The 139240-nt window shown below is 52.6% G+C and overlaps 4 protein-coding genes and 1 long non-coding RNA gene across 12 annotated transcripts in view; 2 read left to right on the top strand and 3 right to left on the bottom strand.

Annotated features, from left to right (window-relative positions):
• The window catches only part of Tmbim6 (transmembrane BAX inhibitor motif containing 6), a 15828-nt gene extending 2144 nt beyond the window's left edge, over window positions 1-13684 (top strand). For all 3 annotated transcript variants that reach the window (XM_021634930.2, XM_021634931.2, XM_021634932.2), the window contains exons 2-10: window positions 4640-4725; window positions 5041-5149; window positions 7481-7601; window positions 9536-9584; window positions 9681-9778; window positions 9950-10029; window positions 10400-10500; window positions 11098-11173; window positions 12085-13684. In XM_021634930.2, the coding sequence (XP_021490605.1) occupies window positions 4670-4725; window positions 5041-5149; window positions 7481-7601; window positions 9536-9584; window positions 9681-9778; window positions 9950-10029; window positions 10400-10500; window positions 11098-11173; window positions 12085-12108 (714 nt within the window). In that variant the 5' untranslated portion in view covers window positions 4640-4669 and the 3' untranslated portion in view covers window positions 12109-13684. The remainder of the gene's footprint in view (window positions 1-4639; window positions 4726-5040; window positions 5150-7480; window positions 7602-9535; window positions 9585-9680; window positions 9779-9949; window positions 10030-10399; window positions 10501-11097; window positions 11174-12084) is intronic.
• Window positions 13685-20452: 6768 nt separating this feature from the next.
• On the bottom strand, window positions 20453-59276 carry Nckap5l (NCK associated protein 5 like). 5 transcript variants are annotated; one of them, XR_009593540.1, is made up of 14 exons: window positions 59159-59273; window positions 36285-36327; window positions 33638-33796; window positions 33260-33328; window positions 33136-33174; window positions 32451-32570; window positions 30263-30370; window positions 26822-29409; window positions 25785-25947; window positions 25532-25613; window positions 24967-25275; window positions 24742-24884; window positions 23650-24539; window positions 20453-23501 (listed from the first exon to the last, which is right to left on the bottom strand). XR_009593540.1 is itself a non-coding variant. In XM_021634954.2 (13 exons), exons 3-13 carry the CDS (start codon window positions 33746-33748, stop codon window positions 24330-24332), a joined length of 3942 nt encoding a protein of 1313 aa, XP_021490629.1. In that variant the 5' UTR covers window positions 33749-33796; window positions 36268-36327; window positions 59159-59276; the 3' UTR covers window positions 20453-24329. The 5 variants fall into 5 exon arrangements, 4 of the variants coding, with proteins under 4 accessions (XP_021490629.1, XP_021490630.1, XP_021490628.1 ...); XM_021634954.2 differs by having other exon boundaries at window positions 20453-24539; window positions 36268-36327; window positions 59159-59276; XM_021634955.2 differs by having other exon boundaries at window positions 20453-24539; window positions 33638-33766; window positions 36268-36327; window positions 59159-59276.
• A 12443-nt stretch (window positions 59277-71719) lies between these two features.
• Bcdin3d (BCDIN3 domain containing RNA methyltransferase) lies at window positions 71720-76569 on the bottom strand. The gene is made up of 2 exons (XM_021634917.2): window positions 76290-76569; window positions 71720-72679 (listed from the first exon to the last, which is right to left on the bottom strand). The coding sequence occupies exons 1-2, from the start codon at window positions 76524-76526 to the stop codon at window positions 72059-72061; spliced, it is 858 nt and encodes a 285-aa protein (XP_021490592.1). The 5' UTR covers window positions 76527-76569; the 3' UTR covers window positions 71720-72058.
• On the top strand, window positions 75819-85736 carry LOC132655746 (uncharacterized). Its single transcript, XR_009593539.1, has 4 exons — window positions 75819-75910; window positions 78393-78532; window positions 80054-80165; window positions 85242-85736. It is a non-coding gene; the product is annotated as an uncharacterized LOC132655746 (long non-coding RNA).
• A 10568-nt stretch (window positions 85737-96304) lies between these two features.
• On the bottom strand, window positions 96305-122495 carry Faim2 (Fas apoptotic inhibitory molecule 2). 2 transcript variants are annotated; one of them, XM_021634952.2, is made up of 12 exons: window positions 122250-122495; window positions 119819-120014; window positions 116245-116312; window positions 115845-115909; window positions 115428-115481; window positions 109198-109248; window positions 108913-108952; window positions 108402-108439; window positions 107845-107932; window positions 107552-107647; window positions 105993-106046; window positions 96305-96977 (listed from the first exon to the last, which is right to left on the bottom strand). In XM_021634952.2, exons 1-12 carry the CDS (start codon window positions 122262-122264, stop codon window positions 96828-96830), a joined length of 915 nt encoding a protein of 304 aa, XP_021490627.1. In that variant the 5' UTR covers window positions 122265-122495; the 3' UTR covers window positions 96305-96827. The 2 variants fall into 2 exon arrangements, with proteins under 2 accessions (XP_021490627.1, XP_021490626.1); XM_021634951.2 differs by having other exon boundaries at window positions 116245-116348; window positions 122250-122492.
• Between the last annotated feature and the right edge of the window lie 16745 nt (window positions 122496-139240).

Raw genomic sequence — 139240 nt, 5'->3', positions numbered from 1 at the left:
CCAAAGGAATTAATCCCCTCTGGGGCACCAGCCACACTTAATGTTCTCTCTGCTAAGTTGTTCTTGCCTCTTTGCCTTGGCTAATGTAGGATCCTGTTTAGTTCCCAGAGAGTTTCTAACCAGGTTTCATGGTAGTACACATTTCCTAAATACAGCATTCAAGACCAGAGAGAAAGGCTGTAGCAACTGGATTGTGTTGAGCAGTTTCCACTCTGGGTGGACTAACTGAGGAATGCTGAAATTGCATGATTCTTTTGTTCCTAATTTATGCTTGTTCTTTGGGGGGGGGGGGCAGTAAAACGAGGTGTTAGTGGGGGGAGGGATTATTGGTTTCTAGTGGAAGATTATGTATTTAGGACATTGAAACCTTATGCTTCACTTGGTGCACACCTTTGACCCCAGCACTCAGGAGGGAGAGGCAGTCTGATCTCTTGAGTTCAAGGTCGGCCTGGTCTGTGAGTTCCAGAATGGCCAGGGCTACAGAGAGAGCTCCTTTTTCAAAAACATTGCACATGGTAGGCATTCCTTTAGTAATGACTGCTTTGATCCTAAGACGGCTCCTCCAGAGATAAATGGAGTGGCCCCAGATTTGGTTCAGGTTAGAGAGCGCTAAGGCACAGCAGGCTTCAATCTGGGGTCAGAGAGCCCTTTCACAGGGTCACATCATATCAGACATTCTTCATATCAGATATTTAAATCATGATTCTTAACAGCAAAATTACAGTTAGGAAGTAGCAACAAAAATAATTTTGTGCTGCGCTCACCACAACATGAGGAATTGTATTGAAGGGTCACAGCGTTAGGAAGGCTGAGAACCACTCGCTGTTTTATGATATAGGCCCAGTCCTAGTTGAAACCTGATACCTTGGATTGTCTTGAGATTGTTTTGACTGCTCCTAGGATAGCAAGAAAAGCATCAAACAACAGTGCATTTAACATTAACAAACTCTACCTTGGCAGCTTATCACTTAACAGTATGAGGCTGCCTCCCGAGCACCTCTTGGCCTTCTGGGGCAAGAGATAAAGTGGAAGAATGTGTTAAAAGCATACTCTTTAAACAAAAGTAGTTTTAGCTAGGGAGGAGGTTTATCAGGTTCCTTCAAATTTTAGTTTGTTTTCTTGGACTTCCTCCTTATCTAACTTTGCTTTCTTGTGTAGAGAAGTATTACTAAGCCTTAATGATAAAATTATAGTTTTTTTCTTCCAGTGGTGGGTAGGCCCTTTTGTATGCTAGGAAAGCTTGTGTCCCAGTGTTGCAGCTTGTGTGCGTGTGCGTGCAAAGCACGCATGACCATCATTAGATAATCTTTTGTTTCTGGACAAGGGTAAGAAGGGTACTTGGAACGGAAACAAGGGATTTAACAAGATCCGGATAGGCTTTATCCTACCAAACAAAAGGTCACAGAAATACCTGGTCCTTTCTTGGTAAAAACTATGCAGTAAACTTAGAAGTTGTGTCTGTGCGCGTGCATGCGTGCGTGCGCGCGTGCGTGCGTGCGTGCGCGCACGCGTGTGTGTGCCCGTGTGTGTGTGTGTGTGTGTGTGTGTGTGTGTGTGTGTGTGTGTGAAAGAGAGCGCAGGTGGGCGGGCACTGATGATTGATCTTTGAGCTAAGCCCTCAGGCTGGGGTGGTTTTGTTTTAGTAAGTCTCAGCTGTGAAACCCAAGACGCTGCTGAACTCCCTATCCTGTCCAGCCTTCCAGAATGCTGGGATTAGAAGTGTGTCCCTCCCAGTTCTTTCTTCTGTTTTATAATTTGGGTGGCTCTGGCAATGGAGGCTGGCCCTGTCACCATCGTTTTGGTGATACTAAAACAAAATTGTAGCAATATGTGCATAATAAAATTTGATAGATTCTGTTAATATTTACAGTCCCTTCTGCCTTAAAGATACAGGTGTAAAGGCACTCGGTGGTGGCACACACACTTAATCCCAGCACTTGGGAGGCAGAGGCAGGTGGATCTCCAAGTTTGAGGCCAGCCTGCTCTACAGAGCAAGTTCCAGAACAGCCAGGGCCCCATTGTTGCTGTTGTTTAAATTGAAATAGGTAGTAAAAGCAAACAAGGGAAGTTAACCTGATTGACAGGGCCCTCAGGACCCTGAGGATTGAAGGTTTGGCTTATGTAGTGAGACTGCATTTCACAGCAGTGGCAGAAGCCCAGGGTTTTGTGTGTCTTAGTAAGTCAAAGTGAAACAGTATCGATATTCTCATTCTTACCCACAGCGACTTTGTCTTGCCCTTTGTTTTTTTTTTTTTAACCGAGTGTTTTGTATGCAAATGTGTCTGTATACCATATGTGTGCCTGGTGCCTTCAGAGTTCAGAGAGGCCTTGTGTCCCCTGGATCTGGTTACAGCAGCAGTAGGCCAGCATGTGAGTGCTAGGCGGGAACCTGCCCCTGAGGAAGCAGCCGCGCTCTTAACTGCGGAGCCTCGCCAGCCCTTGTCCTTTTCTCCCTCTGTAGCCGTGTCCAGCCGTGCTGGTCCCCGTGCCTCTGCCTCCTCAGTGCTGGGATGAACAGCGTGTGACACCACAACCCCCATCTTAATGCTTTGTTTGTTTGTTTTGATTTTTAATCAACTGAGAGCCCCAGAAAAGAGGCAAGGTAGTATCTTCTGGAACATGTCAGAAGAGCAGACTAGGAAAGAAGAGTTTCTGCCATTGTGCTCTGTTTCCCCTCAGAGGGGGCTGGTTACATGAGTATTGCCCCTTTCTGACTAACAGTCTCCTGGGTATACAAGCTCCCCTCCCCCTGTTGGTGCTTGAAATTGGAAGCAAGAGGTACTTTAGCACTTGTGTGGTGAGTACTGAGAAACTTGGCAGTGTAGGTTGCAAGTTCTCTCTGGGGATGTCATTAGGAGTGTTAATGGAAGCCTTAAAGACACTTTCCAGTTGCTGGATTGTGCCGTCCTGTAAGCGTGCTCTCGGGAGAATGAATTCATCATGCTTATGGAAGGCTGTGCTCGGCCTTGCAACAGCCTGCAATAGTTGCACCATCTCGATGAGGAGGGCACAGAGGCTGCTGACTTGAGAGAAGAGCAGCACCTGGCTAGGCTCTGCAGCTTCCACCAGATCTGATCTTAAAAACTGAATTAGAAGAGTCGAGGTGAGTGCAGTGTGATGAGGAAGGAGGCTGTCTGAGAAATCCAGCAAGCAGTAACCCTTGTGGTTGTTTCCTGTGAGGGAAGAGAGCCTCGGGAAAGGCTTGGTGGCTGGCTGCCACAGGCTGGAGAGGTGCACCCTTCTGCTGGTCTGGGAAGCCTCAGAAGCTGAGTGCAGGATTGTAGCTTTGATTGCAGGTTAATGGTTCTTCTCCTTCCCTTTTTGGTAGATAAGAACTAGAGTGGGCATGGTGTGTTTAGTAAGGACTCGGGGTGAGCAGTATTTAGCAAAGATGAAAGCTCTTGATTGGCCCCTAGTTCGTAGACTGACTGTGTGTACATAGGATTGCTTGTGAGATACTAGGGGCAGAATTTAATCTGGTTTTTATGGCATTAGTGTGATGTAACCTGGATGTAGTTTGGTTGGCTTTTGATTTTTTGCTTTTAAATTTTTGTGTTTTGGTGAAGGGTGGGGACAGGGATGGTTTTCACCGTCCACACCAAGGTTCACAGCGGAAAGGAAATGGTAGGTGCTTGGCTTTGGTTCTGAAAGGCTGCCTGACAGGCCGGGACTGTTGGAAGATCTGGTTAGATCTGTAATCAGGTGATAACATGGCATCATTAATTCTCTGGCTGATGGGTGTTTCAGGATAGATATACTTAAGCATTAGAGCATTGTCTCTGCAGTTCAAGAAAAACTTAAGTCTTTATGTTAATCACTGCCATATGAAGAGGAGGGGAAAAGCAGATACTAACAATTTGGAAATCTAAGGCAAGACCAGCAAATGGGCTGATGAGGTGGCTCTGTGAGTAATGGAAATGTTGAGAACCTGAGTTTGAGTCCTTGGAACACAGAAAAGTCACACATGGTTGTTCCCCTCTGTGAGCCTTTGGGGAGAGATGAGTGAGACAGTAAAATCCCTGGAAGCTCACGGGCCGGCCAGCCTGGCACGCACAGTGGTGAGCGGCAAAATGACTGTCTCAGAGTGACAGGTGGGGACCAAGACCCCAGGGCAGCGCCTTCCGACCTCAGCACGTGCTACGACAAGCACATGCACAGCTGCACACTGCAATCGTGAGGGCACGCACACACCAAGATTTCAGAAAGAGTATGAGGAAACATTTATACTATTACAGTCTCTCTACAAGAACGATTCCAAGGAAGCCAGGTGTGGTAGCACACACCTTTAATCCCAGAACTGAGGAGGCAGAGGCAGATCTCTTGAGTTCGATGCCAGCCTGGTCTATACAGCAAGCTCTGGTCTAGGCTCCTAGTAGGAGCCTGTCTTAAATAAACAGAAAGGTTCCCAGCACCCATGTCAGGTGACTCACAGTTTCCTAGACCCGCAGCCCCAGTGAGTCAGATGCCCTCTTCTAGCCTCCTTGGATACTACGTGCATATAGTGCTCATTCATGTGTGTATATCCCTGTACATATGTGTATACACATATACCCATAGAGTAAAGCAGTAACTTTACTAAAAAGGTGCCTGTGTTCTTATGCATCCCGGTGTCTATAAAATAAGCTTTTCTTTTCCTCAGTGGAAGCTGTGCTGAACAGATCTTGGAGCCATGAACATATTTGATCGGAAGATCAACTTTGATGCCCTCTTAAAATTTTCCCACATGTAAGTGATGTAACTGTGCTATTCTGACCATACCTAGTTTCTGCTCTTAGTTGGGTAACTTTTATGTGTATTCCAGAGAAGCCTAGCATAAGTAGCCAGGTTCTAGGGCCGCTCTGTAGTCACTGGCCAGTCACTGGTCCAGTGTGGGTCCTGAGTGCTCATGTAAAGATTCTGCAAGCCGTTCTCCAAACGGCCTTTCTGATATGTTCTTCCAAAGTGTGTGAGGCTCTTCCTAATATAACTCCCACTTACTGTCTGGCAAGGGAGAAAGAGATAACTTGTAGCTTACCTGGTGTGTTACACGTTCTTTCCTAGAACTCCCTCGACACAGCAGCACCTAAAGAAGGTCTATGCCAGTTTTGCACTCTGTATGTTTGTGGCGGCGGCAGGGGCCTATGTCCATGTGGTCACACATTTCATTCAGGTAAGAACAGTTTTCTCTGTGGGTGCAGTGGCACAGACTCCATTGGGAAGAAAACAACGTAACAGTGTAACCTCTTCCTGTCCCTCCTCAATATCCTTATCAGAGCTCAGCCGGCCTGTGGCTCAGGACATCATTAAACAGCTTCCTCTCTGGAGCTGAGCGTGGCAGTCTCTTCCACTGGGTGCTTGGCTCTGGTGGTGTGCAGTCAGTGGCAGCTGACACACAAGCCCATCCTCACACTTGTGCTAGGTGCCAGCACTCCCTGGCAGGGTGCCTGGCCCACCTTTCTCTGTGGCCTCAGTGATTGGAGTGCTTAGAACAAAGTAACTGAAAAGCTGTCAGAAGAGGGAGGGTTGGGACTTGTTCAGACCTGACCCATCCATTGTCTTCATGCTTGGGGGAGACCTTCAATGCATGGAGAGGAGTTCGGGTTTGACCAGCAGAAAAAAGCTATTTAAAGAATAGCCAAAAAGTTTAAAGTTCCCCAGCAGCCTGGCTTTAGAGTGCCTGTTTTTAGCATAAATACAGAGCTATGTTTGTGTTGACATTTGCCACCGTAATGAATTGTCCTTTTGTTCAGGCATCCTCTGCCAAGGATTATATGAAAAATTGCTTTAGGCACTCAAAAGGGCAAGGCTTTGATCCTTGAGTTCAAAGCAAGTTCTAGGTCTTTTTTTTTTTTCCTGGTAATTTTTTTATTTTTTTTATTTTTTGTATTTTTGTTGTTTGAAGTAATGAAAAGTGCAGTCTGTTCTGCACACGGACTGAGTGAGGACTCAGCCACTCCAGGCTCACTGTTTGGCACTTTTGTGAACATGTGAAGTGGTCACACTTTTGACTCATCTTTTCTGCCATGCCCAGTAGAGGTCAGGAACATGCTTCGCTCGTGGTCTTTTACAGGCTCAGTGCTCCCTTTTGCTTTCTGTGCTGGGTTTGCTGGGCATCATACATGCTTCTCGCCACGAGCTGCACACAGCCTGGTGTACATGCGGACGGTGTCTTCCCATGTGGTCCCGGCTGGGCCGTGCGCCCGCTTCTGCCCCCGGGTGCACAGTTACAGGTGTGCACACATGACCTGCCCTTTTATGTTTTTGTTGCTGATTTTGCAAAACAACATGGTTGCTGAAATGTTGTCTGGTGTGGTGGTTGATTTACTTCAGGGGAAAATATGTTCATCTGTCAGCTTTGTGAGTCAACAATATATGACAGTGTCTTTAACAAGAAACACGTGGGCTGGAGAGATGGCTCAGAGGTTAAGAGCACTGTCTGCTCTTCCAGAGGTCCTGAGTTCAATTCCCAGCAACCACATGGTGGCTTAAAACCATCTATACAGGGATCTAATGTCCTCTTCTGGCATGCAGGTGTAGATGAAGATAGAGCATTCATCTACATTTAAATAAATAAATAGATAGATAAATAAATAAATAAATTAAAAAAAAAGAGAGAGAAAAGAAACACGTAAGCCGGGCAGTGGTGTGCACCCTTAATCCCAGCACTCGGGAGGCAGGGGCAGGCGGGTCTTTTGTGATTTCGAGGCCAGCCTGGTCTCAAGAAAAAAGAAAAAAAGAAAAAGGAAGAAGAAACACCTAAAGTAAGGCTGTGCATTAATCGTTTTGAGAAAATGTGACCAGAGGATGCTGAAAGCTCTGTGTTCCCTGAGACCCTTCAGCTGCTGATCAGCATCCTCTTGAACCATAACTGTATGACCATTAACTGCTGTCAGTGATGAGACTGGAGCTATGGCAGGGAGCTTCAGTGCCAGTGATTATCCTCAGCGCTCTCCTAATTCCTGTGGGTGGGTTTTCCCTTTAAAAATGCTTCTTACAAAACTAATGTTTACTGTAGAAAATTCAAAAATAGCTGAGTGATTTTAAACCTCTAGAACACACCCACACACACCCAAAAGCCTTCCATGTGTTTCTCCCTTTATCCACTGGGTCCTAGGGATGGAACAACTCAGGCCATCAGCTTTTCTTTGTTTTGTTTTGTGGTGCCCCCCCCCCCGCTTTTTCTTATAAGTGGACAAAAGGGTTGGTTTTGCTTGTTCTACGGGTGCGATATGCTTTTTTCTAGCAGCTTTCAGTTTGGCTTGTCTTTTCTGTTTGACTTGAGTAGTTCTGTAACTGACAGACCACAAAGAGCCTTTGCCATTGACCATGTCTTAGCCCCACCTTCCAGTGTTCTCGTTCCCCCTCCCCCCATTCTCTCTGAGAACATACTTCCTTTTCCTCTGCCTCTGGGTTGAGAAGCAGATGTTAGGAATTTCACTGAGTATTTGAGCCTTGTAAACATGACTCCTTCAGCCACTTACTTCCTGACTGCCTCTAACAGGCTGGCCTGCTCTCTGCCTTGGGCTCCCTGGGCTTGATGATGTGGCTGATGGCAACACCTCATAGCCACGAAACTGAGCAGAAAAGACTGGGACTTCTGGCTGGCTTCGCTTTCCTGACAGGTACGTAAAGAGGCTGTCTAATGGGACAGGAGCTGGTGTTGGAATCTTTAGTACTTCTTTAGACTAAAACTGGCGTAGATTTTTTTGTCTGTGCACAATTTTTTTGTTTTATGTATGAGTGCATGTGCACCTGCAGGCCAGAAGAGGCACCAGATTCCAGTTGTGAGCCACCATGTAGTTGCTGGGAATTGAACTCAGGACTCCTGGAGAAGCAGACAGTGCTCTTAACTGCTGAGCCATCTCTCTAGCCGCTGTGTACAATTCTTTCAGAGCAGTTGTCTCTGTATTCCTAAATCCCATTACACTGCTGTGCTCTCTCCCCTCTGCTCTCCTCAACCCAGCAGTTAGTCACACTTGTATCTGAAGTTTTCTTTTGCTTTGTCCTGCCTTGTTTCATGCAGGTGCATCTTGCATACAGGGGGAAGCACCTTTGTAGCTAACGACTGTGTAGCCAGACCTTTGTCTACTTTATTTGGGTTCCTGAATTGACCAGCTTCTCCATCCCAATCCCTTCCAAACACTAGATAGGTGAGAGAGGAGGTCAGTGGGGAAAGGGAGCATAGACCTCTTTGGACTTCTTCCTGCTTATTAGGGCTGTCAAGTTTCTTGGAGAAAGTCCACTCTGCAAGTCTCTTCATCATCAGAAGAACAGCAAACAGCAATGCAGCAAAAGCAGCAGCAGGGACAGCAGCCGCCATCATAGGCCCTCTTGGGCCTCTCTTAGATTTATACCCTCTCAAGAGTCTCCAGAATTTCAAATATAAACTATCTGCAGCTGACAAAAAATCACATCCCTCTTAGAACACGAGCTAAATCATAGCAGCTGCAGACAATCTGAGGCAGCCCCATGTCCCACATGTGGTATTAAAAACATTCTCACGTAACATAGCTGTTATTGATGGCCGTGCTTGCTTTTTGGGTTTTATTGTGGTTGCTTTTTTGGGGGGTTGTTTTTTCAAGACAGAGTTTCTCTGTGTAGCCCTGGCTAGAACTTGCTCTGTAGACTAGGCTGGCCTTCAACTCAGAGATCTGCTTGCCTCTACCTCCCACGTGCTGGGATTAAAGGCGTGTGCTGCTACTGCCCAGCACATAACTGGGTTTTTTAAGCAACCAAAAATTTTACTACAACTATGACATATTTTATATTTAAAAAAAAAAAAAAAAAGCATGGCTCAAATGAATGAGGTTCATGAGTTTTTAAATGATAGACATGAGCCAAGTTAGAGGCTGGTTAAAAGTTCATCTCTTACTGGGTATGGTGGAGCCTACAGGCGGTCTCTGAGGCCAGCCTGGTCTACAGAGTGAGTTCCAGGACAGCCAGGGCTACAAAAATACTTTTTAGAATTCTTACTAAGGGAAACAAGACTCCTGCTATATAATAAAGTACTTTAAAGTGCACTGTGCTTACCACACCAGGCTGTCGGTGAGAGTCTAAGCTGTACAGGGTTACAGAAGTCTTAGCAAGGAGATTTAGTAAATAAGGCTCAGGGAACACTAGTTTTAAAGGAGTTAGGGGTAGATTATCAGGAGAGCAAATAGCTAGAGTAGAGGAAGTGTTGGGATAGGAAAAGTTGCTTTCTGTTGCCATGTGATCCCTTGGGGAAACTGGTCTGGCTGTCCCTGACGACCGAGGTGGGTGATCTGAAGGACTGAGGCCAAGGCTGCCAGGCTCTGCTCTTACCCTGTTCTCTGGTGTGGCCTGGCCCACAGTGCAGTCTCAGAAATACATGACATTTCTCCTTTATTGTTACTAATCCTAGTCTTCCGGAAGACATCTACAGCTTTGAGCTAAGAAGACAGATGCATTTATGATTTAATTTAGCTATATAGTCTCTTGAAAATGCAAGAGTAGAGTAAAAGGGATTGTTCAGCCTTTGAATGAGGGTCCTTTTCAGAACTGATGGTAATTTTATGTTGTGGGCTTTGTTTCCTAGGAGTTGGCCTGGGCCCTGCTTTGGAGTTGTGCATTGCCATCAATCCCAGGTAACTGTATTGTTTTGTATCTTTGTGCCTTTGCATAGCCTCCTAAATACAGGCCACATAGTTGTAACCCTCAACTCGTGGCCTTTTCTTTCACAGCATCCTCCCTACCGCCTTTATGGGCACGGCTATGATCTTCACCTGCTTCAGCCTGAGTGCGCTCTACGCCAGGCGCCGGAGCTACCTGTTCTTGGGAGGTATGGACTGGAAACAAGCTCTGGGCCCTGCTCTAGAGCCCTGTCACTAGGCCGCCTTTTCTTCCTCGGGGCTCTGGGGACTCTGTGGGAGCCAGTTAGAAATGGCCTTAGTGTGCTTGTTTTTGTCCTCCTTTGGCTTTTCTCCTGACAGTGTTTGCCATGTCTTACCAGGTGTCCTGATGTCAGCTATGAGCCTCATGTTCCTGTCTTCTCTGGGGAACCTTTTCTTTGGATCCATTTGGCTGTTCCAGGTGAGATTTAGTATACACCTTTTCAGCACCTGTTTGCCTCCTACATTTTTCTTACCTAACTCTAAACAAAGTAGGTGAATCCTGTAGGATACTCACTCTCTTTGGGTAGTGCCCTACAGACCTTCAAAACCTTCCTAGGATGTCGCCCTCTGCCACAGCGGGAAGAAACGGTTAGGCACAGCTCAGAACAGGGTTTGCTCAGTCCCAAATTGAAGGAGTGAAAAGCGAATTGCATTTCGGGAGGGAGTGCGGGCTTGATTGTCTTCCGGGTTAGCATGTGATATGTTTTCAGGGTGGGTAAGAGCAGAAAAGAGGCTGTTTTCCCTGCTACTACAACTACACATGTAACGTCCTCTCTTTCTTCTCTTAGGCAAACCTGTATGTGGGGCTGCTGGTCATGTGCGGCTTTGTCCTTTTTGATACTCAGCTCATCATTGAAAAGGCTGAAAATGGAGATAAGGATTACATCTGGTAAGTGTGAGAACTGCTCTGCCTTGAGGATAAAGGTTGAGACAAAGTATTCATTCCGTAACCATACATACGTGTGAAGTTTGTTAATTTTTTAAGAGGCCAGGTCTCATGTAGTCCAGGCTGGCCTTGAACCCACTGTGTGGCTGAGGATGACCTTGAACTTCTAATCCTCTGCTTCCTGAGTGCTGGGATATTATGGGCATGCAGCAGGGGTTTATGCCGTGGCTAGGTGTTAGATGCAGGGCTTCAGCAGTGCTGGGCGAGCTGAGCTTGGGGTCTCACGCGTAGGAGTGAAGGGGCTTTCTCCTTTATGCTGCTTTTCAGTGGTAGCGAGAGGGTGTGCGTGGTCTGTTAAGTATCAGTCCTGTTGGTCTCAGTATGAGTTATTGGTACTTGGTGGTTTCAGGTTCACTTGTGTCTGTTTCGAGTGTAGTCTCCAGGTGCCTCGTGGATTTGTTGAGTTGAAAAGGATCCCGGACTATTTCAGTGTGGGTGGAGTGTGGGGGAAAGTGACTGAGCTGGTGGCTGGCTGGGCGCTTCCTGAAGGAAGGTGAAGGAGGTGGGAAGTGCTGTGACTAAAGAGTTCTTCTCTTTCAGGCACTGCGTTGACCTCTTCCTCGATTTTGTTACACTCTTCCGGAAGCTCATGCTGATCCTGGCTCTGAATGAGAAGGTGAGTCAGCCTGCAGCCCACACAGGGAAGAGTGGCTCCTGTTCAGCATGTGGGTGGGAGTTTTTGAAAAGTTGCCCAGGCGCTGTGTAGGGCAAATGTGCAAGGCAGGCCCTCAAACAGGAGGTAAACCAGCAGCCCTTGATGATGAAGAAAAGAGACTTCGTAACAACACTTTTAAGGTATAAATGAATAGCTGAGGTGAGTTTCAAATGGAAGACAGTTTGCCTATGAACGCAACACACCTCATGAAGAACTTAAGATTACAGACCTTATCAGGACCCAAAAAGGGTGTTGGAGAAGACGTTGTGTAGAGTCTATTTTGTGAGTATCAGAAGTGGATCAGTTTAGAATTCTAAAGTTTTATGAATATGTGTAAGTGTCTGCAGGTATGCATGTCTGCTGCATGCATTGGATCTCCTAGAATTGGGGCAAAGACAGTTGGGAGCTTCCGGGTGGGTCCTGGCAATCAAAGCCAGGTCCTCTGCCAGAGCAGCCAGTGCTCTTGACGGCTGAGCAGCTCTCCAGCCCCATCTGCTTGTCAGTCTGTCCAATAGTAGAGGGACAGTGAACCTATGTGCTCTCCATTATAACCTGGATTTAGGAATACAAGACAGCAAGTACAGTAGGGTGGAGTGGTCACAGGGCGGGGGTTGGTGGCTCCGTGTGGGCTCTGCCACAGCTGGATGGACACCATGAAGATGAGCAGTTCCTGTGAGCTGCTGAGCTCTGGTCCTTTCTGTCTGGGCTGAAGTTAAGGTGGTTCCTGCCTCTGCAGCTCAGGGTGAGAGAGCCTGTTCCTGCCAAGCCCTTGGTATCCTCTACGCTGTCCGCACCCCTCTCCATCCTTGCCCCTCGGTCTTCTTTTCAGAGGGGAAAATTAATTAGGTGATTGTTGCCGTGTTCATTTGTAGGACAAGAAGAAAGAAAAGAAGTGAACTGGCCGGCAGCCTCTCCAGCTTGACTTTCCTCCTTCGCCCTCAGTTCTTTGCACACATCACAGGTGTCGTGATCTATGATAATGAAAAGCATCAGGAAAGCTTTTGTACTTTGTGGTTTTCTCTATTTTGAATTTTTTGATCAAAAAACTGATTAGTGAATATAGTTTGGAGTTTGGCTTCACATTCCTGGGGTTCTTCCTCATTCCCTTTCTGTCAGCCCATCCATAGGCTCTTGCTGTGCGCAGGCAGCCAGTCCATCAAGATGAGCAGAGGAGCAGGTGTCCGCGCTTCTGCACACCTCCACAGGTGGACCCCTGGACTCTTGACCCTTGTGGTTTGTTTCTCACAGTTCTGTGAGGCTGGGCAGTGTGTTTGCCTTGGGAAGTGCTTGGCTCTGGTGGGTGCTTGGCTTCCTCTGCTGCCTAATTCAGTCTGGCAAACACCTTTCTGCCTTGCCTTGAGGAGGGAACATGGACCTGTGGGTGCTCTCTTACACCTCTGAGAGGCCCTCAGGGAATTTACCTGCTTTCCACTGTGGTGGGAAGGCTTGAGTACAGGAAGAGCAGCTGTGGTCCCATGTTCAATGAGGGGCAAGGCAGAACAGTTCTCAAGTTCCCCTATTGTATTTTTCTTTGTTGGTCTGTAAAGTTAACAGCCTGTGTTACTGATTGGCCTCCTGGCGTTGGTTAATAAGAGTCTCGGGGGCAGGATAGGAAGGAGGATGCCTGAGCCTCACCAGCTGAGGTGAGGGCTGCAGCTCTGGGGGAGCTCCACCTACTGAGCGCTTCCACACAGGCAGGGTCAGTGAGGCGGCGCTTTACATAGCGCTTGAGTGCATTTTTGTCTGTCTGCCTGGACACGATTAGGGAATATCAGACCAGAGATTTGAGGCAGTAGGTCATGGTCACTTTAGCGTTCAGTTTCCAAAAATTTTTGGTCTTCTGGGCAGCAGCCAGTGACCAAACTGTGGGCCTTCACAGTCTGCACAGAAGGTGGCACCAGCGAGGCCGTGACCCTGCCTACCAGGCCACTGACAGCCTGATACCAATAGGATGGTGTTCTGGGCTTTCCCTGCTCACAGCCAGTGTGATTTGACACATTGGCTGCTGGCTCTCTGTCCCACGAAACTGCTTCTGCAATGGCGTGCCCTAAGAGGCCCAGGGCCACTGTGGATGCTTCCCCAGTGGCCTGCTGCCTCCACCCTGGCTTGACCCTACCTACTGGACATCAGCAACTCTTCCAGAAAGATGACTCTCTGAGGCCTCAGGAGCTGACTGGGTTCCACCTCTTGAAGCCAGACTCCACCTCTTGTGCTTTTTTGCTTGGGATAAAGGAGTTTTTCTTTAGAAACAGTGCCAAGAATGATAAGATATAAAACTACTTTTAAAGAAAATACCTAACAGGTTTTTAATACCGGTATCCTTGTCATTTCCACTTTCTTCCCTAGTTCTTTGGTTTTTCAGCTCAGGCTGCATTCTCTAACTCATACTGTGAAGACAAAGGTGTTTTTGATTAAAAAAATATATCTACATAGTCTTAATTTGTAAAAAATAAAGAAAATTCCTTAACCTTTCCTGATGTCTCTGTGCTCCATCAAGGGCAGGCTGGGCTGGGTTGGGCTGGGCTGCGGCCTGCGATGTTGCTGGTCTGAGCTGGGTGTTGACTGGACCCAGTGTGTTCTGTACATGGAGACAGGAGCAAGGCCCACACTCAGGCCCCCACTCTGGAACCCCAGCATTCCACGACTGTTAAGATTTTCTTCTGTGTATCCCAGGCCTCCTCCAGAGCCCTCTGCTCACCTGACCTTACTGTGTGTCTGTGGTGGCTGGGGCAGTTAGGGTGTGCACCAGCGCCCAGACTACTCTCATCCTGCAGGTGCTGTGTTCATGTGGCCAGGCTGTACCACAGGTTCCCAGTGAGTGAACATCCCTGTGAGTGCACAGGCGAGTTGAGGCCAGGCCGCTCGCCTCGCCTGCTTAGCTGACGCTTAGGTTCAGTGTGGACTGTCAGCTCTTGTTCCTCCTGTCTGTGTTGCTCAGTGTGACCTGTTTGAATCCCATAAATCACCATCTGTTAATTTTTGGTGCCGAGTTAAAACGTGACAGGGCAGCATGGAGAAGGGTTTATTTGAGCTTGCAGCTACTGGAAATGGGGAGACTGTACCTCAAAGCCAACTGCAGGGACAGACCCCTCCTGACGTGGTCACAGCTCCATTAGCCGTGGGCCACATTCAAACGGCCGCGCGCAGCTAGAGACAACCTGGGAAGGTTCCTCATGTGTCTTCTCACTGAGGAAAGGCTTGCCCTAAGGGCTTAAGAACAGCTTTAGTCTTGAGTGGGAGGGAGGCACCACTTTTCACTATTTGAGGCCCTGGAGCTGCTTGACATGGCTGCTGGGAATGGAGCGTGGGGCCTCTGCACGAACAGTGTGCCGCTTCTGCTACACAAGCACGCGTGTTTCACTTACACAAATGCCAGGCGCTCGAGTGACTAAGTGCCTGCGAGGCGCTTTTGAACAGTTTCCTTCATTTTGACCATGGGAGAGGTGCTGTGGCACACGTTTGGAGCTCTGGATGACTGGAGGGGGTTCTCCACCTTTTTGTGGGTTGCAGCGGTCTGACTTAGTCTCCTTTACCCATTGCGCCATCTCTTAGCCGAGCCGAAGCCAGCGATGCATTCGGTGTGTGGGACCAGTTGCTTCTGTGATCTCAATGTACATAGGTAAGGCTGAGGAAAGTTCCGGAGCACTGTCGTTCTTCCTGTCCTGGGCTAAACTCTGCCCTTTGGATAACAGGGAGAAGTGAATTGGTTTCAGCAAAATCTCATCACCCCAAATCCATGGTAGTAGTATGACCTGCAAGAGCCAGAGCCCTTTTCAACTCCCCCCGGCCACGCTAATGGAGGATGAATGGCAGGGCCGCCTAGCCAGAGCCGGAGGGAGGAAGACGGCTGCAGCAACGGATGCTCCACACTGGGAGATCTGCACAGTGTTCGGACAAAGATTGGCAGGCACGAGGCTGTGTTTCCCAGAACCCCCTTCTCAGAACCAGACCTTGAAGGTGCTGAGAGGCCTGTGTCAAGAGCTGCAGGAAAGGAGCCATAGGGGCCAGCCTCGGCTACATAGTGAACTCTGTCAAAGACCGACAGTCAAGAGGGCTCCAGGGTAAACCACAGGAAATACTGCTAGATACACGTGGAACAACTTAAGCCTCAGTAGGAATTACAACGTTTTGTGGTTTTTAGACAGGGTTTTGCTGTGTAGCCCAGGCTGGCTCTGACCTCAATCTTTCTGCTCTAAACAAGTGCTGAAATGATGACATCATGCCTGGTATTTTTGTTTGTTCAGATTTAGTTTATGAATGTGTTGCCTGTGTATTGTGTATGTATATATGTGTATGAATACATGTATGTTTGAGCAACATATGTGTACGTGGTGCCAGTGGATGTTGTAGAGGACACTGGAGACCCTGGAACTGGATTTACTTATTCTAACTTGCTGAGTCGCCTAGAGTAGCCTTGACCTGATGCTCCTGCTCCTACCTCCCAAGTGGTTGATTGCAAGCATTTGCCACCACATCTGCTTTTATTAGCTGCTGGGTTTTGAACCTGGAGCTTTCTGTTACCAAGAACGCAATCTACCAACTGAACTTCTCCCTCAGCCACAGTGTCGTGTGCACTTGTATCATTTCTTTGTTGTTGTGTGTGTTTGGACAGGGTTGGAAAAGCACGGCTGATCGGCACTAGCCATGGCACGGAGCGAGTGGGGCAGTACCTCCTGACTCTGTGCACCCTGCCTCGGTCCCTGTGGTCATCAGGCTTGGAAGCAGGTGCTTCCCCTGCCCAGCCATTTCACAGCTCTCTTTATATTCTTAAAATGCCTTCGGAAGAGCTAGCAACCAGCCACTCTGAACACCTGTAAAGGGAAACAGCATTTTAGCCTTCTGTTCCTATTCTACCTTTATTTTTTTTTTTAAGGCATCATTTAAAATCCTCTCCTTTAATATACAAGAAAACACACAAAACATAAAAGAATGAAGTCCAAGTACCAGAGTTGGTAATCTGGGAGGAATCAGAACACAGGATTTTCCTCCGTGTCCTTTGGGAAGAAGAGGTGAAGGACACAGAATAGCACCAGGCTCTGGGTGAGTCCACATGGACCTAGTTCTCCATCATAGCAAAGTGCTGGTTTTCCTTGTCATGGTCCTGGTTTTGCTCCCATGCTCCTCCTCCGGTTTTCAGAAATCTTCCAGTTCCAAGAATGACTCCTTCCTTTAGGTCCTTAACATTCTCATTTAGAGGAGGCCGCTTACCCTGTCGTAGCATCAAGGTCCCAGGGGAGTTGTCATCCTGCAGGATGGTGAGAGGGGACCTTCCTAGTACCTTGTTGTTTGCTTTCCGTCTACTGCGCCTATTCTACCTTTATTTCCGGGCACGAGGGCAAGCATTTCCCTTCGCAGAAATACTCTAGCTAAAGGATGAAGGAATTACAGTGTTAGTACATCCTTAACTTGAAAACCTGTATGAAGGCAGGTGTGGTAGCAGTTGCTAGTGTCCTATTAACAGGCGATGTGACATGATGCTCCTCCAGGCAGAAGGGCAGCACTGCCAGCAAAGGTTGTTTGTTTGTTTACTAACAACTAAGTCTGAGCCACAGGAAGTTCTAGACTAAGTATCGTTTACAGGAAGACACTACAGGGACATGAAGTGCCACCGCCCAGAAGAGTAAAATCCAGTAAGGTGGGTGGAATGGCTGTTGGAGAGACGGCTCAGCAGTTACCAGTGTTTCCTGCTCTTCCAGGGGACCCTTTCTAACGCTTGTGTCCAGGGGCTCACAATGTAGCTCCAGCTCCCATGGATCTGACGCCCTCTTTAGGCCTCTGCAGGTACTGCACTTGTGCACATACCCACACACAGACATTGACATATACACATAAGTAAGAAAATACTCCAGGCAGTGGTGGCCTTTAATCCTAGCACTCAGGAGACAGAGGCAGGGGATCTCTGTGAGTTCAAGGCCAGCCTGGTCTACAGAGCTATTTGCTGGACAGCCAGGGCTAGACAGAAAAATCCTGTCTCAAAGAAACAAACAAAATTAAAGTTTTAATTAAGACATTAGGTGGAAAAGTAAGAAAAATGGGGGCATTGTATATATAGTTTGGTGGCAGAGAACTTGCCTATATGCCTAGGCTGAGGCCAGAGGTTTGATCTCTAGAACATTATGTGATTTAGTTCTGCAAGGTATGTAGACATCATTATATAATTTATCTGCCAATTAAAATTTCACCGTTTGGAATGGAGTCCAGTGGTACATCCCTTGCCTAGAATGTGTGATTCCCTGAGTTTGTTCAACCTTGAGCTAAAAACAAATTTTTTTTTAAATAGAGAAAATTTTAGCCAGAAGCCTGTAATCATAGCATTCAGGAGGCTAATTCAGAAGGACTGCCAGGGGCTTGGGGCCATTCTGACCAATACAGTAAATTTTAGGCTAGCCTGAACTGTAAATCCAGCACACGAGAGGTGGAGGAGGCCAGAGATCAGGAGAAAGTCTGGTGAGGTGTCATGGTATATTAGCTCATCAGACATTAGGGAGATGTAAACTAAAGCAGGCATAAAATATGGCTCATATATATATAATAAAATATGGGGGCTGGAGAGATGACTCGGTGGTTAAGAGCACTGTCTGCTCTTCCAGAGGACCCAGGTTCAACTCCCAGCACCCATATAGCAGCTCTGTCTGTAATTCCAAGAGCTCACACAGATGTACATCCTGGCTAAACACCAATGCACATAAAAAATAAAAATAAAAATATGTGTACAGATATACACATATATATGTATAATATATGTGTGTGAGGGTTTTGTTGCTGTGAAGCCATAGCACAACCAAGGCAACTCTTAGAAAGGAAAACATTTCACTGGGCCTGGCCTACAGTTCCAGAGGAAGCATGGCAGCAAGCAGGCAGACACGGTGCTGGAGATGGAGCTGAGAGCTCTACATCTTGAGCCACAGACGGCCAGGAGGAGAAAGAATGCATTTCACACTGGTGGTAGCTTGAGCATTGAAGACCTCAAAGCCCGCCCCCACAGTGACACACTTCCTCCAGCAAGGCCACACCTACTCTGACAAAGCCATCCATGCTAATAGTGCCTCTGCCCTTGGGCTAAGCATTCACACACGTGAATATGGCGGCCATTCCTGTTCAGACCACAATATGTATATATGTGTATGTACATATGTGTACATGTATGTAGGTATTGACAGCACCAGGTGCTGTTGGAAGTGTAGAGCAACAGGGCCTCTGCTGAATCACTGGTGACAGGAGGGAGGTCTAGCCTCTGCAACACTACTTGGCAGCTTCTTATAAAACAAGGCCCTTGTACTCAGGGTCTTTATACTAGGAGACTGGGTGTATTGTGCTAAGAGGTCGCTTAAATGAGGGCTGCAGAAAAGGTTGCCTGCATTGATCCTGCAGAAGACCCAAGGTCTGTTCTTGGCATCCTTGCCACACAGCTCAAAACTCAGAACCTACCCAGTTCCAGGGATCTTCTCTTCTCCCTCCAACCCCCTCTGTTTTTTTTTTCGAGACAGGGTTTCTCTATAGCTTTGGCTGTCCTGGACTCACTGTGTAGATCAGGCAGCCTCACAGAGATCTGCCTGCCTCTGCCTCCCACAGCACTGGGATTATAGGCATGTGCCAGCATGCCCGGCTGGTTTTTTTGTTTGTGTCTTTGTTTTTTGAGACAGGGTTTCTCTGTGTGGCCCTGGCTGTCCTGGACTCACTTTTGTAGACTAGCTTGGCCTCAAACTCACAGAGATCTGCCTGCCTCTGCCTCCCAAGTACTGGGAATAAAGGTGCTACCATGCCCAGCCATTTAATCCAGCAATTGCAATACTGGGTACCTGAGAGAAAAAGAAACTATGTTTTCACAAATGCTGTATGGCACCCCTCCTGTGTGTGTGTGTGTGTGTGTGTCTCATGCGCACACCTAGGGAGGCCAGAGTTGTCAAACCCTGGGGAACCTGGACGGTCAAAACTGTGAGCTGACAGGGGTGAGTGCTCCCGTCCTCTGCAAGAGCAGTGTGTTCTTCTAACTGCTGACTTAGCTCTCCAGCTCCGTATTTTCACTTTGAGACCAGGCTCACATAGCCCTTCTTCCTGCCTCCCCCTGCCAGTCCTGGAACTGCAGGCTCTGGCCTGAGCATCTCCTTTTGTGCAGGGTTGGAAACTGAACCCAGGTCAGGCTTTGTGAATTTTAGGCAAGTGTTCTGCCCAGTGAACTTAGCTCCTGTTTCAGTTCTAACAACCTAAAACTGGGAGCCTAAAACTGGGAACAATTCAGTAATTCCTCCATTGTTGGCTGAATAAACAAACTCCGAATGGAAATTAACCCTGGCATGTGCAACAACTTGGACGCATCCAAAGGCGTTTCTGTCTTCCGGGTTCCAGGGAGCAGGCGTCCTGACCTCACAAGGGCTAGAGAGAAACAGCGGGGTTGTCCAGCTGCCTTGCCAGCCACCATGCCCTGAGGTTGGTGGTAGGAAATGTGTCTCTCGGGATGCATGCCCGGAGGGCAGAATGAGCAGGGATAGTTCCAGTCGTGTGGGATGGTTCCCGTTCGCCCAAAGCCCGCCCAAGTTGTCAAGAGGCGGAGGAGCCCTGCGTTTCCTCTTCTGACCACACGGTGACAGAGCAGCCCGGCAAACCATGACGCTGCCTCCCCTTGCGCCATCTACTGGCAACACTTTCTCATTTGGGGAGAAAGGCTTTTTCATTGTTGCTAAGAGAATGGAAGGGTTGGTGTTGGGGGCCCTGTGCTTTCAGGCCTGGAGAGGCCACAGCAGGAGCAGGAAGTGTCATGGATTCAGGGCCAGCCTGGACTATGTAATGAAGCCACCCAGTAGGGCTTCTTTTCCCTCCATCTACTTCCTTATATATTTTTTTAATCCTTTATTTCCTGAGATTACAATTGCATCATTTCTCTCTCCTCTTTCCTCCCTCCAAGTCCTATGTTCCCTCTTGCTCTCTTACATACACGTAAATACACACCCTTGATGGATTCCAGTGGACTCTCCTTCTCTAGCCCAGTTTGTTTTGTGTCCCCTGTGTCCTGGGCAGGCCTCCACCAGCTTCTGCCTCCGCTGTCACAGTGCCACAGTTCCACAGTTATGGGTGTGTGGTACCTGCTCAGGAGGAGTCCTGCTGAGGGTCCAGTACTGATGGCGGAGCAGAAGCCAGAGGCCTCGAACCAGACCAGTGACTCACTGTAATAGACATTTGTAAGTGAAGCTGTCGGGACCAAAGGGTAAACTGTGGGACACGCCACAGCTTCCATGGCGAGTCTTTAAAGATTCTTTAATTTTTATTTTCTTTTAAGGGGCAGTTACAAGGGTAGAGGGAGGATGGAGGAACCGGAAATGAATGGGGTTGGGTGCATGGTGTGAAATTCACAAAGAATCAGTAAAAAATTATGAGACGGCTTTATTATTACACTACTAATATAGAAGTCAGAGATAATTTGCAGGAGTCACTCTCCTCCCTGTGTGGGTTCCAGCGACTGAACTCAGGCCATTGGGCTGGTGGCCGGTGCCTTTACCCACTGAGCCACCTTGCTGGTTTGCCGTTTGTTCAGGACCCTGGTCCAGCTGTGTTGCTCAGGCCGCCGCAAACTCCTCGGCTCAAGTGATCTTCCTGCTTTAGCCTCCTGACTGGCTGGGACTAGAGGTGCACGCCCCGAGCCAGGCCTAGGGGAATTTTGTTCAGTATTAACTGCTGATCTAGAGGTACCTTGGTCTGTGCACCAAAGGGCAGGAAACGAGCACCGTAGCATTGGCACGGTGGAGCGGAGCGACAGGCAGTGTGGGAGAGCTCTCTGCATCACTGAAACGTTCGTATACACAGCGCCTCAGAAACGCCACCTGATGATACACTCCTAACTGTGGCTCGCTCACTGGTGGGGGGAGGCAGGAGGATCTGAGTCAACCTGAGCTATACAGCAAGACTCTGTCTCAAACCCTAATAGTCATACAAACCACAATCTTAGAAAGGTTAAGACGTTTCTTTTCTTGAGCTCACAAGATCCGTCTGCCCCTGCCTTCTGAGAGCGCTGGAATTAAAGGTGTGCGCCACCACTTCCCAGCATTTTCTTTTTTAAAATATTTTATTTATCTATGTATTTTTTGAGATGGTTTCTTATAAAATAGTATATATTTGTACATATTAACATATTGATATGTATATTTTCACTAAGTATATTTATGTGTAGCTTACATGTGGAATCCAGACACCGTGCGGAGTGTGGGCCCAGGGAACCAAACTCAGGTTGTCAGGTGTGGTGGCAAGCGCCCTCACAAGCCCTGAGCGACGGGGCCTTATGTAGCTGAGGCTACATTACGTAGCTCAGGAAGGCCTTGGTCCCGGCACTCTTGCCTCTGCCCCCGGGTGCTGTGGCGGTAACACGCCGCGCCTGGCCTTTCTGAGCCAGGGTTTCTCTGCTGTCCTGGAACTCCCTCTGTAGACCAGGCTGCCTCAAATTCAAGAGCTCCGCCTGCTTCTGCTTCCCAGGTGTGAGGCTCAAAGGTGTGCGCCACCACACCTGGCCTTGCTTTCGTCACTAGCACAGTCTCTTGCTGCACCTACAGCTCACCCTTTCACTAGACTGGCTACTTACGAAGCCCAGATATCTATCTGCCTGCTTTCGCCTCCCTGGCCCCCAGTACGGGAGGTCACAGGCACACACCTTCAAGCCTGGTTTTTATGTGGGTGCTAACTATCTGAAATTAGGGTCCTCGTGTTCCCACAGCAAGTACTGTACCTTGAAACTGGAGTTACTGGTGGTTGTGAAACAGCCCAAATTTGCATGTCTTTAATAAATGAAAGAAAAAAAAAAACAAAGGTGGTCCCTTCTCTTAAATCAGATGTGCCCACAAGTACTTACTGTGAACTTGTGGCTTTGAGAGATGATTTATACACTTGAATTGATGTAATTCGATTAAATGAGATGTAAATCAGAGAAGGTGGGCATCTATAGTTTGCTGCAGAGCATAAAGTTGTTGTTTTTTTAACTTCTTTTTTGGTAAAGGAAACAAAACATACTATTTGCAGGGGGAAAAAAAAACTAGAAAAAAAAAGTAAAGAAAATAAAACCACTAGCAGCCCTGGGGAAAGCTCAGTTAACTTTTCGGGGGACTTCCTGCTAAGGAGAGGTGCCGGCGTGTGGAGCCTGTGCCCTGGCGGGCTGTTGCCTTTCTGGGGCGGGCAGTGCTCCAGCCTGAGCTTCCCGCTTGGGAAGCGCAGCTGAGGTCTTGCGCCATGGGAAGACCAACACTCACCCATTGTTCTCCGGAGAAGAGTGAGGTCACCAGTTCAGAAGCAGCTGCTGCAGACGACCAAGCTCTTGCCCCGCCCAGACCGAGAAACTGGGTTCCCTGAAGCCTCAAACTCACCCACGTGTTCTCTCCCTCAAACTGTTTCTGCTGGGACTGGGTCCCCCAAATTGACTCAGTTGTGGGTGAGCACAGTCACGTGGGCTACAGCTGACTGTATGGGACCAGAAGTCTGCAGAGGAGTGGGCACAACCATGCAAGTAGGGCTGCCCCTGGGCACCGTGCCGCCCACACAGCTCTCCTGCTCCGAGATGTTTCTCCAGTCAACTCGTACTGACCCAGGTACCAGGGTGGCACCTGGCATTTCCAAATTCCTGAGGGCAGTGCCCAGGGGCCTACTGACCAGACCTGTGGGAATATGGACGGACCCTTTGGCCTGAGCTTTGAAGGGAAGACTTTGAGACTCAAGCCCACCAAGCCAAACTCCTTTTCAGAAAAGAGTGGGATCCTGAAGGCTAATGCAGCTCTGACAGGAAATGATGTAATACACCAGGCTTAAGCCAGTAACAGGCCAAGAAACAAGCCAGGAGGACCCAGACTTCCTGTCCTAGGATGAGGCAGGACATGAGGTTGAACTCAGACAAGACTGCATCCGACCCTGCTTTGAGCGATGGCATCAACCAGATGTGAGGTGGAGCAGAAAGTAACTGGTTGGCCCCACCTGGCTCAGGCCACCTCACACACAGGCGAGGAAGCCTGAGGTGTGCCGTGATCCGGTTTGGGATTGCAGGCTTTGGTGACGGAGAGCCTTGGCTTCTAGTCTGCTCCCAGGATGTGTGGGGCTGGTTTATGGGACAGCAGCTTGCTGTGTGGGCGTGGGAACACTGCTGTCGGCTCCTCCCCTTTCTGTCTGGATAGTCGCTGGCTGTTGTGTCTTCGTGCAAAGCCAGCCAGGCTGCTCTGAGCCGGCCTATTGCCCGCCTGGCACTCTGAGGGTGTGAGTGTGCGATCACTGTCCTCTTCCCAGCTTTCTCTCCACGGCTGCCCAGCCTGTGCCCCACCTGACCCTGCACAGGAACATTCACCCAACCTCAGCTAAGCAGGGGCCTTTCACGAACCCCCAAGCCACCTCCTAGGGGACTCTAGCCAGCAACCCTGGGGGAAGGGAGAGCACACGGCCTCTTAAGAGAACTTGGGGTTCCCTGGCCTACTTACCGGCCCTGGGGAAGTTATACAGAAGCCAGCAACGGAGCCAGAACGGAGCTGCTGCCACACAACAGTCATGGTGGGGAGAGGCCTCCATGTTTTATTGGGGATACTGCAGAAGCAGAGCAGCCGCTTTTCAACAACAGATAAATTAACCGCAGTGCGGGTCGGGCGTGGGGACTGGGCCAGGCGCTTATATATATATATAAAAACAAAGATGAAGACAGACAAACAGACCCCAAGTCTCGGGGAAGGGAGGCAGCACCATTCAGACAGCAGGGAGGACCAAGGCAGAGAGAAGGCAACTTGTCCCCCTCGCCCCCAAACTCCACAAGCCTGGGCCTTCCAAAGTCGGCCCCATGGGGGCTTCGGGGCAGGGTTGCGGCCAGGTTGGGCAGAGGTGGCACAGCTGGTGGGCAGAAAGCCCAGCACCACAAGATGGCTCAGCCTGAAGTGGGAGCAAAGCAGCCTGGAGCCCCCGGTCCCTTGGAGAAGAGCCTCCTCGGGGTGAGTCCAGGAACCAGGGGTGGGGTCTCTCCCTGAGCTGAGCATGGTTGATGCATCCACAGCAGCGGTGGGGTGTGCCCAGGACCCCGCACCTTCTTATCAACCTTCTCCTGGGTCCCTTCAGATCAAGCCTCACTAGTCTGGGGACCCCAGCTCCAGAGGAACCGTGTGGCTGCATCGCCTCAGCCCTGACTCCCACAGGAGGACAGCGAGTCGTAGAGTGAGTCGCTTAGGGACTCCGAGGTCTCCAGGCCGGGGGCACCCCCGCTGGCCACTCTGCCTTCCTCGCCCATGTCCGACGTGCTGGGGGTGCGACTCCCCCCAAATGCTGGGCCCTGAGGCACGGGTGTGCGGCCGGGGTCCAGGCTCTGCTTCCGGTCCACAGGCAGGGCCTAGAGAAGAGGGACCTGCTCAGAGAGGCATCGAACGCACACTGCTGAGGGGTCCACGGAGGCAGGGTTCTGGGGTGTAACGGGAGAGCCCTCTCTCCAGATGGGATGGGCGGGCAGGCTTATCCTCCTCATGCCTCTGGATATGCTGGCTCTGCGGAGTCCCTCCCTCCACACCCCTTTCTTCTCCCTTCTCTTAGCTCACCACGGGGGTCCTAGGGAGTCCCTGCAGTTGTCGGGGTGGGCACAGGAAGGTGTCACCAGAGTTGCAGGCTGCTCTGGTGTTCGGGAAGGTCCAGTTCTTGGCCAGCTGGACGGGTGGGGGAGGGCCTGGGTCTTCACAGGGGTCTGTCCGGAAGAAGGGGAGCATCAGCTGCCCAGCTCTAAAGATGTGCTTAGGGCCGTCCTCCCGCCTGCCCGGGATGCTTACCATCAGGGCAGGTCTGATGGCTTCGGTGGCCTGGTGGAGCAGTGAGCAATCCGGGGAAGGCTGGCATGCTGGGGTGCCGTCCGCTCACCAGCAGTTCCTCTATGCCTGGCACCTCCCGCTCCAGTGTGTGGGCACGGCGAGGGACTTTGGTGAGGGCTGCAGGCCGAGCTGGGGGTGCCCCTGGCGGGGGCTCCAGACGCAGAGACTTGGTCTTGGGGAGATTCTTGCTAGGGGTTCCACTGCTGCAGTGGTCTGGGGGCGGGAAGGTCCCGATGCCGCTGTCCAAGGTTCGAGTCAAGGAGCCACAGGCTGCGGGGGAGGGAACACACACAAGCATGAGGCCCAGGCCCTCTGTTCCCTCTCCCGGCTGCAGGCCATCCAGGTTTTCCTGCTCAAAAGGCTTGTCCCACAGAACTCACCCGACCCAGACAACTCTCCCTCAGCTTGGCACACGTGCCTCTAAGGACATGGAGAATTATGCGGGGACCAAGACTCGCATGCCCAATAGCCAGGCCCTGGCACTGCTGTGGCAACAGGAGTAAAGTGGGAAGGGGACCCTGCTGACCTGTGAAGTGTGCCGTGGAGACTGGCTCGGCCAGGCTGTCCTCTGAAGGCATCTCTTCCCGCCTGCCTGGCTCACTGCTGGGCTGTGCGGGTGCAAGAGAGGAACAGCTCAGACAGGCAAGGGAGTGGCCATGCCAGGGCCTCCCGGAGCCCCCTGCAGAGCCTCTGGAGGTGTGGGAGGCCAGGCAGCACATACTAAGCAGACCAGGAGGGACGAGCCAGGCTCTCGACGCGGCCTCTGCTCAAGAACTTACCTTTCCAGACGGTTTTCCGCAGCCCTGAAGGGGGCCTACCAAACCATTCCGGGGCCCACAGGCAGGCCAGGGGCTCTTGGGGTCAGCGGACACTGGCTGAAAATCCCCATACTCAGGCCTGGGCTCCCGCCAGCTCTTGGGGGCCAGCTCCTTGCCATCCACCCTAGGGACAACAGCACAAGGGAAGAGAGGGAAGTGGCGTCCAGCGGCTGCTAAGGTCCAGACTTCGCTGGAGTCTCTCAAGGCTTCAGGTGTTGAAATGTACCGTTCCTAATGAGGTATTAGGATGGAAATGCTGCTGGGCAGCCGAGGCAGAGGCAGGCGGAGCTCTAATTGAGGCCAGCTTGGTCTACAGAGGGTCTCAGGCCAACCTGCACACTGAGACTCTCAGTCCAACAAAAGTTGTAGTACCTTTCTGGAAGTGACTGCTGACTTTCCAAGAGGGGCACCCTGACAGGGCCATACACCACTCCCTGGCATTTCACGGTACTCCGGTGACCGCAGGGCTCTGGGAGCCAAAGGCAATCCCTACATGTGGCCTCTGGATCTCTAGAACCACAGGCCAAAACGAATCTCTTTACAAAAGTAGTTATGTCTTAGATACACATTAAATTAACAAAGGAGCCAGGCGGTCAAGGTGCACTCCTCTAATCCCAGTGCTTGGGAGGCAGAGGCAGACAGATCTCTGAAGGTTCGAGGCCACCCTGGTTGGAAAAGCGAGTCCAGGACAGCCAAAAGACTACACAGAGAAACTGTGTCTGGACAAAACCAAAACCAAACAAAACCAAAACCAAAACCATGACTCCATTTAGTGGCAGGAGTCAAAGGGAATCTTTTTTGGCTCTCTCCTGAGACGGACTTTTACTAGTCTGGTTAGGAAGCAGCATTAGGGCTGCAGGGGCAAGACATCATGTCAAAAGAGAGCTACTCTCTCCCAGGTAGACAGCAGCCAGGTCACCAGCTCACAGACATTTCTGTGGCACTGTACGCCCCTTGACCTCTGGGAAGCCCCAGTCCACTGAGTACCCGGCTCTCACCTGTTCAACAGCTGTTGCATGAAGGTGTCTGCACCCTGATACATGCCGGCCAGCTGACCCTGCATCTGCCCCAGCCCTGGGCTGGGCACTGTGGCTGGGGCGGCAGGCCGTGGGCGGGCTCTGCTGCTCAGGTAGGCCTTCTCTTCCTCCAGTGCCCGGCGCAGGTCCTCCGCCTTCGCCATCAGCTTGGAGATGTTGAGGCTCTCAGCCTCCAGCTTCCGGGCTTCTGTCTTGACTTCCTTCCGGAGCGGGGAGCCTCCACCAGCTCCGTCCTTGTTCTTGGCAGCCTCTGTGCGGCGGTTCAAAGCTGGCAGCTTGCTCTTTTTAAGGCCAAACCAGCTGGCGATGCTGCTGGTGTTGCGGTGCTTGGCCTCGGAGCTGGGAGCCCGTTCCTGACCTTGAAGGCGCAACACGTTCTCCTCGATGCCCTTCATCACCTTCTCCTCGATGGCCGAGTGTGGCGCTGGCCCTTCCGGGCCCTGGCTGGGATCGGTGGAGCCGGGGACTGGGGACGTAGGCTGGCCAGCTGTGCTGCCACAGTCTGCCCAGGGTGGGCCCTTCCCTTTGTCTGCCTTGGAGGGCTCCTTGGTGCCCACGGGTACCACGGGGCGGGGCACCACCTTAGTGGGTGACTTGGAGGGTAGCTTTGTCGGGCTGCTGTGAGGGCTCTTGGGCTTGCCCAGGCTAGGGGCTGAGGTTGGCACTTTTGCAGGCGTGCGGGGCATCTGGGGACACAGCGCCCCCGCTAGCCGGCTCTTGGCCAGCTCTACTTTGGTGAGGCAGCTCCTTGGTGAGGCGGGCTCCAGGTCCACACGAGCACCCATGGAATGGGAAGAGTAGACTCTGGCACCAGGGTCTGGAAGTCCAGGGTCCTGTTGCTTCAGGCTGCTCGTGCCTAAGGCCACCGCTCCCCGCAAGATGCCCTTAGCTTCTGGCTGCTCAAGAGGCCTCGTGGTAGGAGGCATGTCTCCAGCACTCTCGCCTGACCGCCCTAGTGCCCTGGCCTTCTCAGCGCTTGGCCGGGCTGGCATTCCGTTCCTTTCTGGACCCGGAAGCCCCTCGGGGCCCGTCTTCAGTTTTCCAAGGGCTGCCAATCTGTCCCTTAGAGGTGTGTGGCCAGGGTCACCAGGCCGCCGCCCCGATCCCTGGCCAGGCTTCTTGGATGAGCCGCCTGGGGTCCTGCGGCCAGGATGGGGAGACTCGGGGCCTGCCTTGTCCAGACCCTTCTCCTGGGGGCTCCCATAGGGGCAGGATTCTGGGAGGCCAGGGCTAGGGGCGCCAGGGCTCCTGAGGACCTCAGGGGGCTGGGGTACCTCCAGAGTCAGCTGGGAGTAGGTGGGCACCTGCAGTGGGGATGGAGGTGGCTCTGGGGAAGAACCCCTGAAGGTGCCCCGGGAAAGATCCAGGATTTTCTCAAGGCAGGGAGACACCACAGGTCCTGGAGACAGTGAAGTGGACACGGCTGACTGGGAGGGTCTGAGCTGCACAGAGTCTGGGATGGCCGAGCAGGGGGAAGGGCTGCTGGGCAGGCCCTGGGGCCCCTCTGGAGACAGCTCTCCACCACCCAGGCCCCTGCGGGCCAGCAGCGGGGAGGGGCTGCCATCTGAACCACTGTTGCGACAAGGGATTCGAGAACTCCGAGGGAGCTGGGGACTGAGTTGGGGGCCTCCTGGGCTGGGGACCTTCTCTGAGGGTGGAGGCAGCTTGAGAAACTTGAGACCTCTGGCTGGAGAGGGCAGAAGAGGTCCCTGGGCTTCCCCTGGAGAAGCGGGCACGATTTGGAGCTTGCTTTTCACCTGAGATGAAGAGTGGGGGTGGCCCGGCCGTGAGCCCAGAGGGGCGTCCCCTGCACCCACGAACATGCTGAGGAATGGAAGGGGCCCCTGGCCCTCTGAGGTAGCACCAAAGCCCAGCCTGGTGGCCTCGGGGGTGCTCCCACCCCAAGCTGACTTTGGGAGGCCTTTGGACTTGGACACCTGTGGGGGTCCTGGATCTGGTGAGGATGGCTTCCCAGCACCTGGGTGGTCGCCACTGAGGGGGCCCGTCGCCCCAGCCAGGAAAGCCTGGAGGTAAGTCTCTGTGTCCTCGAGGAGTTGGCCCAGGTTTAACTGCTTGCGGGCCAGCGCCCCTAGCAGGGTGTCGGGGCTAGGGGCCTCATCGGGGTCACCTGCTTCGTCGGAGGAAGAGGAGGAGCTGGGGCCCTGGGCTGGAGGGGGGGTGCTGCTGGGGGCCCAGGGCTGCCTGATACCTTCTTCTTCCCCAGAGCCCCCTAAGAGACGCCCCCAGTGCAGCAGGGCTCCTAGGCCCCCAGGACCAAGCAGCAGGTACGGTGCCCAGGGCGAGGGTTCAGGCTGCGGTGGGCCACAGAGCTCGCCGTTGATGGGCTCTGGGGAGCTGGGGCCCTGGCCTGTGGGCCGCCATGGGGTGGCAGGTGAGCACAAAAGCAAAGGGTCAGTCTCTTCCAAGGCTCGCAGCACCTCTAAAATCTGCGCTTTCTTCCGAAGAAATGGGGACAGGGCGTCCAGCGCTGGGGATGGAGTGGCCGGGGGACCTGGGCCTCCTGGCCGCAACTGCTGCTCCCAGCACACCTGGGGGGTTGGGGATAGGCATGAGGAGGAGCCTGTGCGGCTACGTGAGCCCAGGCCTTAAGATGAACACATTCATGAACATATTCCAGGGATACTCCAGCCTGGCCCTGTGTGTCCCACAAGTGAACCCACGGCTCCTGGGATATGTTGGCTTCCTCAGCGATTGGAGCCCGAGTGCAGTCTCACATCCCGCTACTCGCGTACTGCCAGCCTGAGCAGCTGCAGTTCTGACTTGTGCGCTTGTTCTAGGATGGAGGGAGGTCTGCCCATTTTTTTCTGGCTCCAGAAAGAGCAAGTTGAAAAAGAGGGTATACCACAGCTGAGACCTAAGTCACTCATGGCGGGCAAGCCCGGGCCTTCCCCAGTCAGAGAGCTGACCGGCAGGCAGCAGCCCGCATAAGGGGCCTGGGATGTTCCCCAGCCCGTTCTTGGACAGCAGGTTAACTCCATGTGCTCTGGAGTCAGGGTGTATCAGGCCTAGCTCCACTCTGCTTATGTGACCTTCAGCAAGTCCTCTGACCTCTAAGTTTCATGGTGTCGGCTGGGAGGTAAGATAGTGTGCCCATGTTCAGCCATGTAAGATGGAAGAGCCCCACGGGGCCCTGCTAGACAGGGAGGAGTCTGCACGTGTGCCCTGTGACTCCTGCTGCATGACTTCAGACATCTGCCATGGCTGGGGGGCGGGGTGGGGCTTGTTTTGCTCGGTGTGGGGCCGACAGCCGACTGCTCACATTTCCAGCCTGGACAGGCGTCCCCGCACAGGAAACGGCCCTTCCCCTGAGACTCGGTAAGCAGCAGCAGCCGCGGCACCTTAAGCTAGTGGGACACAAACCCCAATGCCCGCTCCTCCTACCTCTCTTTGCCCAGCACAGTGTCCTAAGGGCGGGACAGGTCCCTCAGCAGCGCTTGGGGATGGCGAGGCTGCTGGTTCTGACGGTGGCTGCAGCGGCGTGAGCGGGATCTGTGGAGAGAGTGGAGAGGTGGTTATCACTGGCCCTCACAGAGCCAGGCATTCCGACCCACTGTGCCCCTCCAGGGATAGCTCCTGGCCCTCCTGGCTCTCACTGTTGCCCTTTCGCTGATAAGGTAACCCTCAAAACCAGAAATGATCTGGGGACAGTGTAAGTCTGGGAGGCCTGGGACTAGATTAGTACAGAGGGCCTGGGCCACCTCTTACGTCTAAGACAAGCATGTGGGTGCTTGTCTTAGGAATCATCTGCCTTGTTTTCTTGAGACAGGGTTCAGGGCTGGAGAGATGGCTCAGAGGTTAAGAGCACTGGCTGCTCTTCCAGAGGTCCTGAGTTCAATTCCCAGCAACCACATGGTGGCTCACACCCATCTATAGTGAGATCTGGCGCCCTCTTCTGGCCTGCAGGCACACATGCCCACAGAGACAGGGTTCATCACTGGGATGGGGCCCAGTGAGTGGGCTTGGGTGGGTGGCCAGTGAGCCCTAGACATCTTCCTGCCTCCATCTCCCCAGTGTGCAGAGCACCACATCCAGGACTTCCGTGAGGTGTTAGGGATTAAACACAAGCCCTGCCATCTGCGAGACAAGCACTCTCCCCCTGAATAAGCCGTGTTCTTGGGCCGCCCAGCCCTCCTTGCCCTGCCACACCTGACTGAGGCATGGCTGTCCACTGAAGGCCTCCTAGCAGTCCCAGCCTCCCAGGGCCACACTCCCCCTGCTCAGGAACACCTCAGGGCCTAGAGATACACTTCAGTTCCTCAGGCCTCCGCAAAGGCGTGGCTCCCAAGGAAAGCTTTGTGTCTACTCAATGGAGCTTTCAACTCTCTGCGAGTCACATTAGCATTGAACTGCTACTTACTGACTTTCTGTGAACCAAGCACTAAGTACCATCTCATTTAATTCTTGCAAGGATGTGTAACATCCCTTTATAAGGGAAAAACCTATAGTTTACATAGTTTGATACTGTGGCCAAAGTCACGCTCTGCTAAAAAGCAGTTCAGCAGAAACCCAACCCCCATTTCTTTGAGGCAAGGTTTGTAATTTTCCATTGCATCAAGGTAACTTGGAGGAGAGACCTACTGGAGCAAACCCTCAGTGATCCCAGAGTTTAGGTTTTGAAAAGAGTGACCCAAGATTGCTCTCGGGTGTTTATCATGGAATGGAGGGGGCCTGGCTATGGGTAGGCCTCTCAGGGGTTTTGGGCGCAGGGCAGGGAGAACTGCAGGCTCCTCTGCTGCCTGAGACCCCCTTCCAGGGGGTGCAGACACCAGGTTGGATTATCCAGACAGACATGGCTCCGCGCCTCCCTGCTAAAGCTTCTCTCCTTGTCCAGACGGGGTGGGGGTGGGGCTGGCTGTCCTCATAACCTGCTGCTGTCCTTCACTTCTGGGCCACCCTTCTGTGTCTTACTTCATCCCTGGGGCTCCTGACAGAGTGACATCCGTGACAACTCAACCCAGGACCCATTCCCAGAGCCTCCCAGTGTTCCCAGGGCAGCAGGGTCCAGGCTGCCAGCAGGAACCAGTGCCTGAGAGGGCGCAAGCCAGTGTGCAGCTGTGCACATCCGGTGACCAGGGTGAGGTGCCTTCTTGTTCTCTGTGACACGAAGCTCTGGGCTCCTTATGCTTAGCCCTGCCCCATCCCTGGCTAGGAAGAAGCCACGTCAGTGGCCACAGGGGCCTCTAGGGAGCTGGAAATATCTGCATTTGCAGCCTCCACCCAACTCCCCACACGAGGCAGGAGCGCATGCCAACTTTCTCTGTTAGTAAGAAGGGGTACACTGGGAATGGAGGCCAGGCTTCTCATCGAAGTAGCTGACGCAGGAGGATTGTCCCCAGTTTAAGGCCAGCCAGGGCAGACCCTGTCCTCCTCCAACAACAACAAAAATGCTGTCTGGCTGAGGAGGGAAAAGCTGGAAGGAGGGTGACAGCTGAGTCTGTAGAGGACTCAGAGTCTTTCCTTGGCTAATGTGCAAGCCTGTTAGTCTGTTAGGCCTTCCCCGCACAGCCACGGGCCCTGTGCTAGGGACAGATCACACCCTGCCCTGTGAGGTGAGCTGCACTGTGCCCACCTGAGGGAGGGAGCTGGCCGTGAGCTGCAGCTTCTGCTGCAACAGAGCACTCAGCATCTGGTTCTGCCGCTCCAGGTCGAACACCATCTTCTTCAGCTTGATGCACTCCTCCCGCAGGTCCTGTTCGCCCCGGAGGCAAGGGAGCAGAGGTGAGGAGGCGGGAGAGGGACAGTGAGATGACCAGACTTCCCGCCCCAGCCAGCTGCATCCACAGCTGCAGCCTCTGGGGACGAGGGTTTACTATCCTAATGGGTAGTAAAGGCCAGCCTCCGTCACTTCCACCACTGCTGGAGCCAGCTTCCTCAGAAACCATGTCCAGAGAAGGCCCAGATAAGACCTGGGAGACCCTGAAGTCAAAGTGACCCATGGAACATTTCAAGGCCACTTAGACTCACAGCATCATGACTGCTTTGGAGGCCACCACAGCCTCAAAAAACCACCTAGGCTCAGGGTGAGGAAGGGCACCGAGTCCAGATCAAAGTTCCCGGAGTTCAGAGACCCAGCCTCACCTAGTGGCAGGGAGCCAAGTGGAGGGCCAACAGGGAACTCCCAGCCCTCTCCTCTAGTCCCTTGGGGAGCTTGACTGGCAGGCCTCTGGAGTGCTAGGACAGGGCCTCCTGACTGTACCCTGGCACTACCGTGGGGCACTGGGTGGGAGTGCGAGACACTTCCTGAATCCACTCACCTTCTGGTTCAGCAGTGCCTGCACCACGTGGTTGGCAACCTGGGGACAGAGGGGGGAGGCTGAGCTGAGGAGCCGGGTCCACCCACCCTCATCGCCAGCACTGTCCTTTGGCACACCCACACACCTCATCCAGGCAACGTTCATAAGTCTCCCGCTGGTTCTCATTGGCCTGGGCAAGCGCTGAGTTCTCTGCCTATGGGGGTGAGATGAAAAAGGGAAGCTCTGAGGCTCATTCGTGCCCTGGGAGAGAGGGAGGCAGAGTGGACAAGCTTTGCCTTGTCCATCAGTCTGGGGCCTGAGTCATCTGACTGTTTTATCTAGTAGAATCTGTGACCACGGCTCTCCCTGGAGCCTAGAGGGCTAGAAAGGTGGGGAGAGAAGACACTTGGGATACAGGCTGGTTCACCTTTGTGCCACCCCAGTGAAGAAAGAGGGCTTCTCAGGGGAATTCTACTGAAGAAATGCCCACGCTTCTCTGGCCCACCCTGTGAGAACCAGGTACCTCCAGCTCCCGAAGTCGGTGCAGAAGCTCCTGGCAGGTGCTGAGCTCCATGCTGGCGCTGTCAACAGCTGCTGGCCTCAGGTTTCCAGGGCCTCCTGCTGGCTGGTCCATGGCCTTGGGTGTCAGGGCCTGGGAACAAGAGAGTGAAGCCCTGGCAGGCTACTCCCAGGCAAGAAGAGAAAGGCAGGAGGAGGACTGAGAAAAGCCCTTGGTGACCTCTGCTACACCCGAGACAGTGCACCAACTCAAGGTCAGGCTGGGTGACTCGTCCTGGGACAAAGGCTGTGCCTACACAAACCCCAGCTCTTGTGCATAGCCTGCACAGGGCCCGAGACCCCAAAATCTAGGATCCGTCACACAATGGGAAGCCAATCAGCTGCCCTGCGACTCACTGTCTCTGTTTATGAAATTACACCAGCTTCAACTGATCTTACTTACTGCTGACACCTAAGTCTGCCTAGAGGATCTGAAAAGTAAAGATGGGCTGAGTAGATGGCTCAGCAATTATGAGCGCTGACTGCTCTTCCAGAGGACCCAGATTCGGGTCCCAGAACCCACTCAGCAGCTGTGCACTGTCTCCTCCTGGACACAGTGGGACACATCCTGTGTGCTTCCAATATTCCCTCTTCTGGCTCCAAATGACCCAGGCATCCCAAGAGAACTTCAAAAGCTGCCACGGAGGGCCCAGTGGGTCCACTGACCTCTGCTGGTACCTCTTGATGCCAAAGCAGCCTGGCCAGGTCTTTCTGTTGTTCCCTGGTCTCTTTAGCCCAGTTTCTACCTGATGCTGCTCCCGGCAGTGCTATAATGTTCCCCTGACCCAGGCTGTTAGCTTCTGAGCACAGGGGTACAACTCTTCCTTCCCTGCCCAAGCTCACCCTTTCTCTGTGCAATCTGACATGCAGGGGACAGTTGAAGATGAAGCTTGGCTCCCCTGGACCACAGGTCCAGCAGAGCTCTAGCTGCCACTGAGCTACGTGGTCCTCCTATCAATGAGGCTCTTGTCATTGCTGTTAGCTTGAAATGACAAGCCTCCGTGTTTCATCCTTGAGCCTGAAATGTTCCCAGTGGGCTCGTCTTAGCACACATTCCCCACCCGGCAGCAGCCACCTGTAGGACCTTCAGTCTCTGAGCTCATGCCCCAGCTCCCTGGCCAGTAGGCTGCAAAGGGTTTTGACCTCATACTTTGGCCACCATAGACAAAGTCACTTTCCGCTGTCTTCCCCACTAAGCTGCTTCTCTCAGGAATTTTGGGCAAAATAACACAGAAGCAATGGGTGACACAGAAGCAATGGGTGACACAGGACAGTGGGTGACGACACAGGACAGTGGGTGGTGACACAGGACAGTGGGTGACGACACAGGACAGTGGGTGACACAGGACAGTGGGTGACACAGGACAGTGGGTGATGACACAGGACAGTGGGTGACGCACAGGACAGTGGGTGGTGACACAGGACAGTGGGTGATGACACAGGACAGTGGGTGACACAGGACAGTGGGTGATGACACAGGACAGTGGGTGACACAGGACAGTGGGTGACGACACAGGACAGTGGGTGACACAGGACAGTGGGTGACGACACAGGACAGTGGGTGACGACACAGGACAGTGGGTGACGACACAGGAGCAGTGGGTGACACAGGACAGTGGGTGACGACACAGGACAGTGGGTGACACAGGACAGTGGGTGACGACACAGGAGCAGTGGGTGACACAGGACAGTGGGTGACGACACAGGACAGTGGGTGACGACACAGGAGCAGTGGGTGACGACACAGGAGCAGTGGGTGACGACACAGGACAGTGGGTGACGACACAGGACAGTGGGTGACGACACAGGACAGTGGGTGACGACACAGGACAGTGGGTGATGACACAGGAGCAGTGGGTGACACAGGACAGTGGGTGACGACACAGGACAGTGGGTGACACAGGACAGTGGGTGACGACACAGGACAGTGGGTGACACAGGACAGTGGGTGACGACACAGGACAGTGGGTGACAACACAGGACAGTGGGTGACACAGGACAGTGGGTGACGACACAGGACAGTGACGACACAAGGAGCAGTGGGTGACACAGGACAGTGGGTGACACAGGACAGTGGGTGACGACACAGGACAGTGGGTGACACAGGACAGTGGGTGATGACACAGGACAGTGGGTGACACAGGACACTGGGTGACGAAACAGGACAGTGGGTGACGACACAGGACAGTGACGACACAGGACATTGGGTGACGACACAGGACAGTGGGTGACGACACAGGACAGTGGGTGATGACACAGGACAGTGACGACACAAGGAGCAGTGGGTGACACAGGACAGTGGGTGACACAGGACAGTGGGTGACGACACAGGACAGTGGGTGACGACACAGGACAGTGGGTGCACTGCAGATGTGCAGCTTAGTGGGAAGAGGTGCAGGCTCCTTAGCCGCCAACTCCACTGCTTCCTCCTCACCCGATTAAAAGCCCCATGAAAGGGAGTTAGAGGTTTTGGATCACAGAAAAGGGAGCCTCTCAGCACCTAAACCTCCCCCCCCCCCACTGAGGTGCAGAGCTGCCCCTTTCTCCCCCAGCCCAGGCCCTATCACCAGCATGCACAGGCCCCAGGCCCCTCACCAGTCTCTATCTCTCACCAGGCTGGCTTGTTCACTCTGGCAGCCAGATTGGTCATCTCACCTGTAAAGAGACGGGAGTGATGTCAGTGATGTGTGACCCCTCGCCCCCGGTGCACAGTGGGATCTGGCCCTTGCCAGGTGCAGGGGCATAGGCGTGAGCAAGATGAGAGCCCTGCCTTTTTGCTTGCACTAAGGTCTGACGGTAGGCAGAGGCCTGCGGGGTCTGGATGAAACCCCGGGAGGGGAGAGCCAGAGCCTAGGACCCTGCTGCCAGGCAGAAGTCACCAGCCTCACAGGTGAGACTAACTGCCATGAGGTGTTTTAGTACCCTTCCAACCCCACAGGCTCTCCATCCTCAGCTCACAGGAGGAGAGGAACCTTTCAGGAGTGCTTGTATTGTACAGCTCGTTAAGGCCCGCTCGCCCCGGCACACACTGCGTCTGCCCCTCGAGCATGTTGAGTTGGAAGTCCTCTGCACCCTTGCACCAGTTTCTCTGACAGCGCTGGCTGGGGTCACCCGCTTTCTCGGTGTAAAGGATCCAGCTGCAATCACACAGCTGGTTCACACAGCACACTGGACAGGCGTGGATGTCTGTGCTCTCATCTCTACATATCCAAGCCTTACTGTCTGCTACATGGAACAGGTTACATGCAAGCTCTGCCCAGCCCTGGGGCCACGGCAGGCAGAGACGGCTGTACGGGAGCCCAGCGCTTTACAGCTGGACAGACTTACGTTAAGACACTGACTCCAGAGGCTTAATTACTTTCCTGGCTTAAGAAATGGGGTAAGATTACTCAGTACAAAGGGCATATTGAGGACGCAATGAGAACGGATAAACTCACTGGACACTTCTGATGTTGCTACATGCTGATCAGGCAGGACAAAGCCTGCTGCGGCCTTGGGCTTCCAAACAGTGAGCCGGAGTTCAAGCCCGCTCCCCCACTGGGGTCTTAGGTGCTGCCTAGCCTGGCCTGCTCTGTCCTCTGTGGACTTCCCCTACCTTGTCAGAACAGGGCAGGCCCAGTCTTCCCGGGCCTCCAACTTATACCCTAGAGAGGGGTCAGCTGGCAGTTCTGAGGCCAGGAATAACAGGCAAGGAGAGAAGCCTACCTGATTTTTTTTTTTAAGATTTATTTATTATGTATACAGTGTTTTGCCTGCGTGTACACCTGCACACCAGAAGAGGGCACTGGATCTCACTATAGATGGTTGTGAGCCACCATGTGGTTGCTGGGACTTGACCTCAGAACCTCTGGAAGAGCACCAGTGCTCTTAACCTTTAAGCCATCTCTCCAGCCCTCTATCTGATTTTTTTGGGGAGTACGGCAGTGCCAGAGGGCACGCGAGGCAAGCTTTCAGCCACTGAGCTACAACCCCAGGGGCCTAGGAAGTCCTTATTGTATACATGCTTTCCACAGTGGGCAGGGCTTCTGAAAACGGAAAAGGTGTGTAATTTTTTTTTTTTTAAGTTTTTGCCAGACAGGGTTTCTCTGTGTAGCCCTCGCTGTCCTTGAACTCACTCTGTAGACCAGGCTGTCCTTGAACTCAGAGATCTTGCCTCTGCCTCCTAGTGCACCACCACTGCCCGGCTTAGGACGCACTTTTAACATTCCATAAGCACGTGTAGCCCTGGCAGTTGGAGAGATGGCGTGCCTGTTGCTCTTAAGAAGACTAGGGTTCAGTGCCTAGCACCCCACGACAGTTCCAAGCACCTGTGGCGGTTCATCACCTTCTCCTGACCTCGTGCTGCGCTTACAGGATTCAGGCAAAACACTCATATACATAAAATAGACATCAGATCTCTTCAAAAGTTAAAGTCCTTCATTATTTTCAAACTGTAAAGTGAGCTGAGTATAACCTGATTTGTTCCCGACATTATCTCATTTTATATATTTAGAAATGGGGGCCTGGGAAAAAATGCAAACAATTTAAAGAAGTTATTTCCCTTCCCCTACACAGACGTAAGGGACAGCTCAAAGGGCCTCGGGTCACATTCACCGTTCACCAGTCCTGCCCTTGTGCCCCAGCTCAGGAACCTGGGTATCATCCCCCAGCTCCAGCCTGTGGCTCTTGGTGCAGGGATCCCCAGCTTACCCCCACAGCAACCCCCAGGGAAGAGCAGCTGGGAAGGAGGATGGAGTGAGTGGGATAAACAGGGCAGGGCCCAGCGCCTGGAAATTATAAGGCTAAAGCTAGGGGAGGCCCAACAGCTCACGCTCTTCCCACAAAGACAAAACACAAAATAGGATAAAGGTAATTTACCAGGATGTCCCTTCATAAAACCATGAAAGAGCATCCCCGGCAGGGGTGAGGGCCAGAGCCTGAGGCCACTGGAGTTTTATGTAGGTGGACGCAACCTAACCCAAAGGTGCCCACTACCCCTCTCCACATCTAAACCCCTACTGATGCAGAGGCAGGGCGCCGGTCCCACGGGGATGCCCTGAGACCTGCCTAAGCCGCAGTCTCTCCTGAGCTCTCTCTGCAAGTGTCGCCTCAAGGAGAACCGTGAGTCATCCCCAGGGTGGGAGAAACACTGTTGTGCCCTTCTCCAGAGGCCTCGGCCACCTCAGGATGGCGCCTGCAAGCTTGCAGCAGCGGAGAGCAGGCTGTCAGCCTCCGCCACACGAAAAGCAGAGCACTTAAACTTGGTGGTGCGGGAGGGCACGTCTGCCCGTGTCTGCACCCACGCGTGGGACCAGAAGGTGAGCAAAGCACGTCTTTACTATATTTATTACACTTGTGTGTATGTGTGCCAGTGTGTGTGCCTGTGCACACAGCACACACGAGGTCAGGGCAGGGGGTAACTTCTCTCCCTCCAGCCTGTGGGCCCAGGCTGCTGGCCTGATGAGAAATGACCTTACATCCCACGCTGCCCTGAAGGTCCTGGAGCTGAAGACTTATGAAAGAAGTTAGGTGTGGTGACACAAGCCTGGAACGCCTAGGAGCTTAGGCAGAACGTCATGAGTTCAAAGCCAGTCTGGGACACATAGCTAGAGGCATTTGTTCCTAAAAAAAAAAAAAAAAAAAAAAAAAAAAAAAAAACTTGGAAAGATTTTTTTCAAAGAAACTTCCTGTGGCCCTCTAGGGAACACCAGAATGCACAGGGAGGGGATCACCTCCAGCACCAAGCCAAACCCACAGAAGAACTCTCCCCATGATGGGTGGCAGTAAACAAAGCCGCCATGTCTTTCCCCAGAGCTGAAGAGGCCGCTGTGCCCCCAACTCTCCTCCTCTCCCGGGGCTTAGTGGTACCAGTTGCTGGGGAAAACCCAGGCGTGGATCCCAAGATGGTCCTGGCTTCAAACATTCCTCTGTGCGGTTCCCCGCTATCAGCAGGGCAGGAACAGGGCATGCCATGCCGGCCAGGCTGGGTAGGGCGAGGCAGCTGGGTTTGGAAACTCTTAACTTGAACTGGAAGCTTCTGCCAGAATTGCAAACAAGAGTCCTCTCCTCTCCTAACCAGCCTAATTCATAGGGAAGTGACCTCAGCGGGGAGGCAGGAAGGGAGGGAAGCAGAAGGCTCTCAGGCAGCAGGAGGACACTAAGGAGAACAAGTGTCTGGTCAGCCTGGTGTGGCTCCTGCCTGTGATCTTGTAGCTGAGGCAGGAGGACCGCTGGGAGTTAAGGAGAGCCTGGGATCTGTAGTGAGATACAGCACACAAGCTTGGATTACAGTGAGACACTGTCTTCAAAAAGCAAGACAGAAGGGTAAGGAACATCTCTCCTTACATAGCCAGGAAACAGGCCTGCAGGGCACACCTTTAATCCTAGCACTTAGGAGTTCAAGTCCAGCCTGGTCTACACAGTGAATTCCAGGACAGCCACGACTACACAGAAACCCTGTCTCAAAAAACTAAAAACACAAAAAACAAAACAAAACAACCAAACAAAAAAAAACTAAAGTAAAATAAATATAAAAGGCAGCAAGATGAATGAAAACCAAAATTAAGCAAATGAAGTAAAAATTTAAACTCAAAAGTCCGGTGGCTCTGCCCGTAATCCAGGGACAGGAGGGAGACCCTGCCTCAGGCAAACAAAGAAAGCCTGGGCAACCTGGGGCTTTCCTCGGTGAGCTGACTGAGTGCTGGCTTTCTCTAACCACCCTCATCTCCCAATCCCAAAGCCAGGCCCTGTGCGAGCACAGTCCTCAGCCCTGCGTCTTTAAATCTTGGAGTGTTACGATGGGTACCTTAAAAGAGAGCTTGCCATACTGGCCTTCAGTCAGCCAAGGAAAGCAGAGGGTCTGAGTGAGTGTGAGTGTGTGTATACGTGTGAAGCCTGATCGCCTGGTCTCTCTCTCCTCACATGGGCCATCAGCCAAGGCCTTCTGGCCCTGAAGAGCCCCTCACTTCCCAGCTGTTCCCCCAAAAGTCCTCCTGGGAAAAAAGCCAGGGGCAGGCGATGGGGAAGGAGCGGGCAGCTGCAGAGGCAGCCATGGGGACTTACTTAAATTAAAGGATCATCTGTGACCCCAGTTAGCATTCTGCCAGCTGCTCTCTGGAATCCCGGCCTGTCACACCCAGGAGTCCACTTGTAAACAGCAACCTTTGTACCACAGCAAGCACACAGCAAGCTGGAGTGTCCCTGGGCTACAGAGGGTGTGAGCAAGATCTGAGAGAATCCACTTAACCTCTAGCCCTGAGTACCTCAGAATTCAAACCAGACCGGCTCCCTCCCCAGGGAAAGAAGGCAGACAAGAGTGCCCACGCCCCAACTGGTCCAGAGCCACACTGGTCCTTCTGCAGGAAAGCCTACTACATCCTTCCTCCAACCCCAACAACCTGCCATGGACATGTGGGTTCTTCCAAAGCAATTACCAGCAGGACCAGGTCTACCCACTGGGCAGGATGCTGTTAGCCCCGAAGACTTCTGGACTTCAACATTCCTCATCTCAGCTCTCAGGGATCTCCTGTTCCCTGTCCAAGGCATAACCCAACAACAAAAATAGCAGCTGCTGGAGGTGGGGAGAGGGAAGGGGTTTCGACACAATGGGTTTATTTATAGGACCACACACCAGGGGCTCAGCAGCCAAGAGCCGAGGCCCCACTCCCAAAAGGCCAGCCAAGAGCTAGCCCAGCCCAGCTATGGAGATGGGAAACCCTCAGAGCAGAAGGCAGAGGCGTAGCCTAGCCCAGATCCAGCTTGGCTGCTGTGTGACCTCAGGAAACAGTGTCTCAGGAACAGGCTCCTCCCACTTTACGGAGACCATTCTAGACTACTAACCTTCACGAGTGGCCTGGGGACCCGAAGCCCACTCAAGGAGCCCAGAAGGTCACACTGCCTTCATAGCAGGAAGACTAGCTACCCTAATTACTTGAGGCCCTCTGGAGCGTCTCCGGTGGCTTTTCCCAAAGGCTGTGATGCCCACGACCACAACAGGCTCGCTGCTTTCTGCCACACCAGGTTTGCAAAACCAAGAGCGATATGCTACCACATTTATTATTTCTTACATTTTTATTTCACTTTTGGTTATTACTTTTCATTTGTTTGATCTGAGACAGGTCTCTCTATATAACTGTAGCAGGCCTGAAACTTGCTTTGTAGACAAGGCTGGCCTTGAACTCAGAGATCTGCCCACCTCTTGAGTACTGGGAGTAAGGGCCCAACTAGCCAGCTAGGTTTTATTATTATTAAAATGATGATGATGGTCATTCTCTGTGTGTATACATGTGTTCTCCTTTTGGTGCATGTGTGAAAGTCACACAAACATGCAAACACACAAGCATACAAAAGTGTGTGTCTGCTGCGTGTGCATGTGTAGAAATCAGAGGACAACTTTTGGAAGTCAGTTCTCTCCTTCACCACAAGGATTCTGGAGAGCAAACTTGAGAGGCTACAAGACATTGTCATTGTCAAATGCCTTTACCAGGATGAGCAATTTCACTGACCTTATTGATTTATTTATCGTTTTTTTGTTTTGTTTGTTTGTTTGTTTTCCCGAGACAGGGTTTCTCTGTGATAGCCCTAGTTGTCCTGGACTCACTTTGTAGACCAGGCTGGCCTCGAACTCACAGAGATCTGCCTGATTTTGCCTCGCTGAGTGCTGGGATCACAGGTGTGCGCCACCATGCCCGGTCACTGACCTTATTTTTAAGTGAATGAAATAAACATTTAAAATTCTCAGTTCTAACAGTACAGGAAGCTTAGAGGGCTTTTCCTGTTGTTTCCTGGATACCACATTTCAATCTTGCCACAGGCCTAAAAGCAACAGTTTGACCCAAGAAACTACAAACTAAATAAATCTTACATTAAAAAGAAAGCACAGATTTCGTACACCGAAAAGCTTGAGAATCATGTTTGGTTTTTTTGTTTCATTTTGTTTTTGCAGTGCTGGGGATCAAAGGATCAAGAGATGGGCACTTTGCCAACCCAGCTACTACACAGCTTGAGGACCAGGACCCCCTTCCAGAACAGAGCCGGCCAGGGATGGCCAGGACTGAGACACAAAGTTTAGTCCATCACTCTCACCATTACCTACAGGTGGGCAGACAGCTAACCTAACCGAGAAATTAAGCTCTAGCTATCTTTCTATGTATATCTATCTACCTATCCACTTATCTATCCATCCACCTACTTATCTACCTACCTTCACATCCGCCTGTCTGCCTGTCCACTGGCCCACCCACCCACCCATCCATCTATCTTTCCATCCATTTTTATAGTGTCTCTCCAGTAGCTGAGGCTGGCCTGACTTCCTCTGATCCTACTTTCTCACTTCCCTAGCTGTGGAATTCCAAGGATGCGCAAGCCAAGCCCAGACTAAACCCAATAGCTAGTGGCTGAAGACCCCAGGTCCTGCTGGTGGGCATATCCTGGGTGGTCTCCTTTCCACAGGGAATGGGAGAGGGAAAAGAAAAGGACACTCATTCCTGTCCCACCACCAAAGGGGTCACCTTAGCTGTGCCATGGGTCCCGCCAGCTATCATGAAGGCCTCCAGCGGGAGGGGAGCTGAGATCACGATTCCTTCTCTGTTCTCAAAGGTCTGTCAGTTACCCATCCCGTCTCTCCAGAGGCTAAAACGCCAGCGGCAGGAATCCCCTCTAACCCAACAGGACATTTTTGCAGCCTTACAAGAATCCTTCACCAGGCGTGACACACCACTAATCTCCCAGTTCCAGAGGCATAGGCAGGAGCGTCGATCTCCACGAGCTTGAGGCCAGCCTGCTCTACACACTGAGTTCCAGGCCAGCCAGGGCTACATTGTGAGACCCTGTCTCAAACAAACAAACAAACAAACAAACAAGAAAAGGAATCCGCACATTACCTATTGGAGCAGAGAGCTGCTTCTTCCCGCTGAGGCCAGCTCTTGACTTTCTGAAGGCATTTCCCCACTCACTTTCTGAAGTGCTTATGTATTACTTCCCGAGCGTCACACATGCTAAGCATGCAGCTTAAAAACCTCTTAGGCAACTCTACGATTACTCGTTTTATGTAAATGAGCATGTTGGCTGCTCACTTAGGTGTGAGCACCAGCCTGGTGTCCACACGGTCAGAAGAGGCCAGCAGACGCCCTGAAAACCAAGTTACAAATGCTTGTGAGGTGCCATGTGTTTTCTGGGAATTGAACCCGGGTCCATGCTGTAGACACGGAACTACTGCTCCAGCACCACCCTCAGGTACTTTTTACTTCAAAACTAATCTGAAAGTTTTTCAATACCTCCTTTCAAAACCAAGTGCTTTGGAACAGTTTCCTCTGCCTGAGACCTTCCACCCTTTAGGGAATCTCCTTAAACGGGAAGGTGCACAACTCAGAATAGCTTCAGGAAGTCCCTGAAACTGAGCAGATTCACTAGGACCCTTCCCCGCCAGAGTAAGCAAGGAAAGCTGAGAATCCTTCTCAGACCAAACAGGGTAAGCTGCAATGAAGACTCAGAGAGGAAGCAGGACTCCAGCTGCTTGGGGGTGGGGGAGGGGCAGGAACAGAAACTAGCTGAGCGGCTTGGAGGTTTAAAACGCTAGTACTCCCGAAAAGAACATTCTCCAACCTACTGAGCTCAGGGCAGGCTGAGCGGCGGGCTCCAGGTTCCTAGGTCGGAGAGCCTTCACTCATGTTGGAGTCAGCTTTGGTGATGCGGCTGTCTTTGATTCATTTCTGCTCCTGTAAGTGGCCCCTGACTACACTCCTGTAAGTAACCCCAATAAAACTGAACGGTTCACCAAACTGGACTGTGGTGGCATCCATACTTTGGTTTCTGTGAGCTTTCTATCTAGGGTGTATTGCGTCTCCCCAGAAAAAGTTTTGTCACACAACACCAAGTTTCTCAAAAAAGGCAGAAAAATGAAACAAAACAAAAACCCAAATGATCCCTTCAAGGAAGAGTTGGCCCTGGTGGCTCTGGCTCTGGACAGCTGACAGGCTGACCAACTCGGCTTCCACCCGGGCCCAGATCCAGGCTTTGAGCTGGCCCACCCCAACATCTACCCAACCTATGGGCTACTGGAGCACGGGAAGGGGCCGGTCCTGCAGATCCAAAGCTGCAGGGCCTCCATGACTTACGGCAACACCGGGACACCCAGGCGGAGTCCCAGTGAGGACCCAGTTTTCATGGTGCAGAGCCCTCGAACCAGACCAGTAACTCGCTGCAATGGGCTTTTTTGCAAGTGAGGCTGTTTGGGCAAAATGGTGACCGTGGGACACACGGCAGCCTCCACAGCGAGATGATTTTTTCTTTTTTCTTTTTTTTCTTTTAGGGAGGAGGTTGCAAGGGTAGAGGCGGATATGAAGGGACGGGGTGGAGGGGAGGGATGAGGGGGATTGGGCTGCATCATGTAAAGTTCACAAAGAAAAAAAACCAGAACACATAAGGAACAAAACCAAACCAAATGCCATCAAGGCTTCGTCCTCACCTCTTCCGGCCACAGCAGGAGCCCCAGCCCCGCCTCCCAGACTCCCCTGCCTCTTCTTGCACTCCCTTCCCCACGCTTGGTAGAACAGTCTCCACCCGTGTAAAGCGCTGGGTGGGACAGGGCCCGGGGGGGGGGGGGGGAGGCTCTCCAGCTGCCTTGACGCCCTGCCTCAAAGAACATCTGCAAATGACAAAAAATAGACAATTCGCTGGGTCTCACTATAGTCAGAGAAGTGGCCAAGCGCATCAGTTTTAGAAGGTTTACTCATTCTTGCCTTTCTGCTTAGCAGTTTCCACTAGTGTAGCCCAAGGGAACTATTGTGTATTTTCTGTCTTCATAGGTTTCTTTATTCTGGATGTTCTGACTGAATGGAATCACATCCGCAGCTTCCTGTGCCTGGCTCCTTTCACCCCAGTACAGTGTTTGCGCACGTCGGAAGCTTTCTTGCTGTTCACTTCTTTTCATGGCCGAGCCTGTGTGCAAGGCCCACCTTTGTTTAGCCACACACCCGAGGGTGTACTCTGGGGCTGGCTCCACCTTTTGACTGTTACAAATAACCTAATCTATGGGCACATGTGTGTTCGCCAACGTTTTCAGTTTCCTGAGGAATCTATGAGGAGCGGAACTGCCATGCCACATGGCCTGCATCTACTTGTTCAAGGAAATGCCTGACTGTCTTCCAAAGCAGACACAGTTTTAGCATTTCACCAACAAAGTATGGGGGCTGCAACTTCTTCACAGCCTCACGCTAGGCACCACAGTGTGAAGTGGTTTTCACTGTGCTGGGGTTTTGTGTTGAGAGTCTCTCTCCGGCTGGCCTGTGTCTACATAAGACCCTGGCTGTGAATTCACAGGGACGCTCCTGCCTCTGCCTTCTGAGTGCTAGGACTAAATGTGCATACACCATGCCGGTTCTTCACTGTGGCTCTGATTTATGACTCTCAGATGATTTACAGCGTTAACTATCCTTTGGGGCTCCCCTGCCCAGATTTAATCTTTCTCTATGTATATGGTGTTTTTCCAGCATGTTAGATCTGCATATCATGTGTGCAATACCCACAGAGGCTGGAAGAGGCAGTCCAGTCCTCTGGAACTGGAGTTTCAGGTGGCTGTGAGCTGCCATGTGGGTGCTAGGATCTGAACCCGGGTCCTCTGCAAAGTCGGCCAGTGTTCTTAACAGCTGAGCCATCTCTCCAGAACCCTATGTTCAAAGTTTTGCTTGGAGAAATGTTTATTTGATTCCCTGCCCATTTTCAAATTGGGCTTCTAGACAGACATCAGTGTTCTTTACCAGTTCTAGAGATAACCCTCTTCCTCCATATGATGTGCAAATATTTCAGTCCATTCTGTGGGAGAACAGTTAACTTCCTTATGGGGCTTTTTTTTTAAATATATTTATTTATGTATATGAGAGCTTTAGATGCATGTACATGTGCATGATAGAACAGAGCATCAGATTCCATTATAGATGGTTGTGAGCCACCATGTGGGTGCTGGGAATTGAACTCAGGACCTCTGGAAGAGCAGCCAGTGCTCTTAACTCCTGAGCCATCTCTCCAGCCCCCCTTGTGAGGATTTTTGTTTGTTTTGTTTTTCGAGACAGGATTTCTCTGTGTAGCCCTGGCTGTCCTAAACTTCCTTCATAGACCAAACTGGCCTTGAACTCAGAGAGATCCACCTGCCTCTGCCCCCGAGTGCTGGGATTACAGGCGTGCATCACCACTGCCAGGCTCTTAAGGGGAGTTATTGGTCCTGGACTTTTCTCAGGTTTTCAACTTCTCATATTACTCTCTCTCTCTCTCTCTCTCTCTCTGTATGTATATGCATGTACATGTGTACTTGAAAGATACAGTAGCATGTTACCACTTGTATATTTTTCTTTAGCCGAACAATTCTTAGAAGATGAAATCACAGTAATAACTCACATCCTACCAGCTTTCCTACTGCTGTCCCAGAATCCCACTCGGCAATCAGTCACCAGGTAATGGCAGCTCTTTAAATTTTGCCCCACCTTTCCTGACTGGACATTTTTGGAGGGAACTGGCGTGTTTGGGAGGCTGTCTTCCTAACATGGTTTGTCTGTGTTCTTGCACTCAAGCTGAGATTATGCTGGGGGAGGAGGAATGGCACCATCAGGGCCTCTCTGGACCAAGGATGCTTTATCCTGGATCTCAGCCAGGTGGGAGTCCCCAGCAGCATCTTTACTGCACACACAAAGACTGCTTCTGTCCTTGGGCATAATCCCCAGCAACGCAAACTAACAGTAAGAAGCATAAAGCCTGGTTCAGCCTGGGGTCTCACATGTCTAATCCTGAGGCAGAGGCATGTGGAGCTCTGAGTTCGCAGACAGCCTGGTCCTCGGAGCTACGCAGTCAGACTGTCTCCAAAAAAAAAAAAAAAAAAAAAAAAAAAAAAAAAAAAAATCAAACCCAAACAAAATAAACATGAAAGCTTGTATTTTCTCTTTGCAATTAACGTCTTGGAAGGCAATACATTAAGATTATATAACCAAACCGGGCGTGGGGTCACACACCTTTAATCCAGCACTTGGGAGACAGAGGCAGGTGGATGTCTGGGTTCAAGCCTAGCCTAGTCTACAAAGTGAGTCCCAGGCCAGACACAGAGAAACCTTGTCTCAAAAAACAAAAACAAAAACAAAACAAAACAAAAGACCAATCTGCTTTTCACATTCCCACCTCCTAGTTTTAGGATTCGTCAATGGACCTTGCTTATGGGAACTACGAGAGTGGTTAAACTTCTCTCATCCCTTCATTATCTTCACTATCTGGAAGCTCTTCTGTAGGGAAAAACTGTCCCTTCGTCTCCATTTATTCTTTATATTTTTTTCTTTATATTTATTCTTCTGTAGATTAATTCTCATTCTCTGTGTTATAATCTAATACTACTCACGCACTTCACTGCCTAAACTCCAGCTTGCTCCTGAACTTCAGACTGTCTCCTTTCAAAATGCCACTGGCACTGCCTTACTTTCTCGCTGGAAATACAACTTAGTGGTAGAGGTGCACACTTAGTGTGTGTGAAGCCCTGGATTCAACTTCTAGCACTGTAAAAAAGAAAAACAAAACAACAAAAAGTTCTCAGCTTGTGCCCAGGCCTCTGTGACGACCTCTACCCCTGGGCGCACAATGCCGGGCTCTTGGGCAATTAACTCATTCTGGGCTTTCCTGGAATCTGTAGTCCACTAAGCGATGTAACATACACACGTATGGAAACCAGAAACCTTTCTATGCTGAGACATCAGGAAGCAAGGCAGAGGGCTGAGGTGCTCAGAGAGAGACAGCACTCGCTGTCGATGGCACTGTAAGCCTGATGATGCAAGTTCAACCCCAGGAAGCTACATAAAATGGCAGGTGGATCCCTGTACACTCCAGGCCTGCCAGGGTACCCAGCAAGGCCCTGTCTCAACCCCTCACACCCCAAGAGTTCAAACCTCATAAACTCATGGAAAAAGTTTAAACTGTAAAGAAAAAGTTAAGGGGCCAGGTGTGGTGGTGCACACCAGGAAAGCAGGAGGAGGCAGGTCTGTGAGTTTGAGGCCAGCTGGTCTACAGAGAATGTTCCAGGACAGCGAAGGCTACACAGAGAGACCTTGTGTTGGTTCTGTAGAGGAAAAATGACCTGAAATGACTTTTCTCAGAAGATGTGCAAATGGCCATTACGAGTACAAATAGCGCTCACCCTCGCTGACCTCCAGGGAACTAGAAACCAGAACCACAAGGAGATATCACCGCCACCTATTGTAACAGCTTCACCAAAAAGACGAAAGATTACAAGTGTTGGCCAACACATGCAGAAGAGCAGCATGGCTAGCAGGAATGTAAATAATGCAGAAGTGACCCACAGCCCAGCCATCAGTGCACAGCCAGCGGACAGGAAGTCAGGAAGCCAAAGGCCTATCTGATGAAGGGAATGTCATCTGCCACAGCATGAAGCATCTGGGGGGCATCACGTCACATAAGTCAGGTGTACAGGTGACACTACATGTGCTCCTTTACACGTGAAACTAAAAGGCAGGCCACACAGAGTTCAGGGACTAGGGTTTGATGCTGGGGCAGCATGGGTCAAGATGCACAAAATTTCAGTCACACAGGAGGCTACGCTAACTAGCTGGATTTGGAAACTCTGAAAACATACAAAGCTACCATGTAAAGCTGGGCCTGCTGCCAGAGATCTGTAATCTCAGCCATTCAGGAGACTGAGACAGGAGGATTCAAGGCTGTTCTGAGCTGCAGGCTGAGTTTATGGTTAGCCTGAGTAACTTGGTAAGGTACTGAACATGCATCTAGCACTCTTACAGCCACAGGTTCAATCCCCAGTGTTACAACAACAAAACCCAAACAATAAAAAATACACTGTAAGCTCGGTGGTAGTGGCAGTGGTGACCCGCACCTTTAACCCCAGTACTCAGGAGGCAGAGGCAGGCAGATCTCTGTGACTGTGGGGCCAGCCTGGTCTACAGAAGAGGTTCAGGACAGCCAGGGCTACATGGTGAGACCCTGTCTTAGCAGTCCCCCTTACCCCCCCATGCACACACACACACACACACACACACACACACGTGTGCACACACACAAATGGGAAAACTGACACCCAGGTAGGAAGAGATTGTGTGGTGGTGAGCGTCCGTCCACGGCAGGAGTCCTCTGGTCCCTGGTTTTACAAGCTGCTTTCTGCCCTGGCTTCTCATTCATGAGAGAAGTGGTTGTCTTCAAGGCACAGAAAGCCAGTTCTTGAACCTAGATAGCTAGTTAGGGCGTGGGCCTCGGGTTCCCCAAGTGCTGCCTCTGGTCAGCGTTCTGACCGGCTGAAGGAAAGCTCTGAATCCCTCAGAACAGAACCTCTAGTCCCCTGGACCGCGTGCTGGCCACCAGAGGACGAGACCATGGCTGGCTTCACACAGCTACACCCAGAAATGCTGTCTTGAAAAAAAACAAAAACAAAAACAAAACAAAACCAACCAAGCAACAAAACCCACAAAACCTGCCGTGTCTTGTACCCCACATGTGCATCTGTTTAACCTGTTGCTTCTGTTCCCCTAGGCAGCAGAAGTGCACATATAGAAGGAAGGAGGCAGGAAACTCCAGGTTCAGGCAAACAGAATGGCTCAGCGCAGCTGGACCTGAGGGGACCCAAGGGAGTATCTTTCACGTTCTGATCCAGCGCAGACACTAACTCTCATTTCTGGGCAGCAGTCATCCTTTTTTAAAGACACCGACATGGGTTAGGGAGATGTCAAGAGTGTTTGCTGCAGCTCATTCAGGAGGATCTGGGTTCATATCCCCAGAACACACATAAAAGTCAGCATGGCCACCTCTGCTAGGAACCCCAGCATTGGGAGAGCAGAGCCAGGAGGATCCCAGGAGCTCACTGGCTGGCCAGACCAGCCCAAAACAGCCAGCTTCAGGTTTAGTGAGAGAACACGTTTCAAGGGAAGAAGGCAGAGCGGGGCAGAAGAGGACCCACCATGTCTTCTGCCCCAGGGACATGCGCCTGCACACAAGCACTCTTCAAACACATAAAACGGGGGTGGGTGAGGGTGCGTTCTGCGTGTAATCAGAGATGCATGCTGTGCATTTGAAGAAGGTCAGAGGCAGAGGGCCCTGGAGGTGACAGCAGAGTGACTGGTGGAACAAACAGTGGCTACTGCTCTTCGGTAGATGACAGGGCCAGGCCGGCTCACCCACAGCCCCAGGGCAGCAGTCAGATGCCTTTCCAGATCCGCACGCTGGACCCTAGCACCCACTCCTCCAAGCTCTGTACCTCGGAGCAGGCTCTGCCTAGCCTTCTGTACCCAGGCAGCTCCAGCGGGTCATGCCAGGTCCCTTCTAAGTGTCCAGCTCAGACCTGGAGGAGATGGCAGGTCTATTTCACCGGCAGGCTCCCACTTCTTGCTCTTTCCCTTCTGCCTACATATGGAAACGTGACTTCTGGATTCTGATTCTGGCTAGAGCCAGACCCGAGCACAGCCTGGGAGAGCCCATGGCCTCCTCTGGCCTCCATTTTTCTTTTCTGTAAAATGGAAGCCCTCACCCACACATCTGGCAGCAGGGCACAGAAGGATGGTACCATGGAAAAGCCCGTGGCTGGTTTGAGCCTCCTGGACTCGAAGAATGCTGTGGCGGTTTGTAGGGTGCTCACGGTGCCTCTGGGAACTAGCAGCTTTCTTTGATGTTGTTGTTCTCAAGGCCCTAAGGCTTTCCAGGAAAGCGGTGGGGGAGGAGAGGAAGGGACAGCAGAGCCAAGACTGTTAGCCTTCTTCTGGGGAGGGGGTGCAGGAAGTGAGATGCTGTCTACACAGGAAATGAGAAGCAAACACCCCCAAGCTTCCCTTTAGCCGCAGGAGGGAAAAAGCCGATTTCAGCTTCAGCAGAACAGTGGCCCAGGGTTGGGGAAATAGAAGGTACAGCCCAGGGTAGGGGAGAAGGGAAGGAGGCATGGTTAGCACCAGCTGGCAGAGAAGGGGGGTCTCTGCCTTAGACACAGAACTCAAGGGCCTAGGCATGGGAAGTGGAGAGAGCAGAACCACTGAGCCCGGCTGTGAAAGCCAGCACTCGAGCTCACGTGGGGCATATCTGCACCCTTGGCCAGACGCCTGCTTCCCCACAGTGCCCAGCCACACAGCTCAGCACGCGCCTCCGCTCACACAAATACACACAAAGCTGGGGCCGGTCCTGGGAGTACTCACTCTTCCAGTCCATGCCTTTTCTTTAAAGCTGACACAGATTTGCAGTGATTTACGGGGTGCAGAATCATAATTGAGCACATGCACACAGTGTGTGACAATCGCGTCAGGGCGGCACGTGGCCTCTCCCTGCAGCCCTTATCACAGCTGCATTTGCACTTTACAACTGTTCAACTGCTTGATAAGTGTGGACTTTCTGGATAGGAAGTTCTAAAATATCCGCTGGCTTCATGAGTGGCCTTGCACAGCTTAAAAATTCCTCAGCAGCTGGTCTGGGCATGAAGCCTGGCATCTGAGTGAAGACCAGCTTTTGGCCGTGATCTGCAATCAAGTGGGGGGACCTGAGACGGGCACTATGGCTGGAGTATCTGTAAACCACTCCCCGTGAAGTAAGTCTCAGGAGCTGGGGTCACTGAGAGGTGATGAGGTTAGGGTGGTATCCTTTAGGATGAAGTCAGCGTCCTTATACCAGAGGCCAGGAGCTGGCTGTGGTGGCTCACGCCCGTAATCCCAACACTCAGGGGCAGAGAGAGAAAGCTTACCAAAGCCCAGGCTCCAGGTCAGCCTGGACCACAGTGTGGAATACAGTGTGAGATCTGTTCTGAACAAGAACAAAAACAAAGGCCTTAATTAACAGCCTAGCTCCTCAGGCCTTTCTTTCATCTGCGTCACTCCTAGAGAAACCTCTAGACGCTTTCAAGCACGCCAGAATACAATGAGAAGGCTTTGTCTCTGAACCTGAAGCCTGGCCCCTGTAAGACACTGACCTTGTACTCCTCAGCCTCTAAAGCTGTCAAAAGTAACTATCTGTTGCTCTAATCCTGGCACTTGGAAAGCCGAGGCTGGACAGTTCCAGATTAGGATAGACTGGCTACATAGTGAGGTTCTTCCTCAAAAAAGAAAAAGAAACAAAGAAGAAAAGAGTGAGAGACGCAGCTCTGGTAGAGGGTTTGCCTGGCACATGCCAGGGTCTGACACTCAGCACAGACAAAGCGACCCTGAGTGAGAAACCAGCGAGAGGTTATAAGAAGGGAATGAAGATGAGAGTATGTGTTTTCCCTGTGTGCCTTTTTAAAAGCCATTTTGGCTTTTCAGTTTTGTGAGGAAAACAAAATCAAGTGAAAAAACTCCAGGCTGGGTGGTGGCGATGCATGCCTTTGACCCCAGCACTCGGGAGGCAGAGATAGGCAGATCTCTGTGAGTTCAAGGTCAGATTGAGTTCAAGGCCAGACTGAGTTCAAGGCCAGAGTGAGTTCAAGGTCTACAGAGTGAATTTCAGGACAGCCAGCGCTACACTGAGAAAGCCTGTCTTTAAAAAACAAAAGAAAAACAAAGAAAATGAAAACAAACAACAAGCCTCTAAACTGCAAGTCTAACACACATCTCAGTGCTGTAACTCCAGCACAGAGCTACATAACACCTGCTCTAATATATATATATATATATATAGTCTCACTATAAGCCAAGCTGGCCTCAACCCCACAGAGTGTTAGGATTAACGGCATGAATCACCATGCCTGGCTCAAACAGCTTTGACATGTTAGACCGGAGTCCGAGGTTGGGCCCACAGCTTTAACCCTGGTATTTGGGATGCAGGGCAGGCAGAGCTACTGTGTTCGAGGCCAGCAGAGCCTACAGAATTACAGGACAGCCAGGGCTACACGGAGGGCCCCTGTCTCGGGAGTCTGTAGATTCGCCTCGGTAGTACAACCTTGTCTGGGATGTGTCCTCAAGGCCGTGGGTCCAGTCACCAGAACTCCAAAAATACATTTAGGCAGAAGAGTAGCTTACCCGTGTAATCCCACTTCTCGGGAGGCTGAGGCAGAATCACTAGAGATTCTAAGCCCTCGTGGGTTACACAGCAAGTCCCAGGAGGCCAGCCTGATACGGAGTGCACACTTGTTTAAAACAAAAAAGCAATCAGAAAAACAAACTACTTGACCAAGTGTCTTTGCGACAGTCCTGCTGGAATCACAGGCCCGCACCATCATGGTGGGCTAACAGTGTTCGCTCTAAAGCTTCTCCCAGCCATGTCCCTCCACGGTCCTCACAAATAAGCAGAGCGAGCATCCCTGGGGCAGGTGAGACGATGCACAGGTTCCCACCCTTCTGGACGCTCCGGCCCTTTAATTCAGTTCCTTATGCTGTCATGACCCCAACCATAAACTTATTTTCATTGTTACTTCATAACTGCAACTTTGCTACCGTAAGGAATCGTGAGCCATGTGGTTGCTGGGACTTGAACTCAGGTCCTCTGGAAGAGCAGCCAGTGCTCTTAACCTCTGAGCCATCTCTCCGGCCCTTAAGAATGGCAATGTAAATTCGTGTTTTCCCGGCGGTCTCAGGTGACCCTGTGAATAGGTCATTCGACCCACAGGTTGCGAACCACTGACATAGACCCTTGGGGAGACAGCAAAGTCTAGTCAGTGGTGGCAAAAGCAGACCAGCCCCGTGCCCCACCCCCAGTCCACACACAATTTGGGCGCTACGGACGCTGGTCCAGGGGAGACTTTTGAGTCAGGTGGGGACAAGAGAGGCAAATGGTTCCTGAGAATGCCCGGAGCAGGTTGGAGGAGGATGTCTCCACAGATAGCACCCGGAACTCCCCAGGCGGTCCAGGGTCCTTCACAGCTTGCCCCTAGGCTCAGAGACAAACTTAGGCTGAGATGCAGAAGTGTAGACCCTGGGTAGGAGCTACGACTCAGACCCTGCAGGGTCAAGACAAACAGCAGCATTGAGAACCACCCTCCTTGCAAAAGAGCCTCCTGTTTTTAAAAACAAAACAAAAAAACCCCCAAAAAACAAATAAAACAGTGTTCCAGATGGAACCAAGGCTCTCTACAGAGTTTCATCCCTGGCCTCTGTAAAAAAAAAAAAAAAAAAAAATTAAGTAAAAAGCTTAGTGGAAGCACTGCCAAACGCCCAGAGCTCAGGGACCACCATAAGGTTCAGGGTGCCAGGTCTAACTGGGTTCTTCTAAGCATCCCCTGGGTTTTTAGAAATCAGTAATGACAGCGGCGATAATTCACTTTAATAACAGCCTGGCCTCCTCAGACTTCTTTCATGTGCACAACTCCCAGGCCGAGAAAACGGTAATTACGGAGCAGGTGCCACACCCCAGTGATGATGTGTTATTAATTCATGAGCACTGGCTGGGAAACTGAGGCCGAGGGAGAAGGATCTTGTTCCAGTGGAGGGCTGCTGGGAGGTTGGGAGCGGGGGGTGTCGGCTGCACGCCTGCACTTTGGGGAAGATGTCAGAGGCAAGTGCATTCACCCCAGAGGTGGGCTGGGAGGAAGGTAAAGGCAGACCCCAGATGTGTATCCCAGGCTCACCCACACAGCTGCAGCAGGACCAGGTGGGCAGCTCTGGCAGGGAATTAGGGCCTTTGTCTGTGAGTCCCTGTTCCACTCTCCCGGCGTACAGGGAAGCAGGCCAATCCTGCCCATCCTTAGAGGGCACTCAGGGACCACAGGGTAAGAGGGCTCCAGACAATCCCACACCATAAGCACAGTACGGAAGAGGCGAGGGAGTGTCCGGGAGTGGGGCAACTGGTAGGTGGGCGTGGGGATCAACGAAAGAGCATGTCTAGAAGTGGGGAGACATTTGTGAGGCCCTGAGTTCAATCCCCACAACAGGGAGAGATCACTGAAAAACTTTCGGTTATCATTGTAGCCCCTATCCACCTTTGCAATGGTCGTGAAATCACGAGGTCTCTCCCACGGCAGCCCGTCTGCTCACTGCGGTGGGATGCTGCAGAGCATGCCCAGGAAGCCTGACAGTCAAGAGGGCAGGCAGAAAATCACAGCGGACCCTTTCCTACTTATACCCAAGGAGGGAAGCTGCAAAAACTCAAACCGGGATAGCAGACACCGAGATTCCACAGGTAGGCTGACAGCCCACTCCCGAGAGACCAGAAAGGCCAAGGCAGGAAACCAGCCATGGTCTCGTCCTCTGGTGGCCAGCACGCAGTCCAGGGGACTAAAGGTTCTGTTCTGAGGGATTCAGAGCTTTCCTTCAGCCAGTCAGAACGCTGACCAGAGGCAGCACTTGGGGAACCCAAGGCCCACGCCCTAACTAGCTATCTAGGTTCAAGAACTGGCTTTCTGTGCCTTGAAGACAACCACTTCTCTCATGAATGAGAAGCCAGGGCAGAAAGCAGCTTGTAAAACCAGGGACCAGAGGACTCCTGCCGTGGACGGACGCTCACCACCACACAATCTCTTCCTACCTGGGTGTCAGTTTTCCCATTTGTATGTGTGTGTGGGGGGGGTGCTGCTGAGACAGGGTCTCACTATGTAGCCCTGGCTGGCCCCACAGTTACATAGATCTGCCTGCCTCTGCCTCCCGAGTGCAGGGATTAAGGGTTGGGCCACCGTGGACAGCTCATTCTTCCCAATTTTAATTTGAAGGCAGGCCTTGGACTAGCTTTTCTCTCAGATTCCTTCCAGCCTGTGGAAGCTCTGCATTGTTTTGATGCGGTGGCAGATCTCAGGTTGATTTACATAAATTTGCATGTTCAATCAAAAAGCCCCAAACTCCAAGTATAGAAAATCCAATCAGTCCATTAGTGCAGCCAGACAGGCTTGGAGGAGCCTGCCAGGTTCAGGCCAGGGGTTGTCAAGGCAGACAGCGGGGCTGGAGGAAGCAGGAGTGAGGAAGGGCACCTGTTCTGAGAGACACTGCTCTCAGTGACTCAGGTCTGCATACCAGCGCCCCTCACCCCTCACTGAAGACTGTCCTCCCTCCATCACAGGGCCTGAGGCTGGCCAGCCTCGGAGCCATTCCTCGAGACAGGATTGCTGCTTCTGCCTAGCAACAGCTGCACCCTTCCCTCTGACAGGAACTCCACCAATAACCGCTTTCTGGGAAACTGACCTCGCTGGGAGTTTCCATTATCCATCTCAAGGGCTTCGCAAAAGCGAGGGAGGTTTCTCAGGGTTTAACCTGTAAGCCCTCTGCTGAAGCCTCACCTCACACAGGCTGGCAGGGCTGTGGGGCTGTGTGGCTCCCCGGACCTGGGGAAGCTCAGGGTGAAGGACAGTGCAGGAGAGTGTGACACCACCACAATCTCCTACAATCCTCCTCTTCACCTGGGAGACCAAGGGTGGAAACAAGGCCCGTGACGCCTTCCTGCTCTTGGGCTGGAGAGCAAGTCCTAACCCGGAGAAAGCCCCAGCGCAGAGGAGAAAGAGGCCCTGAAACAGCAGGCAGTGGCAGCTGCTCCCTGGCGCTGGGGAGCTGGGGTGAGCAGAGGTGCCGCGTGCAGGGCCAGCAGGTAGGATGGGCAAGCAGCGGAGCTCCATGCCCTCTTCCCAGAGGAGGGGAGGATCAATGTGCTGGGCTCCCTGGCTCAGATCCGAAAACAAGTCCCAACAGCTGAGATGCCTCCTGGGAATCTGCCCTGCTGGCCCTTGGCGGCCTCCTCCTCTCTCAACCCCACCCTCCCCAGAGAGCCAACTGAAAGACTGGCCCAGTCATGAAGTCTCACCTTGATGGGTGGGCCGAACCTGAGCCAGCAGGAGTTCATACCCCAAGGCACCCGGGGGAGCAGAAAAGGGCTATTCACAGGCAGAACAGAGTTCTGTTTCTCTCAGTTCAAAATTCTAATCCTAACAGACTGTGGCCCAGCATTCTGCCTCTCTTAAAGGGGCACCCTGTTGGAGGACCTTTCTCCCCTCTCCCAGTGGGAGGGATTTTTACATCTTTCTGGTCCTACCGTTGAGTTTTCAAGATGAAGTAAATTGCACCCAGCAGAAGCGAACTATATTGCTCAAGGTCACAGAGCTCCTGACTCTAGCCATCCTGGCAGCAACGCAGCAAGCCCCCACCCTAACACTCACACACACACACACACACACACACACACACACACACGCTCCCCGCCTTGTGGCCTTGTGATGGTGGAACGCATCAGCTCTCTGCAGCCCAGGACAGGAACCTTCCTGTCTAGGCTTTTACTCTCTCCCAAGGCTGGAGCTGCCCAATACTACAGAGCCAAAGACCTCAGGCGATGGAAACCAAACCAAACCATCTATGTGCAAACACTTCTCTAGACAAGAAACCCCAACTCATCTCACACTGGAGATAGGGTTCAAAAACCTGAAAGCCAGGCTTCCGGGCCAGATTTGGGGGGAGGGGGTCCTGTAAGATAAAAGAGGGTCTACAACAAAGCAACTGTGCAACGCTCACTTCCCCTGCAAGGCCCGAGCACACAATAGTTAGAGATTCCTTCCCCACGGTTCCTCACACCAGTCCTGGTCCCCGGCCTCTGTCTCCAACCACTTCCTCTGTCTGACAATTGTGTTTAAGCAGGAGGGCCCACTGGAGACGGGGAGAGCGAGCTCGTGGTAAGGAAACCAGAAACTGCCGCTAACGCTAAGGAAGCCCTCGAGCCCAAGACCTCCGGCTCTTGAGGAAGGCGGGTCTTCAAAAAGCAGCTGCTGGGCAGGCCGGGTGGGTTCGACTGAGCCCTTGGGAAAACCAGACCTATGAGGAGAAGGCGGCCTTCGGTGCCCTTGGGACAGCGCAGGGCTAGAGAGGCAAGAGGGGCCTTCCACCCAGGATGTAAAGAGAGGGAGCGGGGGGTCCCAAAAGCCTCTTTCCTGGGCCTGCTAAAACCAAGAGGATGCCAGGCACAAATACATTCTCTGCATTCTTTCAGCACCCCAGCCAAACCCCAGAAAGCCTTTTTTTGTCGGGACTGCCCTGTCCCCACGGCAGCCCCTCAGCCTCTATTCAGCATGTCGGGTCCCTTCTTCCCAAAGCCCCTCAGAGCCTCAGCAGGGCTGTTCCCGAGACCCGGTCACTCCGCCTTTCCCCGCCTCCCCCACGCCCTACAGCCCCGGGCCACAGGGACTGCCAGGAGTGCGAAGGGGTGCCCCAGGCTCCAGTCTGCGCCTGCGCTTTGGGGGGAGCCCCCTCCCTCCGCAACCCAGCACCGCTAAGCGGCACCGGGACCGTGGGCTACGGCTAGGGTGGGATGCGCAGTGGGGGCAAGGTCAGTGCTTTCAAAGAGGGAGGGAGACCCGCCACCGGAACATCCCCCACTCCCGAAAGTTTCCCTTCCGGGGCCACCGAGTGTGCGCGAGGATGGCGCAGGGGGCGGGAGGGGGTGGGGTGGGGGTGGACAAAGTCACAACAGGACCCCTCCCGGGAGAGTGCGGCGGGCGGGAGGGACGGGCGGGCGTCGAGCCGCGGGCCGGAAGCCTCGCCGGCCCTTCGAGCCAAAGCTGCCACGAGAGCCTTTTACTCCACACACCGCGGCCCCCGCCCGGGGCGTGCGGGCCCCCCGCCCCCACCCCACGGCCCGTTAAACGCCACACGGGCCTGGAACTCACCGAAATCAGGTGCTGGGCTCGGCAGGCCCGGTCCGCAGGGTCCATGGCCGCATCTCGGGGGCGGGCGGGGGTGGGGCAGAGAAAGGGGGGTACCGGAGCCGCCTCTTGATGTCAAGGCTTTAAAGGGGCCAGGGAGCCCCGCCTCTCGGCCAGGCCCCGCCTCCCTCCTCCCGCGCAGCCAATCCCAGCTCACCCCGGGTGCGCGCCCCGCCCAACCCTGTCCAGATGTTCCCAGGACGAGAGCTAAGTCTGCCCGGCCGGCGCGCGCCGCTTCCGCCCGGGTGGGCAGGGCCTCCCCTCCCCCTCCCCCGAGACGCCCTCTACCCCCGGCCGGAGCTGACCGGCACGACCTGCCCAGTGCCGGGGTAGGGGGATGCCAGGCCCGGCAGAGTGGGGCTGGAACGGGGGCATTTAGAACAGAGAAAAACTAAGTAGGTTCGCGCGGGGCCCACGGGCATGCGCGGCTGCCTCCGTGGGTCTGGGCGTGCACGTGGAAGCGGTTGGGAGCGTGTTTGTAATTTGCCTTTCTGCATACGTGTTGGGTTTAAGTCTATGGCAAGAGGCTTGGCAGTCTCCTTGGCCTTAAATGCTCCCGCCCGTCTTCTCCATCTCCAGAAACTGGGAGCGAGGAGCAGGCGCCGCTTGTAGAAAGCAGTGCTGGTTCAAGAGGCCAGGCAGAGCCAGGCGAGGATTCTGCCTTGGTTTTTAGCCACTTTCTATCAAGGAAGAGGGAAGTGTAACTCAAACCACTGGCACAGAGGAAACAAGCTAGTTAACTTGCAACCTAGGAGCTCAGTACCATTCTCTTCGGTCTGTTTGTTATGATTTTGTTGAGACAGGGTTTCCGTATTACCCTTGGTAGCCAAGAACTCACAACATAGGCCAAGCTGACCTCGAACTTGTCATGATCCTACAGCTTTTGCTTCCATTTTGATCCTTAAACACTTTTGCCCTTCGGTGTGCGTACCTTACACCCCTCACGACCTGCTCTGTACTAAGTGGCCTGGATGTGCAGGGTCTGAATTCCTCTCGGGGGAGTTTGAAGGTATCTTTGGACACAATTTATATTTTATTAAAATCGCTTCTGGCTTAGGTGTACAGGATGAGGCTTAAAGCGAAATGAGCCCTGTTAAAGAACATAAGCCATAAAGGAAATAGGATGGCCAGGTTGTCTGGTATTAATTTAAGAGTTCCTCTCTGAAGAAAGCATCTTACAGTGGGACTTTGGAGACGGAGAAAGGGAGTAGGATCCAGGCAGGAATGAGGACGCTGGGTGGGTGGGGGTCTAAAAGGCTAATTACCGATAGGGGACATCGAGAAATCCCCTTGGTTAGGAAGTGGAGAAAGTTAATGCAGGAAGCTTTGCATGGAAAGCAGACTGAGCACCCACATGAAGGAGTCGTTTTGGGTTAAACAAACAACCAAACAGCAACTCTGAGGGTCTCCCTGTGTAGCTCAGGCCGGTTTCGAGGCTCTCTTTCCGCCCGTTGCTGGTGTGCCCCCAGGCCCAGAGTTTCGCCCCGACAAGCAACCTCTCTGTCCTGGCGCCTTCACCCTTCTTCCTGATGCTGGGTTAGAGCATCTTGAGGGCACCACAGGCCTGATTAATCCTTGCCCAGTCGTCCAGTATTTATTGAACAGGGGTTAATGAGCTAGTCCTGGGAGCATAACAAAAATTAGACACAGTTTTTCCCCAAAGGGTACTGAAGTCCAATACAAGTGATGTGTCCATTGTATTAGTGTGCCCTGGGATGGAACTCTCAAGTCTGTCAGGCATGTCTAAGTAGTTTTGAATGTTTGCAAGGACCTGAGTTTTTGGAAGCAAACATCTAGATTGTTTTGTTTTTTTCTGTTTTCGTTTGCACAGGCCCTGTCCCCCTTCACGGGCCCTCGCACGCTTTGGCAATCACATTTTGGTGGGCTTTATTCCTCATGCCTTCATCCTTAGAGACAGACGCGGCCCTGTGGCAAGGCTCTGTGGTTGTTTTCTCTGATGAGGCATATTACATTTTGACTCCATTTTACTGATCAGCTTACTAAAACTTTGAAGTCGCAAGTTGACTCCCCATTCTTATTGCATCTCACTAATCACGCCCTTTCCTTGTTTGTAATAAGACATGAGCTGGGGTTCTTGGGTGTCTGGGGCTGTGGGCTACTGTTTACAAACCAGTGTGATATTGAGGCATAGCTATGTGCACAGTAATGACAACGTCAGAGAGCCACGCCCTCACTGCTCACAGCAGCATTTGAACAGCATACTCCTACTGTTGTTTAAAGATTTTTTTTTTATTTTTATTTTTTGTGAGCCGCCTTGTGAGGGCTGAGACTTAACCTTGATCCTCAGCAACAAGTATGTGGGAGTACTGAGCCGTCTCCCCACGTTCTCTGCCCTAACACTGCATGGCTGACCGCTCAGCCTCGGGGGTCTTCCCTCCTCGGAGGCTGTCACTTTACTGCCCTGCTGGTTGACGAGATGGCCCAGGCTCAGAACTCCTGGCGTTAAGGTGTGGTGGGCTGCTAACGGCTTCTTAGCAGGCCCTATCAGGCCTGCTCTTCAGGGGCTCAACTCCAGAACACAGCCTGGATGTTACTGCTGCCCAGTGGGAGGGAGCAAGGGGCTGGTGGTGGTTAGTTCGTTTTCTCAGTAGGAGTAAGCCATTGCCCAGATGCTTTGACATCTCCTACCTGTGGGAGAGGATGGCTCTGCTCACATCCTTCTTTTTTGAGTTGGACCCAGTGGTGCAGGCCTGTTGTCCCTGCTCCTCAGGAAGCTCACAAATTCAAGGCTTGCCCCGGCTACAGAGTGAGTTCAAAGGCCAGCGTGGACGACTGAATGAGACCCTATCTCAAAATAAAAGTGAATAAAGGGCTGGCGGAAGAGTGCTCGCCTGGTACGTGTGAGGCCCTGGCTCACACCTTTACTCAGCGTTCTGTGCCAGTGCCGTGCATAGTATTAAGGTAGGAAGCAGGGATGACTTTGGAAAAGTAAGCAATGTGAAAAGCATTCTTTATCCCAAGAGCAAAGCGGGGCCTTTGCATGGTTTTAGACCAGGGTTGGGGGACAGCTGGAGGGATGCTTAATCAGATTGATATTTTGGAGTTTTTTGTTTGTTTGTTTGTTTGTTTGTTTGATTTGTTTTTCCAGACAGGGTTTCTCTGTGTAACAAACCCTGGCTGTCCTGGACTTGCTTTGTAGATCAGGCTGGCCTCGAATTCACAGAGATCGGCCTGCCTCTGCCTCTGCTGGGAGTTAAGGCGTGGGCCACTGCTCCTGGCTTCAGACCTGTATTTTGGAAGGATCGTTGTGGTACAGTTTGGACAGAGATGAGACTAAAGTCAGAGCCACAAGACAGAAAATAGGACAATTGGGGAGAAAATGGGCAGTGATGTGGTCTAGGTCAGGCAGGTAATGCAAGCGGTGAGTTTAGATTCATAACTGGGTGGCTGTGGTGCTGCCCAGCTTTGATCCCTGCGCTCAGGAGGCAGAGGCAGGCAGATCTCTGAGTTCCAGGACAGCCTGGTCTACAGAGTGAGTCCCAGGACAGTCAGGGCTACACAGAGAAACCCCGTCTTGAAAAAAGAAAGAAAAAGAAATTAGTAGCAGGCTAGGCATGGTGCACGCCTTTATCCCATTTCTTGGGGAGCAGAGGCATGTGGACCTCTGGGAGTTCAAGGCCAGCCTGGTCTAGTATCAAGATTCAGGATGACAGGGCTACACGATAGAGATACCATGTCTCAAGAAATCAAACAAACAAAGAAAGAAGATGAAGTACACAGCAGCAGAGGCGGTGGACCTGAGGCTAGAGGGGGAGGGGAGCAGAGAGGAGGTCAAGACCTTTCATCTACTTTGCAGGCAGTTGGGCTGCTCAGCCACTTGCTGCCTGTCCAGGGTGAGTGCTCCCTTCCCAGGTGCTGCTGTTCCTCGGGAGAGGTTAGGGACGCTGCACATTAACATGAGCTCTTGGGATAATGCAGGCGCCCTGAGACAGTCTTGTCTGTGCGGCATCGCATCGTCCCACGCAGGAAAATCCCGCCGATTTCTATGTGTGCCGTGATGTGAGCTAGGAGGCTAAAACTCATTTCTACGTGAGACATGAAAGCAGAACAGAGGCTGGGGAAGAAGGAGATGAGCAGAAATGGAGGAAAGCGTGCTATGAAAGGACGAATGTGATCAAGACACATGCTTTTATGATGCCCAGCATTTCGTACAGTGAATATATACCAGGGAAAAAAGAAAAAAGGTTGGGGTAGGGCAAGATAGATGGCTCAGAGGTCAAGAGCACTGCCTGTTCCTCTAGAGGACCTAGGTTTGATGCCCAGCGCCCACGAGGAGGCTTACAACCGTCTGTGACTCCGGTTTCAGGGACTCTGACACCCTCTTCTGGCCCAGCAGACACGTAGCACACAGACACACACGAAGGCAAGACACTCACATGCATAAAAACTTATAAAACTTGGAAGCTTTTGGATAAATAACTTTGAAGCTTGAGAGAATTTGGACTAAAGAGATCTATTGAGTCATTAAAGGTAGGGACAGCTGAAGCCACAGGGTGGAGGAGACAGGGGGTGCTGCAATTGAACCCCAAGGAATACCAAGAAGGCAGGGGTCTCCAGACGGGAGAGAGAAGCAGAGCAAGGTCATTACCAGAGTCCAAGCACCAGCCAGCTCCACTGTTGTGGAGGTGGAGTCACACTCTTGGTGACTTTAGCCACACATCACTGGAGCCGGCAAAACCAGAGTCTGCACAGCTGGGAAAGACACACACGGTAACGGAGACGGGAAGTGTTCAAACCTTCCAGGAACCTTGGCTGTGCTGTTAGAGGAAAGGCAGAGATGAGCCAATGAGGGCCAGGGCGTCCGCAAGAGCATTCCAGCCAGCTTCCGGCAGGCGCTGCTTCATTTAGAGGACTATTTAATCTCGTAAACATACATGCCAGGGGCATGGTGCAGCCAGGAAGCTGCTGCTCACACCCAAGGGCCGCAGTTAGGACCATTAGCACCCATGTGGAAAAGCACCGGTGTCACAAGTGAGGGTGGGTCCCTGCAGCCCGCTGACCAGCCTAGTCTACTGAGGCATTCCGAGTTCAAGGGTAGACACTGTCTCAAAAATAGGATGGAGCGATAAGGGAAGATACTTGACCATCTCTGGCCTCCATAAGCACGCGCACACACACACACACACACACTATGCATGTGTGCACACCCCACGTGCACTCATACACACCAGCACACATGCGCAGTGCGTAGGGGGGGAAGGTCTCTTGGTGAGCACCAGCATGAGGGTGTGAGGTGGGATCCGTGTGAGGGAGTGTGTGCTGTAGTCCTAGCTCTGGACACGGGGCCGGCAGCCCCAGGAGGACCCTGGTGTGCCCCCTCGGCTGACCGCTGGGCCTGGCTCGAGGACAGAGTCTGTCCAAAGCAAAGGTCAGCAGGGTGGCGGCCACTGCCCTGCAGCCTGGGGACCTGAGCTGGTGCTTCTGTGCGGCACAAGTGCATCTGCACACACACTCAGACACACACAGGCACATGCTCTGTTTGCACACACATGCACAAACACACACTGAATTCACACACATGTACACTCTGAGTTCACACATGTACACTGCACTCACAAACGAGCACACACATGCATACTGCATTTACACACACTGCATTCACATGCATCGCACTCACACACACACACATACTCTACATACACACATACACATACACACACTGCATTCACACAAACACACATGCATGCCCACTGCACACATATGCACAAGCACACACTCACTTACCCCCCCCACATGAACACACACTGTGTTCACTAAACCTGCTTATACAGGTATTGTGGTTTTCTGTTGTTCCTTGTTTATTACCTTGAATGTGTGTGATCTTTGCAGTGTTTTTCTTACATGTATTTATTGTCATGGAGGGCACATGCCATTGTGCATTGGGCACATGTGACCAGCTGAGCCATCTTGTCTGCCCTAGCTTTTTTGTTTTGTTTTGTTTTTCAAGACAGGGTTTCTCTGTGTAGCCCTGGCTGTCCTGGAACTCCCTCTATAGACCAGGCTGGCCTCGAACTCAGAGATCCTCCTGCCTCTGCCTCCCAAGTTCTGGGACAACAGGCGTGCGCCACTGTGCCTGCCTCCTGGTTTGTTTTTCTGACATAGAATCTTGCTGTGTAGCTCGGGGTGGCCTCTGGCCTTGCACTCACCACCTCCTGAGTGCTGGATCGCCAGTGTGAATGCTGTCTACCTTTTTTTTAAAGAGAGAAAAGTGGGATCTTTTCCATTCCTCTTTAGAAGCAGCTCTGGCTACATCGCCCAGGCTGACTCACAGTCCTCAAGCTTGAAAGTCTCCTTAACGCTGAGATCACAGGCATGTACCACATCCAACCGAAAGCAGATTTTGTTTTGTTTTGTGCTTGTGAGACAGGGTTCCTCTGTGTAGCCCTGGCTATCCTGGACTCACTCTATAGACCAGGCTGGCCTCGAGCTCGGAGATCCACCTGCCTCTGATCATGAGTGCAGGAATTAAAGGTGTACGCCATTGCCGCACAGCCAAAAGCAGAATCTTAACACTCACACCATTGTTATCTTGGAGACCTTTTCTTCTCAGCGTGTGTGTGTGAATGTGTGTGTGTGTGTGTGTGTGTGAATATGGAGGCTAGAGGAAAACTTGGGGTGTCATTCCTAAGTACCCCCTTTCTGTTTTTTTGTTTGTTTGTTTGTTTTTTATTTTATACTGTGGAGCCTTGGTTGGCCTGGAGCTCTAGGTGACCAGGCAAAAGCACATGGGCCACTAGTTGTTGCAGTGTTGTTTGGTTTTTAATATTTATTTCATATGTATTTTGTGTAAATGAATGTTTTTTCGGAATGTAAATCTTGCACACCAGAGGAGGGCATTGGTGCCCGTGGGACTGTGGGTACAGGTGGTTGTGAGCTGTTGTGAGCTGCCATGCTTGCGCTAGGCCTTGAACTGGGGACCTCGGGGAGAGCAGCCCCTGCTCTTAACGGCTGAGCTGTCTCCCCAGCTCTGTACTGCAACCTTGTTTCTATTTTTAAAGACCTGTGTGTGCAGACGCTGTGCCACGTTCAGCAGCTGGCTCTGCATTTCCACTTGGTTGAGACAGCATCGCTGTAGATTCTGCTCCACTGAGGGCTCCAGGCCTGCGGACCGTGAGCCTCTGCGCCCCCTCTGTCTGGTCCTGCTGCCCGTGTCGGGAGAACTCATATGGCTTCTCCTACGCGGGTCCTAGTGACTGAACTGGCAGTTAGGCTGGCACTGCTAGTGCCCTGAGGGGCTGAACCCCTCCCCAGCCCTCCGATCCCTCGTTGCGTGTTCTGAGCTCACCAGGTAGGACGAGGCCGGCCAAGGAGCCTGGGGCATCTGCATGTCCTTCCTCGGCACTGCGATTACAAGGCTGGCACCGCTAGCTGTCGTGGGCTCTGAGGACCAAACTCTGGCCCGCATGCACTGGAATGACAAGCAGTTTCCTGAGCTGTCTCCGGATGTATTGTTACTTTGTCCTTTTACAACTGCAGTTCTGGCTATTTCTTGGTTTGTTTTCAGTTACTCACGTGTGTCAGGTAGTTATAATGTTTTAACATTACATATATATCCTTGCATTCTTATGTATATCCACAGGATAAATCCTTTACAGTGCAATTTCCAAGTAGTATACACTTCAATAAATTCTGACAATTGTCTTCCAGAATGGCCATGTTAATTTACATTCCCACTAACGGCACAGAACCACTGTTTTCTTTGTATGCACATGGGTGTTTTGTGTGTATGTAAGGGACACACAGATCTGGTGTCCATGGAGGTCAGAAAGGGGCCTTGGATCCCCAGGGCTGGAGTTGCGAAAAGTTGTGAGCTGTGGGTGCTGGGAGTTGAACCCAGGTCCTCTAGAAGAGCGGCCTGTGCTCTTAAATCACTAAGCCATCTCCCCAGCCCTCACCACCACTTCAGAAACAACAACAGCACCCAGAAGCTGATCAGTATCGGACTAATCCAAGAAACGAATTCTTCATCGTTTATTGTAATGTGATTTACGCGATTATGCCGGTTTTCAGTCAGGCTTGGCAGCTGACATTGTAGCCTCAGCATTCAGGAGACTGAAGCAGGAGGGTTGCTGTGAGTTCAAGGCCAGCCACAAGGCCCTGTCAGCAAAGAAACAACATCCCAGGTGTTTAAAATATGTGCTTATTGTTTTCTTTATTTTTTAAAGACTCATTTATACAAGATTCTGCCTGCATGTGTGCCTGCAGGCCAGAAGAGGGCACCAGATCTCACCATAGATGGCTGCAAGCCACCATGTAGTTGCTGGGAATTGAACTCAGGACCCTTTGAAGAACAGCCAGTGCTCTTAACCTCTGAGCACCTCTACTTAACCTCCCCCCTCTACTCCCCCTCTTTGAGACAAGTCTCTCTATGCAGTCCTGGCTGTCCTGGAACTCTCTATGTAAAACAGGCTGGCCTCGAACTCACAGAGTTCCACTTGCCTTTGCCTCCTCAGTGTTGGAATTAAAGGTATGGGCCACCGTGCCTGGCCTGCCATTATTTTTCATGGATGTCTTTACTGATATATTCACAAATTGTATGTGCCATTAGACCTTTGTCACAGACGTTAAAATAATTGTAGATGGCGCTCATGAGAGTTTGTGTTTTTCCCCCTTTAGCCTGTGGCTTCTGAGTGTTCTCCTGTGGAAAGTACTCAGAATTTACAGTTGCTCCCATTCTGACAGCTGCCTGTTCCAGCCTGCCCTGTGTGTCTGGCCACAGGGCCCCTCTCTCCAGCTCACAGGAGACTGCTCCTTGCCCATTACTTTACACCCTTTAGCGTCAGCTCACCTCTTGTCTCCCGCACCCTCTGTAGCTCACAGAGCGCACTCCTGAAGCTCTGTGATCACATCAGCTGGTACCGGCTTCCCCCTGTCAACTTTAATTTGCAGAACAGGCTGAATTTACCCTCTGAAGATCCAGGGCTGTTTAAATCTGCTCCTGGTCCTATTCTGAAGCAGCTAAGAGGAGGACATAGGGAAGGAAGTGGACATGATGCCTCCCGAAAGTACTGGAACCAGCCACGTGCGGCAGACGAGCATCTGAAAGACGGCTGATCCAGATGGAAACTGCTCCGTGTGTATTTAGGTGTGAGAACCAGAGACTCCAGTATTATGGTGCGGGGGCAGGGGTCTTTCCTGCTGAAAAAGTGAAAGCATTTTGGAGATGCTTGCTTACACACCTAAAGCTTTTTATTTTTTATTTTTCAGATGCAGGATCTTGTCAGTGTAGGTTGGCCTGGAGCTCAGCTGTGTAGCCCACACTGTCCTCAAACTCAGCTTGCCAGTACCAAGACTGTGGATGACTGTCCCCACACCCAGCTCACGGCTTTCTCTTTTTTCTTTTCAAACATTACAGTATATCCAGGCTCGTTCTCTACATGTGTCATGAGGCCTGAAAAAGCTCAGTGTGCTTGGTGTTAGGCCTGAGTCACGATGCTGTGCTATCAGGACGGTGTTCTCATGGTCTTCGTGGCTCTCAAGCAGTCGCTGCCTGCCTGGTTCTGGGGCCTCAATGAGCACTGCTTCTGCATTCCTCCTAATTGCCGCACACGTGAGGATGGACAATGGTCCTCCCACCCGCTCCCTCAGGAGCACGCCACCAGTGAGCAGCCACCAGTGAACAGCTCAGACTCACAACTAAAGGCTTCCGTAGCTGAATCGCCCTCATTCTAAGTGTGCGGATGCTCGCCTGTGATCCCAGCAGAGTGATCCTGGAGGCAGAGGCAGGCAGATCTCTGGGAGTTCGAGGCCAGCCTGGTCTACAAAGCATGTCCAGGACAGCCAGGGCTACACAGGAAACCCTGTCTTGAACAAAAAAAACAAAAAACAATCCCCACAACCCCCTTCCCCCAAAAAAGTGTGGAGGTTAAGGCCCTGCATATCCTTTGTCACTGGGACCATTTTCTGCTATCAAGTTGTTTGGGACAGCTGGGCACGGTGGTGCACACCTTTAATCCCAGCACTTGGGAGGCAGAGGCAGGTGATCTCTGTGGGTTGGAGGCCAGCCAGGACCACAGAAACAAAACCAAAACCAAGACAGGAGCTGTTTAGGCCAAGTTCTATTTGGGGCTTCCGGAGCCAGTCTTGCAGCAGGAGGCTCCTGTTAGTATCATTTTGTTGCTGTAACAAATCACAAGCTTAGTGGTTTGAAACAACATATACTTATTCTTATAATCCCAGAAGCCAGAAATCTAAAATGACGGTGCCAGCAGCTGCACACCTTCTAGAGAATCCAGGGAAGGATGCGTTCCCTTGCCTGCTCTAACTTCCGGGAGGCGCCTGCATTCCGTGGTCTGCAGCCCTTCCTCATTACCACCTAAGCTTCCATCATTCCATGTTCTGTGGTTACCCTCCTGAGCTCAGGACCCTTAATCGCCACAGTAAAGCCTCTTCTGCTCGCTAATGTTCACAGGCTACCGGGATGGGTATGTGGACATCTTAGGAGTCTGTTGGGAAGCCTGTCATGGTCCACATACCATTCTCTGCACAGCCTTGGTGACGGGTGACACAGCCCCAGGTAGTTAAGGTGTTGCTGCCCGGAGGACGAGGAGACTCAGAGCTGCCTCCCTCTGTGAGGCCACTGTGCCCATGTGCAAGGTTCAGTGGCCCTCGAGGAATCGCAGCTTGTAGCAGCACTTCCTTCTCCTGGAAAGCAATGAGACACAAGATCCTTATTTTCCGCCATGTTTTCCCTTCCAGGCCTTTGCTCGAATTGCAGCCTGCAGCGCGCTCACGCGGTGCCATCACAAAGTGCGGCATCTTATTTTTGTTAAATAATCTCTTCCGCAAAATTCCCTCTCATCTGGGCTTGCGAAGAGGAGCACACAGCCTCAGGTGTGTAGGTGAAACTACGGGTGAAGTCAGGACACGGACTGCAGGCAAGTGCTGCCTCAGGCATGCGTGAGTGGGCTTTACACGTCTGGGCAGAATTTGCTGGACTTTGTACCTGTTTCGATGTAGGGAGTGGACAGGAGCTAACTGGCGTTTCTAGCGTGTCCATAAATGAACACAATGGGGCCAAGGTTGGGTTTGGAAACGGTTATTTTGCTTTTGGGATGTGTTGAAATGACATATGTGAGATGTCTACTAACTACTTCAGGGGATTATGATCACACAACGGGAAAATGGTGTCTGGAGCTCGGGGAGTGGGAGACCAGTATACTTAGGAGGGTGCGGGGAAGTTAAAGGAACAGGAACAGAAGGCCTTTTTCTGGGAAAAATGTTCAGGAGTCTAGACAAAATCCTAAGCCATCAAACTGTCTCTTCCACTGGTGTCAGAATCAAGGTGCCTGCTAAAAACAGAACCTCTGCTGTGAATGTACTTAATTCCATGGAACTGTAAACTTATAAATGGCCAGCATGAGCTGGGCACGGTGGTGCACGCCTGTAATCCCAGCACTCGGGAAGCAGAGGCAGGCAGATCTGTGAGTTCAAGGCCAGCCTGGTCTACAAAGTGAGTCTAGGACAGCCAGGCCTACACAGAGAAACCCTGACTTGGAAAAAACAAACAAACCAACAAACAAACCAACCAACCAAACGGCTAGCTCAGGGCTGGAGAGATGGCTCGGCACTTAGCGCTGGCTGCTCTTGTGGAGTCAGGAATCCATGTGGCCAGCACACCACCATTGGTTAACGCCAGTCCTGGGGAGCCAGTGCCCTCTTCTGGTCTCTTTAGGAACTGCATGTACACAGTGCACAGGAAAAAAAAAAACAACACCCAAAATACACATAAAATAAATAAACATTTCAAAAATGGCGTGGTGATAAAAGAATACAAGGCCAGGCATGAAGGGAGGAGCCAGAGGCAGGAGGAGCTCAGTGAGTTCATGACCAGCCTGGTCAATATAACTACACTCCAAGACAGTAAAGACCCCAAGAGATACCCTGTCTCAAAAACCAAACAAAAACAAAACTCCAAAAGGTTCTGTGCTTGATTCTTGGTCCTGAAAACTCAGGGGAGGGAGAAGAGGGGAGGAAGGAAAAGCAAGACTGCTGAGCTGTACTGCAGACCCAAATCACTACCTACCTCAGGGTTCATAATTTAATGTTTTTATTTACTGGTGGAGGCGGAGGGTGGGGTCAAACCTTGTAACTACCTGGCAGACACGCTGCAGCTGAGCTTTACCCCACGCCCTAAGTATCTGTTGTCATCAAGACAGGGAATCCTCTCACCCAGGCTGGCCGCAAACTATGGAGCTGAAGCTGCCCTTGAACTCCCCCTCCTCCAGCCCTGCCTGCCAAGGGCCTAGATTACACACATCTGCCACTAGCCCCAGCTTTCCAGCACTTTAAAATGCTGGTTGGCGCACCTTTCCAGTGTCTGTACGGGCTGTGCCAGAGGCTTGGCATGGTCCAGGTGGCTCCCTACTGGCCACTTCCTGTGGCCAGCGCAAAACCTCACCACAGGTTTCAGTGAGGCTTTGCCCCAAGGCAGGCCTAGGAAATCCAAAAAACACCCGAAAAAAATCGTATTTAAGGAGCTCAAAGAAACGACACAGTCTCAGGTTAACCACGTCTTACTGTTATTTTTTAATAAATAACCCCTTAAGAGCTGGAAATGAGCCTCGATGACAGACACACAAGACTCTAAGCTTGATCACAAGCACATAAAAGTACTTCCAAAGGAAGTTTCATTTCCCAGGACCACACTCTCCATCTGGACTGCCTAGTTCAGCTCTCTATGAACTCGTGTCCCCCCCCACCCCGGGGTGGGGGGTAGTCCTAACACCAGAGGACACTGACACTTGGTCAAGAGCTCCCGGCAGGTGTCCTGCGGCCTGAGCGCTCCGGGAAGTGCTGTTCTCAGTGTGAAAGCTCTACAGTGTGAAGCTCTGTGCTTCAGTGTTAACCTGTCCCCGACCCTTCTGACAGCGGGTCGGGGGCCGGCCGAGCGTCCGCGGTGTGCTCTGCTCGGAAGAGCAGAAGGCTTCGGTCCCAGCTGGTGTTGCCGAAGCAGCACACCAATTCCATCCCCTGCTCCTGAGTCAAGATCCGCACAATCTGGCCGGCCATATCGCCTCGGATGGCGAGCGAGCGGAAGTGGTCGAAGGTGTGGAGTCCCAGCTTCCGGAGGCGCCGCGCAGCTGCCCGGTAGCACTTCCAGGGCTGCGGCTCCACCAGCAGGTAGCGGCCGAGGGAGGAGACGTGGGCCAGGAACTCGCACAGACCGCGGTCCCCGTGGTTCAGGTGGATCCACATGGTCACGGACATGCAGAACACGATGTCGAACGCAGAGCGCCCAAACTGGCTCAGGAAAGAACGCAAGGGGACCGTCCTGCTGCTTCGGTCCATGATGTCCAGGGTGATGAAGGTCACAGCATCAGGAAAGGGGCACTGGTTTTCCGCGCGTTGCACGAGAGCCGGATCTATGTCGCAGCAGAGGAGGCGGAGTTCGCTGGAGGCGCCGGTGCAGGTCTCCCCGTCACGCCGGTAAAGGAAATGTTTGTACAGAGCCACACTCAGATCCTGCAGGGATCCAAAAGAGCCTTGTCATTGCAGATCTCAAACCGCCTGGAAAAGAAACCTCTCATCTTTTGAGACTGCCACTTACCTCTGCCTGTATCCGATACGAGGCTTTTAACAATCATCTATAAAGAATACATTTCCTGAGCAGACTCTCAGCGCCCCCCGGGGGCTGCAGGCTGTAATGCACCCGCCCTACACCCTACATTCTATTTTAACTGTTTGTTTTTCTCTTCTTTAAGAAGGTTTATCTATGCAGCCTTGGCATCACTTTGTAGACCAGGCTGGCCTCAAACTCACAGAGATCCACCTGCCTCTGCCTCCCTGAGTGTTGGGATTACAGGCATGCGCCACCGTGCACCGGGCTTTGTTTTGAGCCTTAAGTGGGTTCCATTCGAACTCACCATGTAGCTGAGGATAGCCTTGAACTCTGATCCCCTGCCTCTGCCCCAGTGATGTGTGTGATTACATGCATGCCCCATGCCTGGCCACCTGCATCTTGACAATGACCACAGATGGAGTTGGGTGGGTGAAAGTTATAGTCCAAATGACATGGCAAAGGCAGTAAAGAGCCCAGAGCAGTGTTTTCCAGCTTCAACAATTCACTGGCAAATTCACGACCTTTTTCTGGGTGTCTCGTATCCAAAGGAAAGCTCAGAAGCTGAGTGGCGCCCCTCGCCAGGAAGGTGGCGAACAGAGCAGCATCTTGTAAAAGTCTGTTTCTGGGATGTGCCTAGCAGAGCCTGGGTTCCAGGCAGTCCTCCAGCCTTCAACTGTGAGCTACGCCACCTCCTTCTGAGGCCCACTCTGCTTGTGTAGCCCTCACCCTTCAAAGCTGTTGTCAATCTTTCTAGCTGAGCGTGATGCCGTGATCTTACCACCCTAGGACGCTTTTGAGTCTCAAACGAGGCACCATCTCCTCTGCTATCTATGTATACTATATATATATTATCCACAGGATATATATTTTAATACAGTGCTGCTTTATAGTTTCTTCCAAGGCATTTTCTTATTACCTCTGCAACTTTTCATGCAGGTAAGAACACTCCCACTCGGATGTCCACTAACAGTAGCACAGGCAAGAAAGAGTAACAGTCAGCGAGGTAGAATATCGTAACAGTGTAACATTGAAGAGCTCTGCTCAATGCACCAAAATAGAATGCTTTCAAACACATTCATCAAAACACATTCATCAAAAACATTGATGTCTACCAAGTAGAACATCAAGCCACAATGAAAATATATGGCAAGTTTCCTTTTTTGTTTGTTCATTTGTATTTTAAGCCAAGTCTTACTATGGAGGCCAGCCTGGTCTCTTAATATCTTGTGATCCCCCTGCCTCAGCCTCCCAAATGCTGGTATCACAGGCACATGCTGCCATACTGGGCATGCAAGTTATACAAAATCCCGAAGAGGGAGAACTATATTGTTTAGTGTTAAAAGGGGAGTAAGATACAAACAAAAGCGGGACAATGACAGGCAAGTTGTGACCTGTTGGTAGAGGGCTTCTAGCAATAGGAAATGGCACATAGAGAACTTTGGGGTACTGATAATGATTTTTTTTTTCTGACAATGGTCATAGAGGTGTTTGCCTTATAATTCATAAAGTGCAGGCTTATGCTTTATGTACTTTTATATGAAAGTATAGCATAATCCACAAAAAAACCCCTGCATTTTAAAAATTATGGATTGAAACCTGGCATGGTGGCACACACCTTTAGTCTCAGCACACAGGAGGCGGATCTCTGTGAATTTGAGGCCAGCCTGGTCTGTCTCAGAAAAAAAAAAAAATTATATGTGTATATAATATATATATATAATACACACACATACATATAAATTATGAATGGAGGTTATTTACCTCTCTAAAGTCACATGACCACTGACATAAGACTTATGGTACATTAAGCTCCTTCTTTCATACCAGGCTTTCCTTTCTTTCTTCTTCCTCCTTCTCTTCTTAAGACATGGTTTTTCTGTGTAGCCTGGCTGTCCTGGACTCACTCTGTAGACCAGGCTGGCCTCCACCTCAGAGGTCCGCCTGCCTCTCTCCCAGGTGCTGGGATCAAAGGTGTGCGCCACCACCACCACCCAGTTTCTTTTTTAACTATTTAAAAAATTACTTTTTAAATGTATATGCATATGTCTTGGTACTTATACTTGCCGGGTCTGTGTGCAGGGGCCCAGAGGGGCCAGAAAAGGACATGTGATCCCCGGGTGGTTCCAGGTGGCTAGGTACTGGGAACTGAACTCAGGTCCTCTGTAGGGACAGCCAGCACTCTGAGGAGCTGAGCTATGCCCCTCTAACAACACACACAAGCCACCTGGGGCCATCTTAAACACACAGGCTGACCTAAAAGACAGGACCAAGATTCTGCATTTCTAATGAACTGCGAAGCCACACTAACATTGTAGTTCAGAGTCAGAGCTGAAGGCACAAGGACCCACATCACGCCGCTGAATCTCCTCCTACCTCAATTTGCTCCCCTCCTATCTGACCCTGTGTCTTTGAGCCTGGCATGGTCAACGTATTGAGGCCAGCCAGCGAGCCTCTGTGTAAAATAAATGCATACCTGCGAACATCTGCTTTAGCCAAGTGCAACTGTGACCTCTCTGTTGTGCTTTTATACACACTGCTTTCAGCCTTGAAATCTTCAGTGGCTTCCTGATTCCTTTCAGGAAATCTCTTTATCTGTTCCCCGCTCTGGTCTCCTACGTTATGGTGAGGTTTGCAAGGAACACACACCCAGCTGCTTATTTCAGTCTACACCCAAAAGCTCTCCTCAGCCGAGTACCTCAAGGTCTTCAACCATCCACCACTGATTTTTTTTTTTTTTTTGTAGTTTTTGGAAACAGGGTCTCATATAGCCCAGGCTGGCCTCAAACTTGTGGGGACGGCCACAGTTGTCTTTATATGTGGCATTCCGCGTGGGCAGAAAGGCCACCATCACAGTAAAGGGCTCTACGTCCCCCTACTCTGCAGTGACGGGGATGCGGAGTCACGGTCCCAACTTCGGAACCACTTGCAATCCTGCGGTAAAACTGCCTGGCCCACTAAGATATCCACTCAGTGGCTACAAATGCGCGCGACTGGCGTTTCCTTATTCCGCACGTGGTTTGCCTATAACCATTAGGCGCCTGACAGCCCTTTGCGGTGGAAGGGTGGCCAGGGCCTCCCTCCTCTGGCAGGGAGATCTGTTTTCTTTCTTGATCCTCTCTGCTGTTAGCACGAGGGTAAGTAAACACATACCCGGCTCCAGGTCTGTCCTGCACGTCTGGAGCCTTAAGTTTCAGACACGATTCTGTCACCCTGGCTCTCCCTCTTCCCAGATGTGGGTTCTGGGAGCCCGTTCCCCAGTCAAGGCCAGCAAAGCCGGGGAGGGGGCAAACGTGCAGACCAGACGGTCGGGCGGGAACCCGGAACGAACTGGGGACTACTCAAAACGCCTAACGCGGTGGTGGGGACGGGAGGAGGACGGGAGGAGCACTGTCAACGCCAGGCGTCAAAAGCCCACTCTGGGCACGTTGGCTGCCACGCCCGGGCCAGCACCCCAGAGCGCGCGGGGGCACCTGCGGGGCTCCCTGGCGCTCCGAGCCCTCCCGCGGCACTCACCCCGGAGTTACACCCCACGTCGAGCCCCAGCACCGGCCTCCTCTCGGGACCCCCGGGAGGGAAGAGCCGACGAAGAAGCTCCGGGGGCAGAAGGCGGAGCCTTTGCTCGGGAGGGTGGAAACGGGAGTAGTGAGGGAAGTTTCCGAACGGGGCGGCCCCGGGCTTCCGAGCTGCGGGATCCCCGTCCTCCGCGGCCTCGTCCGCGAGCCCTCCTGCCCACTTCCCGGATGCCGCCATCAGCCTCGGCCCCTCGGTCCCCGGCGGAACCGGAAGCCGGGAAGCTGCGGTGGGGGAGGGCGGGCGCAGCGCCTGTGCTCGTGCGCTCGGGGGAAGTGGGCGGGATGGTGAGCCTCGGTGGGCGGGAGGAGCCCAGTGCCTGGTCCGGGGTCGTGGTTGGAGGCCGCGATCGTTCCCTCTTACTTAATGGATTTGCCCAAGTTGAGGTTGAGGTCTTGGGGATCAAGTTGGTCCAACTTCCTTTCCTTTCAAATGAACAAAGCGGGACCCAAAGGAGCAAAATTAGTTGTCTGGGGGTTGGGTGGGAGTGTGTGTGTCCTGTGATGGGGTCACACAGTGAGACTGTGGCACAGGAACTCACTCCTGGTTTAGTAAAAGGTAGTTGGAAGCTATAGATCACTTGAGGTGCTGGAAGACCTGTCTGTCCTGAGGGACAGGCGGACAATAGTGACTACGGACTTCACCTCTGAGGATGGACTGACAACACTGGTATACTTGCCATAACCCGCGGGGCAGAGATGTCCAGTAAATGTTTGTAGAATGAAAACTGTATGCTGGAGGCAAATACATGGCGCCGCCGCATCTACCTGGGAGAAAGAAAATGGGAGGGAGAAAGGCGTTAACTTGAAGAGATGAGATGAAGTTTGCGGGCCGAGGGCTGCAGCGATGGTTCAGTCAGGAAATGCTTGCTGGGTGGGCATGTGGATCTGAGTTCGGATCTCCAACACCCAGATAATAAGCTGGACTTGGTGGTGCATGGCGGTAATCCCAGAGCTGGGGAGGTGGAGACTCATCCCTGGGGTTTGCTGGCTAGGTAGGCTCGCTGAATTGGTAGGCTCCAGGTTCATTGAGAGATTCTGTCTCAAAGGACAAGGTGGAACACACCTGCCACTAACCTCTGGCCTTCACACACATGTGCAGGCACATAGTTAGGTGTTGAAGAGAGACGGTGGAGTCAGCTGTCTTAACCACTGTTGCTATGAAGAGACACGTGACCAAAGCAATTCTTACGAAAGAAGCATTTAATTAAAAGCTTGCTACAGTTTCATAGGTTTAATCCATTATCTTGGTGGGGAGCATGGCCGTTGGAGCGGTAGCCGAGACCTACAGCCTGATGAGACCTTCATCCCAATTCATAGGCAAAGAGAGGGGTTCTAGCCTTGCCACGGGCTTTTGAAACCTCAGAGCCCACCCCCAGTGACTCACTTCCTCTAACAGGGTCACAGCTAATCCTTCTAATCCTTTCAAAGAGTTTTACTCGGTGGTAACTCAGCGTTCAAACGTGGGGTCCGTTCTCACTCAAGCCATCACACAGCCTCGTCAGCAAGGTCAGGTGAGAAGTGGGGCTGGCCCAGCGCATCACACAGAACCAGCCAGGGCAACCGTGTTCCGGCCAGCCCCTCTTATGGAGACCTTCCACCCAAGGAGGCCAGTGATTTGCTGAACTTCTAAGACTTCTATAGAAGGACCAACAGGGTTCAAACTGGTCTCTAGGGACAGCCCACCCCATGAAAACGTGTTTTGTTTTAACTTTTTGACAGGATCTCCAGGTGTAGTCCAGGTTGTACTTGAACTTGCTGTGTAGCAGAGGACGACCTTGAACTCTTGGTCCTCTGCTTCCATCTCCCGAATGCTAGGATTATGACAGGCCACCATGTCCAGCTGAGGCCCATTTCTTTTCTTCTCAGTTTTTACTTTGTTCTTTCATCTCTGTCTGATTTCCTATTTTGCTTTTTTCCTTACAGGATTCAGAGACATGAGGCAATGACCAAAAGTCACAGTGGAACTAAGTAAAACCCAGTATTTTATACAACTTCCAGAAAATCTGGGGAGAAAATCAGTAGTATTTCTCTCTGTCCTCCATAGGTATTGTTTGTTTGTTGGGGAGACCCTGTATTCTGGTCGGGCCTGAGCTCATTACATGACCCATTCTGGCTCTGAGCAATCCTTCCTCATCTCCTGGGTGCTAGAATGACTCATGTGACCTCTGTGCTGGACAGCGCTAGGTAAGCTGAGTTAACCCTGTGTTGTCACTAGATGATGGAATCACAAACACTTATCCATCCTCAGTCTTCAAGGAGCCTGAGTCACCTTTGCTAAACAATGTTTTTTTGTGTGTCTTCAAGCACTTGATGAAGGCGCTGCTTTTTTTTTTTTTTTTTTTTTTTCTGTTTATATCAGTCAGGAATTTAATTTCCTTAGGAGGTGGGCACCTGTGAGTTCTCAAAGCACTGTTGACCAGGAGAGAAATGGGCAGCAGGAAAGAGGGTGAAGGACAGCTTCTTCCATATTACAGGGGATCTTCCAGATTACAGGGGTTCTTCCAGATTACAGGGGTTCTCCAGAAGCATAGACAGGTGTTGGTCTGACGGTGCCCCTGGCGACCTAAAATGCTTTAGAAGTGCCCCCGTAGTGAAACACTTTAACTTGACCCATTCTGCTCCTTTTCTATCACGCGTGCGTTGCATGGAGCCCGATCAGCCCAGGTTTCTGGTCCTGCTGTGTGAAAAACCAGTCTCCTACAGTGGTGGCAGATCCTGGAGTGTGTTCTGAACTTTGGTCAGCTAGATTTTGTGGCATCTGATTGATGCCTTAGGCTCTTCTCTGGGTCAGGGGTCAGGGGTCAGGACTAGTGACAGAGGATAAGTCCTCTGTGAGAAAAAAAAAAAACAAAAACGAACCACCAAGTTATAAACACCAAACTGTAGAAGACAAAATTTACTTATAATCATTACATAGTTTAAATGTTAGCATTTATCAAAAAATCATAAAAAATTCCTGTAATAGTTGGATTAATTAATTGAGCAATGGTTGCATTAGAATGTTACCCCCCCTTTTTTTTTTCCTGAAGATAAGTAGAAAGGTAATTCAGTCTTTTTAGCATAATGGGTCAGATTTCCGCTCATGTTTGAGTTTTTGAAAGTTTCTAGGGATGTAACTGTTAGCAGTGTTTGCCTGGCACAAGGCCCGGGGCTCAGTTCTCAGCACAACATAAAGACCGCAATTCTTGCAATCCTAGCACCTTAGAGTTAGGGTCAGAGGGATCAGAAGTTCATGGTCAGCTGAGGGTGGTGGTGCATGCCTGTAATCCCAGCACTTGGGAGGCAGAGGCAGGCAGACCAATGTGAGTTCGAGGTCAGCCTGGTCTACAAAGTGAGTCCAGGACACCCAAGGCTACAGAGAAACCCTGTCTGGAAAAACCAAATAGTTTGAATTTGAGTCCAGCCAGGGATGCAAGAGACTCTGTCTCAAAAAAAAAAAAAAAATCTGTTTTCGGGATGGAGCTCACTTGGTAGGGGCTTACCTAGTGAGCACAACGCCCTGGGCTCCATCCCCAGTGCTTCAGAAAACCAAGTGTGGAGCCTCATTCTTATCCTCTCAGCTCAGGAGGAGCACAGTCTGTGGTCATCCTGGGCTGCAATAACCCACGACCAGCCTGGCTATGTGAGACCTTGTCTCAGAAGAGAAAGAGTTTGGGGCTGGAGAGGCAGCTCAGCAGTTAAGAGCCCTTGCTTTTGCTTTTGCAGAGCACCGGGGTTCAATTCCCAGCACCCACAAGGTGGTTCACAACCATCCTTAATCCATTTCCAGAGGATCCACTTCTGACCTCCACAGACACCAGGCGTGCCTGGGGAACACGTATGTACGCACAGGCAAAACACAGATATAAAAGAAATAGATCTAAAAAATTAACTAATTAAAGTTTCTTTTAGGCCTATAAATTCTTTGTGATTTTATTTTTATATACCTACATGTTTTGGGGTGTGTATGTGTGTATGTGTGTTTCCCTGAGACAGGGTTTCTCTGTAGCCCTGACTGTCCTGGAACTCACTCTGTAGATCAGGCTGGCTTTGAACTCAGAGATCCACCTGCCTCTGCCTCGAGTGCTGAGATGAAAGATGTGCGCCACCACCATCCAGCATGAGACCTTATCTTTAAAAAATAAAAATCACAAGAGTTGGTGTTTTTTGTCAGTGGTAAAATGCTTGCACAGCTCACCAAGGATAAGGCCCTAGGTGTTCAGTTCTCAGTGTGCACTTGTGTGTGTGTGTGTGTGTGTGTGTGCGCGCGCGCGCGCGCGCGCTCGCACGCAGGCGCACAGACACAGTGCTTTAATAATTATATGCGCTGTATTATTGAGTGTATTGCCAACAGGATAAACTTGTTTCCATTGGTGCCAGTATGCAATGGAATTCTCTGCATGGCTGATGATTGGAAAATTTTTCTTCAGACCATATTCTGGCTTTGGGTTTGCTAAAACCTTGGCTCTCCTCCAGCCCCACAGACTTCCAGTCCTAGGTGCTGTCAGACACGTTTAATCCCCTGATGTGACCTAGATGTGTACGTACAGGCCACAACCCCTGGTGATTCACATGATGGGTGGATGTGAGAACACAGGAAAGTGTTTCTACATACGTGTGCTGAGTAGCCAGTACCTGTGACTAGACACTGTATTAACAGCCCCAAATGGGTCGGGGGAGGGGTTCTAGTTCGGCTTACCTTCTCTGGATGCCAAAAATGCCCGTGGCCACTGCTGTGCCCTCAGACACGGGAGGAATGTGAGCAAGGGGAATATGTTCATCGCCAACTACCATGAGAGGGCAGTTTCCGAGGTCTCGCAAACCCGTGACTTTTGGACCCTTGCTAGACTCTTGGAAAGTTCTCAGACAGTAAAGCTCTCAAAGCTGGAGCCTGACCAGCTACGCGGGAAGCTGGGCTTGCCCTTCACGGATGTGTACTGAGTATTGTCTAAATGCAGAGGCGCCGCTCTGACACTGCTGGTAGGAATATGAGCTAGTACCGCCACGATGGAAAACAGCATGGAGGCTGCTCAGAAAGTTAAAAATGGCTCAGCAGCTATTCAGACACTTGCCTCCCTAAACCAATGACCTTCCTTTAACTCCCCGACACCCACAGGTGTGGGCGGCGAAAACCAACTCCTACAAGTTGTCCTGTGGCTTTTACACACACACACCACACACTATACACACAACAAACAAACAAAAATGTAATTTTAAAAAAAGTTAAAAATAGAATTCTCAGTCTGGTGTGGTGGTGCATACCTTTAATTCCAGCACTCAGGAAGCAAAGGCAGGTGAAGCAAAGGCCAGCCTGGGCTACAGAGTGAATTCCAGTCCAGCCAGGGCTACATAGAGAGATCGTATCTCAAAGTAAATAAATAGTGGAATTCTCAGCCAGGTGAGGTGCTACCTTATAAATATAATCCCAGTAGTCCGAGGGCTGGGACAAGCTGAGTTTGAGGCCAGCCTGGGTGAGGCAAGACCCTGTCACAAATAGGAAATGAAACTATTATGTCTCATAGTATATGTGTATATATATATATATATATATATATATATATATATATTTACACATACATTTGGGGCTATTAATACAGTGTCTAGTCACAGGTACTGGCCACCACTCAGTGCACATGTGTAGAAACTCTCCTGTGTTCTCACATCCACCCATCATGTGAATCACCGGGGGCTGTGGCCTGCATGTTCACATCTAGGTCACGTTAGGTCACCGCATCTGTATTTGTGAGAATGTTAATGAGACTCCTGCTCTCTCTTATTTACTGCAGCTGGGACACGGAGTCAATTTAGGCATCCATCAGTGAACGGACAAAGAAAGCGTGGCTAATGTCCACACTGGATTACTATTCAGCCCGAGAAGAATCACATCTTGCCATTTGTCCCAACGCTGATTAAACCAAAGCATAAAAATTGATCTCTGGGGGCTGGAGAGACAGCTCAGTGGTTAAGAGCACTGTCTGCTCTTCCCAAAGGACCTGGGTTCAATTCCCAGCACCCACATGGCAACTCACAACTGTTTGTAACTCCAATTCCAAGGGGTTTGACACCCTCACATGAATGCACATAAAATAAAATAAAATAAAATAAAATATTTTAAAAAATTGATCTCTGAAGCAGAGAGCAGAATAGCAGCTAACGATGGCTAGAAAATATACCAGCAAGACGTGGGTGGGGACAAGATGGCTCACGAAGTGGAATGTACTGATGTTCTCTGGAGAGTGAGATGAATATTGTTAACAGAATTTCCTTGTGTATGTCTTCCTTTTTTAAAAGATTTATTTATTTATTTTTTATTTATAGAGCATTCTGTCTACATGTATGCTTGTACTCCAGAAGAGGGCACCAGGTCTTACAAAAGATGGCTGCAAGCCACCACGTGGTTGCTGGGAATTGAACTCAGGACCTTTGGAAGAACAGCCAGGGCTCTTAACCTGTGGGCCACCTCTCCCCTGCCCCCTGTTTTTGAGACAGGGTTTCTCTGTTCAGCTTGGCTGTCCTGGACTCACATTGTAGACCAGGCTGGCCTCAAACTCACAGAGATCCTCCTGCCTCTGCTTCCCTGAGTGCTGGGATTACAGGCATGCACCATCATGCCCAGCTACTTGTGTATTTCTAAATAGCTCGAAAATAATTTGGAATATTCTCAACACAGAGAAGCATCATATACACATATTAAAATAGGACTGTACCTCACAAATGTGTACCATTATTATGGGTTGTTGTGGTACGGGTGATTAAATGTCCCCTAAAGGCTTAGGTGTGGAAGGCTAGGAAGTGACTAGCAGGTGGTACCCCATCTAGCTGAGAAGGCATTTAAGACATCAGAATGAAATTCAAGCAACACAGTTTATGCTACAGAACACCCTTAGGCTTGGGGGACTTGTGGCAACAAGCATTTTGCTGTGTAAGAAATAGATGTGTCTTAAAGCTAGAAGAATCATTTCCGTCTGAGTCACTGGTCTGTTGCTATGGAGAGACACCATGACCTAAACAACCCATAGAAGAAGCATTTGATCGGGGGCTGCCGTACAGCTTCCGAGGTTCATTCCGTTGTCGTCATTGTGCGGAGCATGGCGGCAGGCAGGCAGGCAGGCAGGCAGGCGTGGTGCTGGGGAAGCAGCCGAGAGCGTTACATGTTGATTCACAGGCATCAGGCAGGCGTGGGGGAGAGACTGGGTCTGGTGTGGGCCTTTGAAACCTCAAAGCTCACCTGAAGTAACATACCTCCTCCAACAAGGCCACAACACACCTCCCAACCCTTCCCTACATCAGCCGAGGACCAGCCGGCCATTCAAACATCAGGAGGCCATTTTCAAATCCTTTCACTAAGTGGTGCTTGAACGACTAGCTCTCAGGAGACCAAAAGAGGAGGAAAAATGTGAAGGAGGAAAAGGAGACAGAGAACTTCAACCTAAATATCCCAGCATTTAAAAACTGTACTGAAACCAAGCATGATGGCCTGGTGGCCTATGCCTCTAATCCCAACACATAGGAGACAGAGACAGGCCCAGCTCTGAGTTCCAGGCCAGCCTGGTCTATACAGTGAGGCCCTGTCTAAAAAGAAAAAAGAAATCAGTAACTAGGAATCCATCAAAATGAAGCAATTTTACTTTGAGAAAAACTTTATTAAGAAGATAAAAGACCAGCTCTCAGGAGGCAGAGGCAGGATGATCTCTGTGAGTTTGAGGCCAGCCTGGTCTACAGAGAGAGAGTCCAGGACAGCCAGAGCTACACAGAGAAACCCTGTCTGGAAAAACAAACAAACAAAAAGAGGATAAAAAGATATGTTGCAACCAGGGAGAAGACCCTTGTAAGACACATCTCTCAAAAGGATTTGCATCTAAAATATAAAAGAAGTCCCGAAACTCCACAGTAAAAATGCCAATAAAATTAACCAAAATATGCAAAAGATTGGGAGACAGCTCACTGAAGAAAATATGCCAAGTCAGACAAACATACAGAAAGGTTTAGACGTATTATTGCTTAGGAAAATATAAAATTAAGACCCCCATGGAACAAGACAGGGAAAATGAAAGCGTAGAGAGCGCCGAACGAATGAGTGGTTTGGATGGAAAATGTCAAAAGGCACAGGCACTCGCAGAAGTATTTTGACAGATTCACTTTTAATTTGTTTGTTTTTACAAGACAAGATCTTGTTTCCTAACCCTGGCTGGCCTGAGACTGGCTAGTTTTGTTTGTTTTAGTTTGTTTTTTTTTTTTTTTTCAAGACAGGGTTTCTCTGTGTAGTCTTGGCTGTCCTGGAACTAGCTCCATAGACCAGGCTGGCCTCGAACTTAGAGCTCTACCTGCTTCTGCCTCCTGAGGACTGAAATCAAAGGTGTGCGCCACCACCTGGCAATTGTTTGTTTGTTTTGCCTGCATGTCACGTGTGTGCCACGTATGTGCCTGGTACCTCTTCTTTTGGTTTGTTTTTAGAGACAGGGTTTCTCTGTGTAGCCCTGGATGTCTTGGATTTGCTCTGTATACCAGGCTGGCCTTGAACTCACAGAGGTCCACCTGCCTCTGCCTCATGAGTGCTGGGATTAAAGGTGTGCGCCACCAACACCTGGCAAAACAGGGTTCCTTACTGGCCTGGACCTCACTGGGCTGATGACCAGTGACCCTCAGGGTCCGTCTGTCTCTGCCTCCGAATCGAATCACTGGACTCACAAGCCTTCGATGGCATCACGCCTGTCTTTTATATGTGGGTTCAGGTTGTTTTTCGAGCTCTTCTCCAGCCCTCATAATTAATATTTTAATGTATATCCCTCTAGGTTTTTTCCCTATTTGTAGGTAAATATAAAATGTGTGTGTGTTTAAGTAACATCAAACAAGTAAAGCCTTTAAGCCTTTACTTATTATGTAAATACAACTGTGGGTATGTTCTCTTTTGAAGGCAGAACCACAAATACCCCGAGAGAGTTTCATTGTGGTCTACATTCTGGAACACCTTTGAGGACCACAGCTGGTGACGTCTGAGCGGTTGACAGCGCGTCCCTCGTTTGGTTAATCCTTCTCCACGGTGAGAAGACTCCGGCTTTGAGGTCTTGACGGGATTACGTTTTGTTGTTTTTTTGTTTTGTTTTAGTGCTGGGAATTGAACCTAGAGACTGGGTGTCAGGCAAACGCTCCGCCACTGAGCTACGTTGCCGTTCTTGCTTCTTTGAAGGACAGTCTCGCCTGGAGTTTGTGCTCTTCCTGCCAGCGCCCGAGGAGTGACGGAATCTCAGGTGTGTGCTGCACACACCTGCTATTTTGCAAGTAGATTTAGGCTGTTTCCAGCTGGTGCATGACGTCAGCCTTATCCCATTGTTCGTGATGTTAAGTTAGATTCACGATTGTGGTAGAATCTAGTTGCTGTCACTCTATAATTTTCTGTTTTGTAATAAAAATTTATCTGTGGAGTCATTTGTGAACCCCAAATAAATGTTGATTGTTAGTGAATGTGACTCCACAGCGAGTCACCCCCTCACCCCCCCAGGACGGCTGAGGCAGTGAGGAGTTGCCAGGATGGTGGAGAAATGAGAATCACAGTGTTGGTCAAGAGTCTGAATCAGTCCTCCTGCTTTGGGAGCACGTAGCATTTCCTAGCATTTCTTCAAAAGGTTGAGCATTTGGCCCTGAGCAGGGGGAGCCCTGAGCGTGTGCTGTTCTGAGTGAACGCGCCATGTTGACACGAGCCAGCCATGTCACGAACCCTAGCCTCAGACTCGCGGGAAATTAGCACCCCTCCGTCCCAGAGGGAAACGGCAAGGCAGATACTGATAGTGTGTGCAGAACGTGTCCACTGTGGCCTCTCTGCCCCTCCCCGCCCCAGCTGTTTAGGCTCTGAAGACGGACTCCCTGCTGAGATGCCTCCTCCGATCTAACACTGCCTCCCGTATACCACAGACCCGGCCTTTGCATCAGCTGCATGTACGAAGGCTGCCTCCCTGCTCAGCTTCCTGTAACGAGCGCGCTGAGCTTCCGGGCGCTGAGTTTTCCCCACCCAAGAGCCCTGTCCACCGAGTCCAGCCTTTCTGGATGTGTGCCTGTCATTTCATCGCCGCTGCCCCCCTCAGGCCCTTTCTTGAGGCCCTGTAACATGGGACCCTGCAAAATCTATTTCTAGGTATATGTTTGTATTTTTATCTCACGTGTATGGGCGGTTTGTATGGTGTGTGTGTCTATGACCACTTACATGGTTGGTACCAACAGAGTCCAGATGGTGGTGTTGAATCCCCTGGCCCAGAAGTTACAGGCAGTTGTGGGCCACCATGTGGATGCTGAGACTCGAACCCTGACCCTCTGAAAGAGCAGCTCCTCAGCCATCCAGCCCCCGACCCCTAAGTATAGTTCTAAAAGAAATGAAAATATGTCCACAAGAATATTCATAGCAATGATATTACACAAAGGAAATAAATGACAAGAACCAAATGTCTCTCAATTGATTTACAAAACATAGTAGATTCATACACTAGAATAGTTTATGAACTATTCAAACAGAGTAAATTTCTAGATGGAACTGTAGCTCCATTGGTAGATTTCTTTCTTAACATCCGGGATGCCCTGAGTCAGTCCCTAGCACTGTATAAAACTGCGTGTTGGCTACAACTCTAATCTTAACACTCAGGAGACAGACATAGGGGGACCAACAATTCCTGGTTATCCTTAGCTATGTAGTGAGTTCAAGGACAGCCTTGGATAGTGTATTAGAGGTTGGTCTGATGCTTGCATTTTGATGCTAATTTCTGGCCCTCAAGATCTGGTTACCGCCTGGATAAACCCATCCTTGTTTGTGTAAACCTTCCTAAGACCTTACACCTGATTGGTTGATTAAAGGCCTAAAACCTGGGCGGGGCGAAATGGGGTAGGTGTGGCTAAAGTTCCTGGGCTTCGGGAACAGAAGAATCATGGAAGACAGAGGAGAAGAGAGGAGGAAGGAGGATGTCATGATGGAGAAGGAACCACATGGGCTGGGAGGAAGGACTCCAAGGATGTCGGGGATGGAAAAAAACGTCAAATATAAGCAAGTGTTCATAAGATTATGGACGGAAGGCAGTCCAGATAAGGATGGTTAAGGGGATGGCACTGGATGGGGGCTGGGAGACGGATGGTGAGGTTATTGAAACAGGGTAGATTGAAATATCTGCCTGGCCAGAGGTAAATGGGCAATTATAAAACCTAACGGTGTCTGTGCCTTACCATTTGTGATATTGGGTTAAATAATAACACTGTAACAGTTATAGGGCCAATAGTAACATTATATAGCCCAACAGTATTTTTAATTACAACAACAATAGTGAGACCCTGTCTTAAAACAAAACAAAACAGAAAGTAAGTTCGGAAGGCAGAAAGCAAATGAGTGGCTGCCAGTGGCCGGCGAGTGTGATGGAGAGATCCAGTGCCAAGTGCTGGTGAAAGCAGGAACGAAAACTCAAAAATTAGGTTGTCATGGCTCTGTCATTCCTGAATATACTGAAAAATGCTGACATGTGAACCTTAAAATGATTGAAGCACACAGTGTATGAATTATATATCAACAGGGCTGCTTAAACGAAAGGAAGCAGTACATGTCTGTAATCCCAGCACTCCCGAGGCAGAGGTGAAGGGAGTGTGAGTTTGAGGCCAACATGGGCGCATGTGAGATTCTGCGGAGCAGAAGTTGTGGCTTCGTTAAAAACTCAGTTATGTTATGTAAATACACTTTTGTTTTAATCCCAGGTGTGGGAAATGCTTAGTTTATCAGAGAGGAGCATGGTCTGCACCAGCCTCAGTTAGAGGACTCAGAGAGGATATAAATACCAGAGCTGGGAGAGAGCTGAAAACCCTGAGAAAGAACAAGGCTTCTGCTCCCCGTGCTGTTGCTGGTTCGTCCTTCTGCCAAGTTTGGTTTGCTGGACTGTTAGATATGCTGAAGACTGAGATTGATACTACCCCGAGGAACCCGACGACCCTAACCAGCTGGAAGTAGCCAAAGAGAACTCCACTCCCTCTCCCCACTAACCTTTATCTCCTACCTAGTGCCTGGTGGGGTGGAAAGTATTAGGAGGGACAAGGGGTAGAGAAAGGAGGTAGAGGCATAAGAAACCAATAAAGTAGATAAAATGTACACACATACACATAAGAAAAAGACCAGGTGTGGTGGCGTATGTCCTTAATCCCAGCACTGAGGAGGCAGAGGCAGGTGGATGTCTGTAAGCTTGAGACCAGCTTGGTCTACAGAGTGAGTTCCAGGACTGTCAGGGCTACACAAAGTAACCCTGTCTTAAAACAAAACAACAAACTGGAACAAAGAAAGTAAATAAAAAATTAAAAATAAAACAAAACAAAGTATTAGATGTAGAGGGGAAAGCAGTAGAAATATAGACTGCTTCCTGGATCCATCCTTACCGCCATAGCAAGAAGAAAATAATCTATCAAGTTCTGACCAAAAACCTTTCTCATCCATTGAAGAGTCTTGCCTGAGTCAGTCATTACTATGGTTCTTTGATTTTGCAATATGATAATTTTCTAATCTTGTTCCTTCTATATTATTAGTTGGAGGGGCTGAGAAGCTAGCTCAGAGGTTAAGAGCCATCTAAACCTCTCTCTTCCAGAAGACCTGGGGTTCAATTCCCAGCACCCACATGGCAGCTCACAACTGTCTGTAACTCCATGTCCAGAGGATCTGACACCCTCACACAGACATACAAGTGAACAGAACACCAATGCACATAAAATAAGAATAAATTTAAAAAACGAGAATATACATTATTAATTTGCATTATAAGGAAGAGTTACAAAACATTTTTTCCATTAAAATGAGACTATACACGATACTTTGTAATTTGTTTGTTTTTTTAGTTATTTTTATTTTATGTGTGTGTAAATGAGACTATACACGATACTTTGTAATTTGTTTGTTTTTTTAGTTATTTTTATTTTATGTGTGTGTTTTTCTTGCATGTATGTTTCTGCACGACTTCGGTGCTTAACACTCACAGAGGCCATAAGGGAATGTCTGGTACCCTGGACTTTGAGTTTCAGAGGGTTGTAAGCCACGGTGTGGGTGCTGGGAATTGAACCCAGGTCCTCTGGAAGAGCAGCCAGTGCTCTCAACCACCAAGCCGTCTCTCCGGCTCCTTGTGATTCGCTTTTACTTTAAATATCTTTCAGCGAGTCTGTGCTAGCTTCTCGCCACTGACAAAGAACTTGGCTCGAGCACACGGAAGGACAGATTATTTTGGTCTCTGAGGCGTCAGTCCATTTCAGGGAGGTGATGGCAGAGAAGGGCTCCCTTCGCAGAGGCTGGGAGCAGAGAAAGAGGGAGCAGGCCCGTGCGAGCTGGCTGCTTCCTCCCCCACTTCCTGTTCCACCCAGGGCCCCAACTCTGGGGTAGTTCCACCCGTGTGCAGGGAGGGTTTCCTGGGTTAAGTTAGTCTCTCCTGGAAATACCTTCACCAACCTCTATAGCAGTCCCCAGGGCTTCTCTATCCAAACAAGCTGTCAAGCAGGGTTGCCGGTGCTGGGTTTCTCCTTTTGCCCCCGCCAGCTCTCATTCACAGCTTTTCCTGGCCTGGTTAAGTCTTACCAAATTCCTCCTGCAAGATGACTGTGAAGGCTTAGGATCCATATGGCTGTGCCGTCAGAGAAAGGGTCTTACTGCCGCTACTGCTTTTCCGCGCGCAGAGATCGACAGCTCAAGATGGGGAGGGTGTGTTTCACTCGCTGGTTGAGAAGTTAGCTGTGGTGAGCTGGTTCCAGCTCTGTGAGCCTGAGCAGGGCTGACTGTCATGGTGAGCGCGCATCACCTGGCAGAACACGCGGGCATCACCTGGCAGAGCAAGCGGGCCACCTCGCCATGGGCAGAAAGCAGAGAGAAACTGGATCTGGCGCTGAGGCTTAGCATACCGTAATGGGGCTTAATGAGTGATCCTGGGAGCTGGAAGGATCAGAAGGGCGGTCGGGATGTAAACAGAGAACACCGTGGACATGAGAAAGCAGAACTCTGTTGCCAACTAGACTGGAGGCCGTTCCTGTCACATTCTGGCAATGTACCCCCATGCACCTACTTCCTGCCTCTAGGCCTGACCTCAAAGCCCCTGGTGCTCCCCAAAACTTAGCACCACCACCTGGGTATTGGGAGTTATTTCATAATCAAACCATAGTACTCTGTAAATGTTTACCTGTCTCATCACTTGTGTGTGTGTGTGGCTGCTAAATATTTAATAGAATGCACACCACAATTTTTTAAAAAGTCCTTTATTATTTAATATTTACTTTTCCCAACTTTTCTCCTCTGAACAATATTTCTGTGAACAACCCTGTTCCTTTTCGGAATTATTTATTTAGAACAAACATCTAGAAATGTGATTTCTAGGCAGAGAATAATGTCTTTCAGAGCTGCTTCCCGACCTCAGATCTGACTTCATGCCTCCTCCTGTTACCCACCTTCCGTGTGCCTCCTCCTGCAAAACTCAGTCTCCTACCTTGGCCGGCATGGTGTGTTCTCCGTAACAGCCTGCCTGTTCGGCAGGTGTCAGCCTTCAGTCCTCACTCCCTCCTGTCCCGTGCGCTCCGACTGCACGAGGCAGCTAAAGAACGTGTGTGTGTGTGTGCGTGTGTGTGTGTGTGTGTGTGTGTGTGTATGAGATATGGTACATGTGCGGGTCACAGCAGGACGTTGGATGTCATCCTCTTTCTTGGTCAGTGGTTCTCAGCCTTCCTAGTGCTGTGCCCCTTTAATTCAGTCCTTCATGTTGCGGGGACCCCCAACCATAAAATCATTCCATTGCTACTTCTAACTGTGATTTCGCTAGTTAGTTATGAATCCTAATGTAGATATCTGATATATAGGATATCTGATAAGTGACCTCCAACAGGGTCGTGACCCATGGGTTGAGAACTACTGCTCTAAATCTTTCTATCTTGTTTCCTTGACACAAGGTCTCTCGCTGAACCGGAAGCTGACCGTTTCTGCTAGGCTGGCCAGCCAGTAAGTTCCCAGAATCCACCTGTCTCCATCCCACATTCTGGCGTTTCAGGCCTGCCCAGGTTCTTCCAGCTTTCTGGAGCAGCGTTTGGAAGCTCTTACGTACCTTCCTTCCCAACGCCTTCTTTCCCCAACTGATTATGAAGCTTCATCACTTCCTGGTACCATAATCTATGTTTCCGCTTCTGCCTGGCAAATGACTCCAGATTTAGAAGCCCAAAGCCACAGCTTTTAACTGTGTTTATAGGGTCTGTGGATTTGGAATTTGGCAGGCCACAGATTTGTCCATGTGCCACAGTGTCCTGGGCCTCAACCTGGAACACTCAAATGCCCGGGGCCAGCAGCTGAGGTTGGAATGACTGCTTCCACAGCGGCTCTGCCCCTCATGTGGCTGCCGTGCTGGTGGGCATGGCAGGAAGGCTGAGCCCCTGGCAGGGTAGTTGCCCATGGTCTCTCCAGTTTGGGGGCCACAGGGCACTCGGACTTCTTTTTTTAAATATTTTTTTTATTTTTAAATAATTTTATACATTCATTTGTATCCCAGCTGTAGCCTTCTCCCTCTTTCCCTCCAAACCTGCCCCTCCCTCCCTCATCTCCTCCTTGCCCCCTTCCGAGTCCACTGAGAGTGGGTGTCCTCCTCTCCTTCCATCTGGCCGTAGCTTATCAGGTATCTTCAGGATGGTTGCAATGTCCTTATCTGTGTCCCCTGTGCTCCTCCCTCAGGGGAGAGGGGAAGCTCATGAGTTCATGTCAGAAACAATTCCTGTCCTCCTTACTAGGGCGCCCACTTGGATACTGAGCTACCATGGGCTATGTCTGAGCAGGGGTTGTAGGTTATATCCATGCATGGTCCTTGGTTGGATAAACAGTCTCATAGAAGACCCCTGTGCTCAGATATATTTGGACCTTGTGGGACTCCCTGTCCCCTCTAGGATATACTAATTCCTCCTTCCTTCATATGATTCCCTACACTCTGCTGAAGGTTTGGTTATGGGTCTCAGCATCTGCCGGGCTTCTTATATAATGTCTCAAGAGATAAAAGGAAGCCAGGCCAAGGCACTAAGGTGGTACAGCAAGGGACAGCAGAGGTTGGCTTTCTGTGGCAGGAGTTTGTCTTGAGCGAATAATGGAGAGCTGAGGTTGTGATCGGGGAGAAAGTGCCTCAGCCACCTGTGGGGTGTGGAAACAGCAGGGCTGGTAATGGGAGAACAAAGGGGCTTGCAGCTGGTAGCCAAGAGCCGGGGTTTCCCTGCTCCTGCTGCACCGCCCTGCTCCACACTTTCACTGCCAGGTGCCTAGAGCCCCTTCCTGAGGCAGGAAGCTAGGAAGAGCAGGAGACTGTACAGAGCAAAAGGATTAGTTAATGCTGAGCCAAGTGTGTCGCCGGAGGAGTTTCCCGGGACTCCAAAGTCACCATCAGCTCTCCCAGTAACTGCAGCACAAGCCTGCTGATGAGGTTGATCGTGAATATGAGAAGACATGGTGTCCAACAGAGATGTTAGATCTCAAGGGTTTTAAGGAGTCTGTTGTTTCTGATGGGATGCATTCCTCATTCGTTGAACAAATATTAAGTAATTGGCCTATGCAAAGCAGAATTACTCCCCACGGTTGGACGGGATGGGTGTCAGCTGAGCTAGAAGCTGGCCCGCAGTTACAGTGGTTATGGTGGTGGAGGAACAAAGCCATGAAAACAGAACAATGAAATATAGCAATATAAACGTTGTTAAAGATCAGTTGCTCAGTGAAGGGCGTTATGCTACCTACAAGAACAAATTCAGGCGATGATGTGATAGGACAATGTCGGCTGGCAGCTTTAAGAGATCCACCTATCAACTAAGATAATACAAGGCTCCTTCGGAGCCTTCACGGACTTCTTACAGAGATTGGCTTCAGCTGTAAACAGCTGGATCAGACCCTGATGCCAGGCAGGTGCTGATAGAGACCTTGGCATTTGAGAATGTATGTTAGTGTAAAGGGTTGTTTTAGGTTATGAGCTGGTCCGAGAAGAGCCTTGCTACGTGGCTTAGGTATCTGTGAGATAATAATTGAGAGCCAGGGGTCAGTATTTGGGGAGCTGTGATGAAGCACCACGACCAAAAGCAACTTGGGGAGGAAAGGGTTTGTTTTGCTTAAACGTCCCACAGCACTGTTCATCTCTGAGGGAAGGCAGGACAGGAACTCAGACAGGGCAGGAACATGGAGGCAGGAGCTGAGGCAGAGGCCGTGGAGGGTGCTGCTTACTGGCTTGCTTCACGTGTCTTTCTCAGTTTGCCTTTTTACAGACCCTAGCACCACCAGCCCAGGGATGGCACGACCCACAATGGCCCTCCCACATCAATCACTAGTTGAGAAAATGTCCTACAGGCTTGCCTGCAGCCAGATCTTTTGGAGGCATTTTCTTTTCTTTTTCTCCCCAAGTTTTATTTATTTTTTATTATCACTTGTTACAGTTTATTCAATTTGTATCTCAGCTGTGGCCCCCTCCTTCATTTTAGGCTTAGGTTAATTGGTACAGAGGCCAGAAGCTTCCAGGACAGGTTAGCAGACAGAGGCAGTAAGCCTCCAAGACAACTGAAACAGGAGAATAGAAGTCCTTTTACAGGTAGTTTCTGCATGAATGCCATCTCACTGCTGAGTGACACTTCAGCACACACAAACAGTTCAGGTGTCTTGGTGATTGCGTTTATTTTTATTTCCAATCAGTCCAAGATCCTGGGCAGGTGAGGCCAGAGAAGGGCCGCGGGAGAGACCATGGGAATCCGAGGCGGAAAGGGCAGCCGCGTCTGGTGTGTGGCGCTGAGTGGCAGTCCCTGTGCTTGGTGCTGGGTCTCTGTCCTCCGACACTCAGAAGCTCAGGGAAGGGCACGTAGAGGTGGCTTTCGTCAGGGGGATCAACTGTGTTTTAAGAGATGTGAAAACCTCTGGGTAAAAAGGCCCTATCAGTGTCTTTTGGGAAGACAGGTCCAAGAGAGAGCGAGCCCTGCTCCTCGCCCCGGCCACCAGTGCCTGCAAAGCAAGACTGCATTTCCTCCAACAGCCAGGAGGGGGCAGCAAAGTCCGTGAGTAAAAGTCCCAACCTGGCCCCTCTGCCTTTTGGAGCGTGGTAGAAGAAAGGGTACGGAATGGAAGAACCACAGTTCTTAGTCTTGTGGCTTCCTCGGGCTATTCCGAAAGACGGGCCCAGGAACCGGTGTGATGGGTGAGGGACCTCTCGTGCCTTCCCCTTCCCATCCTCAGCGCGGACGTCGTCCCACCTCCGCAGAGGGCTTTTGGCCTCACGTCCATATGAACCTGCTGAAGGGGCGGCCCCACCCGAGCCAAAAATGTGGCGCCAGCGGGAGTCCTTCCTCCTTCACAGCTTGCCGCACCTGCCAGCTTCGGTTTCTCCTAATCCTCCCCCACCTCCCCCGCGGTCCTCATAATCCTGCATTCTTGTTCTCCGGTCCTGGACCCGGTCAGCGGCAGGCAAGCCTCCCCTCCTCCACCAGCCACCTTTGAGATCACCGTGACCTGTGCTCGGGTCACATTATTTATGGCTGAGGGCTTGCTCCTCCTCTAGGGTTTTGGAACTTAGCCTTGGAAAAATTTTTCTCAATCCTCAGTTCTATGCATAAGAGGAGGCCTTGGACAAGTGGATTCCGGGACCCTGGCCAGTCGGGGAGGGGCTGTAAACCTTTCTAAGGGAGAGTTTAGGAGAGGCCCTCAAGGTGGGCAACGAGATGAGGAAGTCATCGGAAGTGTGTTGGTGCCTCTTCCTGCCCCCACACTGGCATGGCATGGGGACTTCCATCTTGGGGTCACAGACAGAAAGCTGCCCTTGCCCAGGAAACCCAAGCGTGTTGGCAGCGAGGCCAGAATCGGAAGCCAGGAACCTTGCCACCCTGCTGGGACCGAAACCCCCCAGAGTATGGTATCTCGGGATGCCAGGCTGGGTGGCATGGGGGTGGCCCCAGAGATGTCAGGTCTGACTACCCACACCTATGGGCTGCTGTGGGCTGACCCCCAGGTTTGCTACAGGACAATGGATTTATCAGCAAGCCTTGGCCTGGCCTCTGCAGCGGGGATGTGCCAGTCTGGTGATGCCAGACCGTTCTGGACTGGACTGGCATCCACTCCAACTGCCCCCCCGCGTCCTACCCTCCCTCCTCAAATACCCAAGCTGGAAGGAAATTTCGAATGCTTCTGTAATACTTCTTGAAGGCTGGAAGTAGAAAGGGTGGAGAAGGGCAGAGGCAGGAGCGGACAGGCCACCCAGTCCCCTTTCCTCAGGCAGAAAGGGGCCCCTCCATCCACTCAAAGCCTCCTAGCCTTCACCCAGTAACTTTCCACTGGCTTAGAGCTGGCCGTGTGCGTGTGTGGGCTGCACACTGCCCCAGGGGTGGCCCCCGGCCCCCACTGCAGCAGGCTCTCAGCCAGGGCAGGGTGCCTGACGCACACTCTGCCTGAGATCCCAGCCCCCCGGAGGCTGATAAGGAGCCCTGGCCTCCCCACATGGGACAGGCTCAAGGGACTGGCCCTGGCTGTGACCATTAGCTGGACAGCTTCCAAATTACAGAGCTGGAGAGATAAGAGGGCAAGGGCCCAGGCACTCTGGGCCGAGCGGCTGGGGAGGCCGTGGAAGGGACAGGGGTGCCTCTACTCCCAGGGCGTCAGGAGGCCTGGCTACAGATAAGACAGGATGTAGCAGAAGGTGGGGAAGGCCGAGGAAACAGCTGTGGTAGGGACTAAAGGGGGCCCCAGGGAAAGGCTAGGCCAGCAGGTAGAATGGCTTCTAGCAGACCCCCGCTCCTGCAAGCCTGTGAGAACAGCACAGGGCGGAGACAAAGATGGGGTCCTGGTCACACCTCTCCCCAGCGGATGCAGCTCATGGCTTGCCCACAGTTCAGTCCTCCAGCCTTCCCTAGCCTGGGAGCTCAGAACAGGCCCGCACTTAGCACATCTCCATCCCTATCCTATGATCCAGAAGACCCAGGAGGGCAAACCGAGGCATGTAACGGAAGCAGTGGCCTCCTCCACCTTTTATATTATCCAGGTCTTAGAACAAGGAGGGACAGCTTCACCCCACACCGCAGCACCCCTGTCCTCACGTCCCAGCCATGTCCCCTCTGCCTTTTTTTTTTTCTTGCAAAGCATGGTTGCTTGACCTGAAAGAGAAAATGGAGTCCTAGAAGACTTGGTGGGGTCACAGTCTCAGCCAAGGCTTCCTGGGGTGCCCCTCCCACCCCTGGGAGTCTGCCGGGCTCCTCCCATTCCTTTCTTGGGTCTGCAAACCCAGAGATGCCCTCAGCCTTGACTGTCCCATTTGGAAGATGCAATTGGGTGCCCGGGGCACCTCAGGGGTTGACGGGCCCCCGAGGAAGGCATATATACAAGCGGCAGAGGGCAAGGCGAGGGCTGGCTGCGGGAGGAGCAGCTGCTCACAGGCTGGCCACAGCAAGTTTATATCTGGTCTTGCAGGAGCACAGAGAGGGTCACAGGACAGGGAAGGGACATTCTCTGGAGGAAGGTGGGGGTGGGGAGGGCTCCTCCTCATTCCCGGTTGGTGCCAAAAAGCTGCAGGAAGAAGGTGAAGATGTAGATGACGTCTAGGTAGATGTTGAGGGCTCCAAAAATATATTCCTCAGGGCTCAGCGAGTGGCGGCGGTTACCCATCAGCAACTGGGTGTCAAATGCCAGGAACTGGAAGAGAGGCAAAATGGAGAAGTCATATATTATCAGGTCAGTGTGGCACTAAGGGGACCAAGCTGCTGGCATTATTACCTGGCTGTTCAGTGACCCTCTGCAACAGCCCAGAGCTCAGAATTTCCCCCAAGACCTTCCAACCCCTAATCACACCCATGCCTGTTTACTGAGCACTTATTTTGTTCCAGGCAGAAACACAGCAGGGAGGCAGGATCTCTGCCATCTGAAGCTCAAGTCTGGGGGGTCGAGTCTGGGGGGTCGCAGTGTGTCAGTGAGATGAGAGTAATACAAACTGGCCCCTGCAGAGCCCAGGGTTAACTAGGAGCCTGTCCTGTGTGGACATGACAGCAGGTAGGGAGGGCTTCCTGAAGTCTTGGAGCTGGCTGTTGCCCCAGGCCCTGCTCTGTGTCTGAGGGTAAATGTATGCTTCAGGTAATCCAGGGGCCTGTTCTAGGCTTTACAGACATCAGCTCCTTTCAGTAGAATTGTTCTCACTGGAGGAAACTGAGGCCGGAGATGTTAAATATTTATCCAAGTTTACTCCTGTGGAGAAACAGCAAGCCCAGGATTTGAGCAGGCCGGCCCCATCATCCACACACCTAACCACTGCACCCTGCCGCTCTCTGCAGTAGCCAGGATTCATGTGTTTTTCTGTTCTCCCTCCTGGGCCTATTAGACGATTCTACACAGATTCCCTTAGTCACAAGGTCCCCGCTGTCCCCAACCACTCCTGCCAGCCCTGCCCACTTCCACAGGAACTCCGCCTCCCCCTCACAGCTGTCCATCTTGGCAGCAGAAACCCCTGCACACATGAAGTCAGGCAGGTGGGGACATCTTTTGGAGGACTGAGGCCCCAAAGTCTCCTAGTGTCTAAAACAGGGCAGAACCATCAGTCCACGCATTCGGAGGTTTTAGATTCCTTGTGTTCTGGGCTTAGCTGCACCTCACATGTATATGGAAGGCCTGTATTCCTGGGTTCCTCTCACACCGACACACATATGTAAAGGCCCTGGGTAACAGCTGCATGCCAGGGACAATGAGGGACCCAGATGTGCAGTGCTCTGCCTAAGCCCGCTGCTTAGTGGGGAGAACGCTCAGATAATGACTCGAAAGCTGGGCTCGCTATAATTAGTATTATGGAGTGGGAGCCCTTGATTGTTCAAGAGGAAGGTGTCTAGGACGGGCGACATGTTCCCTGGGGTGTGGAGGTGTGGGCACTGGCTACCCTGGCAGACCTTGGGAGGCCCTGGGGACCTGTGGGCCGCTGTGAACAATGAAGAGTTAAGAGCAGCGGGAGTGCTGTGATGAAGAAGCTGTTGCCTGACCTTGAAGCTTGCCTTCGCCCAAAGTGAGGCTGCAGCATGTCCCAGTCCCCTTCCTCCACCTGCTCCACAGCTCCGTGTCTGACCCACAGGGAGCCCAGGAGGACCGCTGCCCTCCATGCCAATGCCACAAAACACAGCAGCCCGGAGCGAGCCCGGCATGCAGCGCGTGAGGAGCGTGACTCGGAGACTCTGTCCTGCCTCTCACTCAGCTGCGGGACCCAGCAAGACACCCGCTCTCTTACTTGGCCTGTGAACTTCTAGCTGTGGAAGGAGATGAGGGAGCTTGTCTCATGGGGCTGTGAGGCCATACGACTGTACCATGAGCAAGACACCGGCACACAGCCGGTGCCTAATGGTGGCTGTCGCTGGGGTTTTCCCCCTGCATCCTCCGGAGCAGCACCCTCTCCGGAACAGGCAGACGCTGCTAATGAGGCTCAGGTGGCTCCGGCATCCATGGGGAGGCCGAGAGATCCCGAGGGGAGCCTGTGTGGCCTTAACAGGAGGATCCCCTGGGGAGCGGTGGGGAGGGTTGAGGGGGCCCCTGGAACTCCGACCGAAGCTGCAAGGCCGAGGGTTGAGTCTTTGCTCCCTGTTTCAGGAGTCACTTTAGCCAGATGGCCTCAGTGCCCTGGTTTTACAAAGCAGGATGGCAGCAACGCTCATGCCACCCCTGGCCGTTCGGAGGCATCGGCTAGCATAATTCTTCACTATCGTTTTTCCCAGCACACTCACTGCAGAATGAGGTTTGGCTTCCTCAGCGAGCCATGCTCTGCAGAGCGCAGCAGGCGGAGGGGCCAGCTCAGGCTCTGCAGCAGGCGGAGGGGCCAGCTCAGGTGCTGCGGACTGTTGAGCAGGCCCGGCTGCCAAGCACCAGTTAATAAATCGCTGAGCTGGCTTATCAATCGGCAGAGCTTGGTTGCTTTCCCAGAGCCCGGTCACCCCTGGGTGAGCTCATGAAACCGAACCTTTCAACCTAGAAGGCTTGGACCCTGTCAGGCCTGGGGTGCCCCTTAGGGGCACACACCCAGTGGCCTCTCGGGACAGCTGGCTGGTGGGAAGAGTGGAGCCCCTGCTGCCCCTGCCCTTGGCTCCTGGACGCTCCTCTACCTGGTGCTAGCGGGAGGGGCGGGTGGTGGGGGTGTGGGGGATGTGGAGGGGGGAGGGAGGCCTGCCCAATGGGTTACCACCCACCGCTGTAGCCTCCTTCCTGACAGCCACCTGGGGGCGGTTAACTTGTTCGCGCACTCATATTTAATGAGCACCTACATGCCCTCAAAGAACTGACAGTTTGATGAAGGCAACAGACAGCATCAGAATTCCACTATAAGGGCCAGCGAGACGGCTCGGCAGGTAAGGGTACTCGCCACCAGCCTGAGGGCCTGAGCTTGATCCCTGGAACCTGCACAGTGGAGAGAACTGATTTCTAGAAGTTGCCTTTACTCTCCACACATGCACTGTGACATGTGAACACACACACACACACACACACACAAATGTTTATAAAAAATCCCATTATAAGCCTACATTACAAGGTGGAACCTGACTGGCTAGCATCCCCCTAGGTGTGAAAAGTATTGCCAGCATTGAGCTGACAGCGGACCGTCTTGTTTATAGTTAACACACTTGTCGCAGACTGAGCCCAGCTGTTGACACCTGGAAGGGTAGCCCCTGGGTGAGTTAGAGGCCAGCTAAACACAGGAGCAGGTGGGATGGGGTCAGAGGCAGCGCGGGGCTAGAGCAGGAGTAACGGGTGTGACTGTATGGACAGCCCTGCACATGCTGTCGCGGTAGCTCACGGTCCTGCGTCGGTAGCTCAGGGTCCCTGTGCCCTGGTGGGTGGGCAGCGTCACTGTTTGGTCCAGGAGGTCAGGGGTCTTAGAGTGGAAAGTGGCTTGCTGACGGCCACTTGTCTAGTGCTGGAAGCTGACCCTCACCCCTGCTCTGGGAGCTGGGGTAGAGGGGGCTGGCAGGGACCCTGGCAGGGCAGAGGGCCCGAGGGCCTCTGTCCGAACCCCCACTCAGCAGGGCTGCGTCTAATCCAGCCTTCTTCTCAACCTTCCCAACCTCCTCACCCTTCCTCATGCTGCAACCCTTTAATACAGTTCCGCATGTTGGTGACCCCCAACCTCAAGATTATTTTATTGTTGCTTCATAACTGTAATTTCTCTACTGTTATAAATCATGTAAATATCTGATATGCAGCACAACTGATACAAGACCCCTGTGAAGGGTCATTTGATGGCCCCAAAGGGGTCGAGGCCCACAGGCTGAGAACTTATGATCTAAGGACTCTGCTCGACCCTGCTGCTCTGGGAATCAGGCTTGTATCTGTCCCTCCCTCAAACACAGCCTGACAGGTGACGCCTAGGCCTGGGACAGCCACACCACGGAGAAACCATCAGCAGACAGAAGCTGGGGCCACCAGGTGTTGAACCAGCGTAAGAAGCAACGTGTGGAGGAGTCGGTCCTACAGAAATGCCAGCACAGAGCTGCCAGCCCTGGGCTGCAGGGCGGGTCCAAACAGAGCCTTCCTGGAAACCACTCAGCTGTCAACAAGGGGCCAGTTAACCAACCCGACGCGGAGCTGAGGCGGAAAGCGCTCTGATATCTGCAACCATGAGAAGCAGGCAACCTGCAGAAAAGTCCTTATCACACAGCTGCACACAAGCACACGCATACAGACAAGCCTGTCTATAGAACAGCCTAGGAAGAGCAACTGCCCATCGCGGTCGCCTCTGGGGAAGACAAGGAGTGTGGGCAAAATGTTTGCTTCATCCATATTTAAGACTTTTAAAAGCTGAAACTCAGGAAAAGACATATTCATATATTGCAAAGCACAACTTGTAAACACAGAGAAACAGGGGCTTGTGACGGTTTTAAACACTCACTTAAGCCTAGGTGAGAAATGTCACATTACTGTTCCCATCATTTGTTGGCATGACTGGGGCCCAGAGTACAACTGGCCTGCCCTCATCACACAGCCAGGAGGACAGCTGTCCCCCAAATGCCAAGAGGAGCAAAGTGGGATGTGTGTATGATGGCGTGTGTGAGTGTGTGTGTGTGTGTGTGTGTGTGTGTGTGTGTGTGTGTGTGTGCAGGCTCTAAGGACAAGGTAAGAAGAGGTGCAAACACAACCCTCAGCTCCCACCTGGAGAGATTTCATGGTAGGGCCACCGGGCATGGGAGCCAAGGCCTCTTGGGGTCTGGTCCAGCCTTGAGAAGCAGCCCTCCCAGGCGCATTGTCAGGAAGCCCTGAGTTTTCAGCTTCACCCCTTACCCTTGATAGGTGCCAGGACAGAAATGCCCGTAGAAGTGGGTGACTCAGTCGAGAGGCACTGGCTCTGAGTGGCTCTGCCAGTCTCTTCCCACGAGTGCCCCCTCCTTGGGTGCTTTCTTGAAAGGTAAACCCATGGGCCAGATGTGGGGCTGGGCAGAAACTGCAGGGTGGGGTCAAGGCCTGGCTAGTCTGTCTCTAGCAACACCCAAGCCTCTAGGGTCCCATGCCTGGGAAAGCTGCCTCAGCCTTGCCGGACCTTCTTTGGGGTAGCTTAAGACACGGGGCCTTACTTCTGGGGCAGTTTCTGACTGGCATGCTGGGACCTGTCTTCCCTTCTCGACACAGAAGGCCCACCCATGCCCTCTCCCAACTACTCTTTACGTAACTTTCATGACGATCCCAACCAAGGCTTTGAGATGCGTTGATTGAATGAGACATTATGGGGGTCACTGGGTACCGAAGTTTCTCTTCCTCCCTGTGACTCAGCTCAGGAGATGGCCGAATGTGCACCTCACAGGACGTGCCCTAGCCCCACCTCACTCCTCAGGCATCCGTTCACCCCATAAACACCTGTGGGTGTCTACTGTGTTATCCCAGGAGCTGGGGCTACATCAGTGCCCAAGCCAGAGTGCTGGGTGAGCCCGACCCCCATAGAGTGTAAAGTTCCCTTAAGTCAGAAAACCAAACCGATGAGAAAAGCCCAGACTGTCGGAGGGGGAGAGGCTGAGCTCTGCAGGACTGGGAGTCCGGCAGGAGGGACAGCGCTGCTGGGAAGGAGCCAGCATGGAAGGGTAGAAGGACAGCTGGCAGAGTCTCGGGGACGGGGGCCGCGTGGAGTCCTGGGTGTGGAAGAGCCTAGGCAGCCAGGGACCTCAGCAGGCGACACAGAGCAGGGGGCGGTGGGGGAGGGGGAGGCCAAAGGGGCCGTGGGAAGCAACCATCCAAGGATGCCAAGCAGGAGGTTCCCACTCCTGCCCGCTGCAGCGGGCACTGCATCAAGCCTGCTGGGAGGCAGCTGTACCTGACACTGGGAAAGCAGGGCCATGGAGCCCAGCGGGGTGTTAGGCTCCAGAAAAGAGTAGAGCCGTGAGACTGGCCGCTGCGTCTGACCTGTAGGCTGTTGGGAAAGGAGTGGAGCAGCCAAGGAATTTGTCCTGAGCGGGAACGCACAGAGGCTGCACGAATAACCCAGAGGCAGAGCCGCCCAGGCTGTTGGCATGCGTTAGTTAGGGCAAAGGGTCTGCTGGATTTCAAAGGGCCATGTTGACCAGGCAGCTGGACATTCCTGTAAGCTTGCAGTCATCAGCATAAAGCATACACTGTGGGCTTCCCGGGCTTCTGCAAAAAGGGGAGTCAGGGACCCAGGGCAGGTGACGATGGGGCCACCTACCCAAAAACCAGGAGCTGGAGGCCTGGAGGATGCTTCTGGGAGAATGAATGAATGATTCTGTTGAGCTAGGCCAAGGAGGGCTGGGGCTGCCTGGCATTGAAAAGGCTCACAGAGAAAATGGGGGAAGGGTGGAGGGGGTGCTGTGGAAGATGAGCATGGATTCCTAAGGAGTTTTTGCCATATGGGACAAGAGCTTTAGGGAGATGTGGGTTAAGCGTATTTTGTGGTCTTTATATTTCTTTAGATGGGGAAATTATAGCATGTTTCCATGCTGACACAACAGTATAGAAGAGAAGTCAACACTTGATGATGAGGAGGATGGAGATGATGATGATGATGATGATGATGGAGATGATGATGATGGTGATGGAGATGATGGTGATGGTGATGGAGATGATGGTGATGATGGTAGAGATGATGATAATGATGGCTATACCTCTCCCCTTCCCAGGTGACCACAGAGGCACCGAAGAGCAGTTTCAGGACACCCCAGTCCTGGGCCTGGACCTATCCTTTTCTGGCTGTGAGACTGCCAGCCCCACCACTTCACACTCAGGGCCTCGAGCGTGCAAGGCAGTTAGTTCTTAGAACAACATCGCCTTGCTTCCTCCCCTGGCTTGTGAGAGAGGTGAAATGAAGCAATAGGCGTGAAAGTGCTCTACAGAACGCCATGGGTGGAACGGATGGCTAGGATTATTTTTATTATTCTAATAACAGGAGAGATTATTAAATAGCTTTAAAGGCTTACCATCCACCCAGCCCTACCTGCATGCACAGCCGCAGAGCTGCAGAGCCACAAGCTTGCTGCAACCTGACCCTCCACAGGCATTCAACTGTCTTCCAACTCCCCAGCCTCCTTGCTCTGGCTTGACTCCTCTCCCGTCCCTAGCCATAGCGGCTTTCTGAGGCCTCCTGACAATACTGCCAGGTCTGTGTCGACCCCGGAATTTGCTCTCTCACCTTCCTCCCATCCCGATCCCCTCCCACTCTCTGGGATTGCTCTTTACTTGAGAAGATATGAGCGGAGGGAGGAACACTGGTCCAGGAGCCAGGAGAAGGGCACCCTAGGGTAGCCAGCCACCTCGCTTTATTTAGGATTTAGGGGGTCCACAAGGAGTGGGGCCTCCACTGACACTGGGAACATGGCAGGAGCCTGAGGTAAGCTGGGACCCTGGTCTGGAGCCATGCTTGCTTGACTTCTCAGGAAACAGACCAGCGGCTCTCGACCTTCCTCATGCTTCCACCCTTCACTACACCCTTCACCCTTCACTACTATGTTAAGGTGACCCAAAGCACAAAAGTATTTTCCTTGCCACTCCGAAGCTGTAACTTTGCGACCGTTATGAGTCACCACATAAATATCTGATGTGCAGGACATCGAGGTCACTGGACACCCACAGGCGTCACGACCACTGAGCACCACTGCCTGATCTGTGTACAACGTGGATTTCACACCTGCAAGAGGCAGGCTTGCTGTGCTCAGCTCTTCCGGTCCTCCCATTCCAAGACAACACGCCCTTGGTTCCTTTCTGAGCACTCACACAGTGTCAAGCACTGGGCTCTTCCTCCCGACCGGCGCTTCTGGCCAGGGAGTACAGCACCTTATACACAGTAGATGCTCAGTAAAGACCCGGGGAAGGCTGAGTGCATAGCCCTAAAGCACGCTGTTCCTCCTTGATCCCAGCTGGGCGGCCCTGCTCATCCTCTACCCAAGTCCCAGCCGGAAGTCCCTCCTCTCCTAGGGAGCAGGGACTGCGAATGGCACTGAGTCTTGGTCCCGGATCTGGCCTTTGTGGTAGTGAGACTGAGAACTCCTTAACCCCAGGGCTGCTTTGAGACGGGGTCTGGGGGTGGTCAAGGCTAGCCTCAGACTCTCTATGTGGCCAAGGATGGCTCACGACCTGTAATCCTCCTGCCTGGATTGCAGGTGTGCACCACCGTGACGGGGGGCAGAAGAGGCAATTCTCACGTCAGTGCTGCCTGTCTCCCGGGAAGTGCTGGACATTCTTGATATCTCGAGTCTCTGGAATCTGTGGCAAAGCTGGGCCCTGGCCACTTAGTGTGGCTGAGAGAACCAGACAGAGGCGGTCTGGCCATTACGTCACTGGTACTAGACGTCTCCTTGGATGGCTTCCCATGATGTCCTGGACACATGCTTGCCCCATGGGTCATCCTGAGACACATATCCAGGTGCTTGGGGTCCACCTGACTGACGGATAAGTTGGGCTGCCTTGGGCAGGTCTCTGTCTGTCTTTGGCCATGTTGCCTGGGCATCTACTTCCAGGCACCTCCCACTTGGTCTCTGGAGCCAGGTGCCTGAGTTCCCAGCTTGGTCCTACCATGTCCTCGGATGCCGGCCTGACCTGGACCTGTTACCTGGCGTCTCCGAGCTTCCTCTGCAGTGTGATCTCAGGAGAGTGGAACCTATCAGCTAGGTGTGGTGTGAGGATTAAGAACAAAAGAGCCTGCTGGGAGAGAGTGAGCGCTCAATAAATATTAGCTAAGGCCCAGGTGTGGTGAATGCCTACAATACCAGTGCTCAGGGGACTGGGGGGGGTGTCGCAAGTTCAAGGCCCACTTGTCTTTAAAGGGCAAATAAGTAAAGATATACATAAAGAAATAAATTCACCCTTCCTGTTAACTGAATTTGTCAAGAATAGTAGAAGACAGGTTCCTTCTAACATGAGCCTTTTGCCAGGTAGTCAACCTTCCCAGAATGCTCTAGGACTTACTAACTCACCACACAGCAGGGTATCCCCGTGCTCTGCCCGAAGGAGGGGAAGGCCCCCCTCTTTAGTCTGGTCACCTCAGCCCCCTGGTCATCAGCCTCCACCTGTTCTCACATTTCTGTGCCCTGCTCGGGGAGTAGGTCACCGACACATTCCCTGAAGGTGGCACTGCCCCAGCCCCACCCTCAGATGCTGTGAAAGGCTTCCATAGAGACCCCGAGGAAGACACGGGGTGGGAGGGCCTGAGAGTCACAGAGTGGGAAGGTGGCCCGGGAGCCGGGCCAGACTCACCAAGGTGAACACACCCGCTCCGAGCACGGCGTAGACGGCGTGCAGCCAGGGCACCTGTGGGCAGAGGAAGGATGGGGTCAGCATGTAAACAGGGCAGCTGGCAGAGGCGCCAGAGGTCAGGGGTGGGGCCATCCGGAGGACGGGGAAAGCGCAGCGGCTCCTCTCAGGAGCCCCGGGGCTGAGAGAGGCTTGTGACTGATTCTCCCGATGCTCACAGTGGTGGGACAGAGAGACCCCAGACAGTTCCCACAGACCTGGCCTGGCGTTTCTTCCTTCAAAATGCAGCCCCAGGCTCAGGCTGGCCCAGGGTGACTCACCCTGTTTGCCAGGCATCCCCTCAGCCTGGGTCTGGCTCTAGGCTCCCCCTGCTGTCCCCATCCATGGACTGCTCTACCCGAGAGTCCATCTGTCTCTCCACAGAGAGCTCTGTCTCTGCCCCGGGAGCACGGGAGCACGGGCTCAGGTGGAAGAGTTAGTAAGGGCAGGTATGGAGATGGAGGCATCTGGAGTCTGCCTCTGGAGGCCGGAACAGTGCCCCTTCCCAGCTTCTGCTCACCCCCGCCCGATTGCTCATCCAAACTCCACAACTACTCGGTGCCATGTTAGCCCCACCCTTCGCCGAGCCCTTCCAGAAAACTCTCTAGACGTCTCCTGGAAACAAAAGCATCCCGTCTGCTCCACATGGGTCAATAAAGGGTTCTTTGAAGTTCTGGGGCTCCTTCCTGTAATCCCCTCCCCATCCTCGACACACAGAGGCCACCAGCCCAGCTCTGGCCCTTCCCTTCGTCAACAGGATCCTGGGAAGAGCCAAGGAAATGCCAGAATCAATCTTGACATTCTAGACTGGATGCCAGCTGCCCGGAGGCTGGGGCTGGCCAGCATGGAAGCGGGTTGGAGGGGATGAAGAACGCCATCCCAGCCTGGCAGGCAAGAGGCAATGGGAGACCAGGTCCCGCATGTGGCCAGAGAGGCAGCCATTGAGCAGACCCAACGCTTCCTTTCCTCTGTCCTCAGGGGTCAAAGCAATCTGTCCCCCAGTGTTGGTGGCTACAGCTCCTACACAGTAGGCAAGATTCCAGACAGGCCAGATACCAGCAGGAGACCTGGGAAGAGCCCTCCCTCGGGTGGGTGGATAGGTGGGGGTCTGTGAGATGGGTCCAGGAGTACTTCCTGCCCCACTGCCTGGCTAGCCAGACTTGGCCTCTGGTCTTGCCTGGTCCCCTAGAAGGTCCACTGAGCCTGCTGAGTCCCTGGATCCCCAGTGTATCTTTCTCAGCTCCAGCCCCGCTTCCCCTTCCCTCCACCTACAGGGGAGGCTAGGGAAAGCGAAGCCGGATGCGGCTCACGGAGCTGGGAAGGTGCCCAGGCCTGCCAAGAAAAGCCTCCTTGTTTGCTTGCGTATGCTGCCAGCACACCTGGGGCAGGTGCCAGGAGGGCTGAACAGGGTGACGGGCCACGGGGCTTTGTCTCTCGGCCTGCCCTGCAGGGGTCGGAGAGCATGGCGCCCTGAGGGGTCGGCATCCCCACCCTCCTCACGGGGCGGTGGGCCAGGCACTCACGTATTGGAAGGGCAGGAGGACGGCTAGGAGGAGTCCACTGAAGAAGAGGGTCATGAGCAGCACAAACAGCACGCCCTGGCAGGAGGTGAAGTCAAACTGCAGGGGACAGGAGGCCATCAGCCCTGGGCCCAGAGGCCGAGACCCATGACTTCTGCAGTCACCCCATAACCCAGCGTATCGCTTGACCAGGTGGTACCCCCGTGCCCACTCAGGCCTCTGCCTATCCTCAGCCGCCAGCCCTCCCTGCCCTCCTCAGCCCCCAGCCCTCCCCTGCCCACAGGCACCCGGCTGACCTTGGTCTGGAAGCTGAAGATGGTGACTGACAGGCAGACGAGGGCAGTGATGCCAAGGCAAAGCAGCACAGACGTGGTGTTGTAGTAACTGAAGACAGGCCGGGGTCAGCAGGAGTCCTCTCTCCCCACCCCTCCTCCCAGGACCCCCCTTGACTGCCGGGAGCTGCCCTCGACCTGTGCTCTTTAACCTGTCCCCAGGGCCTCCCACACGCTGCTTCTCTGTCATGGACACTCACTATTGAGGTGAAGGATCTTGCACAGGCAGAGGGAGGTGAGTTTACACTGGTGTCTGTGGCCCCCGGCTTTAGAGCCACAGCGTGGGTGCTATCATCTTATCCGCCATCAGCCCTCATGCCAACCCCATCAGCCTACTCGGGTCTTGGAGCCACTGGCCATGTGGTGCCGAAGGAGGCGGCTCCTGGGCCAAGGAGGCCTGTCCGATCAAGTCCCTCCCCCACCCGAGGGCCCCCTGGAAAGATGGGGTTTGCAGGGAGATCCCCTCAGCTGTGGCCAGACCCAGGCTGCATGCCTACCTAGGCCATTCCTGTCCCATTTACCTGGACAACATCCCAGTGAGATAGGCCATGGACAGGGTCTGAAAGGGAGAGCAAGGTGAACAAGCTACTGTGTATGGACTTGGGGGCCCCCAGCATCCTCAAGTTCTAGCCCGGGCCTCCACTCAATGCACACAATCCTTGTGCAGAGCCTGCTTCACTCCCTACGGGTTTCTGTTTGGACTGAGGCTACAGTGCTTCCGTGGCCAGCTTGCAGGCTCCTCAGGCTGGCTGTCCCTTCATAGGCAGCCTTGTCCTTCCAGTGAGAACCCTCAATCTTCATTATCCTAGTTCTGGCACACAGTCTCCTGAGGACAAGAGACCGGGTACACAGCTCGGGGAGGTGAGGGGGGGCTTCATCCCTTTTAGAAAGGGAAGGTGGGATGTTCTGGCAGAAGACAGGCTTGACAGCCCCGTCCCACCGGGAACCTCATGTCTGCTGTCCCAGTCTAGACTCTCTGTCCCCCCTTCATCCCCTCTCAGCATCTGTCCACGTCTCGGCCCTGTCACTTACAAAGATGGCCAGGAGAATCAGGTTCCAAGGGAAGTGCCTCCTGCAAGGCAAGCCGCGGGTTTCAGAGCATGCTCTCTCTGCCTCCCGCCCCAGCCACCCAGCCACCTCCAGGGCCCAGGTGAAGGGCAGAGAGGCCGGCCCATTTGGGACCAGTTCAGAGAGGGATGAAACCCTCTCAGGGCTGTGACAACTGCCCCCCCCCCATGGAAGGCAGGGCTCAGAGCTGATTTTTAAGGTCCTACTCACAGTTCCACAAGTACCCTCACCCCTAAGTCATGATCATACCTGGGTCCAGAACAGCAAGCCAGGGTCAGGTAGGTAGCAAAGAACACGGCACTGTGTGAGAGAGAGAGAGAGAGGTGGGCAAGTCAGAGGCTCGCTCACGAGGGCCGCTACCTACTCCTGGTTGGTTCTGCTCTGCCACCTCTACCCAGACGACACCAGGCAGGACAAGAGCAGAGGGAAGGGCATGGTCATCCTAGGACTGGGCAATGGGCAGTGCGGTGGTCCAGTCCCCAAAACAGAAGGTTCTTGTTGGTGGGATGGGCCCACTTCTAGCAAAATGGAATCTTGGGAGTTACAGCCTGTCTCTCTCCACTCAACCCGAGTGACCCCAGAGACCTTTGTTGGTGGTGATGTGTTTGTGTTCGGAGGCAGAGACTCACTCCGCAGTCCAGGCTAGCCTTGAGCGCCCATGGATCCTCTACTTTAGCGTCCTGCGTCCTGAGATGGCAGAGTTGCACCACCCCACGCGGCTAAGAGACTTAAGAAGCTCCTTCCCTGGGGGCTGAGTAGATTGCCCAGTCACACACAGGGGCCACCTGCCCAGCTGCGCGCGGCCAGCAAGCGCAAGGATCTGCCATCAGCCCTGAACCCAGGTGAAAATGCTGGGCATGGTGGGGTGTTCTTGGGGTCCCAGCTCTTGGAGAGGCAAAGCCAGGAGGCTTTCTGGGGCTCAGGATGGTGTCCGGCCCATCCAGCCTCATTGGAGAGCTCCGGGCCAGGGACACGTTTCAAAGGCAGTGACACCCTCTGTTTCCTGAGGACGACACCCAAAACTTATGGAGGCTTCCGGCCTCCATATGTACACGCACACCCACAGCGATCCACGCGCACACATGCGCACACCCATACATGAGCATTACAAATAATTAATTAATTAATAAAAGCACATGCTGGGCGTTGTGGTGTGGTGCAATCCCAGCATTCATTCAGGAGGCTGAGATGAGAGGATCAGGAATTCAGGGTCATCCTGATCTACTTACAGAGTCTAAGAATAGCCTAATCCATGTGAGACCCTGCCTCAGAAATAATAGGTAAACAAAAGGCAAATTAGAAGTCACTACAGAATATATTTTGTGTGCTGGGTCCATTTTTTTTATTATTTCTCTATGTATAGTTTTTGAGGCAAGACCTCACTGTGTACCTCTTGCTGGCCTGGAACTGTCTACATAGACCAGGGGACCTGGGCTGATGTTTGTTTGTTTAACAGTGTTTAATAAATAAACATGGACACGATCCTCCCTTCTTTATGGACTATGCTCTCCTTTAAAGATGAAGTCAGGTGACTTCTCCAAAGTCATGAAGCTGGCCTGTTGCTGAAGGACTGAAACCTAGATGCTCCAGATGCGGGCCGCTGCCTTCCAACCGCCGCCGCGCGCTGCCTGTCTCGCTGCTGCCTGCAGCCATCCTGTTGGTTGCTTTACCACAGTTCTGCCCTACAGGGCTGAGGGCTCGGCACGGGCTGGCCTACCCATGCCTGGCAGAGCAGGCAGTGGAATCCACTTTTGGATCATGTAAGCTAGGTCCAGTGGCAAGTGGCTAGCGGGCGGTTGACGGCTAAGAGCTTTCTGGAAAGCAAGGCGCTAAGACCAGGCAATGGAAGATGGTGGATGACCTCCCAAGACAGTTAGCCTACCAACGTGTGACCTTCCCCTTCAGCACGGCATGGCCACCCTTTTCCCATCTCCTCAGCATCTCGCCCGCCCTCCATAGCAGCAATTCCAAACAGCCTCCTCCTTCCCCAGATCTCCCAGGCTGCCTCGCTCTCTGCTGTGTTCCAGAAAGATCTGAGATAATGAGGTGCGGCTCCTGACCCATCACCTGCAAACCTCACGTGGCACTCCCCGGCTTCCTGTCCCTCATCCGTTTCCCAGGCCAATGCCCCCAACCTGGGCTATGGGTGCCAGGCCCTCAAAAGCCCAGTGACCTAAGCTGGGGTCACCTCATCTTCCACGTCAAGCTCCCTGGCCTCTGCCCATCTCCATCAGCATCTTCCCTGGCTCTCACTCCAGCGACCCCGTAAGCCCTCTCAGAAAGCTCTACTTAGAAAGTCCGCAGCCACAGCATCTCTTCTCCATCACTTCAACCCGCCCAGACAACCTGACCTCAGCCCCAGGTAATGAGAGCTGGCTTGGTCACATCAGGGTGACCTTGTTGAGTTCGGCTGTCACTTGTTGGTCCCAAAGTTACCTGACTTCTCCATGTCTGATCACTCCTATTGTTTCCCTGGTTCCACAATGACACACTTTTGGGTTCCCTCCTCCCTTCCTGGCCACTCCTTCTTTAAGGAGCTTCTAAGGGAGCTGGTTTCTTCAAAGCAGACTTCTCCTGTCCCACTCCCCCTAGGCAGGCTGGCTCAAAGTATGTGAGGAAGAACCCATATATTAGATCTGCATTTTTCCTTCTTAGCACTACATCAGAACATCCACTTGGCTGCCCAGACCAGATTCATTGCGGCAGAGCCAAGTTCTGAGTTCTCTCTGCTCCTGTAACCCCCACTGCCAAGGACAGCATGCAACCATCAAGCCACCCAGCCAGAGGCCTCAGCATCATTCTTGGCGCTCGCCCTGCCGCGCCCAATTAATCACCTGGACCTGCTCAGCCTCCCACTCAGACCTCACTCTTCCCTTCATCTCCACCTCCCTTTGAAGTTGGGTCACCTCTTTCTCTTTTCTCTCTGACTGGGACTACAGCCTTCCTGCAGCCCCGCCTTCCACCCTTCATGCTTTAGGCTGATCAGATCGCACGTTTCCCCAAAAGACTTGGCAATGTGTAATGAGAATTCTGGAATTCTCACTACAAAACAAAACATAGATCTAGGGCCAGTCATGGTGGCACACGCCTTCAATGCCAGCACTTGGAAGGCAGAGGCAGGCAGATCTCTGTGAGTTTGAGGCCAGCCTGGTTACAAAGCGACTCTAGGATAGCCAGGGTTACATGAGAAACCCTGTCTCAAAACAAACAAACAAACAACAATAAAACAGAATGTGCTTTTGTTTTGATCCCAGGTGTGGGGATCTGGGGCTGCTTCAGACTGTCTGGAGCAGCTGATTATGATTTGCCTCATGCTCTAGTGGAAGAGTGATTTTGCCAGCTGCAAATAGTTTGTGTGATTGTGTGACACTTGGGAACTTTTCAGAGGGCATACATACATATATATATATACACATATCACACACACATATATATATGTATATATATATATGTATGTATAAATACTAGGGCCCCAAGTGTTGGGGTCAGTGGTTGTTGGGAAGAAATTAGATTCAAGGAGCTTTGTCTCTCTCCCCACGCTATCCTTCTTTCTCTCCTATCTAGTGATAGGGGATAAAACCGGGAGGATAGAGGAAAACTCACAAAGTAGTAAAAGTCCAGCATTAGCTACAGCACAGTCCAGTCACCTCGTCCACCCTCCCCCTTCTCGTCACAACCAGAACATGCCCCCCACTCCACTGGCAAGACTGAGATTGCCTCCACATGGCTTCCTCTGGAGTACAGACAGCTCTGACTGTGGCCTGCACCCCTGCCTCAGTCAGCTCAGTTCACCCGGCCCCTGCTCCCCTGCAGCAGCTGGAGGCCAGCTTGTGACTTCCTTTTCCTGCCATCTCACCTGGAGCCTGACCCCAGGCTCTTCAACTACTCCTGGACGAAAGGAAGAGGCCGAACGGGAAACAGTAACAAAGCAGGCAGTGCAGCAACTTGAGGCTTACAGCCTGGAGGTTCCGCTGCAACCGGGTGTCAGGTGCCAGAGCTGTGCCCACCCTCCTGCATATGTGAGACCACAGAACTATCCTATCTCCGGTGACGAGTACCCTGGCACTGAGCATGGGCTTGGCGCAGGACTGGATTCCTGCATGGGTGCTGCTTACAGCCATTAGAAGCTGGCTGACTGACAGCTTCCCCAGCCACCCCCACCCCAGCCCTAGCCTCACACTTCTCCTCCTCAGCCTGCTGTTCTCTCAGCCCTCTGCTCTGCTACAGACACCATGCTCGGTGGGAGCAATCAGACAATAAGGAGAGAAGCCATGGAGAGAGACGATAGGGACCTTGAGAAAGCCAGGGCTACTGGGGCGGAAAGAGAGGGGTTGAGTGTGAGTGAGAACAATTGGTTTCTTGTGAAGCCTCAGCCCCAGGGCCAGGGCCAGTCTATTCAGTGTCAGGATGGGGATGGGACTCAGGTGAAGACCAGGGACAAGCCCTTTCCCATCTGACTTGTCCTAGCATCGGGGCTATGGCCAGCAGACCACAGCAGGCTCTGATGTTCAGGAAGCAGCTTCTCTTTGCCTCATTTTCCTCACCTGCGGAACGGAGATCATAACAGCACCTGCTTGGCAGGGTTGTTAGAGGGGTGAGACACTTGGCATTGCGCCCTATGCATTAAAAAGAGCTGTTTTATTCTGCTCCGAATGCTGTTCTGACAGGAAGAAGCAACAAGGGAGCCCTCGGGGAGCATTTGATACACTGGAGGTGAGGAGGTGAGTGGCAGGGGCAGGGTGGGGAGACTACAGGGCTGTGGAGGGCAGGGTGGACCCTCAAGTCTACCTTCTGCAGGAAGAGGTGACGCGCTGGTGCTGGAACTGCGCGGCATCCCAGGAGAACAAGGTCCATGCCCACTTCCCTCCTCTCTCCATCCTGTTCCCGCCTAGCCCATCACTGCCTTCCTCTCGACCTTCACCATTCCAAGGACGCTCCCTCCCTCCCTGCCCCTACCTCTTCAGCACAGTTGGACTGTACCCAGCTCCCTGAACTGTTCCTGCCCCTACAAACTCAGGACATGGAATCCCACAGACTGCGTCATAGAAGAAGGGCCCAGGACACCATTTCTGAAGTCTCGGGGGAGAGGGGGCTAAGTCTGCCAGACGGTGCTGACGTTGCAGGAGCCATGCCAACCCGCTGCATGCTGGCTGAGGTGGCTGTCCCTGGGGCCTCCTTAGCTGTGCACACAGCACCTTCCAGCTCCCCAGAACTCAGCCCTCCCTGCTGGGTAGCTGGCTGTCCCTCTGTCCTGTGTCCTAGGAAAGACTCTGTGTATGGGCGCCCTTACTCCTGGGATCCCAGCGAGAGCCTCCTCAGAGTTAGCCTGTGGCCTGCTTGTGCCAACTCTAAGACCACACCAGGCTCTGGTGGCTCAGGGCCTTCGTGCTGAGCCCAGCTCCACACTTGACCCCTGTTCAAGAACAGGCTGGGCCAGCCAGTGTGCAGGCTCCGCTGTCATGCTGTGTCACGATGCTTAGCCTCCTAGGGCCCCACTGCCCACTGAGATGGCCTTCTGTCCCTAGCCCCTAACAGAGGGAGCACACCGCAGTGCTCTCACTCCCAAGCTTTCTGCTCGAGCTGCTCCTCTCTTGTAGCTCCCAGCCCTGGTCTGCACCACCTCCGCCCTCAACAACTCCCGAGCAAGTTCCTTTGCATCGGCCACCACCCACTACCCTGCCCTACAGGCACAGGCCTCCTGCCCGGTAGCTCCAGCACAGAGCTGCCTCACACTGGGTGCCACCGGGGACCACGGAGAGGGCGGTTTTCTGAGTGTGTGATGGTTCTGGTCCGGAACACCAACAACCGTTCCTTAGTTACCGGGAGGGAGGGTCCGAGTCGCCTACAACATCAAGCCTCCTCTTGAAACTTGCCTGCCATGTTCCCTCAAGAGTCCAAGACTCGCAGAAGCCAAGCAGCTGGCAGGCAGCAGCATCTGCCAGCCAGAGGGATTAAGAGCGCAAGTCTTAGCTTGAACTCAACTCCGCCACTGACTAGCTGTGTGATCTTGGGCAAATTACCCAACCCCCCTGAGCCTTAAGGTTTTCTGAGGAAATCATAACCAGCAGATTTGAGAATCAAATGCAATACTGTATATCAAGCACACAAAACAATGCCCAGCCCTTAATTAGGCACTCTTTAAGAGGTGGCCCTTATGATTAATAATTTCATAAGCATTAATAACAATGTTAATAGGAGCAGCAACATTATCATTAGAGGTCAAAGTGTCCCAGCCCCTTCCCTCATAGGGTCAAGATACCGGCCCTCTCTCCATCCAGGGCCCTAGCCCCACCCTCGCCAACTTGTGTAGGGGCTGACCCCTAACCCCCAATTCCAGCTGTCCTGCCAGATCTGAGCAATCCAAAAGTCACCCCTGGCCATGCTGGGGGCCTCTGAGGTCCTCCCCTTGGGATGTGGGACTATTGTGGCTTGGCCCAGTGGGCATCTCTAGGAAAGGGCCTGGGTGGGGGCATACTCACTAGGACGCCCAGTACCAGCCTGGGTTGGCCTGGACATAGTCCTTAACGATGTCACTGTAAAAAAGACGGGCAGCGTCAGAGGTTACCCCTGGTCTGTTTCTGTTCAGTGCCTGTGCCTGCCCCACACGGGCTCAGAGAAAGGAGGCAAGACCAGGCTCTAGATGGCCAGGCCTGCATGGATGACTGTGGAGCCGTGCCAAGTGATGCCTCACAGAGGCCTGCGGCCTGGAGGGCCCACCCCACACTGTCTGAGAAACCTCTCACATGGTGCACAATTGCCATTCTTCCCCAGCCTGAGGAGAACCAATGGGCCCCTCGTCTCTCCAAGTGGACATTCCAAGAGAGGTTTGATGGAGTGCCCCCACCCCAAGCCTAGCCACAGCCCTCCTGGAAGGCATCAGTCTACAGTTGACTCACCAGAATGTGAAGAGGGCCACGACAGCCAACGTCACCAGCAGCTGAACCAACAGAATGGTATAGACCTGAGGGAGGGGTGGTCAGTTTAGGGACCGCTGAGCCCCAGCAGAGAACCCAGACCACCCTATTGGACACTCTCCTTCACAGGGGTCACTGGGCAGATCCAGACAGGTGGAGGGACAATTCTGCCAGACCCTCGGGTGGAGCGGTCCACGGAGCCGGGAGGACAGGGAGCAGGGGCCCTGGCTAACACCTCAGCAGCACAAGCCAGTGGGAGCTGTGAGGTGAGGCAGCAGGAGAAGGGGGCAGGCAGAGGCCGGTCCAGGGTCCTTCTAGGGGTTTCCATCCAGGGCTCCGCCCCCTCACCGCCCTCTCTCCAGAGCATGGGTGAAGCGGTCACCTTTCTGACGAAGAGCCGGCGAACCTTCTGGTCATCCCAGCTGAAGGTGGTGAAGAGCGCGTGGTTCCCTGTGGGGAGATCACCCTCGTAGCTGGAGCTGCTGCCTGGGTAGGTGGGGGGATGCCGTGAGGGTTCCCCACCAGCCCAGCCTTCCCGTCAGCCTGGCTCTCCAAGCTTCTGAGGTCTCTCCAGCCTCATGGTCAAGCGCCCCCTTTGCCCCCCCCCCCCCGCCACCCTGACATCTGTCTGCCTGATCACTTCTTGTTCTCCCTGCTCTGATCCCAGTAATGAGCTATCTCCTGTCCTCCCCCTCCACAATGGCTGGGGCTCTAGGGACCAAGTTCTGCCATACAAATGTCTCTTCTCTCCATGTCCTCATGCCTCTACCTTGCCACTCCAGCTCCTGGACAGCCAGTTCTCCCAGCCAGTCAAGGGGTCCTAGGACCAAAGATTCTGACCCTGGCTGCTCTAAGGCCTTGGATCAAAGGCTGGGCAGAGGTGCTGAGCCTGCTGGTGCTCAATTGCAAACCAGGGCCAGTGGGGGCTGGTGGGAAAGGAGGCCAAAAAAGAGCAAGAGTGCAGTGGGTGTGGGTCTAGGCCTGGCCCCAGAGCTCTGGCCAAACAGACCCACAGGTGGATCTACCAGCATGGGGGACAGCTTGTGTGACCCTGAGCCTTCTGAGTGTCTCCTGGTTTGGGCAATGGGCCTACTTCACAGGGACCAAATGAGGTAAAACAGAAGGTCTGCACGTTCTGCCTGCTGGGGCCCACGCTGTCTTTGTCCGGGCTCCCTCTCTAGGGCTGTTCTCAAGCCCCAAATGGATCTACTCTGGTCCCCTCTTCTATCCCCATCAGGTCTGGCTAGTCTTTCCCTATTCCCCAGCAACAGCCTCTGCCTTAGTCTCTCAAAGATGGCCACAGCACTGCCCTGTTGGAGCTCTTCAGTGGTTCACTCAAGTTCAAGTTCTTTTCTGTTTTGTTCCTGAGATGTGGTCTCAAGCTGGTCTTGAGTTCACTCTACAGCTGAGGGTGACCTTGGATCTCTAGCTCTCCTGCTTCCCTCTTTTGACACGTGCCACCAAGCCAGGCGATTTTCAGTTTCTTTAACAATGGCAGGGTGAGCAGCGGTTTCCAGCCACCTCCTTACCCTGATCTTCCTTCTCTCCCACTTCTCAGCCTGACAATATTTGTTCAGTCGCCTGCCTGCTTGCCCCAGACCAAGCCCACCCAATGCTTCTGAAGGAACATTCATTGTCTGTCTCCTCACACGCTAATTTGAGACACTCTTCAGAGCTCTGCATGGAATCTTTCCTGACTGGTCAGACATAGGTCACCCCTGTCTCCACCAGTGGAGGATCCCAGGATCCCAGCAGTGGCACCCTCGATGCCTGGCTGAGCAGCCTGTAGGGCCTTTGCCACTGGCTGTGAGAAGGGACCTTTAAGCCCTCAGCCGTGGGCTGGTGAGGTAGCTCAGCTTTCCCTTGCTGACTCTTGGTCTCGGGAGCTGGAGTGTCAAGGCACAGCAATGGGGACACAAGAGTGAAGCGACATTTATATGGCAGAGCTTGGTCCTCGGAGCCTCAGCCATCATGGAGGGGTGGGGGAGGATGGGAGATAGTTCATTCTGGAACCAGAGCAGGGAGAGCAAGAAGATATCAGAAAGACAGCTGTGGGGCGGCAGAGGTGGGTCAAAGGGGGTGTTTGACAGTGGGGCTGGAGGGAAAGACTTCAGAAGCCTGGAGAGCCCACCAGGTAGTGCAGGGAGCTGACCAGCTCTCTGTGGCCGTTAGCACTCAGCGTGGACAGGACTCTGCAGCCCCGGGAATGAGCTCAGGCATTTCCCAGGCCGCCCCAGTGTTCGCCACCTGTTGACGGTGAGGGTCAGCCTCCTTTCTGCCACAGCTGCTTAGAGGGTAGGCCTTAAATAAGGCTTCCGTCCCTGAAACCAGGGCAGGAGAAACAAGAGGGCGAAGGATACTCCTCTGCTCCCAACACCACACCTTCATTGACCTTCCAGTTGGACACACTAGAGTGAGGTAGCTGGGCCCTGGACCGAGGGATATATTTGGAAGCGGCGCAGGCTACTTAAGATCAGGGGCTCTGCAGGAAGAGGCTCTGTGTCAGGGGCTCTGTGGGCAGAAAGTCTCTGTGTCAGGGGCTCTGCGAGCAGAGGCTCTGTGTTGGGCGGGGGGCGGGGGGTAATATTGTGTTCAGATCCCTTCTAGAACCTGAGAGTGTCACACCGGGGAAGGGGTGGCAGAGGGGAAGCAGAGAAACCCTGAAAGGTCTGAAAGGTGAAAATTTAAAACGTGTGTTATGATTCTATGGAAGCGCCTTGTACGACTGTGTATGTACACGTGGGTGTGTGTGTGTTTATCATTAGGGTGCGTGCATGCTAGGAAGCACGTGTGGAGGTCAGAGGTCATCTTCCAGGGGCCAGTTCTCTCTTTCCACCATCTGCCCTGGAGCCTGGGGAGGACACTTACTTAGGTCATCAGGCTCTGGTGGAGAGGCGTGTTTACCTGCTGAGCCATCTCACCAGCCCTCAGCTGAGGACTTGTGGGTCTCTTCTCACAGCCAGTGGCAAAGGTTTGCAGGCTGCTCAGCCAGACACGGAGGAGCCACACTGCTGGTTTCCTGGAGTGTCACCATTGGTGGAGATGCTGGTGACAGATGCCTGGCCAGCCACACAGGCTAGTCCCCACATACCTACTCATGCTGTGCCTGCCCCCTGCAAAACCTCGAGAAGGGTGGGAAGATGAGGGGAGAGGTTGCGAGGGGAACCCCAGCCCCTTCATCTCTGCAAACCCTAGGTCTTACAGCGGCCTGACAACCAGTCACTGTATAAATTCTGTACCCCACTCCGAGGGCACCTGCACAGTGGAGGTCAGGGCACGGCCCTACACTAACCCTTTCTGAACATTCTGATCTCTGCCAACCCCTGGTCTGTGTCTCTTCCTTCTATGAGGACCATTAATTAATTAACGGCCTCAAACTCACAGAGATCTGTTTGCCTCTGCCTCCCTAGTGCTGGGATTAAAGGCGTGTGTCGGATCCCCTGGACAGGAGAGCAGGAGTTACAGAAGTTGCTGGGCATGGTGGTGTACACTTTTGATCCCGGCACTCGGGAGGCAGAGGCAGGTGGATCTCTGTGAGTTCAAGGCCAGTCTGGTCTACAGAGTGAGTCCAGGACAGCTAAGGCTTCATAGGGAAACCCTGTCTTGGAAAAAAAAGAAAGAAAAGAAAAAGAAAAAGAATAAAGATGTGTGTCCCCACTGCCAGACTCTGTTAGGGCCTTTTTAGACTAGAACTTGGCTTTTGTTCCCATTCCAGCTGGCCAGGCTCAGTGCTTTGTAAAGAGTCCCCCCTTCTCTAGCTGAGCGCACGCCGACAGGACGTCTCTCCCCGTTCGTAGTTCTCCTTGACCTACCTTCACAGTGAGCCCAGAAGCCAGTGTCAACTGTTCTGCACGGCTGTACCTCGAATGTGGTGTGTACACAACCTCCTCCTACAGGCTTTCCATCTGCCCATTGCTCCCTCTACCCCTCCAGCCTCTGGTTGCTGAGAGACTTACTGGGGTCCACATAGGCCCAGCTTGGATGGAGAGGCACAGCCGTGGGGCCCTGGGGGAAGGCCCCTGCCTTCAGCCCCTCTCCAGAGGTGGCCTCCTCATAGGAGGGTGGTGCCGAGGGCGCTGCCGGGGCCTCCTTCTTCTCGCCATTTGCCTGCTGCTGCCCCTCAGTGCTGGGGGCCTTGTTAGCCACAGAGAGCTGTAAAATAGAGGCAGAGGGAGACTGTTACCAGGGGCAGAGACTCCAGCCCCTTGACTCCTGGAGTCTGACTCAGTGCTCTTCCAACCTGTGCTGGGGGGGGGGACAAAGAAGACCCGCCCCAGCTTCACAGCCCAAGGAACTGTGCTCAGCAGGGGTGGGGTGGCCAAGAATAAGACAGGAAGCAGAAAAGTTACAGGAGTGACCACCCGGGGAGGGGGCTGGGCCTCCGTGTGCCTACAGTTGCCCTGTGGGAAGGGCCTGACCCATAGGAGATCCTATTATTGAACAGATGTTTCTCCCGTTTCATTGACTTCCCAACTGGCTAACTGGATTCAGCCAGTTTTATTTTACATTATCTTTATTTTGTTGTTTGTTTGTTTGAGAAACAATGTCTCACTATACAGCCCTGGCTGTCCTAGAACTCTCTCTCTCTGTAGACCAGGCTGGCCTCAATCTCAGAGATCCTCCTGCCTCTGCCTTCCAAGTGCCGGGATTAAAGCCATGCACCACCACGCCTGGCTATTCAACCAGTTTCAAAAGGAAACCCAGAATCTGACAGAAAGAACGACATCTAAAATCCCAAGGGCCACACGTGATGCCCAGGGCCGCAGGGCTCAGGCTCAGTCCTTGGGGATAGGTTGCTCTCTGTTGGGCTGGAAATATAGGAGGAGAGCGAGATGGGGAGAGAGAGATGGGGAGAAAAGAAATGAGCCTGTAGGGCAGAGGGAACTCAGGCCCTGCAGAAACAGCCTTCCCCAGCCAGAACCAAACAACAGTGTTGCAGCTGGGAGTGCTGAAGAAGACTCAGCCCTTGCTTCCCCTGAGACAAGGAATGGAGACCCAGGGGAAACTGTGCTCCAGGCAGATTAAGACCTCCAGTCCATGGACACTCCAATACAGCCCCTGTAGTGGACATGGCAACATGGTGAGGGCCAGGGATAGAGTAGAAGGCCTCAGAAAGCGCAGCTTCCGTGTGGCTGCAGGAGGCTGACAGGCCGCTGAGGAAGAGGGGTGGTCCTTGCGGAGGAACAATCTGGGAGAGCCCGACTCCAAGTCCTTCTACAGCCCAGAGACCACTGGATCTGCGAGGGTTGGGAGCAAGGGCCTGAAGAACAGAGGTACCTACCACTAGAACAGAGAGAGACCTGGAATCCAGGCTGCCTGACTCCTTTCATTACATAGACTGAAGGGGGCATGGCTAAGGGAGCTGCCTTTGCCCCAGCCCTTCTGCTCAGCCCCCTCTGGGGCCCCACCGCCTCTCACATAAGACATTCCCAAGTGACATCTGGCCAATGGCAGGACGCACCCAATGACATCATTTTGAGGGCTTTGAGGAGCTGGGACACAGAAGGGTCTAAGGGTCTGGGAGGGATGCCATTAGCTCTGAGGCTGGGGTCAGAGGGAAAAAGCGAGGTGTAGGGAGAGCCTTCTAGTTTTTTTCTGACCAGTCCTTAGCACCCGTAAACCGAGGGCTAGAGGACCCTCTGCCTTCATCCTAGGCCCTGGCGGTTGTATAATTCCACAGGCTGTTGACGTTACATAAGCCATCTGCACTCGCCAAGTCACTACCAGGCCCTCTGTTGCTATTACCATGTCTGGGTAATTCAGCCCTATAATGTTTGTGTGTGTGTGCTGGGGCTGGGGGACAGAATATGTTTTTATTCCATCCAGTCCCATGCCTGACCAAAATGAAAACCAAACCAAAGCATCCTGCTGCAGGGTTGCCATAGTAACTCCCAACTGCAGGGGATGTATACAGATATCCAGAGAGGAATAATGAAAGGAGGTGAGGGGGGTGTTTGGAGGGAGTGAAAGACCACCTTAAAGTGGACGGATCTAGCACTGAAGGCAGAGCTACAGGCATTGCCCCTCAGGGTTCACCCTGGTTCCCAAGCAGGACTGACTCTCTCTCTCTCCCTTTTTTCTCTCCTCCCTTTCCTTTTCCTTTCCTCCTTCCTTCCTTCACCCAGGGCCTAGGGCGCCTTGGAAGAGTTCTGTGATGCTACAGAAAGGGGCGAGGGGGCAAGCGACAGAAGAGGCGAGGAGAGCCTTGGGGTTGGGAGCAGTCCTAGGCCCATTCCTTAAAACGGGCTGCTTGGTCCTCTGGCATCAGCAAAGACCACAAGGACCTTTGCACTGGAGCCGGGAGAGGATGCTAAAAGTGGTCCGGAAAGCTTTATCAGGATGGCAGGGAGGCAGGGGGCCAGAGAGTGGAGGGTGACATGCCCCTACCTTTCCCTGGGTCATGGTGTCTCTCGAGGAAGGGGTCCCTGACGCGAGGGGTGGCCGCTTGGGTCACCGCAGCCTGCCTGCGTCTCTTCCTTCCTCCGCGTGGATTCTAGCAACATCCACTGCAGCTCGGCCAGGCTTACCGGAGCGTACCATCCGCACACGGGGGGTGGGGGTGGGGGAGGATGGTGCTGCAGACTCGGGATGCTGCGGCCCTGAGAGCCGGGCAAGACGTGTGTGTGTGTGTGTGTGTGTGTGTGTGTGTGTGCACGCTTTCACCTCTTTTGCCCCCTCCCTCCTTCAGCCACCCCCAGGGGACCTAGGAGCATTGCGCGCGGGGTGGAGCAGCAGGTGGATGGGTCCGCACGGGGGGAGGGAGAGGGGGCGCGGGGGAGGCACGAGGACTCCCTGACACTCCGCTGATGCTGTCTGCCAGTATGAGGGCCTCCGTGCAAGCGGCTACCGGCTACCAGCGGCGGCCTTGTTCCCCTCCCTCTTTGGATGGCCTGATTTGTCTCCTCCAGCACCCCCTCAGTATCTATTTCATTGTTCACCGTAGTGTGAGAAAGTTCTGCACAGCTTGTCTACTCTCCGGGGCCCCTGGGCTGCGGCCAGTACCCAGCCACCTCCTCTGCCCGTGAAATGGAAGCAATAGCGCCCCCGACCCCTTCTCACAGGCGCGATCACGAGGGTGCACTTTGTCTCTTTCAACCTTGTTGAGACAGGTATTTCCGGAGACATCGCTAGCTCTGTCTCAAAAAAGCCCCTCGCTCCTCCATTGTGTACCTTTTCTGAGCCTCCATCACTTCAATTTCATCTCTCCCCATTCCAGACTCCCACTTGTCCTTGTCCTTGGGGCGCAGTCAACACGAATTCCCATTTTCTGTAGCAGTTCCCACAATGCCCCTGTGTGATTCGCAACCTCAAGAGCCGGGCTCAAGTCCCAGTTGAGTCACCCACTGGCGGTGTGACCTTGGCAGGGCTCTTACCCTCCCTGAGCTGCAGCATCTCCCAGGGGGCTAAGAGCAGGACTCTGTCCCCCATCGATTGTGAGCCCCATGGGTAATGGTGGCAAGAGCACACTGAACACGGGAAGTCCTGCCAGGGTGAGCGCTGTGAGAAACAGAGCAGGAATTGCTCTCTCCTGTCTCCCATAGCCCCAGGGCTGAGAGCTCGAGGTCCGAAGGGTCAGCTCTCCTGGGAAATAAAACCTGGAGAGAAGGAGTAGCGCATAGCGTTCTGCTTTTCAGGGACCTCAGGCCCAGGCCCTGCAGCCCAAGCCCGCCTCTGCCAAGTAGCCCCTGGCTCCCCGCACTGCTGCTTCAGCTGACCTCTCTCTGCACTCGCATTCTTCCTTCAGGAAGCCCGGTGCCGGCTTCACTACCTTTGCTACCTGGTTTCTGAGCCCTAAGTGTGGGGCCTGTCTGGGAACTGTGGGATTCCCTGTCTGCCTCATCACTGACATTACTGTAGCAGGTTGAGTGTGATGCACTCGGTGCACTGTTGCTATTACCATGTCTGGGACAGCCGGCGTGACGCAGAGCCTGGCTTCATGCTCATCATGTGTGTGCATCCCACATGCTCTTCATCTCCCCCACACTCTGCTTTCGCCATGCTGGCTGTGCTCTCCCTTCCTGAGAGCAAACTGACTTGGCTCAGGGCCTTTGACTTGCTGGACCTCTTGCCCGGGGCACGGGGAGGTTCGACTCTTCACTTGCATCACTGCCGTTGAGATGCGGTCTCAGTGGAGATGGTGGGGTCTCCCTCATCTTAGAGTCAAGCAGCCCCACTGGGCACATTGGACCGTCCCTTTATTTTCGATCTGTCATTACTTCTTCAGGGGCAATTGTTACCTCCTCAGAGTTACACTGTTTTTATTTAGCTCTCCCTCCCCTGTTGTGGACATAAACATGGGTTTGTTTTGGTCCCAGGTGTGGGATGTGGCTGATTCCGATGGTCACAGCAGCAGACTATTTGCCTCATGTGGGCTCTGAGAGGGGCTCTTTGCCAGCTGCAGATAGTTTAAATCTGAGGACCCTGGAGAAAGAATAAATGCCAGGGCCCAGAGAGAGAGAGAGTGAGCAGAGAAAGAACAAGGCTGCTCCTGCTTCCCCTTTGCTGCTCCTGGTTGCTGTTGTGAGACAAGTTGGAGATCTCCTGAAATGAGGACTGGACTTGCTCCAAGGAACCTGACGGCCCTGACCAGCAGGAAGCAACTAAGAGAACTATGCCCCCTCTCCCACTAACCCTCTCTCTCCTACATGGTGTTGTGATATTGGAAGGGATTGGGGTGGAGTAGGGAGAAAAAGATAAAAGAAACGCAAATAAAAGAGTTTAAAAAAAACTAACACCAACAGTCCCCCATCTCCACCTGCCACTAGAGTATCCATTACAGAGAGGAGTAATTTGGGGTTGTTTTACACTGCTATGTACCTGTGGGTTAAGAGAGCATTTGGGGACTGAGGGTGAGTGATCCGAGAATACTCGAGTGAGTGAGGAATGTTACAAAAATCCTTGTTTTCAGATGATTTGGCGTCACCAGTACAAGTGGCACTGACACTGTGTGTACCCTGGCATCTAAAGGCAGACAGGTGTGATGATCAAAGCATAGGCCAGATCAGGTCCTGCACCCTGCATCAAAGCTTCGTGACGGGTGAGGTCCCCTCCCAGAGTCTCGGTTTCCTCGGTATTTAAAGACAGGGTCAGTGTTAGACTTGGTCTAAGTGGCCCACAGAGAGGTTCAATGACAATGTGCAGAAAGCATTTAAGACAGTGGTTCTCAACCTGTGGATCAAGACCCCTTTGGGGAGGGGGTTTGATTGGTCAGAAAACACAGATACTTATGTTAAAATTCATAACAGTAGCAAGATTATGGTTATGAAGTAGCAACAAAAATAAATTTATGGTGGCGGTCACCGCGACATGAGGAACTGTATTAAAGGGTCGCAGCATTAGGAAGCTTGAGGACCACTGTTTTAACCGAACATCCGGTTTGCAGTTAGTCCTCAGTGTTAGCCATTGGTAGGTCTTAAGGCTTCCAGTGATGGTGTTCAGTGAAATCGTTGGCTTCTACCCTTAGGCGGCTCAGCAGCATCTTATCCCTCATGCTTCTGCCTTTTTCAGTGTGAGACGCTCTGGGGGGCCTTTCTGCAAGGAGCTGTCCATCTCACTCAGGTCAGCAGCCCTCACTGAGCAGGCCATGCAGCACAAGAGGGACAGGACAGCAAAGGGGACTGGTGCCTACTAAGAGAAGGGACCCAAAAGGGGTTCCCTGGTTGGGGAGCTGCTGGGGCCCCATCCTGGAATCCCCAGCCCGGTGGATGGTTGTTACACTTGTTGGAGGTGGGTACAGAGGAGGAATTTCAAGGCTTTTGAGTGCGGTGCACGTTCAAAGACAGCTTTCACAAAGATGAAACTGGGGAGCAGTTTTGTCTTCAACAAGGAGGGGTCTAGTCTGAAGCGGTGTATGATGGGTGTGGGAAGGGGACAGATGAAGCTTCGAGGTCAAACGTGTGGACATTGTGATGGATTTGGTGGCAGGCTCAGAGCCCAGGGACAGGGGCAGCTTTCTGAGGCCCCAGCAGTGGCCTTGGGTGAAGCATGCTTGTTTGATCTTCATTTCCTCATCCATGCATGGACCGCTGTGATGACTCAGCCGGGTAACTAACAAATCTCTGTACGGTTTGGGGATGAAAAGAAAGTTTTCTAAGACTACGAAGAGCCCGAACAGGGTCGTGGGGACTTGGCTAGAGACTAGGCACACAATAAAGGAAGAGGGGCATCGGGAGGACAGAGAGCTGGAGGCTGGAAGCTCTGGGGACTGGGCTGCCATGTACCAGAGGAGTTGTGTTCAGGGAGCCCAGAGGTGTCGGGCTGGAGCCTCACAGAGGTCAGAGGGTGGTCCTGGCAGGACCTCCTCCTGTGCAGCCTGGGAGATGCCATACTGTGGGTGCTCCCTGCTCCCTGCTCTGAATTCCTGATCAGGGCCTCAGAAGAAGCAATGGGCGGCCAGAGAAAGACAGATGCAAGGTTCTACACAATTCTGGCTGAATTGTATGTGGATGGTAGCTGAACCTCGGAATACTCGAGGACGTCATTGGAGAGGGAGGACAGAGAAAGGGGGGTGAGCTGGCAGAGGCAATGGCTGAGGCTGGGCATCCTTCTCTTCCCGTGGCAGGTGGTCCCCTTCTTCCCCGCCCCCATCTCCGGCAGGCTGCCCAGGTGAGAGAGGGCAGGAGGTGTGAGCTTGGCCGCTTCCTCTCTGCTCCTTTCAGCTGCACACCGTGGCGGCCCAGCCCCGCTCCACTTTCTGCTCAGGTTGCAAGCCAGGTTGTTGGAAGCCAGTGCCAGTCCCAGGGACGGGGTGGGGTGGGGGTGGGGGTTGTGAGGGTGTGGAAAGAAGCCGCTTCTCACTTTACGGACGTGGAAGGGCCAGGCCTAGAGGGTGAGCAACTAACCCAAAATAACGTGACTCACTGGGAGCCAAGCCAGGGCTGAGAGAGCTCTCAGCCCCGGGACCCTTGACCCGAGGCAGTGGCAGGGGGCACACACGTAGCCAGGGGCAGGTAGAGAGACATAGGAAGGCTTCAGATGTTTTGGGAGACAGAGCTGTGCAGTGTCGAATTCTTATCAGGTCTACCTACTTCCTGTTCCCCTCAGCATCTGCTCTCCTCCCCATCTTCCTCTTCTTTCTTTCCTTTTTTTTTTTTTTTTTTTTTTTTTTTTTGAGATGATTTGTCTCTCTGTGACTCCACTCCCGCCCTGCTGTTGAGGCCAGTGGTGGATTACCAGGGCAGGGGCAGAACCCCAGTGACTTCCAGTAGGCAGAGCCCACAGAACAAGCCACAGACAGGGTGGTCCAGACAGCTCGGGCAGGGTGTTGTGCCGATGGCCCCATCCCTAAGGCTGCTCCATTCTGTGTAGCTTCCGTTCAACACAGGGACCCCGCCCAGCATCCCTAACCAACACTCTGTGCTGCCGACCAGCCAGCATTCCTCTCTGGCGAGTGTAGCTCAGTGGTAGAGCATTTGACGACAAGGCCCCTCTTTGCTGCGGTGTCCACTCCTGTCTCCCCAACCCCTCCCCAGATACGGTCTGTAAAACATGGGATGTGGAAAGCCCATGCCTTAGGAAGCAGTGACATCCTCAATCCACTGCAGGGGCTGCTTGCAAGATGTGGGCCCATACTCCTCTCCCTGCCCTTTTGTTGTTGTTTAAGACAGGGCTTCTCTGTCCTGGAACTCACTCTGTAGGCCAGGCTGGCCTTGAACTCAGAGATCCGCCTGTCTCTGCCTCCTGAGTGCTGGGATCACAGGTGAGTGCCACCACCGCCCATTGTCCCTACCCTTCCTCCTGCCCTATGCCTAGGCTCTACTGGATCTAGGTCAGGGGTTGGGGGCGGGAGTCAGCTAGCAGGTGGGACCGGAGAAGGCCCTTACTGAGGCAGGAGTAGGGTCTCCAGGCTCTGCCCACCCACCTGGTACCCCATCTTCCTGCTCTACTTCCCCTTGGCCCGGTCCATGTTCATTGCAAACTAGAATAATGGTACGTAAGGGGAGTGTTCCAGAAAAGCATGTTCCAGTTCAGACTTAGCCACTCACTGGTGAGAGCCCGGACAAGCCCTCTCTTTTCTCTGGGTCTTGGTACCAGCCCTGCCAGTTCCTGGAAAGGTCATGGGTTCCCTTTGCATCACACATGCTGCTCTGTGTACCTTTCTGCTTATACACCAGGCAGAATGTGCCTTAAAGGTACAGGCAGGTGGTGCCTGTCTCTGCTGCATCCCTGGTCCTGATGGAGCTCAGTAATGAGGAACATAGGTGTTGAAATAAGATCGACATGGGTGTGAATTCTCGTTCCTCCCCTACCCAAGGAATGACCTTAGGTGGCTGTTGGACTTCTCTGAGCTTGCTTCCTGCTCTGTAAAGTAAACATACATCAGGTAACTTATCCACTGACTTCTTCAGGCTAAGCTCAAACTCAAGGCAGTCCTCCTGCCTCAGCCTCCAAAGTGCCGAGATTAGGTGACACCACCACACCCCACCGCCGGTAACTATTGATGTGGGTCCACTGTAGTCAAGAGCCGAGTGTGTGCAGGGATCCCAGCCTGTAGGGGTGAGACTCTGAGTGCCCGTCACAGGCCTTGCCTATCGGGACCCAAGAAGACCTATGGGCAAGGCTCAGTAGCGTGCCCGCAACATGGCAAGCCTAACAGGCGTTCATCCGCCACCTTCCCTCAAGGACCCACAGTGCTCTGGCACCACGCCGCGTGCTGAGGAATTGTACAAAGGGGTAGCACACCCGCTCACACCCTCAGGGGACCCACAGTTAAATGTCTCCATTCCACATCAAGGCGCCCCCACCAGGGTTCAGGAGTTTAGACCCAGCACCAACCAGCACTACAAATAGCCATAAAACTCTGGAGTGCCAGGTGTAGCAGGGATGGCTGTCTGTGTGTGATTGACACCTGCCAACACTGCGATGTCAGGCGATTCAGAAGAAAGAGATGTTACCACTGGTTGGAAGGTCAGAAAGACTTGTAGGCCATTTCCAGACGATAAGACCTTATAACACACTTGCTGGGCAGTGGTGGTGCGCGTCTTTAGTCCTAGCACTCGGGAGGTTGAGGCAGCTGATCTCTGTAAGTTCAAGGCCAGCCTGGTCAACAGAGTGAGTTCAAGGCCAGCCAGGACTACACAGAGAAATCATGTCTCAAAAAACAAAACAAAACAAACAAACAAAAAGACACAACACACTTTGGTCGCTGAACAGAGCAGTCAATCTGTAACTGCCCGGAAAACTTCCTACTGTTGAGCCTGTTGGTATTTACTTTAAATGATGCCATGACCACAACAGATGTTATATGATTTATTGGATGGAGGTGGAGAGATACAGAGGAAAAGAAAGAGAGAGACATGGTGGGGTTACCCCCCCCCCCCAGGAAAGAAAGGGAGGCAGAGAGAGCAAGAAAGGAGAGTAAGAAAGATGCCAAGAGGCAGGCTGGTCCTTCTATAGCTTGTGCGTGCGCAGCTGAACCGCGTCTGCCTGCCACACACCTGGTGGGCGACACAAGATGACATCATAGGTTACTAGGCAACCCAGAAGCAGGCTGCCTAGACGCGAACAGAGCCGCCATCCGAACAGAAGGTGCTGCTGTGGGGAGAGGTCACGGGGGCGTCACACAGCAGTGGAGCCCAATGATGCACTACTAGTCTTCCAGAGGAGGCGAGCAACAGTGCAATGGTGGCCCGAAGGCGACGCGGGCGGGCGACCATCTCCTTTCTGAGTGGACGTGAGGTCTGCTGCACAGGACAGAAGGCACACCTCGTCGAGAGCCCGTGGCTCCGGAGGCCGGAGGCCGGGGGAGGTTGTTACTGCTGCTTTGCTAAACGGGCACGTTACCCAACTACCTTTTAAACGTTCACAGTTGTACTTGTCCGTTAGCGACGTGCTCGGCCTCGGTCTCGGCAGCACGGCGACTCTAACTGGTCACGGTGCCGAGGAAAGTGACTGTTGAGCGCTCACTGTTAAATGGGCGTCTACACCAGCCTCCCTACCACCAAGGCCAGGGAACGTTAGAGGGAATGAGAGAGTGAGAGCTGGAGAATGGGGGGCGATGAGGACGGTGCTGGGAAAGGCTTCCTTCCGGATGCCGCACGGTCGTTGCGTTCGTGGATTCGCTGCGGCTTTGGTCACCTGCACAAAATCAGCCAACAACATCAGCCAACCTTCCGGTAGCGGCACTAACCGCACTCAGAAGGCAGGGAGGCCCTCTGGGGACCCGAACGGCACACAAATGAGGGTAGGCAGGAAGGAAAACACGAGGCACCGACTTTGTGCGTCATTCCAGAAGGAAGAGGGCTTCTCCCAGGGGCAGGCAGGAGTGTGAAACAGCTGCTGTGTTCACAGGCACAAAGACCCCCTGTATAAGAGGTGGAATTTGAGGGCCTGTAGGTCCCAGCCTGTACTCTGCTAGGATGACACGGGCTCAAAATCCTACCGCTGGAATCCATTCCCCCGGCCATCTCGATAGCTCGGCAGGTAAAGACACTTGTCACGAAGGCCTGCTGACCTGAGTTCAGTCCCCAGAATCCACGGTAGAGGAGAGCCGATTCCCAAAAGTAAGTTGTCCCCTGGCTGGGATGTTCTCACGCACGGGAGGGAGACCAGGACGAGCCACACAGACTCGGCCTGTGACTGCAAGTCCAGAGGCCCCGAGCAGAGCGAGCAGGGGCAAAGCCGCAGGTTGGTGATGCTGGCAAGCATGATGGGGCAGGGATTTTAATAAGAACAGGCACAGCTGTGTCACCATGGCATCTCTGTCTGCCTGGAGCAGAGCCTGTGGTCGCCAAAGCAGAGCAGTGCAGGGTCAGACTGACCTCAGTTATAGCCTGAGGTCAGGATACAGCAAATATGTTTTTCTCACCTCATGACCTCCTCAGCCTGTACACACACTAACAATAACGACCACAATAATAAATTCATTTCCTCAGGTAAGCATGTAGACTCTAAGAGGCACCTAGTGGGAAGAAAACTTTCTTCCAGAAGAACAAGTGGATGGTTGGTTCTGGTCCAAGAAGGCAGTGGCTGGAAACAATGAGAATCCAGGCTCGGCCAGAGGGGCCAGAGGGGCCAGGGTGTTCCCCTGCCAGGTCTTGACTGAAGAGCATCCATAACTGACAGAGCAGCTTGGCTGGGAAGCTGGCCTCTGGGAAGAGATAGCTAGTCCTGGTGTGATCTTCCTGACTGCCTCTCTTCCAGCAAGCTCTTCAGCCCTCTCTGCATAGGAGGTGGGAGACACTGGGGCCGCTGGGCAGGGCCGTTTCTCAGCATGGCTTGGCCTAGTATCACTGTGGGTTGCCTGGGAACTTGCATATACTCATTCGACTCAGCGTATCTGACCTTGTACCTTGTGGGAGGTCGGGACAGCACATGTGAGCAAGGGAGGGGAAAGTGGACAGCGGTCCCACACTGACTGAGGCTCATTCCCAAACCTCTGATTTTAGGGAGAGAACAGCAGAGACCTGTGAGGAAGATGGATCAGCTAGGTCTAGGGCTCCAGCAGCAGGCACCCCTGGCAGAGGCGCCTGGGTGGGCAGAGCACTCCTGGGCCTGCAGGCTGGAGTGCACTTTATAATTTAGAAGGAGGCGCTGAAGGGTGAGGTGACCGCTCTGTCTGAGGGACAGAGAAGACATGCCTACGGGGTGGGGTGGCCTTGCACCTGCGCCCTGCGCCTGCGCCTGTGGCGGGCAGTAAAAGTAGATGTGCAAAGTTATTTCCCATGTAAACGGCCAGGATGGTGAAGAAAGGAGGCGTGCAGGGCTTAAGCCCGAAGGAAACAGGAGGAGGAGAGGGACTTCCCAAGCCCTTCACTAGCCACATGTACGACAGTAGCCAGCACATATTGAGTGTTCCGTGTAAGCTAGGCTTGCAACAAATGTCCCCAGTGGTGGGAGGCCTCTGCTGATCTCCAGGCCAGAAGCTCAGCCTCTCGGAAGTTGCACAGCTTGCCCAGGGCTCTGGAGGGAGCTGGAGCTAGCTTTCCAGGCCCAGCGCTAGGAAGCCAGGGCTGCGGGGCCGCCCACTGTGCAGTCTGGGCTCAGAGTCTGGGGCTCCTGAGGTTAAGTGGAGTTAATTGCAGCTCCTTCACTGAGCCAAGAGGCTCCTTGTGTGCTGTGACAGGTGTCCCCCCTCTCTCCTGAGGTGAGAGCAGCCACGGGCCTCATAAATACTTCAGTGGCGTCTCGGTGGCGTGACGTCTGCTCGCAGTGTGAGAACCACAAGGCCGGGAGAGATCTCAGGGCCTGTCTCAAGTGTCTGATCAGCACATTAGAGAAAGAAAAAAAAAAAAAAGACTTCTGCGGAACAGCAGACAATCATTGGCGTGGGACAGATGTATAGACGTTTTCTGGCTCGAAGCAGACAACTCAGCTTGGGGGTCCCGGTTCACAGAGGAGGCCACAGCTAATGCCCCCCAGTCCTGGCTTTCCCCACCTGTTTGCTCATACTCCAGCGCTTCACCAAGGGTTCTATCACATAGGAGACCCAAGAGGACCATGGTGTAGTGTGGTGTGCTGAGAGAGAGGGGGAGGGAGGAAGAGAGAGAACTGACGGCAAAATGACCAGAGTGTGAGTCCAGCCTCCCTAAGGTGGACGCCAACCAATCCTGAGGCAAAGAGGGGAGGGGTGCACGGGAAGGGAAGTGTGGCCTCTTAAGTGTGTCCTCCTGCTTGGGGCTCTGTGGTTTCAGGTGTCTCAGAAGGGGAATGGTTTGCCTTAGTCAGCAAGGAACGTGTACATATCAGGTTAAACGCAAAACAAAAAGGCCGAGGAAATGGCTGGTGGGTGACAGCGTGAGGGCCTGAGATGGGGTCCCTGACAGCCACATAAAAGGCCAGACATCACTGCTCATGCCTGTAACCCCAGCATTGAGGGCCAGAGACAAGAGAGCTTGCCAGCCAGCCAGTCAGCCTAACCAAAGGTGAGAAACCACATTCAAGGTAATATGGCAGAGAGGGGCACACCAAGACCCGGTATGCTGCGCTGGCCTCTGTCTGTGAACCCACAAATACATGCACACACTGTCCACACAGCACACACGAAATCAAACAGAGATGAATTCAGGAGACAGGACCTCAGGGTTCTAGGGCAGCCAGTTCAGTTGGAGTCTTGAGAGGTCATGGGCTTGTCACACACCCCATAGTATCACCTCTTAGGTGACAGACACTGTGCCAGGTCCCATGTGAATGTCAAATGCACTCCCACACTCAAGATGCTGGGGAGGAGCCAGCAAGATGGCTCCGTGGGTGAAAGGGCTTGGACACAGCACGGATGGCCTGACCTCCATCCAGGAACCACTAAAAGAGGCGGATGGTAGCTGGCACCTGTAAAGGCAGCTCTCCTACCCAGACGGGTACGCGTAAAGAGCAGGAGAGACCCTGCCTCAAAACAAGGAGGAAGGAAGCAAACTCCCCAAAGTTGTCCTCTGGCCTCAGCATGCGCTGTAGCATGGGTACACAGATACACACACATACATGCACGCACACACACAGACACACAGACAAACACACACACATCAAATTACATTAAAAACATCCCGGGGTCCATTCAGACTCAGGCTGGCGGCCTCAGGCGAACCACAGCAGGACAGAGAATGGGCCGATCCAGACCTTGGAAGCTCTCCAGACTGAGCATTTTAACTGGTCTTTGAAGGTGAGGCAGAATTTAAAAACCAAACATTAATACAAATTACCTTTTCTACTTAATTAGTAATGAATGCACGCTCATAATTTTAATAAATCATTAAATTCTATAATTGAAGAATTTTAAAGGGCTGGATGTGTACTTCAGTACTCTCATAGCCTGTACAAGGCCCGGCCTCAAGGGGGTACGTTGTTCTAAAAGAGAAGATGTAGGAAACTGAAAAGAAGAAAACGGTCACTGAGTTCTAAAACACAGAGTGAAGAGCTGTTAAAACCAAGGCATGTTCTCTTCCGGTCTTTTCTGTATATGACAGGACCTTCTCTGCTCACCGGATTTTGTGGCAGAAGCTTTGGGCAGAGCTTCGAAGGGTGTAGTCAAAGAACCCAAGATGGAAGGGATCCAGAGCAAGGGTGGGCCTCCCCAGGAAGGAGGGCAGAGCAGGTGGGTCTCTCTAGGAAGGAGGGCAGAGCAGGTGGGCCTCCCCAGGAAGGAGGGCAGAGCAGGTGGGTCTCTCTAGGAAGGAGGGCAGAGCAGGTGGGCCTCCCCAGGAAGGAGGGCAGAGCAGGTGGGTCTCTCTAGGAAGGATGGAGGAGCAGGTGGGCCTCCCTAGGCACAGGTTGTGCTCACATGGAGGCCACAGGCAGAAGTGACCCTTGATAGCCCCGTGTCCCCAGGCCTTCAGCCTTTAGTGTTAAGAGCCTCTGGTTGGCCAATGGGCAAGTCTTAGGTCTGTGTTCTGGCCTGATGCCTAGGCTGATTCTCCAGGCAGGGACCAGAGTCACCCTTCCTCCATGCAAAGTGGCCCAAGAGAGAGGCTGCTTCTTGGACAATGGAGCTGAGAACTGGGACACCACACAGCTGTAGATGAGTGCGCTGTCTTTTCTTAAAGATATTTTTCTTTTTTTAATAATTTAATTTTATCTTTTGTGCGTTACTGTGAAGGTGTCAGATCCCTTGGAACTGGGGTTACCGACAGTTGTAAACTGCCATGTGGTTGCTGGGAATTGAACCTGGGACCTTTGGAAGAGCAGACAGTGCTCTTAACCTCTGAGCCATCTCTCCAGCCCCTGTGTACGGTCCTGTAGGACATCTACCAGCTACGTGTGACAATTGGCCCCCTCGTGTGTGGCCCCCCCCGCAGCGCGATGAGCCACAGGTGTGAAATGCACGCTGCGCTTTAAAGATGCTGAGAAACAAGCAGGGATTACCTTGTTCATAACTTTTCATATCGATTGCGCGCTGAAGGGGTAATATTTCAGGTATATTGATTTAAATACATTACCAAAATTGATTTTACTTTTTTTAAAAAATATTTTCAATGTTGTTAAAGAGGTTTGAATTGCACGCATGCATCTCTGCCTCGTATTGTATCCCCCTCTACTGAACAGAGCGGACCTATCCTGCACCAATTCCTGAGTTGTCACTCATTTTAGGGTAGACTCACAGGCCGACCGTGGCGGGGAGAGGGGGAGGGAAGGGGATAGCCTCTCACATGCTAGAATGATCCAGCCAGACCAGGTCAGGGTCTGGGGGTTCGAGATGGAAGCTAGAGCATAGTCCAGCCTGAGGTGGCCCCTGAGAAAAACAGTGACATGTCGGGCATGCTCGTCCTCCTCTGCCCTCACGGTCCACGTCCACGCGGCCGCCTCCCCCAGGCTGTGAGGAACCTGGGAATCCAGACGATGCTTCATTCCTCATGGGATCTGCAGGGCCAAACATGGTTTCTGTCACACAATCAATAGAAACTCTCACACAATAACGAGGTGAGGGACGTGAGGCTACAAACAAGATGGAGAGAAAATTCGGACAGCAAAGAGCGAGGGGCTGCCGGAGCGAGTAGGCCGGGGTGGCTCCGGGTCTCCCAGAATCTGGAGATTTTAATCCTTGAGTCCTTTCAGCAATGAGCATCTGGAAGCCAGGAGACCAGACTCTGCACCCACAAACACAGCCCTGGGCAGCAGGAAGACCCCGAGGGTGCATGGAAGAGCCCAGAGCTCGCTGCCTCTGGCCATCCCTCCCTCTCCCCACCATTAGAGCTCCAGCTTGGCCTTGTGTGCTTGGGCGAGTGTCCCACAAACAGGTCAGGGTGGGGAGGCCCGTGCTGGCAGGCGGGCTGGAGGAAACTTCTAGAAACCCCGGGGTTGGCACATTCAGCATCCTCTTCAAGCTCGGGCCCCACCCTTGGCGGGTTCACAGGCCAGTGCCCTTGAGAGTACCTTGACTCTCGAGGTGGGGTCCCGCTGGCAAGCTCCCACGGTCCCCACCCTCAGGAAGCCTCTTCTCGTCAACAGCAGAGAGACCGTCCAGCAGCCGAGCACCAGCTGAGGTGTTCCCTCATCTTAGGGTGTCCACGAGCCCCTGACAGAAGAGGACTTTTCTCTCTGTGTGTGTGTGTGTGTGTGTGTGTGTGTCTGTGTGTGTGCGCGCGCGCGTGGCGGGGGTGAAGTGGGGAAAAGGAGGGAGGGGAGAGGAAGGGTGTTTGTGCTTGTGTGTGTATGCATGCATGAGGCCAGAGAGTGACCCCCGGAGACACCTACCTTGTGTTTTGAGACAGGGCTTCTCACTGGGACCTGGGGTCACCGATTAGCCGAGGTTGGCTGGCCGATGAACCCCAGGGATCTGTCCGTCTCCACCCCCACAGAGCTGGGGCTAGAGTGCTCTGATGCCCGGCTTGCAGACCCAGCCAGGTGCTCAAGCCTCCCTAGCCCCGGGGCAGGACTTAAAAGGGGGGGACACATTTTCACATCCACGATTGACCCCAACACCAATGCTAGCTCAACATCAGGTTACTTTTCTAATCTTCCGATTTCTGAGCTAACTCACTGAGATCACCTGGATGAAGCCTGTGGGTCACTAATGCTCAGTTTCCCCTGGCCTTCTGTTCACCGTCCCCCTTCCTTCTCTTTTGTTCCCCTCACAAGTAATCTGTTGAAGGGTCCGGCTCTGAGTCCCTCCAGCTGGAGTTTGCCTGGTTCTCTGTCCAGAGCCAGATGGGATCTCAGCTTTGAGATGAACCAACGCTCCACTGGGCTATGGCGTCCTCTGTCAGAGACAAGTAAGGGCAGGACCAGAGCCTGAAGCTGGGTCAGGGCACTCACGCTTCTGCCAGCCCACCTGCGCTTAGCGGTGAAATACTTTCTCCAACAGAAGCCTCCTCTGGCCCAGGGTTTTCAGCCTGTGGGAGTGACTTCCCTGGAGTCTCTCACAGCGTCACCTAAGACCATCATGGGAAAACACTGATATTTACATTATGACTCAACAGTAACAAAACTACAGTTATGAAGTGGAAATGAAAACAGCTTTTTGGTTGGGGGCCGCCACCACGTGAGGAACTGTATGAAGGTCACAGCGTCAGAAGGGTGAGGACCACTGCTCCAGCCAGCTAACGTGAGTTCACTGTTGCCAGCGGCACCCAGACTGGGTTTTCCCTTCCTCGTTTACTGTTTCAAAGGACCAGCAGTTTTCCCAGCGCCTCTTATATGGTCCAGACTTTTTTCTTCTCAAGAATTCTTTGAACTCACTGCCATTATATTTATGGCATTAAAAAATGTTTTCGTTTTTGTTTTTTCCTAAAAGCCAGACATTGACTTGAGCCTGGTGCCCTGACCCCAGGGCCAGACATCAGTTCATTTGAGTGTGACGTTAAGAGAGCATTGGCGGCCACCCGTGTGCCTGCTGCATGCCCGGCACCAAGCCTGACTCCACAGCCCGAGCTCTGCCAGGAGGGCCCAGCTCTGCTGTGTTACTGGTGGCTGTAAACAGACCCACCATGGGAAACGGGGTCGGGCTCCTCAGAATGGCTCACGGGCAGGCAGCACGAGGCAGGCTTGATGGTGCTCCTGCAGCCAAAGCCTCCCCGCCTTCTCTCCGGCCTCCATGCCACTTGCTCTAGCTCTGGCCACTGTCACTGCCCCAGAATGCTGTTTCTATTGAGACTCACAGCCTCTACCAAGGTGGTTCCATCCTACGGGCTGGTCTTTAGGACGAGAGAGTGGACTCCACTTGCTCAGAGGTACCAGCGAGCCCCCTGCTCGGGCAGCGTCAGCTCTGTATAGCACACCTCCCCCCAGGAGAGGGGTGGTTTTCTCTGCCTCTCCAGTTTGCTAACGTGGAAACCAAGGCAAAGAAACAGAAGCAACTTCGCCCAAGGTCATTGAGCTGGGAGGTGGCAGCAAGATCTAACCTGCTGCCCAGCACCACATCAAGCCCTGACAAGGAAGCAGGGTGATCTGGGCATCAGGGAGGGACCGAGGCCCGGAACAGTCTGTGCAGAGGTGTGAGATGTGACACCCCTGTGAGGCTCAGGCTGGTGACTGACTCTGGCTACAAGGAAGGGTGTGGCAGAGGAGTGGCCGCAGGTACAGGAAGGGACTGGGGTCAAGAGGAGGAGAGTGGCTTTCAGACCCCGGGCTCAGTCCTCATAGGGGGATAAGGGGGGGGGGTGTCAGGGAGGCAGGCTGATGAGGACCGAGTGATTTGGGTTGACACAGGAGCTATAGTTTATGAGGAACTTCCAGAGCTCCATCTGCGTGTGGAGTCCACTGTCTTCCCTGAGTGGCAGCCTGCATTACACAGAGGACACAGACCACAAGTGGCCACCATGCCGGCTCAGGGCGATAAGCAATGCTGGCTGTCGCTCCAAAACTCCAGGCTTCTGGAGAGCTGAGGGGTCCCTGATCTCCGGCCTCCCCAGCCCTGCACGGGTCCTCCTTGTTGGAGGCTGGGAGATGAGAACAATCCAGGCCTCCCTGCTAACCAGGAACAGGAAGCATCAACAGGAAGATTCACTGAGTTCTAGCTATGTGCTAGGCCAGGCGATGGTGGGGCATAAAACAACAGGAGCAGCCAGTGCTGGAGCAAGAATGGCCTGCGTCTGCCCCCAAACTGAGAGCGCAAGTGCGTCACTTGCCAAGAACCCTCTGAATACTGGCCCAGCCCCTAATTAGACCGTGACCTTGCACAGCACAGGCTCTGAAGGCACTTCAGCCAGCCAGTTGCTCAGTGAGGGCCTGAGCCAGAGTCCAGCATCCGAGACCCTGGAGGGTGTCTCCTCTCCGTTCCAGAGGTCTAGGGAAGGGAAGATGGCTGGCGTGTCTTAACAAGCTCTGGAGAAAGCTCCTGAGAGCTTAAAAATGAGAGGTCTGAAAAAAATTAAAAATAAAAAATAATAATAAAAAGAAATGAGAGGTCTGCAAGATCCTTCCACCCTCGGTTCATCAAGCTCAGGGTTTGTCAAGCACCTGCTTGGCCAAGCGCAGTTCTGCAGGCTTGGGGCACAACCAGCAAACAGACAGACACACATGATGGAGTCTTTAGTGGTGAGGGGTGCTGTGGACAGAGGCGGTGGCTGGGGCAAGGTAGTCAAGTGTGCCGGGTGAGGGCTGGCCTGAGAAGGGCACTGGGAGAAGGAAGAGATAGTGATGCACGGGGTGGGCGGGGGGGGGGGGGGAGGAGTGCTCCGGACAGTTGAGGGCAATCCTGACAGGTCAGCCAGTGACCAGAGTTGGAGCAGGATGAGAAGGGAGGTCGGCTTCCACCGCCTGCTGTTCCCAGACCGCCCTGAAGAGCTTGACCTTGATCTTGACCCCCAGCACATGAACTCCTTCTGGCCCCTCCCCCACTCACCTTCAGTGTCAGGGACCCACCCATCTCTGTAAATGTTAGACCGGCCCATGTCAAAACAATGTCACTGGGCTATCCGCATCTCACCTCCCTAATCCTTGGCATCTCCAGCCTCTCTTTGCCTGCTGTCCCACCCAAGTGTCTGCCCGCCCTTCCTGAGTCCTTTCTTGGG

Source organism: Meriones unguiculatus, chromosome 8 (genome assembly GCF_030254825.1).
Source record: "Meriones unguiculatus strain TT.TT164.6M chromosome 8, Bangor_MerUng_6.1, whole genome shotgun sequence".
Classification (NCBI taxonomy): Eukaryota; Metazoa; Chordata; class Mammalia; order Rodentia; family Muridae; genus Meriones; species Meriones unguiculatus.
The sequence above is the reverse complement of the archived record's forward strand: the minus strand, read 5'-3'. Positions and strand labels throughout refer to the sequence as shown.

Bases quoted from the DNA above. Each gene is read 5' to 3' on its own strand.
- Nckap5l (XM_021634954.2), bottom strand. From the start codon at position 33,748: ATGGACCAGCCAGCAGGAGGCCCTGGAAACCTGAGGCCAGCAGCTGTT. The intron at 32,571-33,135 runs GTGAGTGGATTC...CGGGGCGAACAG, and splicing joins AGGCACTGCTGAACCAGAAG to GACCTGCGGGAGGAGTGCAT. The intron at 24,540-24,741 runs GTGAGCTAAGAG...CCTCTTCTCTAG, and splicing joins GACTCCCTAGGACCCCCGTG to GCCCTGCCTGTGGACCGGAA.
- Bcdin3d (XM_021634917.2), bottom strand. From the start codon at position 76,526: ATGGCGGCATCCGGGAAGTGGGCAGGAGGGCTCGCGGACGAGGCCGCG. The intron at 72,680-76,289 runs GTGAGTGCCGCG...GGATCCCTGCAG, and splicing joins ACGTGGGGTGTAACTCCGGG to GATCTGAGTGTGGCTCTGTA.
- Faim2 (XM_021634951.2), bottom strand. The intron at 109,249-115,427 runs GTGAGTATGCCC...TCTCTCACACAG, and splicing joins GGCTGGTACTGGGCGTCCTA to TGCCGTGTTCTTTGCTACCT. The intron at 107,933-108,401 runs GTAAATGGGACA...GCCTGTCTTCAG, and splicing joins CTCACTGGGATGTTGTCCAG to TTACTACAACACCACGTCTG.